The sequence below is a fragment of the Lonchura striata genome, chromosome Z (genome assembly GCF_046129695.1).
Source record: "Lonchura striata isolate bLonStr1 chromosome Z, bLonStr1.mat, whole genome shotgun sequence".
NCBI classification, from domain to species: domain Eukaryota; kingdom Metazoa; phylum Chordata; class Aves; order Passeriformes; family Estrildidae; genus Lonchura; species Lonchura striata.
The window spans coordinates 80,948,481-81,092,659 of NC_134642.1; the positions used below are offsets into that span (position 1 = coordinate 80,948,481).

At 41.2% G+C, this 144,179-nt stretch overlaps 2 protein-coding genes and 3 long non-coding RNA genes across 5 annotated transcripts; 1 reads left to right on the plus strand and 4 right to left on the minus strand.

The window, feature by feature from the left end:
• Positions 1-14,284: 14,284 nt before the first annotated feature.
• On the plus strand, positions 14,285-15,214 carry LOC144248310 (uncharacterized). Its single transcript, XR_013341690.1, has 2 exons — positions 14,285-14,420; positions 14,564-15,214. It is a non-coding gene; the product is annotated as an uncharacterized LOC144248310 (long non-coding RNA).
• Positions 15,215-25,126: 9,912 nt separating this feature from the next.
• On the minus strand, positions 25,127-25,938 carry LOC110472375 (uncharacterized). The gene is made up of 3 exons (XR_013341597.1): positions 25,923-25,938; positions 25,722-25,784; positions 25,127-25,172 (listed from the first exon to the last, which is right to left on the minus strand). It is a non-coding gene; the product is annotated as an uncharacterized LOC110472375 (long non-coding RNA).
• A 10,618-nt stretch (positions 25,939-36,556) lies between these two features.
• LOC144248177 (uncharacterized) lies at positions 36,557-38,011 on the minus strand. Its single transcript, XR_013341556.1, has 3 exons — positions 37,993-38,011; positions 37,251-37,313; positions 36,557-36,750 (listed from the first exon to the last, which is right to left on the minus strand). It is a non-coding gene; the product is annotated as an uncharacterized LOC144248177 (long non-coding RNA).
• A 556-nt stretch (positions 38,012-38,567) lies between these two features.
• Positions 38,568-79,263, minus strand: LOC116184748 (coiled-coil domain-containing protein 171-like). Its single transcript, XM_077790446.1, has 25 exons — positions 79,048-79,263; positions 77,579-77,658; positions 73,742-73,880; positions 72,339-72,513; positions 70,117-70,298; positions 67,234-67,380; positions 65,976-66,068; positions 64,532-64,653; positions 62,975-63,104; positions 60,305-60,472; positions 58,408-58,596; positions 56,056-56,557; positions 55,196-55,312; positions 54,138-54,364; positions 53,330-53,513; positions 51,900-52,096; positions 51,287-51,432; positions 49,645-49,699; positions 48,339-48,452; positions 44,413-44,545; positions 43,601-43,675; positions 42,079-42,156; positions 39,825-39,893; positions 38,960-39,022; positions 38,568-38,710 (listed from the first exon to the last, which is right to left on the minus strand). Exons 1-25 carry the CDS (start codon positions 79,261-79,263, stop codon positions 38,568-38,570), a joined length of 3,744 nt encoding a protein of 1,247 aa, XP_077646572.1.
• Positions 79,264-104,423: 25,160 nt separating this feature from the next.
• PCSK1 (proprotein convertase subtilisin/kexin type 1) lies at positions 104,424-132,407 on the minus strand. Its single transcript, XM_021534007.3, has 14 exons — positions 132,195-132,407; positions 130,642-130,746; positions 127,210-127,320; positions 124,859-125,005; positions 124,333-124,409; positions 122,628-122,716; positions 118,397-118,569; positions 116,056-116,268; positions 114,825-114,925; positions 113,637-113,870; positions 112,338-112,495; positions 110,683-110,816; positions 108,916-109,077; positions 104,424-107,374 (listed from the first exon to the last, which is right to left on the minus strand). The coding sequence occupies exons 1-14, from the start codon at positions 132,375-132,377 to the stop codon at positions 107,012-107,014; spliced, it is 2,250 nt and encodes a 749-aa protein (XP_021389682.1). The 5' UTR covers positions 132,378-132,407; the 3' UTR covers positions 104,424-107,011.
• Positions 132,408-144,179: the final 11,772 nt, after the last annotated feature.

The following is a 144,179-nucleotide window of genomic DNA, read 5'->3' on the forward strand; positions in this document are numbered from 1 at the left end:
AGGCCAAGGGCAGCCGAGGCCCGCTGGCCTGGCTCAGCATTCCCACTCTTGTGCCGCTGCCCTGCGACTCCTGGCAAAGGTCAGCAGTGTGTGCAGCACCCTGGGCACCGGGGCAGGGAGCCGGGCTGCTCGGCAGGCTGGAGCACAGGGCAGCGTCCTTCGGGCACGGCACTTGTGCCAGGGGACCCGAGGCCAGCGGGAGGCAGGGACAGCTTGTCAGCTCACGGCTGCAGGAGCCAGTGCCTCACACAGCTCTGGGAGGCAGCGCCCGCAATCCCGCAGCTCTGCACTGAGCCACAGCAAAGCTGGGAGCTGCAGAGTGCTCTGCAGAAATATTCAGGGCCGGCAGGCCAGCCTGCTTTGTGCTCCCTGGCACACAGCAAGCGCTGTGCCACGCCGCAGCTGGGAGCTGCTGGGAGAGAGGTGCTAGAGATAAACTCTTAGGTACAATTAAATGGAGACAAAGTCATTAAAGCAAAGGAGAACATTCTTCTTAGTAAGGGTTCAGCTGAGCTGGGTATACTTCCTTTTGCTCTGGTGTTCAACCCATCCCCCCACCCCCCCCCCACCTTTTCCAGCTCACAGAAACACAAAAAAAAATTAACTTGAAGAAATTCAAACCATAATTAACAAGACCTAGCACCAACAACTTTCATTCTTTTTTCTAATGACCTTTTGGCTGCAGCAAAATATTACCTCCTATCTCTCAGAGGGAATCGGGGATGAGCCTGAGCCTTGTGCTTGACTAGTGATCTGATTTGGAAGGGAGCAGAAGGGTTTCAGCAGGCAACTTGTGTTTCCTTTATTCATTTCTGAAGGAAAGACACAGTGTGGCTTCAGTCAGCAAAAGCATTTGCCAGTTGCATTGACGAAATGCTTGTGAGCAATTCCCAGGAAAGGGATGTGTCGAGGAAAAGTTTAATCCTAACAAATCCTGCGTTCCTTTAGCTGTAGCAGGCAGTGTTGAGCCCTCTATTCCCCCGTGCAGTGATTAATGCCTGCAAATGGCTCTCCCGGCCCTGCCAGTGAAGAGAGCGCTCCCCTGAGCAGGTTCTGTGCTTTGCTTTGCGGCGGCAGCTGCCGCTGGCCGGGCAGGCAAAGTCTCTCGCTGGCCGTGCCGAGGTGGCGGTGGCTGCGTGGGCCCTTCTGGCCCTGCCGCGCTCAGTTCGGGCCGTGCTGGCCTCCCCTGGCGCCGTCCCGGGGCTGCTCCCGGCACAGGCAGCGGGAGCGTTCCCGCTCCTGGCCCCGGGGCCGCTCCTGGCCTCGGCCGCAGCTGCCGGCGGCGCTGGGATGAGCCCCGGCAGCACGGCCCGGCGGCCCTGCTGGGAAAGAGCCCCGAGCCCGCCGGGAAGGGGCCCCGCTGCCCCGCAGCACCCTTCGGGGGCACACACAAAGCCGGCTTCTTTCCCTCTCTTTTTCCTCTCTTCGAAATGTTGTGCTACAGGCGGCACCAGCTTTTCTAATTGGCTTAGCAGTGCGCCTGCTCTCAGAGCCACTCAGGGATTGCTTTTGCCTGGCACAGGGAGAGCTTATGGCAGCTCCTCACAGGAGTGCCTCACTTTCCTGGCTGGCTTCTTTCCTCCTCTCCAAAAATTGACCCATGCAAAACCAACAAAACCGGCCACTGGTGCTCCTGGGGCTGGGGAACCTGGAGGCTTAGAGAAAACTTGAAAAACTTGTGTGGGGCCCTTCAAAAACCTCATGTGGCTTCATATCCAGACACACAGCTAAATCCCATATATTTCTTTTTTTTTTATCTTTTGAAAGAAAGGAAGTCCAATTGTATCAAAGAAAATTCTATAAAGCAATGAAAAGTGTTATGAACAAGTTCATTAGTTAAAGGAAGTTAAGGAATTTAAGGTTAAATGTGTTAATTAAGACTGTTATTATCTGTTAAATCCCCATTGATGTCTCCCTCATATCTCCCTTTATTGTGCCCCTTCGCTGTACCTGTCATCCATGGTGCGACCGCCGGGTATTGCCTCTGCTGCTCCCCAGAATGGTGACCAGAGTACTTCTGGGGATATGCAAATTAAGGACAGTAACCAGAAACTCGGAAAAACCCCTAAAGACAGCAAGCCAACCTAAAACCTGAACAACAAACTGACTCTGGCCATCGGGAAGGAGTCCCTCCACCTTACCAGTGCTACAAATCATCTCCAAAGCGTTGCCATAACCTAAGTAGAGCCAACCAAGAACAAAAACCCTAGTCAACGAGCCCAAAAGCGTCTTCCCAGGCACGCCCGTGAGGACGGAAGCCCCAGTTCTGCTGCACACCAAAACTGACTACCTCCTCCTCTGCATCACCAAAGGGAGCGGCGGCGGTGTGCACAACCCCTCGGGCCCTCACCCAGAGCTGGTCACTTGAATAAAGGCATTAAAAAGGAGCGGTCTCCTTGCCCGTTCTTAACAGCTGGGGGCTCGTCCGGGATAGCCACACCCGAAGAGGACACCAGGACCGGGACGGCTGCCCACTCTGGGCCTCTGGGACAGCTGGCTATCCGGACCGAGAGAGGACCAGCCTGGGCACGGTGACGACAAGGAGTGCCGGAGGGTGAGTAACCCCGGTGGCGGGCGAAGGAGGCGTGCGAGTGGTGTGTGAGTGAGACGAGGGCCGGCAGCTCGGACCCTCGAAGCGACTGGACCCTTAGTACCACCATTCCGGATTCCCGCGAGGGGCCGGCCAGGAACGGGGGGAAGTGAAAGAAGTTGGTGAGAAAGAGGTGTCTCCTGGGGATAATAAGGGCCCCCCCGCACGTGCAGGGGATAGCCAGTGTGAGTGGCACGCAGCAGGGCTAGGTCTCCCTTGATAAGACCGTTGCGGTCTGGGTAGGTTTGGGTCCTCGCTTCCCAGGGCCGGGCCAGACATGCCGTAGGTGGTGCGCTGCCACGGTCCCAGGGAGGGGACCGTAAACCCCCGGCCGAGAGCACCGGGGTGGGGAGTTGGAAGGGCAAGGCCAGGCACCACACATTCCACACACATCCCTTTCGCCTAGGTTATTCTGCTGGGGAGGGGTAGCCAAGCCAGACCGGTAGATGGCAAAGGGGTCGGGCCCCGCTTGGGTTGATCCCAGTTGTTTTTTGGGAAGGGATACCCCCCGGGTAACCCCACGCCGTCTCCTGGTCCCTTCCTACCTCCGTTCAAAAAATTTAGGAAGGAACAGTATTAGAACAGGGCGGTCTAGCCCGGGGAGCGGACTAAAGGTGTCCGGCCTGGCGGGAGGCTAGACCAGGGGAGGACCTGGTGCCCGGGGAGAGGCTTCTAATACTGTGTACCCTGGCTGGTGCCGAAAAGTGTGCTCAGGAGACTCTAGGGTAGAGGCGAGGCACGGGGGTACGGTTAGGGGTACGGTCGGGGGTCGGATCATTAGGATAGGCCCCGGTATCGGAATGTCCAGAGGGGACGCCTAGGAAGTCGATACTGAAGGTGTGAATGTGGAAGAGAGTGTGTGTGAATCCTGTCTTTTAACGTTATTCCCTGGAGCGAAAGGAAAGTGTGAAAGAGGTCTGTGAGGGATTAAGTTGCACTGAGGGGGGAAAAGGCTTACGTTGAAGTTAAATAGTTTTAGTTCAGAAAGTGTTTGGTTGGTTGTAGATTTGTGTTGCCCGTCTGTAGATTTCCATTCGGGTAGGGGCACCTTTGAGGGGATTTGAGTTGCTTATTTAAAAATGGGACAGTGTGTGAGTAAAAGAGGAAGCCCCCTGGTAGGGAAAAAGAAAATCAAAAGTATTCCCATAGAAAGTCCACTAGGACAGTTGCTAAGCGATTGGGAGTCTCAGGAAGCCACCAAATCCCTAGACCAAGTAAAAATGATTTATTTTTGCACCGAGATTTGGCCAAAGTTAAAATTACAGGGGAGGTGGCCGTGGTACAGGACTAATGACCCATGGATTTGTTCCCAACTACATCATTATTTAAAGACACAAGAGACTCCCGACATTGAGCAAATAGAATATGCTGCTTGTTGGTTGAAAGATATGAGTAAAGGGAATGTGAAGATCCATAAATTAAAAAAGAAAGAAGAGGATAAGGAGGAAAATGAGGGGGAGAAAACCACTACTAAGACCTGGGATCCCCTTGACTATTTGCCACCTCCTCCTCCTCCAATTTACCCAATCCTGAACCCCAATCCCCTACCAGCTCCTGCAGTAGTAATTCTACTACTACCTCCTCCTAACGTTTATATACAAGACCACAATCCGGCCCAGACTTCCCTGGCCCCTATCCCGACTCCTTCCTTAACATCCCTCTCTGCCCCAACTTCTTTGTCTAACAACCAATTTGGCTTCTCCCCCGAACAATCTCTCTTCACCAACCAAATCTCAGATTCCACCTACTCCTGGCTGCCAATGTTTCTCTGGGGCTGGGGCATCCAGACCCACAAGCCGCCGTCCCTACCTTCCGAGGACCGGGAAGGTGGCTAGCACAGCCCACAGGGTCAACCAAGCTGGACTGATGCCGCGGCAGACATCCCTCTTTAAACATGGCTACAGAGGGGTTTCAGAGCTGCAAGCACACAGTGCCAGCTCACATCCAGTGTTTCCTTCTCAAGGATCTCCCAGTACTTCTCCACAGGGCTGCTCTCAATCCATTCATCACCCCTGCTGTTCTGCTAAGCTCTGGAATATGCCTTTTTCCCACACTGGGAAAAAAGGTTGTAGGTCTAAGGAAAGGAGGCTGAGCCAAGTGGTGACATTGAAGCACAGGTGGGATAGACATTCCTCCTTGATGAGAGGAATGGTTTGCATGTTTGGGGTGCAAAATGTGACATTTGGGGAAGGAGAAAAGGGCACAGAAGTTCAGGCTTTCAGCAACTGAGAGGTGGCAGTATTAGAACACATAGCAGTTGGTGAAAGCTATCTCCTTCAGGTTCTTGCTGTGTGGGAAGATGCTGTGAGTTGTGGTGGCTGCACTCACCCTTTGCTGGGAGGATGATCTGTACTAGGGAGAGCAGATATCTGCCATGGTGAGCAGAACATGCTCAGAGCATTACAGTTCAGAGAATGATACTGTCCCTGAAGTGCAAAAAGCTTGAAAGAATAGAATTCTGTGCAGCACTGTTGTACAAATTTCCTCTTCTAGAACATTACCCTTTGCATAGTCTGCAGGTGAATTATCTGATTTTTATTGAATACATGGGTTTATTTCTTAAGGTTTTTGGGCAAATTCTCAAATTTATTTTTATTTGCATATTACATCCAGCATTTATACAGGTTTTTTAAATTGTTCTTTTGTAAATACATGGGGAACAAGTACCCAAATATTTTTTATTCCTTTGGGATACTGTGATTAATACTCTTAGAAAGAAAACTTGCTGAACAATTGTGATAACAGAGCGAGGGAAAATAGCATAAAGTCTTTTAGAACAGAGTGTATAATGACTGCAGAATTGAGTAATTCCTTCAAGGGCGGCTTCTTCAAGAACTGCCAAGATACTTCCTTAAATCAAGGGAAATGTGACCTGCAGCCATACAAAGTACAGCCAAAGCAAATGAAACTGTTGGGGTGTGTTTAAGTTCCCCGCATTTATGGTTGCTCCCTCTCCCCCTCTTTATGTAAAATGGTCTGACCTCCCTTCTTCTCCTCTCCCTGCCTCTGCCAATCATCCCTCTCTCCACCCAAGCTATGTGATTTTCTGCTAAGTCATCCTCCTGACCCCACCCCGGGGCTTGCCTGTCATTCTGAGGCCTCTCCTTTCCACCTAGAAGCTTCCATCCAGGGCCTCGGGTGACAGGCTGGTCTCCGGGGTTCCCTCCCTCCTCCTTCTCCCATTGGACGCTTCCCTTGTATGTCACCCCAGTTATCACTCCCAGTTGTTACCCCATTCCTTTGCTGTTGTTCCCTCCCCTTGTTACCACCCTCAGTTAAAAGGCCGTGCACACAGTGCTCGGTGCCTTTTGGGGCATATCTTCCCTCAGAGCCACAGTTGTCTGCTCAGACTTCTAATAAGCTCAGAATGTGGATACCCTCAAAATGATCACTCCTTGCTTTTGTCACTGTTGTCACGCGCCTCCTCCTGTCTGGTGGCTTCGGGCCCACAGGCCATAGTTCTTGCCCACAGTGGCATATGAACATGGCCCTTTTTGTCTGCAGTGCCAGAGGTACTGGGCTGCCAGAGACTTTGGGAAGACACTGCAACAGAAAACCCTTTGGAAAACAGGGAATTTTGCCAGTGACATCAGACTGTCATGATAACTGAGCGATGCCCATCACCCTTGCACTGCATCCTTCAGTATTTGCAGTGTGTTTTCTCCCAGTTTCTGTGAATAAGCAGCTGCAGTTGCTTTACCACTAACTTAAGCTCTTATGAGAATTACCAAGCACCATATATGTTTTTTGTACCTGAGCATGACTTGAGTTTCCCAAATCTTCTACAAAGGGGAATGGAACAAGACAGTTGCTTGAGCTAATGTTAATGAAGGATTTCACGAAAGCAGGTGAATGAGAGCATTGCATTGTAGAACTTCACATTCAAGAAAACAGAAGTGCATTTAGAATAAAACATACGAAACTAGGAAAACATCAGAACAGGATAAAAAGAAATTGCTAGACAGGAAGTGATATGGGGGGGGGGAAGCCATTTCTGATACATCTGCATGCATTTATAAGCTAAAACAGAAAAAGAAGGGCAGAGATAATGAGGAATGAAGATTTTAAAATTGTGCTCTGCAGAAGAGACACACGGACAACCACTGTAAACACAGCTGAGAGATTCAGCTTGGAGTTGTGTTAGAGTGGAATACATTCATTGGAGATCTCTTTGCACATGGATGCAAACACTGAGGAAAAAAAGAGAAAGTCATTTAATAATTTAGACTCCAGACAGCATTGTCTAGAGATCTAAACATCTATTACAGTACAAAACTAAAATATTCCCAGATGGATTGATAAGGTATGATGTGCACATTTCTGCTGTTTTCAGAGTCAATGACACTGACAATGAGTGTCTGGAAATTAGGAATGAGAAGTCAGATTTTATCTCCATTACTCTAAGAACACCTTAATAAGGCACTTTAGGAGCTGAGCACTAACATTCCCATTCTGCTCTATTTACTTTACATTTGAATACAGGCTGGTAGGAGAAGAGATCTGGCTCTAATTTCTCCCCAAGTTATCTGTTGCATTTTCAGGTTAGGAGTACATGTAAAATTCAGTTAATCACTCTCTATCCATGAATATTCCCCTACTGAACTGACGTATAGAAACAACCTTTTTATCTTTTTACCTTCCTAAGTAGTGACCTAATTAACAGGAAATTTGTGTAAATCACACAGGAAATCAACAAAAATTGCTGAAATTTACTCTCAATTTTATTATAAAGACTTCTGAGATAAGGCTTGACAGATTCACTAAACAAACTAAAACTTGAAAGAGAAACATGCATTTTAGCACTGATAAGAGAAAATAAAAATAAATCCTTTCAAAATTCCAAATAGAAGATAAGGAGAAAGTCAAGAAGCACAGGAAGAAAAAGGCCCTGTCAGATGACCTGAGGAAGGTAACTTTGTGCCCCATCACTGTTAGAGGACATTGGTGCAAACAGTTGGAGACATAAATACTGATTGATTTGGGAGCCACAAGCTTGACAGTGCAAAGGTGGTTGAATAACTTGACAGGATGGAGTTCCCTCCTGCAGGTGCCCTGTGCCTTGTCCTGCAGGGCAGGCCACTGCTGGCTGGTCAACAGGTGCCTGGATAGCGTAATTGTACTTCCACCAAAAGCCCGGAGGACTCTCAGGCTGCTGAAATCCACATGGATTATTTGAGGGCAGGTTGAAGGACAAGGGAGGCAGGAGCAGGCACAGGGAGACAACCACATGCAGGAGAAGCAGGCTATAAAAGAGTGACTAGGGAAGGAGGGCCCAGGGCATATAACTGGGGCAGGATAGCAGGGCTAGGGTACAACAGTCCACTGAGGGAAAGGTTCAGGGGAGGAGCAGGCATGGGGTGACATGAACTGGACCAATAATGGGGAAGAGAAGGAGTGGTTTGCTGAGGGAACCAATGGGAGTAACGAGAACAGGGAACTTTCTAGAACCTGGGGAGGTGACAAGCACGAACTGACAGATGATCGACATGTGCTCATCTGCATGGGGAACCAGGGAACTCTGGGGAAGTGTTCTTTTTTAAACAAATGCAATTTCCCTTGGCATCCCCAAACTGTTTTCCCCAGGGGCACCTCCCACACCCTCAGACCAACTGGGATGCCTGAAAGAAGTGAACAGCTCACCATGGCCTGGCCTGATTAGCTGCTTTTTCTTACTCATCCTCCTGGGGAGGCTCTGAGATCTTCTCTTCCCGGATGGAAGTGCAGCTGCTGCCAAGGGAAATGTCCCCATACTGACTGAGTGTTCCCTTTGCTTGCCACATGTGCCATCTGCTGTCCGTGTCCAGGAGACCTGCTCCGCATGGGAGGGAGAGACCGAGGGAGAGCCTGGGAGCTTTGGCAGCTGCAATCCCTCCTGATCTAGTTCTGTTTATGAATGTGTAGAGTTAGATTCTATTAGTTACAAGTATAGGGATATTTATATATATATACTGATATTTGTATGGGTGCCCATGTATTTATGTTGTTATATTGATGCATGTATATTGATCTGTTTACATCTCTAGTTATGTTTACATACTTGCACAGTTTTGTAGCTGTGTAGTTCTATTGCTGGAGTTGTATGGATTGTTTTATTGGTACATTGATATTTGTATGTTTATAGATATATTTCTTATGTGTGTATTATATGTGTCATATGTCATGAAATATGTAATGCGTATATTATTATGAGTATATATGTATTTACTTATTTTTATATATATGGAGTTGTATAGAAAAGCCAGGGAATCTCAGGAAACGGGAAGCTGGACAGGACAAACACAGATCTGAACCAATGTGGTTAATCAAACGTTCTCCGTTTATTCAAGATAAGATGGTAGTTTATATAAGCTTCTACAAAGTTTACACATTACAAAGGCACTCTGATTGGCAAGCTAACATTGTTTACCTTTTCCTTAAGGTGGCCTAAACGTTACACTATAAATCTATACTAATTCACACCCAGACAGCCCAGTGGTCCCCATCACACCTTAATACTATTTCTAAATGTGCCACAAACTCTTAATTTCTAATTGCGTCAGAGGCTTGAAGGTCTCACAAGGCCCAGATTGAGGCCTAGACTGGAGTAGCTCAAATCTCATAACTCATGTCCTCTTTTCTCTCAAAAATGCTGCAACACTATAGTTCTAAAATTCTTTTTATTTAGTTCTGTATTGACATTCTTTAGAGAGGGATTTTGATATTTCTGTATTTGTATATGGGCTGTACAGTTGTAGTAATACATAATAAAATGTAATTGTTAGACTTAAATTCATATTTGTGTATTGTGAGTTGTAGAAAATTAATTTCTTTAACTGAATTTGATACCCATATATATTTACATAACATTATTGTCACAATAAATTAGATTTTAATCTTAAATGGATATTTGTATGTTTCTATATTGGCAGCACAAGTGTAGCAATTTAAAATAAATTTCATTTTTAAACTTAATTTGACGATTTTGTATTTGTTTATTAGCAGTGCAAGTGTAACAATCTGCAGAAAAGTAAATGTTTCGACTGAAAGAAGTACAGATTTGTGCTACCCAAAGCCATGACCAGATACAATGCTGGATCATTTTGGCCCTGAAAATCTCCAGTCATGCCCAGCACATGCCCAACGTGCACTCAGGCTGGGCAAGGGAAGCACAGATTTGAGATGGCAGCAGAGCCACACGTTGGCTCAGAACTTGCTGGAGAGGCCTGCTGAGGAAACTCTGGGACTCCACTGCAAGTAGGAGCCACCTGGGAGGACAAATCCACCCCCATCCCAGGGGCAGCTCTCTAGGCAGCGCTCCAAGTGTCCCTCGGAAGCTCATCCCGGAGACCAGAAGCCAACAAGGATCCTGAGCCAACTCCGCTGCCTTTGGCAGCACTTTGGGAAATGAGCTGCAGCAAGGGGGAGGCAGCAGTGACTGTGACTGCTGCAGGCTGGGGATGAAGGACACAAGTGCTGAGATGCCCTAAAATCCAGAAGGAGGCTGGAAAACTGGGAAACAAGAAGTTCTCACAAGCACTAACATGATGGAAGCCCTCTGGGTGAAGTTCCCTGGAAGAACTGCCAGGGGAGCTGCTAGGATCAGCAGTAGCAGAAAGGAAAAATGTACAAACACTAGGACATGATCTATATGCCCCACAAGCAGTGGCCTCGAAAATGATCACATATATTCCTTATATGTTTTAGATATGATATGATAGGAATCAAAATATATAATATATAATACGCATGAAATTTAATGCACATGTCTTTTTGGACAATTCTATTTTTTGATGTATTTTTTGAGTATGCATGCACACCCACACATTCTCCTTGCTCTCCTCAGCATCTCAGGGCTGCTGTTTGCACAGAATTGGGATGAATTTAACGTGACAGATCCACGAGTTGGGTGTTCAGCTTGTCATAAACACTCATGTGGCAGGGCACAAAACAAAGCTCTCAAATCCATTATCACATGTATAATCGCTTCCATTATTATGCCTGCTAGGCACTGAGGAGCTCCTAAAAGCACTGAAGAGACAAAAAAGATGTGGAAAAATTTGGCATCATGCTACTGCTGGTATCCTCATGGAGAAAAATCTGCTGAGTTTTCAAGGCTGTAACTTGCCAAAAACTAGGAAAGCTGCTCATCCCCAGTAGCCCCATTGTGAATGGTTTCCTTGACTTGGCAAAATTGGGGTGTTAACAATGGACTCTGTCCTTGGTTCAAATTACCTGCAGACAAAAGCACCACCACCAGCAGAAGCCACATCAGTCAATTTTCTCAAGAAGCTGTGTTAAATTTGTGAGACAAAGGGAAAACATGTCTGACGCTGTGGATTAATGACAAGACTCTGAGCAGCAGCTCCAAAGCAAAGGGCAGCAGCTTCTCTCTGGGACACTCCTTGTGCCCCAAGGCAGCCGGGCTGCCCTGGCTGCCCAGGGCCCTGCGCTCCGCGGGCTCTGCAGAGCTGCACAGCGGGGAGGCAGCTTCGGGCACCCCAGCCCTGGGCAGGAGTGGCTTCTTGCTCTGGACAGCTCCCTGTGGGCAATGCAGGGTGCTGGCCTTCTGCTCTTGGCTCTAGCCGGGCCTTGCAGGGCTAATCCTCTTTGCTGTCTCAAATGTGCTAAGTACAGACTTGTTTGTGTCCAGCTCTGCACAGCATTGATTGCACCACAAAATACTGAAGGACTAATGTCACGGTGCCTCCTCTGGTCTGCAGCCAGCTCAGGTTTTCAGCATGGCTGACAACAGCCACTCCCTATGACCACTGCGGGAGAGGGATGTGACCGATAGGTTCCGATGCACCAGACCAGTAAAGGACCTTAGGCGACATTGACAAAGACGAGGGAGTCGTCCTTTTGGGAGTATCGCAGCTCCAAGTTTATTGGTAGTCCACGAGACCAACCTCAGCTCGAATCAGGAATGTCCCAAAAGGCAACTGAGAACAGCTTGCACAGGTATATAACAGGGGGTGGCAACCCGGGGGGAAAACAATAGTGAACCACCCGGGAGTGGTGAAGGGAATGACAACCAGGAGAGGTGTCCAATGAGGTGAGAAGAAGGGAGGGGTCCCCAGGGATCAGCCTATCACCCGAGGTATTATGGAAGGTTCTGGAAAGGAGGGAGAGGCCTCAGAGTGACAGACAAGCCCCGGGGTGGGGTCAGGGGATTGACTCAGCACAAAGTTACATAACATGGGTGGGGAAAGGGAAGACTGACCGGCAGAGGGGGAGGAGGAGGGACATACAATTTAACATAAAGAGGGGAAGAGGGAGCAACCATAACATGGGGGAACTTAAACCCCCAACAGACTAAGGCCTGAACAACAGACCCTGACTGAAGCCTCCACAGGACCTGAGCCAAAGCTGACCTCCAGATGACCTTTACAGCCAAATATTCTATGTATCTGCTCCTTAACCAAGTTTTGCTCTCCAAAGGATTGATGCATCCATTCATTAGTGAAACATGTTTTCACGTTCTGGCATTAGGAAACTGGACAAGGCCAATCTGGCCTTGGTTTCTCCTTGAGCCCTGAGCAGGCTTGGGGAGAAAACGAGGAGGAGAATGAAATCAGATGCACCCACAGCAGAAGCTCTGTCACATTGCTCATCCAGCACTACCAAAGCTGGGCTGCTCTCACAGCACAGTCAGAAACCTCGTGGCTGGCAGCGGTGGAGGCACCGTGGGATTTCCCAGTTCCCAGCCGTGGCTTTCCAGGGCTTGGCTGGGACAGCTTCCCCCAGCTGATGATTATCATGTTGCCCAGGCATTATAATCCCTTGGGATAAGCAATATCTATCCGTGGGGCAGTAGTGTGGTTTTGAGGACAATGTTGACAAAATTGCTGCCCCTTCCTGCTGCTGCTGCTGACTCCAAATCACGAGCAGTGTGCTAACTCTGCCGAAGACAGGCAGAGATGTTGAGATAAAACCAGCTAGTCTGCTGAAAAGGACGCCAAAGGAATGTTTTCCAATCCCCCTTTTCATTATTCTCCTAGACATGACAGAGCAATGTCCTTTCCCCCTGTAGGCGAAGGTGACCCAGGCGCGGGATGCAGCGTGGGGACAGAGCCCTCCGCCGCTCCCGGCGCCCTCGCCGGGGGCTTCCCCTGCCCTGCCCAGCCGTGCCGTGCCGTGCCGTGCCGTGCCGAGCCCGGCCAGCCCCGGAGCCGCCCCGCCCGCGCTGTGCCCGCGGCCCCGGCTCTGCCGCGCTCGTCCCCGCCGAGCCCGGCCCGCGCCGGGGGCCCGAGCGCAGCGCCCCCCTCAGGCCGCGCGCCGCCGGCGCAGCCGCGGCCGTTGTGGCGGCACTCGGCGATCGGTGCCATGGCGGAGCTGCCGCTGCCCGCCGGGCTCTGCCCAGCACCTTCCCCGCCGAGCTGTGGCGCCTGGCGAACAGCCCCCGCGTCCGCTCCGTGCGCGGGGACAGCCGGGCCCAGGGGCTGCTCATCGACCGCTCCCTCTTCGAGCGGGAGCTGCTCGGCCCGGGCGACGCCCAGGGGCCGGCCCCGCGCACCTTCAGAGCCACGCGGTTCCGCAGCTTCGTGCGCCAGCTCCACCGCTACGGCTTCCGCAGCGTGCCGGGCCGGGCTGGCTCAGCCGCGCCGGGCGATGCCGGGGCCCGGCTCCACTACAGCAACCCCTGCTTCCGCCGCGACCGCCCCGACCTCCTGCTCCGCATCCGGCGCCGGAGCGCGGCCACCAGGCAGCGGCCGGCGGCGGGGCGGGAGGGCCGCCGGCGCCCGCCCTGCGGCTCCCGGCAGCTCCCCGGGGCGCGGCCGCTGCCGGACGGGCAGGATGGGGGCAGTCACTTCAAGCCGCTGCCCAGGGAGCAGCCGCTGCCCGCCAAGTGGGAGGTGCTTCAGATCCTGCCCTGCGACTTGCTCGGTTTCTACGGGGAGCTACTGCTACTGCTCAGACGAGCGGGGCCCTGCAGCCGCTTCCAGGAGTTCTACAGAGAGCAGCTGCTTCCAGTCGACCTGGAGTTGCTCAGGATGCAGCCCTGCAGCTTCCAGGCTCTCCACAGGGAGCAGCAGCCCTCAGCCTCCGTCCCACAAGGTAGGAAAAGAGCTGTAGCCTTGCTTTTCCGAAAGGTCATGAAAAGTTACTAAAAGCCAGGGACCTCATTAAATTGGGAAGACTGGACAGGTCAGAACGCAAATCCAACCAATATGATTAATGCAACGTTCTCCCCTTTATTAGTGGTAAGATGGCAGTTTATATACACTTCCATATAGTTTAGTTTACAAAGGCACTCTGATTGGCATGCTAACATTGTTTACCTTTGCCTTAAGGTGGTCAGGCTTTTCACACTGCCGCGCTCCTCTAATTCATGCTCAGATAGCTCATTACTTTGTAGTTACCCTAACATAATTTCTAACTGCGCCACAACTGAATTCTCACTGCATCAAAGGCTTCGAGGCCCCATCAAGGCTGCTTATCAGGGCCTATCTGAGGGGTAGATCAGTTCTCACTCCAGACATAAATCCTGACTGAAGAATTTTTCCTCAAGGCTCTGTCATTCTTGGCCCAAAATTGTCAAGCCTATTAAGAAGGGCCACCTAGAAAGCCAAATGATTCTCTTCCTGATTTGCCTGCATATTTCCTGTGTTGTTTGATCTAAGGAAGCAACAAAGATCTGTGTACCAGAACCATTGTGGAGTGCGACCACTGTGTTTGGATTCTTGCAGCTGCCTCGGGCATTTTCAGCCAGTGTAGGTTGAGCAGCATCGATGGCTCAGCACAGAATGTACCTCGGGAAGAGCAACTGCCACCAGTGGATCTTGGCTTTGCCATAGAGCAAATGTTTCAGGAGATCAGGAGGTCCCTGTCTGAAAGGTCTCCCTCTGCCCAGGTAAACCCATTGGAGAGGAATGGAAGAGGCTCGTCTGAGAGCTTCTAACATTGTTATATGGAGGAGAGTAACTGCATCCTTGATGCGATTCCAAAAAAATACTGAATGATCATTAGTTTCCTTTTTTTCTGTTGTTCTTTCAGAGGGAAAATCAATGTTGCCCCTGAGTCTTCAGGAGGGAGGCCTGTGGACAAGGCTGCAGCATCTGTCACCGAGAGCTGCAGGAACAGTTGCTCTTGTTATGAATAAATTCAGTTTTATATTGAAAATGTTAATTAAAATGCTGTTAACTGTTCAAACCCCGTTAAAATCCCCTTTATGTGCACCCTTGTTATGTTTCCCCCTTGCCCCACTTGCCCTTCACTATGTGACCGCCGGGTTTTTACCGCCGCTGCTCCCCAAAACGGCGGCTGCGCTGTCTCTGGTAATATGCAAATCGCGAACCGAATGCAAAATCCTGAAAAGAGCCCCAAGGACAACGAGCCACGCCAAATTCGGGGCCGCAGACCGGATCGGACAATCGGCAAAAGGTCCCCAGACAGCGCCAGACCCGCAGAGTAGCCGCCAACATGCCGCCCTAACATAAACAGTGCGACTGCAGAATCAGGGCCCCAGACAACGAGCCGAAAATCGCCTTCCTGGGCACGCCCGCGAGGACGGAAGCCCCGGTTCTGCTGCCTAGCGGAGCCGATCTCCTCCTCCTCAGCGTCGCCACGTGGGAGCAGCGGCGGTGTGCGCGACCCCTCGGGCCCCCAACCCAGAGCTGGTCACTCAATAAAGGCCTTAAAAAGGAACAGGTCTCCTGGCCCTTTTATTTCACTAATCACTTACATAAAAGAAGGAGAGTTCTAGTGTTTAAGCAAATTAATATAGCATGTAAATAATATAAACTTCATTGACAAAATACAACAGGATATGATAACATTGCAAATTACTAAAAGGACATGAAAACACATAATTACACTAACAGGGCTAGAAGGGCAGTAACAGCCTTATTTTTTCAAATGCCTCAGATACCTCAAGCTGACCTGCTGCACACAGATGCAAGTTCTACTTCTGCTACAGCTCAACTCTGAACTCCCCAATCATGTCAGCTTGCAAGAACACCACTGCAAATAAGATGACATTATGAAAGCAGGCAGTGACCTTAAAGCGGCCACTAGCACTGGAGGGCAAGATAGAGCTCTAGATGGAAGACAGGGTAGTCCAACCCAGGTCAGTAGCAGGCAGGGGACTGGGCAGTGCTCCGGCATGTCCCAGGCTCAGCTGGGCCAGCCGGCAGCAGTGGGCTGGAGGCGAGCAGCAACAGTGCCAGGAACAACAGCAGACCTTTAAACTACTAGCTGGCTATACTGCTCCCAAAGCAAACACAAAACTGCACAAAAACTTGATGCTTTGCTGCTCTGAGTGACAATCTAAAATAATGTAAATAATACCCGGTGGAATGATCAAGTGATTGAAAACAAACAAAAAGAAAACTTTTGAATTAATGATAATATAATGATATAATGATAATATAATGACAATAAAGATAAGCAATAAATTAAAATAATTGAAATAAGGAAATTTGAGTAACAAATAAAACAAATAGAATTGAAATAGCAACTTAAATCTAGTTCAAATTAACTAAGAATAATTAAAAATCAGGTGATTGAAAAAGAATGAAATAATTAACAGAAACTAAATAATTGAATTAGAATAATTAAAATCACAACTATCAAATTTAAATAAAATAATTAAATGGAATTCTTTGAATTAAATAATTAAATTAGACAAATTTTGTCTAATAAAACAATTGAATAAAATGATTGATAAACTGAAAACAATTTAAATATGAAATCAAAATAAAACTATACTCTTAAAATACTAACTGATTCTAACAGAAACAACCAAATAAAACAATCTGAATAGATTACAATAAAAGATCAAACTAAATATAACTAGTAATTGGAATTAGTACAATGAACAAAAGCAATGAAATAATCTAATAAAACAAACAATCTATAGAAACAAGAAGAATAAAGAAATTACTACAACTGACCACAAGATTCTAATCATGATTATAGCAATTTGAACCTTGATTGGTCAAAAATAAGTTTCAAACCTCACAGCAATGCAGCAAGCCTGAAAAGATGCAGCAGCCACATGGTTCACATAGCAAATGATGGTCGGAAATACAACAGAGATCAGCAAAAAACTAAATTCTGATTTCCCAAAACAGGAGGAAAAGGGAAAAATCTTTAAGTTGAAAAACACCAGAAAAGAATAACTTAATCATAATTACAACAAAACAACTTAATATTTAGTCAAATTGTAACATTACACATTATTAAAAGGACATAACTTGAAAGACATCAAAAAAGGATAAACTAATTATGTTTACAACACATGTAGCACATAAAAACTTGATCTGGAATATATAAAATTGTCCTAAATGAAACTCCAGATTAAGGGTACAAAACACAGCAGGATTTGTGACTTCATCTGATTTAGAACTTGATTTGTCACGGCGCTTGTGATGTTCAGCTTCTTAAAATTCCTAAAGCAGAGTCAGGTCAGCAGACAGTGACGTGGTTTGTCCAATTTGAATATTTGTTTGAGAGGTAGGCATAATACCTTGTGTATGAATTAAATGGGATGATCTTTCTTTCTATAAAATATAACTCAACAAACAGATTATTCAAAAAATAATCAAAAGCAATAAAAAGAATTTGTAGCAAAATAAAAGGGAACCTTGCATACGGTACATTAAGGAATACGATCGGGGAATCAGACAATCACTTAATTAGTGATTGTCATGAATAATAAGGGGAATCGGTAAGGGGTGGACCAGGATTCCACCATGTTAGGGGGAAAACAAGATGACGGATCCCCAGTCCCAGGTTTTGACTCCATTTCCTCGGAAGAAGGTCCCTCCCGATCCTTCCCCCCAGAGGAGGAGCCAGAAGAAGGATGGGGGAATATCCAACCCCGCCTCCCCACAATAGGGACTAGCCTCGTGCAGGGACGGTGCAGGGCTATTGGGAGAGAAATGGGACTGGCGGGAAGCCAGGGGCGGAAAAGAAGGGTCAAGGCGGGAAATGGGTCCCGAGCGGCGTGACCTCCCTCTTGGGAGGGGGTGCCAGATACACTGCACTTGGCCTGAGCAGTGTCCAGCAGGGCACTTGGGGCGGCTCGGCCACAGCAATCCCCAAGGGAGGATAGGAAAGGGTTTTAGGAAAGTCCGAGGGGATGGGGGCATAGGGAGCTTCACAGAAGCAAAAAGGGGAAATTTATAGGAGGGGGGCCCAACGCAGCTAGATGTCGGCGCAATGCGTGGGTGTAAAGGGCCTCTTTTAACAACTCTCCCATAGTTAACGTGTCACCTTTTAGATGTTTGTCCCACTTGTGTCTTTTCTACCCCCTCCGTCCAGCCCAGAATGGGGAGGGGAGGATAGAGAAGACAACATTTTCGAGGAGAAGAAAAAACAATCCAATATGGGTCCCCACAGAAGACTGGGCAAAGAGTATCACTCAGCAAAGAGTGCTAGCCCCCCCCAGAAAAGGAAAACCCACCCGCCTGCCAGGGACATGCAGGGATACAGCCCCAGTCTGGGAGCGGGCGGGGGTTAAAACGCAAAAAGAAAAATGGCAAACCCAGCCGTCCGTCGGGGCGGTCCCTGCCCCGTCTAGCCCACCTTACCCTCTGGGCGCAGGCGGTGATGACTTGAATCTTCTCCTTGACTTGATGGAAAAGTCGCACCGAACTAGGGACGTCCCTTCATGGTTCGGCCCTTCCGGAGGCCTGGGTGTTCCTGTTAACCAAGGCTTGTCCCCGAAGCCTTGGGTTCGGCCACTGTCCGCCTCCGGTGGTCTCACTGCAGGTGCCTTGACCAAGGGATTCAAGCATGGGTCCCTGTCAAAGACAAAGTGAGGAGCATTACCTCCCTCTTGGAAAAAGAATGGAAGCCTGCCTGTTTTAGCATGTAGCCGGCAGGTCCCGATAAAGCAAAAGAAAAAGGGGAAAGCCACCTCCCTCTCGGTCGGCCTCTCTTCAGGCTCATTCCCGAGCTGCTGCCAAACTGCACTCTTTGTCCCGGGGTAGGTCTACCCGCTTAAAGCCTCTGTAGCGTGTCTGCCCCAGTGCAGAATGGCTGCTCCAGGCAGGGGTAGAGAGCACAGTGGAAAGGACAAAGGGGGTCCCGGAGCCTAAACCTCCTTTTTGCTTGGCGCTCAACTCCTCTTAGCATCCGGCAAAGCTTCCACGGCCGCAGATGTCCCTCTTCCCTCCTTCTTCTTCTGTGAGGTGGGTGTCCCCACAAATTTGCCCATTTTTTCTGCAAGATGAAGAAGGGAACCATCCTCTGCTACCATTTGTTCTATCGTGGTCAGCTCCTCTCGCCACGATACCCCAAGCATTCCTACCTAGATATAATCAGAGCTTTGCAACACCACAGCAGCCTTTTCCAACTAGATTCCCAGAGGAGCAGTTTTCTTTTCCACTGGATTGCCAGAAGAAGACCAGGCCCATCTACACCACCACTGGACCTTCAGAGGAAGACTACACCCTTTTACAGGATCACTGCTTCAACAGAACCACAGCTGTCACACCAAGACTACAGTCACCATGTAATCAGCTACCAACTCCCCGACCAACACAGTGTCAGGCCATGTTCTGACTCTGTCAGTAGATTTTTTTGTACTATTGCATTTGTATTTTAATTTTCCTAATAAAGAACTACTATTCCTATTGCCTGAGAGCCCCTTTATTTCAAAATTATACTAATTCAGAGAGAAGGAGTTTGCATTTTCCATTTCAAGAGAAGCTTCTGCCTTCCTTAGCAGACACCTGTCTTTTCAAACCACAACACAGGGCCATGACATTCCACAAGAGGAATCACTGGTGTACATTTGATGGACCTCTCTCAATCCTATTAAAGTATTGTAGTCCTGGTTTAAAATAGACAGGTATGAAACAACTTTGAGAGACAGAGACTAAAATGGCTTGTGTATTTTTTTTATTACATAAAAATTAAAGACTGCAATTAAAAAGAGTGAAATAAATAAGTGCTTTGGTATAGAAATAATTAGAAACACAGAAATTTGAAGATATGAATGCACATTTTCATAAAAATATGAAATTACAAATAAAAAAATATATACACTGAACTACAATACAAAGGTAGGTAAGATCGTACTTTATTTAGATTGTAATTTATTTAGATTTTTTTTCATTGCTGAAGTATTTTCTTTCTGAAGAGAAGCCGGTATTTTGATGAAGAAATCTGTCACATCTGGTAATTAAATTTCATTACTTTTTCTGGTGCTGAGTAAGACATCCTGGCTGGAAGTTCTGACTGAAGGCAAAGAACTGGCTCTGCGTGGTCTGAAACTGAAGGATTTGTTGACTGAAGACCCAGTACCAGCTCTATTCCCTGTCATAATGGAGGACACGTTGCTTGAAGGCACGGTAAGAGCTCTGTTTCCTCTCATACGCGAGGATGCATCCACTGATGACCCAGTATTGATTCTGGTTGGTTTCGGGTTGATGACTCTGTCCATTGATGACCCAAAACCTGTTCTGCCTGGCATCACACTGGAGGGTATGTTGGTTTCAGACACACTGTAGAATCTGCCTGGTGTCACACTGGAGGGTACATTGGTGTCGGAGGCACTGTAGGTTCTGCGTGCTTCCACAGCAGCAGGTACATTGGCTCCAGATACAGAATGGGCTCTGTGGATAGGCACTCTCCAGCGTCCTGGAATAAACAAAAGAATAAAAAACAAATCAAGAGAGATTCTATGTTTGCTGTTAAATACCTCACATACATACCAAAGGGTTGTATGTGAAGTACTTCTAAATGTTTGCTCCTTTAAGTGCTTATTTGAAACACACTCCACCTGATTATTATACATAAATCTTTAATAGACAAAGGACATTAGCACAAGTATCCTTCCCTAAGAAAAGTTGGCATAGCATTTATTTGAAGTGCTACAAGTACTTACTTACAGACATCTTTTACCTCTCATCATATTAATTCCAAAGCTGTTTTTTTTAATCAAGGAAACAAACCTATTCTGCAGTCTCCCTAACAAAAATTTTAATGCCGTTTAGTTACCCCACCCCTTTTTCTTCTGAAAAATGTCTCAAAACATTTCTGTTTGCACTAGATTTAATGATTCTGTATGTCTACAATTAAGTGTTGTTGTATTTGGCTACAGAATCTATGCAGCATGGAGATGCTGCCTAGGAACCCACATCCAAGGGACTACAATTGCTTGAAAAACAGACTTACCGTCAGCAGCAGAAATAGGAGCTGGAGGTCTACCAGCTGCTTGTGGTGAAACATAAGGCTGGAAAATATCTGTTGAGTAAAAATAGGTTTTAAAAACCAAGAAATGCATGGAATGGAAGTAGTTATAGTTGAAAGGAAAGGCTATTACAAAATGTTAATGGTTTATAACACAAAGAAAGGAAAAGTCTTTGGCTATTAAAAAGGAAGAAAGGAAGAAAGGAAGAAAGGAAGAAAGGAAGAAAGGAAGAAAGAAAGAAAGAAAGAAAGAAAGAATGCAATTAAAAGGAGTAATAAAATAAAAAATTCAAAAATCAAACACCCGCCCACCTCAACCACTCCCCAAAACCAAAAAAGTCCAAGCAACCAAGAATCCAAACCCAAACTAAAACCACAAGGACATCCAAACTCACAAGGACATTGGAACCAACAGAAAAAACATTCCAGTAATAATTGTAAACACTGTGTAAGCTTTCTCTATTCCCTTTCCCATTTTTAAAAAGTATCGCAACATTTCTGTGTGCACTGTTTTAATGCTCCATTAGGTTTTTAATTAATTGTTACTGTATTTGCCTACAGAAGCTGTGCAGCATGAAGGGAGATGCTGGCTAGGACAGTAATTGCCTAAAAAGCAGACTTACCAGCAGGAGCAGGAACAGGAGTAGCAGGTGTACGGGGCGCTCTGGGTGCAACGCTAACCCGAAAAATATCTGTTCAGAGAAAGTAAATTTACTTCAGAGGAGGTAAATTTTAAAATGTCAGGAAATGCACAGAACTGCAATGGTTATGTTTGCAAGAAAAGATGAATAAAAAAAGTTAATGCTTTATAACATAATGAAAGCAAGAAACCTTTTGGGGAAAAAGAATGAAAATAAAAAAAAATTAAAATTCAAAACTTAAACACCCATCCACTATTGCTGCTCTGCAAAACCAAAAATACTCAACTAACCAAGCAAACAAACAAAACAAAACCCCCAGAAATGGGGACTAACTGAAAAAAAACTACACTAGTAATTTTAATTCCTGTGTTAGCTTTCAGCACCACCATTCTCTTCTGATCGATGTCTCAGAAGATTTCTGTAAGCACTAGTTTTAATGCTCCAGTATATGTTGACAATTAAAGATTGCTGTATTTGCCTACAGAAGCTGTGCAGTGTGAAGGGAGATGCTGGCTGGGGACCCAAGTGACTGTAATTGTTTGAAAAGCAGACTTACCATAAGGAGCAGGAGGTGCAGCAGCTCCTTTGGGCACAAACTGAGGTCCAAAAGAGTCTGTTCAGGGAAAGTAAAGTTTATGAAAGTCAGGAAATGCAGAGAACTGAAGGGGTTATGGTTGCAAGGAAAGGCTATTTCAGAAATATTAGTGGTTTATAACAGAAAGAAAAGAAAAAAGCCTTTTGATAAAAAACGGGAGGGGAGGGGAGGGGAGGGAAGGGGAGGGGAGGGGAGAGGCACACACATCAAAATTCAACCCCCCAAAAAAATCCAACCTACCAAGCAAATTAAAACTTAGAATATCTAAGCAAGTGGGGACTCATAGAGAAAAACCATAACAGCATTCATTTCAATCCCTTTGTTTTAATCCCTGTGTTAGCTTTCACCATCCCCTTTCTCTTCTGAAAAATGGCTCAGAAGTTTTGTGTTTGCACTTGTGTTTGTGTTTGGTTGTACTGCTCCATTATGCTGACATGTAAGTATTGCTGTATTTGCCTACAGAAGGCGTGCAGCATGAAGGGAGATGCTGGCTAGGAACCCACATCCAAGTGACTGAAATTGCTTGAAAAGCAGACTTACCATCACTGGCACCAGCATGTGCAGGAGGTGTTCTGGCTAGTTGGTGTCCAATTCGACCCCAGAAAGATTCTATGTAGAGAAAGTAATTTTCAATCTAAAAAATGCTTTTGTTTTATAAATCAAGGAATTGCACAGCACTGAAATGGTGTGGTTGCAAGGAAAGGCCATTACATGTATTAGTTGATAACATAATGGAAGGAAAAAGTCTTTGGTTAAAAAAAAATAACCCAAAAAACCAAAGAAAAATAAATAAATAAATTTTAAATAGTAAAAAAACCAAAAAAACAAAACAAAACAAAACAAAACCAAAAAACATGCACCCATCCACCAGCATTAGTCTCCAAAACGAAAAGAATCCAAACAACCCAGCAACCAAACCCAAATGAAAACCAAATATGTCCAAGCAAATGGAGACCAATAGGAAAAAAACCCTATAAGCAGTAATTTTATTCCTGTGTTAGCTTTCAGCATCCTCTTTCTCTTCTGAGAAAATCTCACAACTTTGCTGTTAGCAGCAGTTTTACTGCTTCCTAGTGTTTGCAATTAAGGATTATTGTATTTGCCTACAGAAGCTGTGCAGCATGAGGGAGATGCTGCCTAGGAACCCACATCCCAATTGCTTGACAAGCAGACTTACCATCACGAGCATGAGCAGGTGCAGGAGGTGCACGAGCTGCTTGGGATGAAACAGGAAGCCAGAAGGAGTCTGTTCAGTGAAAGTAAAATCACTTCAGAGGAGGTAAATTTTAAAAAGCAAGGAAATGCACAGAACTGGAAGGGTTATGTTTGCAAGAAATGGCTAATTCAAAATGTTAGCAGTAGTGTTATTGCTCCATTATGTTTACAATGAAGTAAAGTATTGTTATATTGTCTGCAGAAACCGTGCAGCATGAAGGGAGAGGCTGGCTCTGAATGCACATCCAATACTGTGGACAATAATTGCTTGACAAGGAGACTTACCATCAGGACCAGGAGTACGAGGTGTACTGGGACCTTGGGGTATGAAGAGAAGCCGAAATGATTCTGTTTAGAGAAAGTAAATTTACTTCAGAGAAGGTGAATTTTAAAAATAAGGAAATTCATGGAACTGAAATAGTTGTTGGCATGGAAAAGCTATTACAATAATTTATCACAGAAGGAAACTAAAAGACTTTAGTAAAAAAAAAAAAATAGCTAGAGAAAATAATTTAGAAAAAGAAAAAGTCAAAACCAATTATCCAGCAGAAACACTCTCTAAAACCAAAAAACAAACCAACTTACCAACCAAATCCAAACAGAAAACAAATTTTTTCCAAGTAGATGGGAACACAAAGAAAAAATTACTGTAGTAATTTTAATCCCTGTGTTATCATTCGCCATCCCCTTTCTCTCCTTTCAAAAAATCTCATAACATATCTGTTAGCATTAATTTTATTGCTACAGTATGTTTAAAAACAAATATTGTATTTGCCTACAGAAGCTGTGCAACTTGAAGTAATATGCTGCCTAGGCACCCACATCATCAAAGACACTATGATATCTTGAAAAGCAGACTTACCATCAGGAGCAGGAATAGGAGCAGAAGGTGCACTGTCTGCTTGGGATGAAATGAGAGGCTGAAAAATATCTGTTCAGAGGAGGTAAATTTTAAAACCAAGCAAATAACTGAAATGCTTATGCTTGAAAAGGAAGTCTATTACAAAATGTTAATGGTTTATAACAGAAAGAAAGGAAAAATAATTTGTTTATTAAAAAAAAGTATTTAGAAGAAGTAATAACAGAAAAAAAAAAAAAAAAAAATAAAACACCCATGCACCTCAACCACTCCCCAAAACCAAAAGAGTCCAAGCAACCAAGAATCCAAACCCAAACTAAAACCAAAACAAACCCACAAGGGTGTGGGAAACAACAGAAAAAAATATTCCAATAATAATTTTAATTCCTGAGTTAGCTTCCACCATTCCCTTTCTCTTCTTTAAAAAATGTCACAACACAAAGGCACAGAACAGAAAGGGTTATGGTTGCAAGAAATTGCTATTTCAAAATGGTAGCAGTAGTTCTATTGCTCTACTGTGTTTACAATTAAGTATTGCTGTATTTCTCTGCAGAAGATGTGCAACATGATGGGAAATGCTGCTGTGAATCCACATCCAAATGACAATAATTACTTGACAAGCAGATTTACCATCAGGAGCAGGAGTACAAGGTATAGCAGATTCTTGGGGTTCAGTGTGACGCTGAAATGAGTCTGTTCAGAGAAAGTAAACTTACTTCAAAGAACTTAAATTTTAAAAACCAAGGAAATGCAGGGAACTGAAATGCTTGTGGTTGGAAGGAAAGGCTATGTAGTTTCCAGACACAAATAGATTCCCCTCTCAGGAAGCATACACACCGGAGAACACGTCGCTCCCAGACACAGTATGGGTTCTCTGGAGTTTCACAGTGGAGGGCACATCACTGCCAGACACAGTAGAGGTCCTGAAGGGGGTCCCACTGGAAGGTACATCACTTCCAGATGAAGTATAGGTCCTGTAGGGTGTCACACTAGAGGGTATGTCACTGCCAGACACAGTATATGTTGTCTGGGGTGTCACTCTGGAGGCTGTGTCAGTTCCAGACACTGTAGAGGTTCTGTAGGGTGTCACACTGGAGCTTGTGTTGGTTCTAGAATCAATGTAGGTTCTGTGTTCTGGCTCTCCCCAGCTTGCTGCAATAAGCAAACGAATAAAAAACTAATCAAGAGAGAGTCTACACTTGCTGTTACATACCTCCCACAAGCCTATGTATGTGTACTCGTAACAACTGTTTGCTCCTTGTTTAAATTGCTTATGTGAAACACACTGAACGTAATTATTGTATGTTAATCTGTCATAGACAAAGGACATGAGCCCAAGCATAGTGCCCTTGGAAATCTCGGAATAACACTTTATTTGAAGTGCTACAAGAATGTACTCCTTTACTTAGAGACATATTTTACTGCTAGTTCTGATAATTCCATAGCTGTGTTTATTTAATCTAGGAGGCAAACTTTTTCTAGATTCTCCTTGACAACAACTTTAATCCTGTTAATACAATATCCTGTTTTCCTCCCCAAAAACGGACTCAGTACATTTCTGTTAATAGTAGATGCAATGCTTCACAAAAAATTACAAGAGAGCATTGTGGTATTTGCCTACAGAATCTGTGCAGCATGAAGGGAGGTGCTGGCCCCAGACCCACATCCAAGTGAGTGCAATAGCTTCAAAAGCAGACTCACCAACAGGAGCAGGACCACGAGGTGTACTGGTTCCTTGAGGAACAAAGGGAAGCCGAAAGGATTCTGTTCAGAGAAAGCAAATTTGCTTCAGAGATGGCAAATTTTAAAAAGGAAGGAAAGGCAGGGAAAAGAAAAGGTTATGATAGGAAGGAAAGGCTATATTAGTCTCAGAAAAAGCATAGGTTCTGTAGGGAGACGCACCGGAGGATACGTCACTTGCAGACAAAGTGTGGGTTCTGTAGGGTGTCACACTGGAGGGTACATCACTGCCAGACACAGGATAGGTTCTGTACGGTGATACACTGGAGGGTACATCACTTTCAGACACAGTATAGGTTCTGTACGGTGATACACTGGAGGGTACATCACTTTCAGACACAGTGTAGGTCCTGAAGGGCTTCACACTGGAGGGCACATCACTGCCAGACACAGTATAGGTCCTGAAGGGTGTCACACTGGAAGGCACATCACTTTCAGACACAGTATAGGTTTTGTAGGGTGACACACTGGAGGGTATGTCACTGCCGGACACAGTATAGGTTCTCTGGGGTGTCACACTGGAGGTTGTGCCAGTTCCAGACACAGTATATGTTCTGTAGGGTGTCACACTGGATCTGGTGTCAGTTCCAGACACAGTAGAGGTTCTGTAGGGTGTCACAGTGGGGCTTGTGTTGGTTCTAGAATCAATGTAGGTTCTGTGTCCCGGCTCTCCCCAGCTTGCTGCAATATGCAAAAGAATAAAAAACTAATCAAGAGGGAATCTACACTTGCTGTTACAGACCTCCCACAAGCCTATGTATGTGTACTTGTAACAAGTTTTTGGTCCCTTTTTTTGATTGCTTGTGTGAAACACCCTGCAAGTGATTATTGTATATTAATCTTTCATAGACATAGGACATGAGCAGAAGCATAGTGCCCTCTGAAGTCTTGGAATAACACTTTATTCGAAGTGCTACAAGTATGTACTTCTTTACTTAGAGACATATTTTACCGCTAATTCTGATAATTCCATAGCTGTGTTTATTTAATCTAGTAGGCAAACTTTTTCTAGATTCTCCTTGACAACAACTTTAATGCTGTTAATACAATATCTAATTTTCCACCCCAAAAACGGACTCGGTACATTTTGTTAATAGTAGATGCAATGCTTCACAATCATTACAAGAGAGCATTGTGGTATTTGCCTACAGAATCTGTGCAGCATGAAGGGAGGTGCTGGCTCTGGACCCACATCCAAGTGAGTGCAATAGCTTCAAAAGCAGACTCACCAACAGGAGCAGGACCACGAGGTGTACTGGTTCCTTGAGGAACAAAGGGAAGCCAAAAGGATCCTGTTCAGAGAAAGCAAATTTGCTTCAGAGACAGTAATTTTAAAAAGGAAGGAAAGGCATGGAAAATAAAAGATTATGATAGGAAGGAAAGGCTATATTAGTCCCAGAGACAGTATAGGTTCTGTAGGGAGACGTACCGGAGGATACGTCACTTGCAGACACAGTGTGGGTTCTGTAGGGTGACACACTGGAGGGTACATCACTTTCAGACATAGTATAGGTCCTGAATGGTGTCACACTGGAGGGTACATCACTTTCAGACACAGTATAGGTTTTGTAGGGTGTCACATTGGAGGGTACATCATTGCCAGACACAGTATAGGTCCTGTAGAGCTTCATACTGGAGGGTACATCACTTTCAGACAGAGTATAGGTCCTGAAGGGTGACACACTTGAGGGTACATCACTGTCAGACACAGTGTAGGTCCTGAAGGGTGTCACACTGGAGGGTACATCACTTTCAGACACAGTATAGGTCCTGAAGGGTGTCACACTGGAGGGTACATCATTGCCAGACACAGTATAGGTCCTGTAGGGCTTCATACTGGAGGGTACATCACTTTCAGACAGAGTATAGGTCCTGAAGGGTGACACACTGGAGGGTACATCACTGTCAGACACAGTGTAGGTCCTGAAGGGTGACACACTGGAAGGCACATCACTTTCAGACACAGTATAGGTCATGAAGGGTGACACACTGGAGGGTACATCACTTTCAGACACAGTATAAGTTTTGTAGGGTGTCACAATGGAGGGTACATCACTGCCAGACACAATATAGGTCCTGAAGGGTTTCATACTGGAGGGTACATCACTTTCAGACACAGTATAGGTCCTGAAGGGTGTCACACTGGAAGGCACATCACTGCCAGATACAGTATAGGTCCTGAAGGGTGTCACACTGGAAGGCACATCACTTTCAGACACAGTATAGGTCATGAAGGGTGACACACTGGAGGGTACATCACTGCCAGACACAGTATAGGTTCTCTGGGGTGTCACACTGGAGGTTGTGCCAGTTCCAGACATAGTATAGGTTCTGTATGGTGTCACACTGGATGTTGTGCCAGTTCCAGACATAGTATAGGTTCTGTAGGGTGACACACTCAACGTTGTGTCAGTTCCAGACACAGCAGAGGTTCCGTAGGGTGTCACACTGGAGGTTGTGCCAGTTCCAGACACAGTATATGTTCTGTATGGTGTCACACTGGATCTGGTGTCAGTTTCAGACACAGTAGAGGTTCTGTAGGGTGTCACACTGGAGCTTGTGTTGGTTCTAGAATCAATGTAGGTTCTGTGTCCCGGCTCTCCCCAGCTTGCTGCAATAAGCAAAAGAAAAATAAACAAATCAAGAGGGAATCTACACTTGCTTTTAAATACCTCCCACAAGCCTATGTATGTGTACTCGTAACAACTGTTTCCTCGTTGCTTTAATTGCTTATGTGAAACACACTGCACATAATTATTGTACATTAATCTGTAACAAAGGACTTGGGCCCAAGCATAGTACACACGGAAATCTCGGAATAATACTTTATTTGAAGTGCTGCAGATATTTGCTTATTTAATTAGAGACATATTTTACTGTGAAATATATAAATCCATGGCTGTGTTTACTTAATCTAGGAGGCAAACTTTTTCTAGATTCTCCTTGACAACAACTTTAATGCTGTAAATACAATATCCTGTTTTCCTCCCGAGAAACGGACTCAGTACATTTCTGTTAATAGTACATGCAATGCTTCACAATCATTACAAGAGAGCATTGTGGTATTTGCCTACAGAATCTGTGCAGCATGAAGGGAGGTTCTGGCTCTGGACCCACATCCAAGTGAGTGCAATAGCTTCAAAAGCAGACTCACCAACAGGAGCAGGACCACGAGGTGTACTGGTTCCTTGAGGTACAAATGGATGCCGAAAGGATTCTGTTCAGAGAAAGCAAATTTGCTTCAGAGATGGCAAATTTTAAAAAGGAAGGAAAGGCAGGGAAAAGAAAAGGTTATGATAGAAAGGCTATATTAGTCCCAGAGACAGTTTAGGTTCTATAGAGTGACGCACCGGAGGATACGTCGCTTGCAGACACAATTTGAGTTCTGTAGGGTGTCACACTGGAGGGTACATCACTGCCAGACACAGTATAGGTTCTGTACGGTGACACACTGGAGGGTACATCACTGCCAGACACAGTATAGGTTCTGTACGGTGATACATTGGAGGGTACATCACTTTCAGATACAGTATAGGTCCTGTGGGGTGACACACTGGAGGGTACGTCACTTTCAGACACAGTATAGGTCCTGAAGGGTGTCACATGGGAAGGCACATCACTGCCAGACACAGTATAGGTCCTGAAGGGTGACACACTGGAGGGTATGTCACTGCCAGACACAGTGTAGGTTCTCTGGGGTGTCACACTGGAGGTTGTGCCAGTTCCAGACACAGTATATGTTCTGTAGGGTGTCACACTGGAGCTGGTATCACATCCAGACACAGTAGAGGTTCTGTAGGGTTTCACACTGGAGCTTGTGTTGGTTCTAGAATCAATGTAGGTTCTGTGTTCTGGCTCTCCCCAGCTTGCTGCAATAAACAATAGAATAAAAAACTAATCAAGAGGAAATCTACACTTGCTGTTACAGACCTCCCACAAGCCTATGTATGTGTACACATAACAAGTGTTTACTCCTTCCTTTAACTGCTTGTGTGAAACACACTGCACGTAATTATTGTACATTAATCTGTAACAAACGACCTGAGCCCAAGCATAGTGCCCTCAGAAATCTTGGAATAGCACTTTATTTGAAGTGCTACAAGTATGTACTTCTTTACTTAGAGACATATTTTACTGCTAATTCTGATAATTCCATAGCTGTGTTTAATTAATATAAGAGGCAAACTTTTTCTAGATTTGCCTTGACAACAATGTTAATCCTGTTAATACAATATCTTGTATTCCTCCCCAGAAACGGACTCAGTAAATTTCTGTTAATAGTAGATGCAATGCTTCACAAAATATTACAAGAGAGCATTGTTGTATTTGCCTACAGAATCTGTGCAGCATGAAGGGAGGTGCTGGCCCCAGACCCACATCCAAGTGAGTGCAATAGCTTCAAAAGCAGACTCACCAACAGGAGCAGGACCACGAGGTGTACTGGTTCCTTGAGGAACAAAGGGAAGCCAAAAGGATTCTGTTCAGAGAAAGCAAATTTGCTTCAGAGATGGCAAATTTTAAAAAGCATAGAAAAGCAGGGAAAAGAAAAGGTTATGATAGAAAGGCTATATCAGTCCCAGAGATAGTATAGGTTCTGTAGGGAGACGCACCGGAGGATACGTCGCTTGCAGACACAGTGTGGGTTCTGTAGGGTGACACACTGGAGGGCACATCACTGCCAGACACAGTATAGGTTTTGTAGGGTGTCACAGCGGAGGGTACATCATTGCCAGATACAGTATAGGTCCTGTAGGGTTTCATACTGGAGGGTACATCACTTTCAGACACAGTGTGGGTTCTGTAGGGTGACACACTGGAGGGTACATCACTTTCAGACACAGTATAGGTCCTGAAGAGTGTCACACTGGAGGGCACATCACTTTCAGACATAGTATAGGTCCTGAAGGGTGTCACATTAGAGGGCACATCACTTTCAGACACAGTATAGGTCCTGAAGGGTGTCACACTGGAAGGTACATCACTGCCAGACACAGTATCGGTCATGAATGGTGACACACTGGAGGGTACATCACTTTCAGACACAATATAGGTTCTCTGCGGTGTCACAATGGAGGTTGTTCCAGTTCCAGACATAGTATAGGTTCTGTAGGGTGACACACTCAACGTTGTGTCAGTTCCAGATACAGCAGCGGTTCCGTAGGGTGTCACTCTGGAGGCTGTGTCAGTTCCAGACACAGTAGAAGTTCTGTATGGTGTCACACTGGAGCTGCTGTCAGTTCCAGACACAGTAGACGTTCTGTAGGGTGTCACACTGGAGCTTGTGTTGGTTCTAGAATCAATGTAGGTTCTGTGTCCTGGCTTTCCCCAGCTTGCTGTAATAAGCAAAAGAATAAAAAACTAATCAAGAGAGAATCTACACTTGCTGTTACATACCTCCCACAAGCCTATGTATTTGTCCTCACAACAACTGTTTCCTCGTTGCTTTAATTGCTTGTGTGAAACACACTGCACGTAATTATTGTATGTTAATCTGTCATAGAGAAAGGACTTGAGCCCAAGCATAGTGCCCTTGGAAATCTCGGACTAACACTTTATTTGAAGTGCTGCATATATTTACTTCTTTACTTAGAGACATATTTTACTGCTAATTCTGATAATTCCATAGCTGTGTTTATTTAATCTAGGAGGCAAACTTTTTCTAGATTCTCCTTAACAACAGCAATAATCCTGGTGTTATTTACAATATCCCTTTCTCCTCGAAAAAGTGTCTCATAACATTTCTGTTAATACTAGATGCAATGCTCCATTATTACTACAAGAGAGTCTTGTTTTTGCCTACAGAATCTGTGCAGCATGAAGGGAGGTGCTGGCTCTGGACCCACATCCAAGTGAGTGCAATAGCTTCAAAAGCAGACTCACCAACAGGAGCAGGACCACGAGGTGTACTGGTTCCTTGAGGAACAAAGGGAAGCCGAAAGGATCCTGTTCAGAGAAAGCAAATTTGCTTCAGAGGCGGTAATTTTAAAAAGGAAGGAAAGGCAGGGAAAAGAAAAGGTTATGATAGGAAGGAAAGGCTATATTATTCCCAGAGACAGCATAGGTTCTGTAGGGAGACGTACCGGAGGATACGTCACTTGCAGACAAAGTGTGGGTTCTGTAGAGTGACACACTGGAGGGTACATCACTTTCAGACACAGTATAGGTTCTGTACGGTGATACACTGGAGGGTACATCACTTTCAGACACAGTATAGGTTCTGTACGGTGATACACTGGAGGGTACATCACTTTCAGACACAGTATAGGTTCTGTACGGTGATACACTGGAGGGTACATCACCTTCAGTCACAGTATAGGTCCTGAAGGGTTTCATACTGGAGGGTACATCACTTTCATACACAGTATAGGTTCCGTAGGGTGACACACTGGAGGGCACATCACTGCCAGACACAGTATAGGTCCTGAAGGGTGTCACACTGGAGGGCACATCAGTGTCAGACACAGTATAGGTTGTGAAGGGTGTCACACAGGAGGGCACATCACTTTCAGACACAGTATAGGTCCTGAAGGGTGTCACACTGGAGGGTACATCACTGCCAGACACAGTATAGGTCCTGTGGGGTGACACACTGGAGGGTACGTCACTTTCAGACACAGTATAGGTCCTGAAGGGTTTCATACTGGAGGGTACATCACTTTCATACACAGTATAGGTTCCGTAGGGTGACACACTGGAGGGCACATCACTGCCAGACACAGTATAGGTCCTGAAGGGTGACACACTGGAGGGTACATCACTGCCGGACACAGTATAGGTTCTCTGGGGTGTCACACTGGAGGTTGTGCCAGTTCCAGACACAGTATATGTTCTGTAGGGTGTCACACTGGATCTGGTGTCAGTTCCAGACACAGTAGAGGTTCTGTAGGGCATCACACTGGAGCTTGTGTTGGTTCTAGAATCAATGTAGGTTCTGTGTCCCGGCTCTCCCCAGCTTGCTTCAGTATGCAAAAGAATAAAAAACTAATCAAGAGGGAATCTACACTTGCTGTTACAGACCTCCCACAAGCCTATGTATGTGTACGTGTAACAAGTGTTTGGTTCCTTTTTTGATTGCTTGTGTGAAACACCCTGCAAGTGATTATTGTATATTAATCTTTCATAAACAAAGGACATGAACAGAAGTATAGTGCCCTTGGAAATCTCGGAATAATACTTTATTTGAAGTGCTGCATATATTTACTTTTTTACTTAGAGACATATTTTACCGCTAATTCTGATAATTCCATAGCTGTGTTTATTTAATCTAGTAGGCAAACTTTTTCTAGATTTTCCTTGACTACAACTTTAATCCTCCTGTTACTTTCAATATCCTGTTTTCCTCCCTAAAAACTGTCTCATAACATTTCTGTTAATACTAGATGCAATGCTCCATTATCACTACAAGAGAGCATTGTGGTATTTGCCTACAGAATCTGTGCAGCATGAAGGGAGGTGCTGGCTCTGGACCCACATCCAAGTGAGTGCAATAGCTTCAAAAGCAGACTCACCAACAGGAGCAGGACCACGAGGTGTACTGGTTCCTTGAGGAACAAAGGGAAGCCGAAAGGATCCTGTTCAGAGAAAGCAAATTTGCTTCAGGGCTGGCAAATTTTAAAAAGCACAGAAATGTAGGTAACGGAAAGGGTTATGATAGGAAGGAAAGGCTATATTAGTCCCAGAGACAGCATAGGTTCTGTAGGGAGACGCACCGGAGGATACGTCACTTGCAGACACAGTGTGGGTTCTGTAGGGTGACACCCTGGAGGGTACATCACTGCCAGACACAGGATAGGTTCTGTAAGGTGATACACTGGAGGGTACATCACTGCCAGACACAGGATAGGTTCTCTGGGGTGACACCCCGGAGATTGTGTCGATTCCAGACATAGTAGAGGCCTTGTAGGGTGCCACACTGGAGGTTGTGTCAGTTCTGGAATCAAGGTAGGTTCTATGTCTTGGCTCTCCCCAGCTTGCTGGAAGAAGCAAAAGAATAAAAAACAAATCAAGAGAAAATGTACATTTGCTGTTACATACCTCTCACAATGTTATATTTTTGTAATAGTAAGAATTGTTTGGTCCTTGTGTTAACTGCTTACTTGAAATACACGGCAGCTGAATATTATATATTTCTCTTTAATGGACACAGGACATTTGCACAAGTATAGTGCTCTTGGAATTGTAGGAATTTCATTTTATTTGAAGTTTTACATATCCTTACATACATATTTGATACCTCATGATTTTAATTTTTTTTAATAAAGGAAACAAAGTTCTTCTACAGCCTCTCTTACAAACATTTTAATCCCTGTGTCAGTTACATCACCCCTTTCTCTTCTGAAAAATGTCTCAGAACATTTCTCTTAATATTAGATGAATTGCTTCCTTATCATTATAATAAAGTGTTGTATTTGTCTACAGAATCTGTGCAACATGAAGGGAGATGCTCTCTGGGAACCCCCATGCAAGTGACTCTAACTACTTCATAAGCAGATTTACCTTCAGGACCAGGACTACGTTGTGTACTCGTTCCTTGTTGTACAAAGAGTATCTGGAAGGATTCTTTTGACAGAAAGTAAATTTATGTCAGAAAAGATGAATTTGAAAAACCAAGGTAATTCACAGAACAGAAATATATATGGTTGCAAAGATGTGCAATTATAAATACACTAATGGTTTAAAAGAAAAAGAAAGTAAAAAAGCCTTTGGTTAGAGTAAGATACAAAAAGAAAAATAGTTATAATTTTAGTTTAAAAACCCCAGAATAGAAAAAACTGAGCCACCCATAACTCCTTCCCAAAACCAACCATAAGTGAACTAACCAAGCAACCCAAGCCAAACTAAAATGAAATGTATATAAGCAAATAGGGACAAATAGAAAAAAAATTACAGAAGTAATTTTAATCCCTCTGTTGGCTTTCACCATCGCTTTGTCTTCTGAACAAAGTCTCAGAACTTTTCTTTCAGCACTAATTTTATTGCTCCATTATATTTACTCTTAACTATTTGTTATATTTGCCTAGAGAAGCTTTGCAAGACTAACAGAGATGCTGGATAAGAACTCCCACCCAAGCGACTACAATTACTTGAAAAGCAGAGTTACCATCAGGAGCTGGACTACGAGGTGTATGAGGTCCTTGGAGTATAAGGGGAAGCTGAAAAGATTCTGTTCAGAGAAAGTAAATTTACTTCAGAGAATGTAAATTTTTAAAAGCAAGGAAATACAAGCAACTGAAATGGTTATGGTTACAGTTTCAAGGAAAGGCATTTACAAAAAATGTTAATTATATATTACAGAAAGAACATAAATGCCTTTAGTAGGAAAAAGAAAAGGAAAAAAAAAGAGTAAAAGAAATAATTAAAGTAAAAATTCAAAAATCAAACACTATACCACCACCCACCATTCCCCAAAACCAAGAAATCCAACTAACCAATCAACCGAAACCAAATTGAAACAAAAAAATTTTCAAACAAATAGAGACCAATGGAAAAAAATAATCAAAGTAATACTTTTAATTTCTGTATTAGCTTTCACCATCCCCCGTCTCTTCTGAAAAAAATATCAAAACATTTATGTTTGAACTAGTTTTTTTGCTCCATTACATTTAAAATCAAGTATTGTTGTATTTGCCTGCAGAAGCTGTTCAGCATGGAGGAAGATGCTGCTTAGGAACCCACATCCTAGAGACTGATTTATTGAAAAGCAGACTTACCATCAGAAGCAGGAGTAGGAGCAGGGGGTGCACTGGCTGCTTGGGGTGAAACATGAGGCTGCAAAATAGCTGTTCAGAGAAGGTAAATTTTAAAAACCAAGAAATGCACAGAATAGAAATGGTTATGATTGAAAAGGAAGTCTATTAGAAAAATATTAATGTCTTATAACAGAAAGAAAGGATAAACCCTTTGGTTCCTAAAAAAAAGTCAATTAAAAGAAGTACTAAAAGAAAAAAAATCAAACACCCACTCACTCACCACCATCACTCTGGAAAACCAAAAAATAATCCGACCAACCAAGCAGCTAAACACAGACTAATATCAACAATATCTAAGCAAATTAGGGACTCATTATATTAAAAAATCCTCCAGAAGTAATTTTAATCTCTGTGTTAGCTTCCACCATCCTCTTTCTCTTCTGTTTGCATTAATTTTGTTGTGCCATTATGTTTACAATGAAGTATTGTTATATTTGTCTGCAGAAGCTGTGCAGCATGAAGGCAGATGCTGACTAGGAACCCACATCCAAGTGTCTGCAATTGCTTGAAAAACAAACTTACCAAGAGGGGCAGGAGCAAGAGTAGGTGCAGCAGGTCTACCAGCTGCTTGTGGTGAAACATAAGGCTGAAAAATATCTGTTGAGTAAAAGTAAGATTTAAAAACCAAGGAAAGCACAGATTGGAAATGGTTATGGTTGAATGGAAAGGCTGTTACAAAATGTTAATGGTTTATAACAGAAAGAAAGGAAAAACATGAAGGTAGGGCAGGCAGGCAGAAAGGAGGGAAGCAGGCAGGGAGGGAGGGAGGGAGGGAGGGAGGGAGAAAGGAAGGAATTAAAAGAAGATAGAAAAGAAAAAAAAAGCATAACCAAATGCCCAACCACCCTCCTCAACCACTCCTGAAAACCAATAAAGTACTAGCAACCAAGAATCCAAACCCAAACTAAAACCAAAATAAGCCACAAGGTAATAGGGACCAATAGAAAAAACATTCTAGTAATAATTTAAATCCCTGTTTTATTGCTAAAAAAATAATATTAGCTTTCACCCTCCCCTTTCTCTCCTTTAAAGAGTATCACAACATTTCTGTGTACACTATTTTAATGCTCCATTAAGTTTTTAATTAATTGTTACTGTATTTGCCTACAGAAGCTGTGCAGCATGAAGGGAGATGCTGGCTAGGACAGTAATTGCCTAAAAGTCAGACTTACCAGCAGGAGCAGGAACAGGAGTAGCAGGTGTACGGGGCGCTCTGGGTGCAACACTAACCCGAAAAATATCTGTTCAGAGAAAGTAAATTTATTTCAGAGGAGGTAAATTTTAAAAATCAAGAAAATGTTTATGCTTGCAAGAAAAGATGAATAAAAAATATTAATCGTATGTAACATAATGAAAGGAAGAAGTATTTGACCCAAAAAAAGGGAAAATAAGAAAAAAAATTAAAATCTAAAAGCAAAAAACCACCCACTACTTCTACTCCACAAAACTAAAAAATTCTAACCAACCAACCAAGAAAAAAAAACAAAACCAAAAATCACCAAGCAAATGGAAAACAATAGAAAAAAACACACAGTAGTAATTTTAATCCCTGTGTTAGCTTTCAGCACCACCATTCTCTTCTGATAGATGTCTCAGAAGATTTCTGTAAGCACTAGTTTTAATGCTCCAGTATATGTTGACAATTAAAGATTGCTGTATTTGCCTACAGAAGCTGTGCAGTGTGAAGGGAGATGCTGGCTGGGGACCCAAGTGACTGTAATTGTTTGAAAAGCAGATTTACCATGAGGAGCAGGAGCAGGAGGTGCAGCAGCTCCTTTGGGCACAAATTGAGGTCCAAAAGAGTCTGTTCAGGGAAAGTAAATTTACTTTAGAGGATTTACTTTTTCAAAAGAAAAAATGAAAAAAGCTAGGAAATGCAGAGAACTGAAGGGGTTATGGTTGCAAGGAAAGACTATTTCAGAAATATTAGTGGTTTATAACAGAAAGAAAGGAAAAAGCCAACTGGAAAAAAAACTGATGGAAAGGAAAGGAAGAAAGGGAACGGAAGGCAGGGAGGTAGGAAGGAAAGGGAGGGAAGGGAGGGAAGGGAGGAGGGGAGGAAGGCAGGAAGGAAGGAAATAAAAAATGGCAGTAAAAAATTATCAAAAACAAAACACACACACACACCCAACACACCCCAAAATGAAAAAAAAAAAAAAAAAATCCAACCTACCAAGCATCCAAAGCCAAATTAAAACGTAGAATATCTAAGCAAGTGGGGACTAATAGAAAAAAACCATAACAGCATTCATTTCAATCCCTTTGTTTTAATCCCTGTGTTAGCTTTCACCATCCCCTTTCTCTTCTGAAAAATGGCTCAGAAGTTTTGTGTTTGCACTTGTGTTTGTGTTTGGTTGTACTGCTCCATTATGCTGACATGTAAGTATTGCTGCATTTGCCTACAGAAGGCGTGCAGCATGAAGGGAGATGCTGGCTAGGAACCCACATCCAAGTGACTGAAATTGCTTGAAAAGCAGACTTACCATCACTGGCACCAGCATGTGCAGGAGGTGTTCTGGCTAGTTGGTGTCCAATTCGACCCCAGAAAGATTCTATGTAGAGAAAGTAATTTTCAATCTAAAAAATGCTTTTGTTTTATAAATCAAGGAATTGCACAGCACTGAAATGGTGTGGTTGCAAGGAAAGGCCATTACATGTATTGGTTGATAACATAACTATCATAACGGAAGGAAAAAGTCTTTGGTTAAAAAAAAAATAACCCAAAAAACCAAAGAAAAATAAATAAATACATTTTAAATAGTTAAAAAAAAAACAACAAAAACAAACAAAAAAAAACCAAACCAAAAAACATGCACCCACCCACCACCATTAGTCTCCAAAACGAAAAGAATCCAAACAACCCAGCAACCAAACCCAAATGAAAACCAAATATGTCCAAGCAAATGGAGACCAATAGGAAAAAACCCTATAAGCAGTAATTTTATTCCTGTGTTAGCTTTCAGCATCCTCTTTCTCTTCTGAGAAAATCTCACAACTTTGCTGTTAGCAGCAGTTTTACTGCTTCCTAGTGTTTGCAATTAAGGATCATTGTATTTGCCTACAGAAGCTGTGCAGCATGAGGGAGATGCTGCCTAGGAACCCACATCCCAATTGCTTGACAAGCAGACTTACCATCACGAGCATGAGCAGGTGCAGGAGGTGCACGAGCTGCTTGGGATGAAACAGGAAGCCAGAAGGAGTCTGTTCAGTGAAAGTAAAATCACTTCAGAGGAGGTAAATTTTAAAAAGCAAGGAAATGCACAGAACTGGAAGGGTTATGTTTGCAAGAAATGGCTAATTCAAAATGTTAGCAGTAGTGTTATTGCTCCATTATGTTTACAATGAAGTATTGTTATATTGTCTGCAGAAACCGTGCAGCATGAAGGGAGAGGCTGGCTCTGAATGCACATCCAATACTGTGGACAATAATTGCTTGACAAGGAGACTTACCATCAGGACCAGGAGTACGAGGTGTAGCAACTTCTTGGTGTTCAATGCGACGTTGAAAGGAATCTGTTCAGAGAAAGTACATTTAGTTCAGTGTCTTAGGGTATCACGTAAGATGTAACCCAGACGTATGCATTCTATTGCCATCTACAACAGCTGCTGAGCTGTTAAGAGAAATGGGGCAGTATTTTTTATCCTTTCCATGACTCATTCCTGACAACTCCCTCCAGGTGCCTGTGTCTGCCAATGGGCCATCAAGGCCTCACTGCATCACCCGTAAAATTCCATCATCCCATTGTGAGATGCTCTGCCCAATGGGGAGAGCCAAGCATTCCTACCTGGATATAATCTGAGAACTGGAACACCAGAACAACCTTACCAACTGGATTTCCAGAGGACAAGAGCTGCATAACCACCTCTGGATCTTCAGAGGAAGATCAGACCCTTCTACAGGATCACTGCTTTAGCAGAACCACATCTATCACTTCAGCAGGACTGCAGCCACCATTTTATCAGACTGCTACCACCACCGTGACTAACAGGGTGTCAGGTTGTATCCTGACTCTTTAGGCCAGTGTTTTCTGCCTTTATTTTAATTGTCCTATTAAATACTAGTTCTGACTTGGAATCTCACACTTGTTAGTTTTCAAACTAGGACACAGTACAAGGTACTGGCTGATTTGGGTTCAAAGTGATGCCAAAAAGATTCTGATCAGTGATTCAGAGGAAGTAATTTTAAAAAAAATGGAATGCAAAGAAATGCATTAAGTATTGTTGTATTTGCCTACAGAAGCTGTGCAGCATAAAGGGACATGCTGGCTCTGAACCCACGTCCAACTGTCTGCAGTTGCTTGAAATGCAGACTTACCATCAGCAGGAAAAGGAGGAGCAGTGGGTCTACCTGCTGCTCGGAGTGAAAAAAGAGGCTGAAAAGTACCTGTTCACAGAAAGTAAATTTACGTCAAAGAAGGTAAATTTTTTAAAAAAAAGGAAATGCAAAGAACTGAAATGGTTATGGTTGAAAGGAAAAACCTTTAAAAACAGTTAATGGTTTATAACATAATGAAAGGAAGAAGTGTTCAGTTAAGAAATATAAATAGAAAGAAAAAATAAAAGAAAAAAATTTAAAACCAGAAACCCACCCACCCTCACCACTCCCCAGAACCAAAAAATTAAACCAACCAAGCAACCAAACCTAAAATAAAATCAAATAAAATAAAAAATATCCAAGCAAATAGGGACCAATAGAAAATAAAAACATTGCAGTACTCACCATCCCCTTTCTCTTCTGAAAAAAGTATCACAATATTTCTGTTTGCACTAGTTTATTTGCTCCATTATGTTTAAAATCAAGTATTGTATTTGCCTACAGAATCTGTGCAGCATGGAGGGAGATGCTGCCTAGGAACCCCCATCCAAGAGACTATAATTGCTTGAAAAATAGACTTACCATCAGGAGCAGGAGCTGGAGCTGGAGCTGGAGCAGGAGTTGGAGCTGGAGCTGGAGCTGGAGCTGGAGCTGGAGCAGGAGCAGGAGGAGGTGCAGGTGCAGGTGCAGGTGCAGGTGCAGAAGGAGCAATAGGTCTACCAGCTGCTTGGGGTGAAACATGAGGCTGAAAAATAGCTGTTGAGTAAAAGTAAGATTTAAAAACCAAGGAAATGCACAGATTGGAAATGGTTATGGTTGAAAGAAAAGGCTGTCACAAAATGTTAATGGTTTATGGTGGAAATAAAGGAAAAACACTTTTATTATTAAAAAAAAAAAAAAAATAAGGAAAACAATGAAAAGATGTAATAAAAGGAAAAAAATCTAAAAGTAAACACCCATATACTCACCTCAACCACTCCCCAAAACCAAAAACCTACAAGCAACCAAGCATCCAAAACAAGCAACCAAACTAAAAAAAAAAAAAAAAAAAAAAAACAAAAACAAACCACCACAAGGAAATAGGGGACAATAGAAAAAACCATTCCAAAAATAATTTAAACCCCTGTCTTAGCTTTCATCATCCCCTTTCTCTCCTTTAAAAATAATCACAACATTTCTGTTTGCACTATTTTAATGCTCCATTATGTTTTCAATTAATTGTTGCTGTATTTGCCTTTGTATTTGCACCTACACAGGGTGCTTTGGGTGCAACGCTAACCCAAAAAATATATGTTCAGAGATAGTAAATTTACTTCAGAGGAGGTAAATTTTTAAAAAGCGAGGAAATGCACAAAACTGACATGGTTATATTTACAAGAAAATATGATTAAAAAACATTAATGCTTTATAACACAATAAAAGGAAGAAGCCTTTGGAAGAAAAGAAAAAGGTAGACAATAAGAAAAAATAATTTAAAAAGTCAAAAAACAAAAACCCACTCACCCATCCACTACTGCTACTCCACAAAACCAAAAAAAATCCAACCAATCAAAGCAAAATTCAAAAATACACATGCAAATGTGGGCCAATAAAAAAACCCCACAATATTCACAGAATTCACAGAATTCATAGAATGACTGGGTTGGAAACAATCTTAAAGATCATCAAGTCCAACCCATGCCTTAACACCTCAACTAAAACATAGCACTGCGTGCCACATCCAGTCTTCTTTCAAACACATCCAGGAATGGTGACTTCATCACCTCCCTGGGCAGGCCATTACAGAACTTTATCACCCTTTCTATAAAAATCTTCTTCCTTATATCCAACCCATATTTCCCTTGGTGCAGCTTGAGACTGTGTCCTCTGTTTCTGTCAGTTCTGCCTGGAGAAAGAGACCAACCCTCACGTGACTATGACCACCTCTCAGGGAGTTGTAGAGAGTGATAAAGTCACCTCTGAGTCTCCTTTTCTCCAGGCTAAACACCCCCAGCTTCCTCAGTCATTCCTCACAGGACTTGTGTTCCCAGCCCCTCACCAGCCTTGCTGCCCTCCTCTGGATGCACTCAAGCATCTCAATGTCCTTCCCAAACTGAGGGCCCAGAACTGGACACAACACTCAAGGTGCAGCCTCACCATTGCTGAGTACAGGGCACACTGCTGGCTTATGCTCCCAGCACCCCCAGGTCGTTTTCCACCTGAGCCCTGTCCAGTTACACTGTCCCCAGCCTATAACATTGAAAAGCAGACTTACCATCTGGAGCAGGAACAGGAGCAGGAGCAGGTGGTGTATCACCAGTTTTGGGTTCAAAGTGAACTTGCAAAGGTTCTGCTTGGAGAAAGTAAATTTTAAAAGCAAGTAAATGCAGAGTACTGGAATGGTTATCATTGCAAGGAAAGGGTATTACAAAATGTTAATGGTTTCTAATAGAAAGAATGGAAAAAGCCTTTGTTAAAAAAAAGAAGAGGAAAGAGAAGGAAGAGAAAGAAGAGAAGGGGAGGGAGGGAGGGAGGGAGGGAGGGAGGGAGGGAGGGAGGGAGGGAGGGAGGGAGGGAGGGAGGGAGGGAGGGAGGGAGGGAGGGAGGGAGGGAGACAAAAACAGGAATACCAAAAAAAAAAACCCCAAAACCACCCACCCACCCCACAGCAAACACTCTTCATAACCAAAAAATCCAACTCACCAAGCAACCAAAACCAAAGGAAAATTAAAAAACCTAAGCAAAGGGGCTCCAATAGAAAAAAAAAATACTGTAGTAATTTTGATCCCTCTGCTATCATCCACCTTTCTCTTCTGAAAAGTTACAGAATGTTTCTGTTAACACTACTTTTATTGCTCAATTATGTTTACACTTAAAATTATTGTATTTGCCTACAGAAGCAGTGCAGCATGAAGGGAGATGCTAGCAAGAACCCCACATCCAAGTGACAATAATTGCTTGAAAAGGAGACTTACCATCAGGAGCAGGAGCAGCAGGAGCAGCAGGAGCAGCAGGAGGAGGAGGAGGAGGAGGAGGAGGAGGAGGAGGACGTGGCAATCCAGTTGTTTCGGGTTGAAATTGAACTTCTGTTTGGAGGAAGTAAATTTTAAAAAGCAAGGAAATGCACAGAACTGAAGGGGTTATGGTTGCAAAGAAAGGCCATTACAGAGATGTTCATAGTTTCTAAGAGTAAGAAAGGAAAACAGAATTCAGTAAAAAAACGGAAAGGTAAGGCAGAGGAAGGAGGGAAGGGAAGGGAAGGGAAGGGAAGGGAAGGGAAGGGAAGGGAAGGGAAGGGAAGGGAAGGGAAGGGAAGGGAAGGGAAGGGAAGGGAAGGGAAGGGAAGGGAAGGGAAGGGAAGGGAAGGGAAGGGAAGGGAAGGGAAGGGAAGGGAAGGGAAGGGAAGGGAAGGGAAGGGAAGGGAAGGGAAGGGAAGGGAAGGGAAAACAATAATAACAAAAATCAAAAACTGTAAATGAAAATACCGACCCAACCACCACAACTACTACCCAATAACAAAAGATTCAACAAACAAAACCCAAACTAAAACCTAAGCAAATCAGGAACAATAGAGGAAAAAAAAAAAAAAGTTAATTTTAATCCCGGTTTTATCTTTCACCATCCCCTTTCTCTTTTGAAAAGTCACAGATCATTTCTGTTAGCACTACTTTTATTGCTCCAATATGTGTAAAATCAAGTAATGTTGTATTTACCTATGGAAGCTGAGCAGCATGAAAGGAGATGCTCTCTGGAAAATTACATCTAAGAAACTATAATTTCTTGAAAAGCAGACTTACCATCAGGAGCAGAAGGAGCAGCACCAGCAGGAGGGGAACCAGCTGCTTCGGGGGAAAAGTGAACTTGCAAGGATTCTGTTCAAAGAAAGTAAATGTTAAAAAGCAAGGAAATGGGCAGAACCGAAGGGGTTTAGGCTACAGAGACAGGCTATTACAGAAAAGTTAATGATTTATAACAGAAAGAAAGGAAAATGCTTTGGTTAAAAAAACCCAAAATATATAAAAATAAAGAAAGAGAATGAAAGAGAAAGAAAGAGAAAGAAAGAGAAGGAAAGAGAAGGAAAGAGAAGGAAAAAGAAAAAAGAGAAGGAAAGAGGTAGGGAGGAGATAGGGAAGGAGGGAAGGGAGGGAAGGGAGGGAAGGGAGGGAAGGAAGGGAGGAAGGGAAGAAGGGAGGAAGGGAGGAAGGGAGGAAATATGAAAATAATCTCCAAACTAACACCCACCCACCCACCACTCCCCAAAACAAAACAAAAAACAAAAAAACAAAAAAAAAAAAAAAAAAAAAAGAAAAAAAAATCCAACCAATCAAGCAACAAATCTGAACTAAAACCAAAAAACTCAGAATCAAACATCGACCAGTAGGAAGAAAACTTACAGTAGTAATTTCAATCCCTGTATTAGGTTTCACCATCCCCTTTCTCTTTTGAAAAATGTCTCAGAACATTTCTCTTTGCACTAATTTTATTGCTCTCCATTATCATTACAATCAAGTATTGCTGTGTTTGCCTACTGAAGCTGTGCAGCATGAAGGGAGATGCTGTCTGGGAACCCACATCCAAGTGACTGAAATTGCTTGAAAAGCAGACTTACCATCAGCAGCAGGAGTAAGAGGCTCAGCAATTAAGGGTTCAAAGTGAATCTGTGAAGATTCTCTTCCTGATGTTAATGCTTTAACTTTGGAAGCTGCCAATGAGTAGAGATCCATAAAATGTCTAAGCACGTGCTTTAAATAAAAGTAGAAGGAATCATTAGTGCCAGGCAAGCTACACTTAAATGCCAAATAGCACACTTCCAAATTTTTTACAGAAGACAGAACATTTCTTTTTAGCAAAGAGATCAAATACAGATTGTAAGCATAATGTCAGTGCCAGGACATAAACATCAAAAAACATTTAACGCTGGATTTTGTATTTTTTCTAAAATATTGAATATTGATATCATTGAGGAGTAGGGAATGAGTCCACACCCTAGTTAGAAGATGCTTTGATGAGACGTTTTCAAGTATTCAGTACAGCACTGATCTCTTGATACAATTTTTTCATTTTATTTCAGGTTCAATTTCTGTTCACAAAAAATTACCACACAGTTTCAGGCTAATGTTCACACTTCCAAGATGAGTCAATTTATTAATCCTTCCACTCCACAGGAAAAAAAAAAAAAAAAGAAAGAAAGAAAAAAAAGGTAGTAACAAAAGATACATCACAAACCTACAGAACTCTGCAAACAATTATCTGATTGCACTATAATTGGAAAAATGTAACTATTTCCATGTGTGCAGTGGAAGAATGTCCCAATTTCGTCATATTGTTTGGATTGATGATAAAATTAGCAGAACAAGAGAGCACAGCTGATTTGGCAGTACTGGTAACTTTATATGTATCTCAAGTTGTCTCAACTAATTGTTGAAATTATTGATCTTCTTTACAATGGTTAATCACATTTTATTTGTGATAATTTTCCTCTTCAGACAGTATGACACTGGTCTTTTGAATGTAAACTTGTGATACAGACAAAAATCAGCTTACTACCACAAACTGATTTACAATGATTGTCCTGGGTTGTAAGATAAGCTTGTATTCTATTTGCCATCTGTTGAAGGCAAACCGGTTGGACAGGTTTTTGTTATCTCTCTCAGAGACAATGGTTTGCCCCGTAGAGGCAATGGTTTGTTTATACACTATTGACTGACTCACTGCCAGGCTGGTAAATGTAACATCATCCTATTGTGAGGGGTCCCACCCAGAGGGGGAAGCCAAGCACTCTATTATGGTTTAAAGGGGTAGCTTTTGGGGAGAGAGGCAGCTGGCTCTCTCTCTTCGCGGGATTTCCAGGGAAGCAGCTCTCTTCGGCGGCACTCGCAGCGAAGCAGCCGGAGCGCAGTGAGGCGACGGCAGCGGAGCTCAGAGGCAACCCCGGCGCAGAGGAAGACCGGCCCCCACTGCCACCAGATCTTCAGAGGAAAACTATACCCTTCTAAAGATCACCACTTCAGCTGCAACTCATCAACCATTGCAAGGGGATCAATTGTCCCAGCAGAACTGCTACGGGCACCCCGACTCCTCAGGTTCTGGACTTTCTCACTGGTTTTGTTTGTACTGATTGCATTTGCCTTTTTAAATTGTTGTCTAGTTTTCTCCTAGTAAAGAATTGTTACTCCCATTCCCACATCTTTGCCTGAGAGCCTTTTAATTTAAAGATCCTGGTAATTCAGAGGGAGGGGGGTTTGCCGTTCTCCATTGCACAGGAGGCTTTGCCCTCTTCCACAGACTCCTGTCTTGTCGAACCAAGACAATGATGTTTGTAGTTTTTTCTTTCCTTGATTTCTCATTGCTGATTTTCAGAATAGTTGTTGACACTGCTAAATTCAGTCAGATTATTTCATTATGGTTTCTAGGAACCAGCAGTGCCAAACTAACCCATATCACATCTTTTGTCATCAGAAAGAATCTACAAAATGTCTTGGTGCTGTGGTTCTAGTTCTGAAAGAGGATTCTTGCAGATTATAAGGCCTTTAATTGAATTCTGCTCACCACAGACTAACTAAGGCAATTCTAGAGGATGTGCCTGCAAACAACTCCACTGCTTTTAATGACAAGTGCTCCTAAAGTGATTCCTAACTCCTTACCTTACTCAAGATTGCAGGATTGCCCTTCATACAGTTTGGCATAAAGTAAAACTAAAATCCATTAGGTGACCTCTGTCTATAAAAGGCAAATTTCATAATAAAACCTCAATAATGAGCTTGGAAAGGAATCAAACAGTAACTAGAGATGAGGGCAGAAGAGAGAGAGAGGGAAAAGGGGGAAAGAGAGATGGGGAAGGGGAGAAAGAGGAAAAGGGATGGAGAAAACAAAGTTCACAGTGACACAGACTGTGAGCCATTGGTGCTGTTTGTGTATGTCCTGAGTTACCAAGTGCACCTGAGGCTGCCAAGTGAACAAGAACTTCACCAGTCTGCCCCAGCAGCAAACTCCCCAGCACGTATTCTACTTTGTTAGTTATACCACAAGCACTTTGTGCAAATATGAAAGGCAACCTTTTGTATTTCTGATTCTCTTCTGGAGAGAAAGAGGGAACAGGCTGCAGATCCTTCTGCAATCATTGTGAGGTCAAAAAGAATGGGAGTTGGGATGGGATAAAAAGAAAAAAGAAGCAGCATCCACTACCAAATTAGAAAAGCAGGATTTAAAACCTGATGATTGTCACAATGCCTCCTGTGAAAAGATGCCACACATGGAACCTTTTGTGCAGCTCTAAAATGGATCACTGTACTGGGAAAACATTTGTAATTCTACCCTTTGATGGAAAAGTTCATCTGTGCTAATTAAGCTTCATGGGAATCTCAAAGTATTGCATATTCCGTATTTCCATCTTTTAGTGCAGAAACACGATAATACATACATAATTTATATCGTTATCAGGCATGTATGCATGCAAGAGAGCAACAGTGAGAATTTTTCAGCTTAGAATCTGCCTTTCTTGAATGTTTGATTTTGTGACCCTGATCCTGCAATTTTATACTACATTAGAACAGAAAATCTAGAACAAATTGTAAGGCATTACTGCAGAAACTTACACACTGTATGAAATACTTATTTTGTCTAAGATTCTTGCAATTTACTTGATTACCTGCTCTTCAGACAGAGAAGTACAATGAAAGAAATATGTACTCACTGCCTTTTGTTCTTTCATTGGGAAAAAAAATCTGTCTTGGCACTAATATATTCTGCACAGCTATAAAGACTAATGGATAGTTTCTGCAGAAGACATCAAACTTAAAAACAATGAGGAGGCATTGCACTGAATCTATGTTTAGAGCTGAAAATATGGCACATTTTCTGTTAATTTATCTTTTTTCCTACTTACTGTTTTGTCCTAACAAAATCAGTATTTATATATAATATGAATAATATTTATAATTAATTAATATAATAAATATAATAATTATATTTATATAGAAGCTACATGAGCAAAATAGCTTCTATATTAAACATTCTAAATATCAGTTTCTTTTAAATGAGGAATGCTCAAAACCCCATAATTGATTCTAGATATGTGAGTTGAAAAAATCTGATACTGACCAAAAATGAGTATGAAAATCTTGTATTTTTTATTTGGTTGGTTTTGGTTTTTTGTGGGAACCTTACTTGGTTTTAGTTTTGTTTGTATTTTTGGTTTGTTTTTTTTTTTTTAATTAGTCTTGTGTATATTAATGGGAAAAAAGAGAGGGAGATAGAGGGATATTAATTTTCAGGTACATATACTTCTGTCCATGTTTGTATTCCCATCAGTTATTTAGCACTGTAACTGCAAGATTAAAAGTTACCATCATTGCTGAAATACCATGTGCAAGAGTATACATGGAAATTGTCTTTCTGCTGTTGACTGTAATTGTTTTGAAGCTTTTTGCTCTCCACATGCTCAGAGAAGTCTATCTGCCTGTTGTGTCTCAGATGCCAAAAATGAAAGAAAATTAAAACACAAAAAATGAAACAGGATTAGTTTTAGACTCTAACCTGGAATGACAAAGCCTCTGGCTTGCCCCTCACTGCTTCCTCTGAAAGGGTCTCCAGCTGCAGGCTGGGGAGCGGCGTGGCTGCTGCAGCTCCTGCCACGGCCTCCTCTTTGGCCTAAAGGGAAAAACCCAGCATCAGTGGTAATTCTCCTTCATACACACCAGCTGGGATGAACTGGGTCCCCTTGAGCCCCTTGAGTAGACTTGCATTGATCACTGAACCTAACATCCATGAATAAAGTACAACTGATTGAATTTTCATTGCAAATAAATCTCTAACTCACAGTGCTGGGAGAGAATGCTACCAAGAAAATAAAAAAAGCACCTTGCCCTGGTCAGAAAAGAGAAAGTCCAAGGACATGGCACATATGTATTACTGTAAAAACACGGCAGTTGCTGCATGACATTCACTTCCAAAGTTTGAAAGAAGCCAGTATGAAGATGGTGGTGGCACAAAGGAAATTTTCTATCAGCACGGTTTGCTATAGGTGAAACACGCAGTTTAGGTTCTGTCATTTTCTATGAACATTAAAGGAAAGAGACTTGAAAAAGATATCTGAAAATATAATTAACAACAGTTTTGGTGAATGCAGAAACTAAAATAAAGAATCCCATGTTGCTAGGAATTAAAGATGTAGTAAGGGAAATCAACACTCCAAGGTAATGAAAACACTTCTTTAGCTCTATGCTGCTCTTGATTAAAAACAGTTATGAAACCATCTGCCATTAGAGCTAAAGTTGAAAATAGTCCTTTCTCCTAAATAATTAATATGTACATCTTTATTGGACCTTCAAATAATCCTATACCAAGGCACAATTGTATAAGTCAGAAGGAAAACCTGAGATTACTATTAAGTTTAAAATATGATTTTAAAAAATACCACATTAGTTTCTGTCCAAAGGTTATGATTTCCTGCCTTTTCCTATTTATGATGTTTCATAGGTTAAAGGAGCAGACACAAAGCCAAATATGGCCACCAAGTACGTGACCTCTCATTATTCAGTAGAGGATTAACCATAAAATTTGTGTGTTCCATTAGTCTTCACTTGTCAACCAGAAATAATGCTCAGTGAGGGGAGGAAAGTGAATTTTGGCATAACTTATACATTTAGAACAAGTTGCGTGTGTACTAAAAACTTGCCTTTTCTTTCACTGTGGTTTATTAAGATGGAAGAAGTTGAGCAGGGAAACTTCAACAGTAAGGAAGTTGCTTTACATTAACTTCTCTCTTCCCCTGATAAGAAGCAGTTCTAAGGCTTTGGCATGTTTGGAAACACAAATCAGAGGCAACACTTCCAATTCTTACCTCATTCAGGGCGTCTTCCACAGCTTTCATATGGTTGATGAGCAACTCTTTGTCTCTATTATAAAAGAAAAAAAAACAAACCAAAACAAAATAATGGAGTAACTTTATGGAACTGAAGCTCTACCAATGTAGAAATTAATCTTCTGCTACTTTATGGATGTCATGTCTTGTAAAATAATTGTTGATTATTATAACAGTTATAAACTGTTTGGATTTTCTCTCTTTTTCATATCTCCAATGCAAACCCTAAAAATACTTAATGTGCCACTATTTGGTGCATTTCCATATGAAAGCTGCTTCTGTTGAGGATAAGCAATTCAAGTAGATGTAATTATAGGTCTATTAATGAACAAGTATCATGGCTTAGATATAGAGGTCATAAAAAGTCTCTAGCAGGGTGGTATTATATTCTTGTATTGGAAAACACAGACAGATTCTGTTTATTTCATCTGCTTTGTTTATATGTTCCAAAAGGAGAAAAAACCCCTATTTGTTGTGAAGAGTTGCTATAATAATGAAGGGAAGGGTAGCTTTCTTGGTTGACATTCAGCTGCTCTATACAGGGAAACAATTCCAGTTTTAAAGTCACTTCACATTAAAATAACCTTTACTGGATATATGTATGGCCATAAGGAATGCTCTTTACTGAAATGCCCAAAATAGATTGGGGCAGGATGAAAACAGAAAGCTTTCTAGAACAAATCCTTCTGCAAGTGACACCTGCTTTGATCAAATCCTACCATCATTTGGTATGATCTGATAATTTTAATTAGCTTGTTAAACATTTCATTGAGGACTATGCAAATTGCATTATTTCTCTGGTGCATAAAACCCTTAAAGCTTCTCAGATGTTGCTCTTCAGGGGTTGAATGATCCCAGGTATGATGAGAAATTTTAATTAACTAAATTTTTTTAGATCCTAGCCATGGAACAACAATATTCATAATACATATTTCATGCTATGATAAGTATTAGAAAACAAAATCTGCAAAGATTTAATTTTTCACATGGTGTAAAAATAGCTTAGCAATAACCTCCTTTGAGTCAAGGGGGCTCCTTTTCACTTTTCAAGACCAGTGCCTGAGCCTTTCCTTTTACTCTAGGTCATCATGTAGTGGTGTGGGGATTAGGGCTAAATCCAAAACTCCCTGAAATCAGCAGGAATATCTATCTTGTACCACAGGAAAGGCTAGGTCCAAAATGGGTTTCAGTACCCTTGGTGGCAAAGATCTGTCCCCTATCTGATGCTTCTGTATTTACTATAAAGAAATTGTATCTGTCTACAAAAAGATGGTGTGGGAACACGGTGAACAAACAATCTTTTCTTAAGTAAACAAAACTTTAAGGATCTGCCAAAGACATGTTGTCAGAGCAGTAAGAAAGCACAGGTATTTTGTTTGCTAGTTATTTCAGCACCCAGAATTTGGTGCACTATTATGGGATAACTGCATAAAATGTATGACCTAGTATTTTGAACTAACATTTTTGTTTTTAGAAGACTATCCCTGAATTTAAAAATAAAAGAGGGATATGTACTTTTCTCTTCTAACCTTACACTGTACAGGGCTAAAACCCTGCCCTGGAAGTAGGAATTTAAATTTTTATTCACTTTAAGTGACATCCCCCAGGCCCCAGTGCTCACTTTACTCCCAGTTTGAGGGCAGGTTCCGCCTCCTCAAGAGTCTCCTGAAGCTGCTGCTGGTCCTGCTCCGTGTCTTCCAGGAGTCTTTTCTGGTGATACAGAACCTGGTCTCTGCTCCTCAGCTGCTCCGTTGCATTAGGGAGGTTCTGCCAGCAGACAGAGAGCAGAGTTACTCTTTAGCCCAAATAAACTTCACTTTATGCCACTGCCTACTGACCAACATGGAAGACAAATTGATTGTGAAGTAGATTTGGACCACTGCATACTAAGGTTTTATGAATTACCTATAAAAAGCATTACTGATTCAGAAACCCCTAGTTTTTAGTATATTTGCTATGTATAAATGTGTTTTAGAAAACAAAATTATTGTAGGCAAAAAACCCAACACAAACACCCACTGAAGACTTTTTCTCTAATTGTTAAAAATAAAACATAGATAGCTTAAAAAAAAAAAAAAGGAGTCTTTGAAGTGTTTTCTCAGTAGCCTAAAATTCCATCAGACTGAGTAGTGTGTGTGTATTTACTCATTACTTTATTTTCACAAGGACTGTACTATTTGGCTTATTTAACAAAAGGTAAAATTCTATTGACTGTTCCAGAAGAATAGGCTTACCAGCAGAGATACATCAGCGACTTGGCTTCTATCTGGGCTGGCAAATGAGTGCAATTCCAGTCTATTACTCAGCTCCTGAAGCCGTCGCTGGTGTTCTTGTAAAAGCGATCTTGCCTGCTGCTCACGCTGCAAAGCATAATCTAACTCCTCATGTATATTGTCTTGGTTGAATTTCTGGAAAGAAAAACAAGTTGTGCCTGATTCTGTAACTATATTCAGTGGTTTCCCTACCACTGAGTAAGTTCCACTTGCAAACATACAAAATTTTAAAACAAATGCATGCTTAGGATTAGTATTGAGGGTTTTTTAACATGAAGACAGATCACAGAACAGTAAGATGGAAGACCAGTTAATTACTGTCTTTTTAATAAAGAACATTCATGTAAAGTCTTGGCATTCATTGTTCTATTCAAATTAGGACCCTAGGATGCAAAACCTCAATATTTAGAAGCAAAAATATGCAGATCAATGATCAAAATTTTAGTGGATAGCTTATTAATCATTGTAAACACTTTTGTGGATTGTTCTTCTCCAAAAACTGTTCCAGAAAGAAGAAATAATTCTTCAAGGAAAATCATTATCTGTATTTCAACTACAATCTAAAATGTGATAGTAAAATGTGATAAAATTTTCATCTAATTGTCCCAAAGCACTAAGGGAATAAAACCTGTTGAGAACAGAACTGAAGATGATTAGATATTTTTGAGTAAAAAAAAAAATCCATTTTATTAGATAGGAACAGGAAGGACAATGAGTGAGACATCATCTAGCAGATATTATCTGCTTGGAACTGTTTGGATTGGGACACATTGCCAGCTTCTACCAACTAGGCTTCAGGTTAGGGAACCCACAATGTTTCAGTAAGTTAATCAGCAACAGTAAAAGACTCAGGAGAATTTTGTTCATTTGTGTTACCGAGAACATAGGAAAAGGCTTTCCCCCCCACCCCCCCAATAAAGTTACTTCTTCAGGGAAACAGACCTACTAAAATTTGTATTGTACTTATTATAACATTCATCAACATCCATACAGAGTTTAAACTGCTATATTTATATTTCATGAACTTCTCATTAACATTCTTATTGAATACCCTCATTCCAGCTGACTTTACTCTGTTGAAGTGAAATCTTCTTTTAGGATACATAAACCATCACAACATTTCCAACAAATGGGAGAACCTGGACTGATGAACACCAAACCGCAATTTATATAGGATACCTCCTTCTACAAATCAAAAGGAAACTCCAGTGGAAAAGGGGTCTTTCTAAATACATCTGTCTTCTAGTTTAGTGATATTTACAAGGCAAGGTTTCTGCAAAAGTCTGTTGAAAGTAAATCAATTTTATGCTTGTTTTCCAAAAGGACACAAATCAAAAATGTGTAGAAAGGAGAATCTCTTTGAAGCAAGAGAGCCTCCAAATCAAATGCACTTACATGCTGAAGTTCATTTAATTGCTCCTGCAGACTGTGGGCCTTTTCAGCATCTTTTTGCATCTCACTGAGAGCCCATCTGCATTCTGCAAGCTGCAGGTGCAGTGAGCGGGACTCTACTTCTGCTGCATGAAGCCTTCGTGAAAATTCAAATATTTCTTGCTGCAAGATTGCTATGTTTCTCTGTCAGCAAACAAAAAAAGTTGATGGGCTATAAAATCTGCTATGTCAGCAATAAATCATATTTAAGACCCAAGAAAATGAAGACAAAACTATCATTTTTTTTCCTCCACCTCTAAAAGACATACACAAGGGCAAAAGTATGAACCTGTCACCTACCAACCCTACCAAAGGCTACTGCAAATTCTGTTTACATAGAAGTACTATTTTCACCTAAAGTCTCCAATAAAAGATTATTGGAGAAAGAATTTATCCTTTCATTTTGGTTAAAGGGAAGAAGGCTATCTTTACTGAAAGAAAGGATGGTAAACACGAGAAAGTAGAAAATCATAATAAAAAGCATCCTTAACATTTACATCAAGCGAGAAGCAAATTTGCTCTTATAAGCTAATGCAGATCTGATAGACCTTGAAAAAAAAATCTTTTATTTGGATACACTAAACCTCCTCCAAAAATTCTCTGTCAATAAAAGAGAAGACCTATTCACACCCTAATGTGTGACAAATCAACTTCTGAGTGTCCATATAGTGGTACTTCATTGTCATGGACTAAATGGTGCTATCAAGGGAGCTTCACTGCTGCTGTAAACCTTCTGTTTCCATGAAAGAGAACTGTAAATCTGCTTACTGTGCTGGGCAGTCTGTCATACAATCCAGCTTCCAGGGCCTGGGCGTTTACTCTGTGGAGCCCACGAGCCAGCCTCTGTATCAGGGAGTCCCTCTCCAGGTAAGCTCTGCACCCACAAGGTTTCCCCTGAACTGTCTCCATCAGTATGCTCAGGCTGTCCATCAGTTTTGCAAAGCAGTTCCTGGCTGCACTGATGAGTGAGTGTCCAGAAAGCCAGGAGTGCACATCTTTGAGAAACAGCAACAAAAAGAAAACATCAAACAGGTTATTACTTCCCATTTCTTGTAATATCATGTACTTTTTCATTTATACAGGATGGAACCTGTAAATATTCTGAAAAACAGAATACTAAATCTGAAACACTGTTCAAACTTTGCTTTTTAAGGATATTAATTCAATTTATTGAAAACAACATGATCAAAGAAAAAAGTGCCTGAAACTGCATCTAAGCACATTTGATGCAATGACAACTTTTATACCAATTTAGTATTTAGCCTTCTGGAAAATGCATCACTTTGTCTTTCTCCTGCTAGTTCCCTTTATTCACATAATCATCCCTCTTCTAATAGCCTTTTTTTCTGTGACAAAATTGTCGGGATTCTGAAACTAGAGATTAATAAAGAACCAGGGATGGCAGCAATGCAGATGAATCAAGGAAGCCTGTATCAGTTCTCACTGTAAATAAACTCTAGAAACACTCTCCAGCCTTCTGCTTCCATGGCTATAAAATATATATAAAATATCCTATCAGCTGTTAAAGAAAATGAATCTGTTCCAATAGTACAGAGATGTGATGATTCAGAGATTGTAGAAGACGGTTATTATTTTACCCTGCAATAAAATTACTCCTTCAGGGAAACAGCCCCACTAAAATTTGCATTGACTAGCTCAGGATATAACCTCTCGTCAAAGGTGTCTATCATAATATTCAGAAATATCTCTTCAGAGCTATGACGCAGAATAGTTTAGATAAAATCATAAAAATAGAAATTATATGACCACCCTTACTTACTTATTTTTAATATATTTCTGCTACAACAATACAGTGTTAAAATTACCTTGTGTGCTCAGAACATCCTCCAGTTCAGAGATGGAGCTGATTATTACAGTATAGAGGTTAGAGCTAGTTAACCAGTCAAGTGCTTCAATGCAGTCAACTCCTTCCTCTTCAAAACCTGGGAAACAGAATTGCAGCTAGCAGGATAAGTGAATCACTAAGATATGGCACACTCAAGCTCTTTGAGAAATTAACCAAAAATAAGCATATAAACAACAAATTAGTCAAGACAATTTAGACCACTTTAAGCATGCTTCCAGAATTACTAAAAAAAAAAGTAGATTAATCTTCTAATTTGCAAAACATTTTTGATACCGTTTGTCCTTGCAGAGGGACGTATAAACTGATCTGGCAACAGAAAGAGGCAAGTAGACATAGTCTCTAAAGAAAAATTCAAAATCCTATGCTAATATTTTACCTGAATCAGAAAGCCATTTTTGTGGGTTTTATTAGGAAATAAATATTAAAAATTATTTTAAAAAGAAAAGGAAATACCTTTTCTAAAAAAAAAAAAAAAAAAGAAAAGGTGATGGTTAATAATTTAGGAACACTGCAAGATATTTACCACAGAAAAGATACTGTAGCACCTAGTTCTGAAATTCATAACACAAATATGAAAAATATCAGATAGCGTTAAATTCATGTGCATAATTGCAATTTTACCTGCAATGCTTAACATAAAACTAGGCATTTCCTCTTAGAGTGAAATACATTTGTCAAGCAACATAAGAAACATAAATCCATAAATAATATTTGTCCAAATGTCATTAAATATGTCTTTATGCCCCAACAATAATAATAATAATCTTGCTCTTTGTTATTCCTCAACCATATAATTTGTCATAAGCACATTTCACTTACGTGACATATGCCTGCCTCTGGATTCTCCCACACAAACTTGAATTCCAGTGCATCCTCTGGAGCCATCTGTCCAGACAAAAAAGGTGCAAGAATATTGGGCCAGAGCCCTCAGCCTGTTAGCAGCCAGAACTGCAATCACGGCTCTTCGGAAGATGTAAACCAGGTTCTTGGCTCTTCTCTGCCCCAGCCTGCCTTCGACTTGGCTGTTTCCCACATTAGTAGGGAGAGCATAAAGGAGGCTGATGATCTTCTGGTTCAATAATCTGTGGTGCTTCACCTGCTCCTGGAGAATGTCTCTTTGGCAAGACACAGCACCCAGTCTGCTGTAGAGAGGACACAGGGCCCCTGACAGCAGTGCACAGGCTGCCAGCAGGGATGAGCGTGCCTTGTAAGCATTTGATAATGTGTTTGTCATGGAATAGTTTTCGTGGGCCAGTTTCTCACGGATTTGTTCAAGACCATACAGTTTTTGCCTGTTTTTCTGCACTGTTTCTTCACATTCCTGTGACAGAAACAAACCAAAAAATAAAAGGAAGAAATATTAACTAGATTGTTTTTACCTAGATGAGAGCAAGAAGAAAATTCTTCATTTTGCCACTCAAATGATGCATTACAGGAGTCAAATATTCTTAGTAATGATGGTGATGAAAGTGTCTCCTTCTAGTAAACTATTACAGAATCAGATATATGAAACCAAAACAATGATAGGAGGGAAATTTACAGGATCATCAACTGCAAATTGGACTCCTGATTTCTAACAACAATCCACCAATACAGTGACAGCTCACAGAAGGTCCAACACCGCTTGTCTGCCCACAATACAGTTTTATGAGTTGACTTAACAATAGTAGTAACAACCTCCAATTTCAGGGAGAGCACTGCTCTACCAAGCAGAAAGCCAGCATAAGTGAGAGAAAAAAGGTAAGGAAGGCTGGAACATGAAGCTAGACAGATTAAATTTTTCAGCATGCAAAGACTTCCAGTCCTGAAATCTGCATCAACTACAACATTATTCTGTGAAGTAAGTTGCAGCAACTCACAAATAACAAGGGACATCTATTTCCTTTATTCACAATGCTTCTAATTGAAACAGGTGTGAAGAAATGTGATGGTAAAGACAGGAAATTGTGGTTGTGGAATAACAGGTAACATTTTGGATTGCAAATAACTCATCTAACAAGCAGTGGCAGTTTCACACTTTAAAACCACTTCTCACTGTAGTATCATGTTCTGGTTTAGGGCAAATTCGGGAGAAAACCTCTGGAAGGAGCTCCAGAAAGAAAACCCCCATGGCCCCTTGCCCCAACCTGGTTCGGGAAGAATTTCCTCAAAGAGAAGTGGGAAAAAAACCTGTTTATTTAACAAACAAGACACTCCCCAGCACAAAAAAGAAAAAAAATTATTAACAACACCAGATGACAAAAACTCTTTCACCACTCTGAAGAGATGACAAATCCAGAAAGTGTCTTCTGGGCGTGGTCGCCCAGTTCTCCGTCTCCGACACTGGGGATGGCTGCTGCAGATCACCAAATGCAGGCTCCTGGGGTTTCTCAGTGTTTCCCAGGTCCCAGTCCGGAGCAGGTTGGAGTGATATTCAGGAGAGGGAAAGAAAACAGTCCAGGGAAAAAAAAATTGGACTGCTTAGCTAAACTAACTAATAAGCAAAAGCAAAGGCAAAAGCAAAAGCAGGAGCAAGAGCAAGCAAGCAAAGCCTCTCCTAGACAGCAGACCATGGGGAGAGGTGAGCCAGCTGATAACAAGACAAAAGAAACCTTCGCTTTCAGACTCAGTTCTGAAAGCACAGAACATAATATCAAGCATAAACAGAACACACAACTGGGGATACAAGCATCATAACATCACCCTAGGACATATCAATAAAGCAGAGTCACTTAACACTGTTGAAATCTACCACTCTTCTTAGGGTCAGTACATATGTAATTAAATTTATCCACAGGTAACCACATTATTATTACTCCACACCATCTCTGCAAATGATGATGCTGAAAAAGTAGCTGCTGCCCTCAGTAATTCTTGAAAAAAGGAAATCCGATCTTACAGCTTTAGCATTCTCAGAAAAAAAATACTACCCACTGTAGATGAAATCAGGCTTCTCAGCTGAAGCTGTGAACCAAATTCTCTTCAACAAATGCTTCAATAAAGTAATTTATTTCTTATTTTAAGTGGTGTTAATATTATTACAGTGATGAGTTGATTTGTTGTTTGGGTTTTTTTTTAATTTAAAAATATACTAATATTCCCAAATGACCTTAAATTGCTAAGGGCCTTAAACTCCTGAAAGAATCCATTAAATGTTACAATACAAAAAATTAGAAGTTCCCAGCACCATACCTGTGCTCTTGCATGAATCTCTGCAAGGATATTTGAGTAATGCTGTTCAAGATATTGTTTTTCTTTTTGCCAGCAATGTTCCTGTGCTTTTAACTGTTCAGACATTTTCTCAAAAGCATCCTCCTGCTTCTGCTGAAGGTCATTCACAGTGTCTGTCTTGTGCTTGCAAATATATTCTAACTGAGATATCTGTGTGACAAGCATTTAAGAAGAAATTATTTTTTTCCTTTTCACTTTGAGTCAAGCACAGACTATTTCAGCATAAAATCTAAACTGTAATTTCTTCAGAATTTTCATTAAAACTAAGTAAAACTCTTTCATAGCAGATTAATTACTTGGTTCTCAAAACAAAACTGAAATATATTTTGAAACAAAGTATTTTATTTGGTTTTGGTTCTGCCATCCTTTTACCACCTTGCAGATACTTGTCACCTTCTTTGTAGGAAATCTGAACCAGACACTTCAAACATTTTTTAAACAATTGTATTAAATTTTAGTATATTAGTAAATTAGTAATCCAAGCATATAGAAATTTAGAAATTTGTGATGATTGCAAACAAAAATTAAAAAACAACATTTATTTTTTTGTTTTGTTTGGGGGTTTTTGGGGGGCTTTATTTTGTTGGGGTTTTTGGTTTTGTTTGGTTAGGGGTTTTTTTGTTGTTTTTTTGGCAGTTTTTTTGGGTTGTTTTTTTTTGTTGAAAAGCCAAGACATTCCAGATTATTATTAGTTTTTAAACAATTTCAGGGAAAACATAGAGAATATTTTCCTTACAAGTAGTTCATAAGTTTATGATGTGTTTTCAACAAGCATGAAGGGATTCACTCTTGTGGTTTAACACTGTACCTCCCATGCAAATTAAATGGAGGAATGAACCAAGCTAACAATGATCTCCAAATGCACACACCTGCACTTTGTAACTAGAAAATATCAGCAAGACAACACTGAACTGTAGGGAAAAAAGTTTTGGACAACACAGTCTAAAATCCCAGAAAAGCTGCTAAGAACCTGAGAAGAGCCCTAGAGACCTCACAACCAGTCTCAGTAACAAGGCTTAATTTAAAATCAAACACAATAAGACACAAGCCCCACAAACACTGCCAACAATTTCCATCTCCTTCCCTTTTAATCTTTCCTTCTCCCTTTCCTCTTCTACTTAAAAAGATAAATAAACCAGAAAACAAAGTGAAATCCTGAAGAGTGGCTTAGCCACTCTTACCTTAATCTCTGGAACCAGCTGACCTATTTAAAAAGTTTTTTGTTTTTTTTTCCCTAAAAAACAAAGTTTGCTGGAAGAAAGGCCAGGTAAGCTCACTTGCATTAATATCACTTAGAAAAGTACAGCTCCTCCTTCACACAAATACTGATAAATGTTTTATAACAGGTATTTCTATTGTGTTTCTGAATAAAAATGCCATAATCCAAAAACTACAATTAAACAAAAACCCCACACTGGCATTCTTTCAAATAGTACATCTGCATCATAAACACATAATTTAAAGATGATATTCCTGGAGAGAGTGTATTTTGCTTATGGATTGTGATAAAATAAAGACTTGCTTTATGACTGTAAATTACTACATTCTGTGAATTTCTTCATCAGTAAGATGAATTTATTATCTTTTAATTAGGTCCCTGTGGCTAGTATCAGATAGTCCTTTCAGAGTGTCCTGTACAGAAGGTGGAGCTGAGAGACTTGATGCACACTCCGGTCACATCTAAATGCTCACAGCAGCAGCCGCAAACTGAGCAGTGCACCAGCCATAATTAAAGGTGTTCATTTGTTAATGTCCAAATCCTCTTGGGGGGATGACTATCACTCCTTTTTAACGAGACTGCAGCGTGCACAAATGTCACGGAGCTCAGCAGAGGCAGCTGATGCCTGGGGACACTCACCCTCTCCTTAGCCTTGTGGAAGTTCAGGATCAGGGCTTCAACATTCTCACACAAGAGTGCACAAAGCTCTGTCCACGGTAACTCTTCCAGCGGGGTGTCTGAATGTTTGGCAAGCACATGGGCGTTTGCCATGCTCTGGTATAAGTTCAGGAGAACGGACATCTCCCTCTGGAACACAAAGAAAAATTAATTGCTGTAGCTGGGCACTGTTAAAATCAAAAGAGAGGCATCATATGTGCAGTAGCAGTGCTGAATGCAGCTGAAAACAAGATCTCAAAGTTCATTCTGACAGCTTTACAAAATTCCTCAGTTCATTTCTAATACTTGCAGCCATAATAGTGCATAATCTTACAGCAGAATAAGAAAACAGATTTCACAAAATCTATCTAATTATACACTGTATGTCTATAAAGTATTTGAATAAATCCCAGTTCTGTGGGGGCCACAACCGTGACCTGGCACAGATAAAAATTTCCATGCTCTTAGTGGATGCAATTCAATCTCCCATGTTAATACTTTGAGGTGCATTCAAACTGTGCCCCCACACAACTGCACAGCACACGGAAAACAGTCCAGTTGGCCTGGCAGCACAACACACTCTAAATTAGTTTAAAATTTGTTTTGCATGGATTATATATGATTAAATAGCTGGCCAAAATAGGCCTACAACTCCATCAGTCAAACTCCACAAGCCATGCCTCATTTCTTTACAGTGATTTTAATCAGTGGTATAATAAATTGATTCAGATTATAAACAAATTCCAGTAAAAACAGCATGCAGTAGAAATTCAATTCTTCATACTTTTAGTACATTCATGTGGTTTGAAACTTTGATTAAGATAATAGAAAGCTGTTTCTCAAATGCCATGAGGACAAAGTATGTAAACTGCTGTATCAGTACAGTCAGAGATCAAGATAAGATTCTCAGACTAGAGTGGAAAGAACATATTCAGGGAGCACAAAAGTGGTGTAAAATATGAGAAACTACTGTACAGTTCAGGAAAGCAGGAAGGGAAAATGAAGGGAAGAGAACACACTGACATTTTCACATAATTTTGACATGGGTATAGCGAAGACCAACAGCAATATATTAAATGTTATCCATACTTAGTTGCTGCTACAGTCTTCCACTTTTTCATTTTGGGAAGCAAAATCAAAGCTGTCTCAATGGAGTAAACAGGATCACATACAGGCACTCCTGCTTCCCAAACAAATACAAATATCTTTGGGAAAAATACAAAGCCAACCAAGGCAATAAATATTTAACCTCATAAGGGAACCACTAATACAACTCTTCAAAAATGAGTATTTCTAGCATGCTCAGGACAGTCCTGTGATTTGAAATATTTTGAATAAAACAATTAAAACAACCAGCTCTGTGAATATGACAGTGAGACAATCTTGTTTTTTTAACCTTTCAGTAATATAACATTAATTTTGAGCACGCCATTAAACACTGTTTCCATTACCAGAAATCTTGATCATGAATGAAATCTTGTACTGAATTTTTCTCATATATAACATATATTTTACTAAGGAATACAGATAAAAAGGGAAACTCTTAGCACAGCAACATCTAGCAAGCACTTAAGGCTTCTAGTAGAACATTTTCAGCTTGTAATTGTGTTTCATAGTTATAAATAGCAATCATTAGTGCCTGTAGTTAGGCCAGACAGTTGCTTTTCTTTCTATGTATTCCTTTTGTGCCTGATGAAATTATTTTTTCAGGCTAACTAGGCCAGCAAATATCTTTTAATACATTAATATTTGCATGGAAGAAGCTGTTCTTCCAGAGAGGAAGGAAAAAGAATGTTCTGACTTTATTTTTCTTCAGTTTATGAATTACACTAAAACAAAGTGCAGAATAACTCCACCAACTGAACAAAAGACACCCACAAATCTGAAGACTCTCTTATGCAGGTCTCTGCTCCAACAGGTACCTTCCATGCTCAGAGGTCTGAGAGAGAAAGAGGAAAAGTTTCCAAACCACCACCACCAAAATTAATATTGCTAAGAGTAGAAACAGAGCAAATGTTACCACACAATGAGAGATTTTATAGACATGCTAAGAACTTTCCTTCGTCCCGGCTGCTATGTGAGAAGATGTCACAATTGTTATTCAAGACAGTAGAAAGGCCCAAAGTGGTCATATAAGAGGAGAAAGTTTTCAGAAAATAATCCAGTGAAATACATCCAATGTGCCAAATCCACAGCAAAACAAGCAAAAAACAAAACAACAAAAAATCCCCTCTGCTTTTCCACCTGAAAGTTTGAAACTATTTTCAATAATTTTTTACAGTCTGAGAGTATATGAAATAGAAATAAACATTTCTACAATGGTAGCTAATAAAACTTGACAAAAAAGTTGGGTAGAAAGACAGAATATTTTTCAGATGAAATCATAATCCATATCTACAAATGCCTTCTTAATTAGGAATGCCAGTACATCCTATCCAGACTTTAAAAATTAGCTTCTCCAAGGCACTGGTTACATTTGTCAATGTATTAAATTCTTAAAAAGGTAGCATAATAACAAACAGGGTAAGAAAATGGCAGCGTTCTTCCACAGTTCAGCACAGCAAATGCAGCAGATCCTCAGCACAGTAAATATTTTGACAGTATGTTTAAAAAAACCTAAACAATATGTGCCAAAGGTTTTTTTTTCCTTACTATTGAGCCTTCCTCCACGGTGAAGCTCTCTATAGTATCCACAAATGTCCTAGAGGATTCTTCAGCTTTCTTCCTTGCCTCTGCCTCATCTCTCCATTGCACATTTAAGGATGAACGTTGTCCTCGTAAACTGGAAAGTTTCCATAATAAGATACTTTAACCAAAATTGCTTTTGTCAAATACAATGTATTCTTTTAAAGGATAATCAATGGATATGGCAGATACCACGTTATCACATCACATGACTTCTGAAGCTGCTTGCCTTTCTTAATTGAAGAAATTCATATTCCTTCTAAGAAAGACTTGTCAAGTGGTTATGTTTTCAGTTACCAAGCCTTGTATCATGCAATTCAATAGATTAATATTTGGATATGGCCTCGAAATTACATATAATAAACAGAAGTCTTTATATTTTAACTAACACAACAGCTCTCATGGTCTCTCTCTCAGAGAGACCATGTCACATCTTGCATCATCAACCCTGATTTCACGTACAGTTCTCACTCCTAAGGTTTCCACATGCCTGGCTCTACTCTGGCATGACTTTTAAAGCAGACTACCCAGAATTTTAACCTGCTCTTGTACTGTGTCAGTCAGGAAAACAAGAGCCTGGCATGACTAAACAGGCAGCTGATGAGGAAACTACAAGGCCAAACAACAGCACAAAGGTGACAGAATCAGAGACAGGAATCCAAGGAAGAATTTAAAAAGATTGTCTGAGTACTTAGGCATGGTGTCAGGAAAGCCAAACGCTTGCTTAAAATTTATGTTTGCAAAGGCTCAAGTTTTAAATATATTACTAAAAAATATTCCATAACCATGAATCTTGAATTAGCTGCCCAGGAAACTTGCTTTTTTTTTTTGTAGGAAAACCAGTTTCTTTAATTCTCCACCACTCGTTGTGTAAGTCAACACAAACACCTGTGTATACAGACCCCTATAGTTCTAGGCTGACAGAGGGGTCACCCAAGCTCTGTTACCACAGACACAGCAGACTGTGCTGGGCAGGAAACATCCCAAGAGATTTCCTCTGCTGTCACACATTTCAGTATTTTTTAACCGTTTAAAGCTTTCTACAGCCATTCAAAAGTTGAAAACAAAGATTATCCACTATAAATGATACACAACTTCTTGACAGGAGTCTTGGAGATTCAACTGAGTCACTAAAGTGGAAAATAATGTCTTCATAATAAGAATATATCTAGAATGTAGATAGAATGTAGATAGAAAAGCCATCTTTTCTAGACCTGCTGGCTATGTTTTCCTACACTAACCCCAACCACCACTGGAGGCTGGACCCTACCATAACTACTATTTTCAAAATTTCTAGGTAGGCAAATAGTCTGTAACAGGTCAGTTATTATCTGTACCCATTTACTATACCTTTGGTTATTGACATGGGCCTGTTATTAATGGACTGACAGGTTCTGAACCTTTCGTTTGGTTTGGCACATTGTACTAGATTTTCTGCTGACTGAAAATTGCAGGGAATGTAAACTACGAGTTGTACTCAAGCTGTCTGTTGCCATTTTGCAATGGCTTTAAAAGGAAACTTACACTTTTTTTCCTCTCTCATGTGCATTTTCTGACTCTCTGAAATCTTTCCTTGCTACCCCTGAAAAACCTTCTCTCCCGAGGCGCTCTTCATTCAAAGCATCTTCAAGTTCTTGAATTCTCAACTACCGAGTGATAAGAAAGCAGTTAAAAGAAGTTAGAAAATACTACCATGGTCTTTAGTGCTGTTCACTGTTCTGTTCTGCTTTTTACAGGTGAATATCTTCTATTAATTCTATATGGAATTAGAAAGCATTGAATATATGTAAAAATGTATTAATACATAGATTTCAAAACAGAGAGAAATAGATATGCTGACCAAAAGCACATTTTGTTGTCCATTCAGGGAGTTTGGATTTTGCTGTTTTCAATTTTTTGCATTACAGAAGTTTTCAAGGGGAATTCTACTTTTTTTAGTAGACTTGTGAAAGGATGGGCTTAACAGTAAAAGCTACACTTGCACTCAGAACTAAGCTCATGTGGAGCTTGTACATGTACATAAACAAGAAGAAAACCTTATCAGTTCTTCACCTATAAAAGTTAAATTTCTAACTTCAAGGAATGTTGCCCTTATAGTTCCTTTGTATGTTGTAAAAGTAGAGAAGAAACCAAGAAAACTGAATCATCACTACTTAGTTAATCATCATGTCAGAAAGCTAAGTGCCTGTACTTAGAAAAGGTCAAAAGAAAATAACTGACTGAAGAAGTGGCAATGCTTGTTTGTATTCCTCAAAAAACAAGAAAAAAAAGATTATATTCCCTTTTGTTTTCTCATTTAGTTTTTCAAAAGTCGAGTATGAAGGCTTTGTTAGTCAGTATGAGATCACTCAGCAATCATCTTACAGGTTTTTCACACTTGTTTTTTAAAATAAATCCTAATTGCTTTAATGGATCAAACCCTGTGTAATACAGTGTAGTAACACAAGAATTTAATATTCAGGTATACATATTACATTTTTTTCATGTATTCAAACTTCTCTGGTAACTGCAGATATAATAGCTTTGAAGCTGAAATGTACCCTGAATAATTATATTTGGAACTGCAGTCTCAGGATGCATTAATATCTCACAGCTAGAGAAGCTGGATATATGCACTCTGTCCCCAAAATTATCTAACTGCCCATTCCAAAGATATAGGACAGGATATTTGAATAGTTTAACTACTGTGAAACATTTCCTTTCCCCTCACTGCTTCAATACTACTTTGAATTCTCAAATATAAGAATGGGACATTTTATTTTAATATTTATTCTATTAACTTGATAGTCCCCTGAAAAAAGGAGATATTTTTCTATTACCTTTTACAGTTTTGACACTCATTGCAAAAAATCTATTCAGTGTTTTTACTGGAGCAAGGAAGTCTTAGTATTTTTGGAAGATTGTAAGTTTACAAGTTCATCTTCTGTTTTACTGTAAACTTTTACCAAATATTTAATTAAAAGCTTACCTGCATGGTTTCTATAGTGTATTTACATTCTATATGTGCTAGTCTTGCTGCTGACGTGTTTTCCTCCAGTTCCTTTATTTTCAGTGTAGCTGCCTAAAAGGACATTTTGAAAATATTTAAGTCCAGAAAGATGATAACATCATGCAAAGACAACTTTATTTGTTCAGTTTATTAGGTCTCCATAAACCAACCTGTGGTATCTGAACTACTTGCACTTTGGAACTGTGAAAACTCATCTCAATAAATAAATAAAAAAAACCAATTACATATCCAGAATATTAAAATAAAAATTTTGCTTTATTAAAGAAATTGATGTAGGATTATGTTCTTGCTGCATTTTTCATAATCACAGAATACCTATCTATAAAGGCCTGTATACCTATAAAGGCCTGCACATGGAATTTTAATGTAAAAAATGCTTTTAGCAAAAGCAGTATCTACAGAGTTGCTATAACAGAAATTCACATGCAATTTTAACTACACTGTTTTCTATCAAAAAAAATCTTTTCACTTAAGACTCATGACTTATTTGAGAGGAACAGTACACTCCAAAATGACTCCTACCTTCAAGAGATACAATAAAGATCAAAAAAACCACATTAATATTAAAAGTCATTTAAGATACCTAACGATACATAGATATAAATGAAGTCACTGATTTTGGACAGGTAAAGCAAAATAGCAAGTATGTGAGACTGAATCTGACTTTAAGCACTTCAGTTAGGGAAACATTTGCTAGAAAATAAATAAATAAATTTTAATACAAGCTGTTGGCACTAAATTTAAACTCTGTAGAATCTCACACATTCACAAAAGGAAATAACAGAGAAACAGAGATCTGTGGAAGGCCTGTTAAAGAGAAAGTCACAGCGCAGAGCATACCAAACCTACTCCACAACACCATCAGCCAAAAGGCTTAAGCTTTTTCCCCTCCCAAAAGATTTAACTCTTAACAATCTTAAATTAAAAAAAAAAAAAATATCACAAATCCTGCACAAATAGTTCCTCTATACTTCCATATTTTTAAGAGCACTTTCCCAGGGACATAGAGCTCTTCCCATCTGCTGTTCAGAGTCTCAGGTCAGGCTCGCAGCATTCACCTGTGAATGCGCCTTTCCTGCCAAACTGATGCTCCACATTTTGTTAATCAAACACAAGGCACACAGAGACTAACTCAGAGGTTCCACCCCTCAAAAATGAAACTGCTTAGTTGTGCCAGTGCTTGCTGAGGCTCCCAGCAGCAAGCAGAAAGATTTACCTCCAGATCTTTGATGAGCGTCTCCTGCCGTTTATCCTTGTAATACAGGTGGTCAGCCTGGAGCCTCAGCATCTTGCTGCAGCCATGGTGCTCAACCTCCATATCCTTAAACTTCTTGAGCATGCTTTGCAGGGCAGCATTAGTTTTCTAAAGATACATAGGTAAATTAATAAAGAAATACATCAAGATGTACTTTTACTAAGATAAAGCATTGCAGTAGAGAGTTCAACAGAGGAGTGGATACCGCATCAGAAGATGCTAGAACTTTAAAATCTAAGATGCCAGCACATGTCAACAGAAGTGTTTACCCAACAGCAGACATGCTTTTAATTCAACACCAAGAAAACTCTATTGGCCCAAAAATCACTGTGAACATGACCTTCTGTGGTAACACTAAAATCAGATCTCCACAGGAAATCTTTCTCAAAAAGAGTAAAGCAATTCCAATCTCTTCTGTCTCTCAACTCAGTGGCAATGATAGAAAAAGGGTTCATTTGGTTACATGGCACATGGGGACAAAAGTTCATTTTTGTTCTGATATTAATTTCTAAAATTTCAAATCAGATGTTTTCAGAAACAGTAACTCCTACAGACTAAATAATTTTAATTTCTGCTATTTTGAAAAGGATTTTCTTCTTTCTAGAAACTGAATTACTTTAAAAACTTATGAAATATGAAGTCCTCAGTAGAATAAAAGAAGCTGATCCCCACATCAATTTCTGCATACACAAATTGAACTAAACTACAGGTTGGAAGAATTATTGACATCAGTGGACTCTGTGGGTCTGCGAAATAAGTTCTATGAAATCCCCATAGTCCATATGAATTTGGACTAAATCTAAGCTAATCATCTAGCTTTTCATGTCCAGCAAGACAGGTTTCGTCCCTTCAAAATGCAAAATAAATAAATAAGTAAATAAATAAACAAAAATTAACAATTTGTATGGAACTATACCTGGAAAGACATAGATATATTTATTTCTTCAAGTTTATCTTCCAGATATTAACAAAAGTGAACTGGGAAATGTGAAATAATTAACAGATAGTTTGTTGTAAAATACTACAAAAGTTTTTAAACTTTTTATACTGGAAATATAATTAACATTTGCAAACTAAAATTGTCATGACTATATCAAGCTCATTGAAAAAGTCAGCATGAGCTGCAGGATTTCAGAGCTTTGTAGAATTTCAAACCTTGTTGGAGGCTGTATGACTGTTTAACATTATCCCCATACCACCTGCAAATATTTGCTCATGGAAAATATGTCTGGTTGTTTTGGTTTTGTTTTGTTTGGTTGTTTTTTTTTTTTTTAACCGTGTGTAAACGACGCGATCTCCCAAGTATTCTGAGGAAAAAAACGTGAAGAGATACGGTCTCCTGTCTAACCACGAGGTGATGCTATTGCCCTTCCTAGCGAGCCCCAACTCCTCCTATCCCGGGCCAGGATGCGCACAACAAGCTCATCATGAAACTGTCACAGAGCAGAGAGTGACCTTTCCTACGTGTCCCAGAAACACATTTCAGTACTCTGTGACTCCACTCCCATCCTACCTCATCATTTTTACAGCCAAGTTCAGAATTACAGTTTGTGAAGTGCAGTTTTTCCAGACAGGATTTGCCTACATACTCAGAATCCCACTTCTCTGCACGAATTAAGACCACAATTAAATCTCCTTAGCTTTCATTTCATAGCTCAGAATAATTAAAGGAGATTTCAACCAAGTCTCTAAATACACAACACAAAAGACTGCAGTGCATTCGAAGTCATAATTTATAAACCCACATATTTCTGATGTTTATCTGACAAGTTTAAATGAATTAAGCTTTCAATGCAGTCATGTCCAGCTGTAAGATTTTTTTATTTCCCAGAATTTTATGACTATACATAACATAACTGTAGGGTGATGGGCAGAGGAACAGCTACAAAAGCAAAAGGAAAAATTAGAACATTTTTACTGCTGAAGGCAGGTTATAGGTTTGGCACCTATTAGTGAATCACATTTTCCTTTTGGAGAGTTTTGAAAGTTCAGAAAGACTTCTGAGTTCAGAGATGTCAAGATTCTGAAAGTCTACAGCTCACACTGACCTGTTTAATGAGCTAGATGTATTCATGGCGATCTTAGTCTACTCAATTACATTTCCTACCATTTTGTAGCTTTACTGCATCTACCAAGAAAGCCCCTTCCTCCACAACCACTGGCAGAGAAGACTGCCAGGGAGCTGACAGAGAACACAATGCCCTGAGCATACACTGCTCCTTTTGTCCTTTTTGAGGACAAACATCACTTGGCAGAGCATAGCATACTTTTTCAACATTCATCTTTTGCTGCAGCATTAAACTCTCTGAAAGAATCTTCTACAAAACACTGTACACAACAAAAGGCAATACCCTTCCAGAGCCTCCTCAAACCAACTCAGCCACCTACTGTTAGCCAGAACTCAGAGCTTGCCCTGCTGCACCTGGCAACTCAAAAAAGAAAACTTCATCTAAAAGTCGGCTTCTTCACAGCCTGTACCCTGCCCTGCCTTTATAGTAATCAGCTTTGAATAAAAACTTACTTGTGTTTCTGCTTGTTTTGAGAAGGATCTTATGTCCTGTCCACAAGCTCCTCTGTTTTTCCCTACCACTGTGTACTGATAACTTGGGTTAGGTGCTTACCATGACAAACAGCCACAACATGTTCCATCAAAGCCCCAAACCAGTGTTGCACACTAAGTGTAATTTCATAAGGCTGTAACCTTCAGAACTAGTCTGCAGTATTCAGCTATTTGGGGAATTTTTTTCCTCTTAAACCAGAAAAACTCCAACCCACCACGCACTTTGCACCAAAAAACTTTCAGCCAGCATATCATGGAACTTTCCATCTATAAATATATCACACCTGAGAAGCCTTTTCTGTTTCAGTTCTTTCTTTGAAAAGGAATTCCAGTTCAGCAAGGTGTGCTCTGTGGATGTTATCCCTCTCCACTGCCAATCTTTGTTGCTCCTCTTCCCACTGCCTCTGAGCACTTTCAACCATTTTCTCAGCCTCTGCTTTCTGTTGGTATTCACCATCGAGTACAGCTGTTTACAAAAAAAAAAAAAAAAAAAAAAAAAAAAAAAAAAAAAAAGAGAGAAAAAGAAAAATAGCACTGCAAATAAGCATGTTCAGAAAGAAAAAGGTAATGAACCTAAGTCTGTGTACTGTGATATCCTGTGACACGCTGGATTATTAACAAACACATTTTGTGTTCTTGTAGTGTCTTTTCACACAAGGACATGGAAATGCTTTGGAGATTTCTACAAATTAAGGAAAGGAATAAAAATTGGAAAGGAATAAAAATTCAACTCTTTCAAGTGAGGCTCTATAAGCATGAGGAACTTAATTACATTTTTCTGCAAAACTTGGCTAGCTTATTTCCAAATATCTACGTGAAACTTTAGTCTGTACCAAATAATTTCAAGCTCAGTTTAAGTAATGGTAAAGACAGATGGCTGCCGCATGAAAAAGACTCTAGGAAAACCTAAGGCAGGTAGAGCTAATGAGCAAAGGCTTGGCTTTTCTGGGGAAATTTACTGCTGCTCAAGAGATTTAAATTTTCAGCCCAGCAACTGCCCCAAGACAGGAAAATACTGGATCTACTTATCTGTGAAAGCTTCAATGCCAAGGAAAAGTTCTTTTCCTAAAAGCAGTTTTACTAGGAACTTTGCTTCATTTCACAACCTCAGTCAAAATATTTTGTATTAGCTTTTGAAGTTACTGAGTACAACTACCTACACTGGCATTTACGTGATCGCCATTTTCTAATAGATTTTTACTTCAAATTCATCCCATTCTTCTGAAATTTCTGCCTAGCTGGAGAAGGGTGAAACAACCAGAAGAGACATGGTGAGAAATCACAATGAAGGGGAACACCTGTCAGATGTCAGGAAGTCAAGTCTCAAGAACAGCAGAAAAACAGTTTGGAGAAAATACTAAAGACAGGACACAAGTGAGGTGCTCTGTCCAAGAATTTAAGTTGAGATTGTATGAAAAACATCACATGAAGTGAGCAAGGCTCCAAGAAATCAGGAAGAAGAAGCAGTAAGTTAAAAACTGAAAAAGAAATGAGACTATTTGGCTTCTTTGACATTTGTCACAATAAAAACAAAACCAGAGAAAAAACCCCAACAAAGAACAAAACAAAACAAAAAACTCCAACCAAATAAAAAAAGTTTGAGAATTTTAAACCAATCAAGATTTTTGTAATTTGTGTGTTCTCCAAATGAATGAAAGTGCAGATTTCTTATTATCTTTTAAAAATCTGGCAGTATAAGTGTACTATCAAGTTTCAGGGTCTCCTTCCATCCTGCCAAAGTTACAAACTCCAGGAGTGCTCCAGTCTTTTTAGTGAACACCAAAGGTTCACAAATACATCTCCTATACTAAATTTAAAGAGTATTATACTTAGCTAACAAAAAAATGCATCTCCCCAGCTTTTAAGTGTGAAAAATATCTCTCTGTTTGAGAAGGATTAAGAAAATTTGAGTTTCTGAATGCGAAACTGATAGGGAAAAAAATATGTAGGTAAAACCCCTCCTTTGCACATACTACTGTCATAACACACATTACTTGTATAAAAACAAAACCAAAGATGACATGAAGAGGCCAGATATGAGCAATGAAAAGCTAGAAATACCTGAAAAGGTGAAAGAAAAAAGCAGCACAATGAGACCTCCTGGGGGGGAAGGAAAAATTTTTTGAAAGAGTGTAAACAAATAAACAGGATTAGATTTTTTTTTCCCTGAAATGTAGAAGGAAGAACTGCTGGCATAGTGATAAGCAGGAAGCGGAGAGGGACACCTTAATTACAATTCTGTACACACTGAGGGAAGGAATAACAGAAGGTAAGGAGCAAGAGAAAAAAAAGGGATTGCAAGATTTAGCAGGTTATATTTAATTCATATGAGACAGCAAGGTCTTTGTAAACTCTTATGAGCTTACAGAAGCCAATGAGTAAGACATGGGAAAATAAGAGATTTTCAAAAAAGGCTGTAACCGTAAAACCTTATGCAATCTCTGCTTGTTTTTATGACTTGAGACTGATGTAGCCTCTGGTCTATGATTTTTTTTTTTTAAATTACCTTGAAGTTCCAAAACTGTGCTTTTTGCATCCCACAGCTTGTTCTCTGCAGAAGACATCTGCATATGAGCCTGTTTTTTAGCAAATGACATTTCACTCTCCAGACGTTGATGAAGAACTTCTCCTCTCTCAAGTTCCAACTTTAATTTCATTATTTCTTTTTCACAGTGAGACATCTAGAAAATAAATATTTCAGAAATTGCCTTCACACCTGCCATCTTATTCCATCTGAATTTGAAATGCAATCTTGAAACATTTTAGATACTTTTTTTTAACGCAAACTGATCCTGTTTCTAGATCACTTTCATGTACCTTAAACATACCTCCCTGTTTTTCCAAACATACTCTGCCTTAAGCAAGTAAAAACTCTAATTATATTCCACAGGCAATTTTCTGGTAACTGCATTTCAGTACTAGAAAAGCAGCTGTGTTGGGATACTAGATTATCAGACACCCAGTAACTCACTGTAAACACAAACTCCAATGATGTTCAGCAGTCATAATAGCAGTTAATAGCAGAATACTATTAAACACTACAAAGATAATGAAGAAAAGGCTTCAAAAAGGGCTCCTATCTGGTGTAAGAAAGACAGTCTAGTCACTGCTGCCAAAAACTGGACCCAGGAAACCACGTTCAAGCCATTTGAATGCAAGAAGCTGGAAAATAAAACAGGCACTTCTTCAAACATCTACAAAGCAGCAGCATGCTTATTAAGAGGAGGTCCATTCATGGGAAAAAACTGAACCCCATTACAAAGGTAATGATGCTCTTGTGGCAAACTATTACCTAAATGAAGTAGCAGTGAAAAAATACTTCATTAAAATTTTCTTTAGTTTGAATTTTATTACTGCTCTAAGTAACAATTCTGCTCTTAGGAGTTTGTTAGGGGCAGCTGGTGTGGGTGTTCATTCATCTGTTTTCTACTAAATACAACCAATAAACCAAGTTTGTTGTTCCCTATCCTTTTACTAAGAGATTCCTGCTTCTTACACAGTGCTTTCCTCTTGTCGTGCTCCTAGTGCTCCATCAGTGGTGGGGTTATTCTGTAAAATGGATCCATGGAATTACTGGGATTAAAGCACCGAACAAAACACGTCTTACATTGAGAATTCCAAAACTGGGGGTGCAAAATATTCTTCTGCATGACTTTGCTGTTGTGTAGTGCTCAAGTTTCTCACACACACCTTCAACTATTAGCAATGACACTAAAAGAGGTATCAGTTCCTGTGGACAGGCATGAGGTGTCTGTACAGTGCTACTTTGCTATTTTCCAGCTACTGAATATGATTTTGAGACACCTGATGAGAGGATTATTTCAAGGAAACAAATCGCATTTAAGAAAACAAATTAAATATATTGTTACATTTATTCCAAGGGTAAAATAAAGCAGACAAAGTCCTTACTTCTTTATTGTGTTGACTGTGTAATTCCAAATTTCTTTTCTCCAGCCTATGGAGTTTTCTTCTCAGATCTTCAACAGTGTCCATTTCTATTTGATTTCTATCCTCAGGCAACTGGAACTCCTCTGTATCATTATCTGAGCTGAAAAATGTGTTTTGAAAAAATATGAGCATTCCTTTGAAGCTGCAATACTGATTTACTTCAATTACCCATTCATGGGTCCAGAGTTTTAGACCTTCACATATGTAAAATTATTTTGTGCAGTTTTCACTTTACTATTGCTCTTTGAAGAAAGGACTATATAGAATTGCTTATTGTGCAAGATATGAGAGATGTGGCAGCAGGACCTTAAAAGAGAGATTCACTTTGAATTAACAAAGTTGATTTAAGAATAACACATTCATTATTATTTTTCAGTATCTTTGTTTCTGATAATGGACTTCCATAATTTTTGATAATTAACTTCCAGGAGGCTTAAAAACATAATGCCAATTATGCAAGTTAAAATAACTGGCAAGCTTTTTGTCTCCACAATAAGATTCTTTTTTTAACATTAGTTACTGCCTCAAAACCATCTCTGTCATGAAACAAATGCAGAGATGTGGGAAGAAAAACCTCTCTTTTACACACTTTGTCTTCAGAGATGCATACATCCAAACCACAGACATACAACTGATCATTGAAGGTTTAGTCCTACAAATTACCCTGTTTTATCAGAATTTCCACTACTATTACAGTTAAATCAAAATCTACTTGGAAATTAGCAGAATCAGCCCTCAAGCACCACAAAAAATAACATGAGTCAAAACCACATTTGTATATATAAAGTGAAAAATTTATACAAAGAATATATAAATTTATATATATACACTTACACATAGATTATGTATATACATATGACTAGGTATATTTTTAAAAGTATTTATTAACCAATTAAGTAATTTTAAGTGAAATTATTATAACTTCAAACTGGAAAACTTTTAATTTATTTCAGTTCTTGAAAATCAGTGTTCACATTATTTGATATGTTCGTTTTTACATTATTTTAAGTATGTAAGACAGCAATAATTATTTTTTCTAGACAAAAGTGCAAGAGTTTATGGGAAATAAATGTGAAATACACTGATAAAAGAAACATGATTAAATTAAGCACTAAACTGGTATCCTATAACACAGAAATAGAAATACTAAAATGCTATACCTTTGTCTACATTAAGTATTTTTTACAAAAATAACACTGTACTGGCATTTAATTAATAGCTCTTTCTAATTAAAAAGTGACTACTTTACCCCTAGATTTGTGTCTAGGCACAATTAACACTTTTCATTACCAAAAATCTACCTGATGACATATGTTTTCTCACTTTTTTTTTTTTTTTGACTGGCCAGAGACACAAATGCCATCAACAAGGGGATTGGTAACTTAGATTAAATCTTGTCTTTGAAGACTACTATTAAAGAATGAAGTTTCAGTTTTTAAGCTGCAGACCATAAATATTTTATAATTGAATAAATACTAAGTGTACTCCCATTTAAAAAGAAGACAGACTTCAGCTGTCAGATCAGAACAGCTATATGTGATCAGAAATTGTTCCACAAGGTGTCGTGTTCTTAACATAGTTTATGTATTTAATCAGTGTAGGAGATAACAATCACTGAAACCTGCATGTGCTGCAAGAAAACCACAAGCTCATTATTGGTTTTCAGTACTTACTACCAGAGCCATACTCAGAGCAAGCAACATGACTCAAAGAGCAAGAGATCAGCAACAATTAAAATCACTTTTTTAAATGCAACACAGCTACTGCAATAAGAAGATTTGGAAATAAGTAGAATCTGAACAGCCAGAGCTTCTGTAAGCTGAATAAAATATTGTTTGTGAACATTGTATAATAGCTTTGAGTGGCCCTTTTTTCTCCCTTCCTGGGGAAAACACAGAAGAAATAAAGGCAGGTAATTTTATTCGGAGATGATGAATGAAGCATCAATGTCAGCTGAAAATAGATAAAAGCCAGGCAGCACCAAGGGGGAAAAATGAAACCCAAACTGAAAACTGGGGAAGACTTGGTCCAAGAAACAAGGGTTATGGAAAGAGACCATTTATTTGCTCTGTAGGCAGCAGGGAAGTCATTTGACTTCTTTAAACTTGGTGAGATTAAATATTATTTTCCTGGAAACCACACAGAATGAAAGCAAGAGAATAGCCACTTTTTGTAAAAACCTTTTTAAGGCTTTAATTAAATTACATTGACTTTTATGGCAGTCAGAATTAAAGAAATCTGTTTCTTTCAGCTCTCCTATGAAATATCCACCACCAAAAAATCATAATGGAAAGACACATTAAAACTTACGCAGAGGAGAAACTATGTAATTAATTATTCTGCTTAACTGAATCTGGGGGGGGGAGAATAAAAAAAACCAAAACTGTACCATGCACAAATTATGACACAACAAGCATTAGCAAATTAAGGATGCTATGGAAATGAAAATGTGCATTAGAGCATTAAAACAGAGAACATAATACTAAGTACTGGCAAAAAAAAAGCATTAGACACCTTTTGAAATAGCTTATGCACAGCTTCTGGAGTCACAATGCAATTGATGGAAACTTAAAAATATATATCAAAAAACCTTATTTTTTTTTCTTAGTATAGAACTAAAAAAAACAAAACCAACAAAACCAAGCAAATTAATTAAAAAACCCCCGGCCAACCAGTGCCATAACTGTTGAACTATTACTTATGTTACCCACTTCATTTTGGTTGTCTACTTATGTATTTTCAAATAATATAGAAACTAGCCTGAAGAATTTTTGTTTCTGTGATACTTCCTTTAATTGTCACAGCGTGACAGCAAATGCAGGACTTTATGAAAGCTTCCTACTACCACTTGTAGGAGATTTTTCCTTCCATCATAATATAACAGCTAGAAGTGCTACAACCATAAAGCTCTCAGAAGATTCAGTCAAAGACAAAACCACACGAAGTCCCTAGAAGGTTTCAAAGTATGCACAATTGGCAATCTAATAAAAAATTCAGGGAATGTTTTCTACATGCATTTTCATATATTAGTAGTTCATCAACCCTTGGTTTTGAGCTAAAATATGTTTTTTACCAACTACAGCTTTTAATAAGACATCATTTTTATTAAGACACCATTTTTAGCAGGACCTTAAGAATCTTCAATAAAGCATATGAGCAGGTGAAATAGCTCTTGAGCTCTACATTGCAAGAAGGTACTTTGTAGCTCAAACCCTAAACTCTCAGTGTTCACAAGTTTGTTGGTTACAGTCAGCACTGACCATTGCAGAAAAGCAGCTTTTCACTAGCTTCAATTACACAGCTGACAAAAAATGCAGAGTAATTTTGCAATTGAGAGAAATGTTCTTTCACTTACTACCTAGCAGTGTAGGTAATTTTGCTAAACTTCTGCAGCTGAGGGAGCAGACTGCAGTCTGATTTCTGACCAAAGTCTGCATGTGTGGAATTTTGCTGTTCCCATGTAACTGGCAGTTTTGTACAGACTAAAGAGAGACAAATAGTTTGTGCCAAAGATCAAACACTTATCAAGTTATAAAACACAGGTAATGGTAAGACTGGCAGCCAACCTCTACCACCTCAATTAATATGCAAAATTCTCCTGTGCCTCCTGGGCAGTGTTCCTGCATGCTGGCAGAAACTGTCTCTACTTCCTGATGACTCTATGACAGCTTGCATCTCTCCCACCATATCTGGTTCTTCCTCAGCCCTAATTGCACCATTTCAGGCTACTAGAAAATAAATGAGTCACAAAAGCAGGAATTAAACTGCTACACTTAAAAATCCAGAACTGGACCTCACCGATTAGCTTTCCTGGAAGTGATGTTGTCTGAAGGTTGTGAACTCATGGTGTCCAAATTGCAGATTTTTATGTCTATAAACTGTGGAGAATTAAGAACATAGTTAGCCATACATCGTTGTACTCAATGAGTTTCAAAGATTAGCCTTTTCTATATCATAAAACCATTCAAGGCCACTAGCAGAGACATGCTTTACTTTGTTTGTCAACCTACTAAAATACTGGGTTTTTTAACCACTCATGCTACCATGTCACATGAACAATTACCACAACTGTAATCTGACATCGGCTTCAGAAAATAGAGTTGTACTGCTAGTCCGCTAAGCCTGAATATTGTAGAGAAATAAATAAATAAATAAATAGCAGAATATCCACTGTCAGTTTTCAGAACACCCATAAAAATTGTTACATTTGCATAGATTGAGCTACAGTCTACTAAGCAGATTACAAACTTTGCTTCTCTTCAAAACAATTCTACACAATTCTAAGGGAAATAAACAAAGGTACTATGATTTTTGAAGTAGATCAAAAATCCAAGGTTGACTGCCTATTAGAACACTTGCTATGTTAAAGGCTTGTAAGTCTTTCACAAATTGCACAGAATTTTTGCATTAAGATGTAGCCCTGAGAACTAAGAAATTCGTTTTTCATAACATCATTCTTTTTATTATTGCAACTTACACCAAAATCTCATAATGCTAAAAAAAATCTGTAGTTTCATAACACTTATCAAGAGTTAAGATCAAAACAATCAAAAAATAAATCAATCAAACACAATCAAAACATAAAAATATTTTCTGTCACATCCACATCATTCTGAAGTTTTAAAACTTCTTTAAATTACTCTGAAGTTGCATAGAGGAAAAGAAAAAAAATTAATTCTGAAGAGTGTCACCTGGGAATGCTAAGGCTTTTGAATATGCACTATTCCTCTGTTAAAATACCTATCAATAGCTTACTAGCACACAAAAGGATAAATTAAAAAGCATGCAATTTCACTTAAGGGAGCAAAAAATTCCAGTGCCGCAGAGCAGCTTGTGGAAGCTCTATAAGTAAACAAAACAGCAGAGGAAGCTTTTGCTTGGGAAATTATGTTTGATGTGCCATTAAAAGCTTGTGTCAGTTTCTTCTTGCAAACTTCCGAATACATGCCGAACACTTCAGAACAGGCCACTGATTTAGATATGAGGAAGAAATTCTCCACAGTGAGGGTGGTGAGACCCTGGCACAGGGTGCCCAGAGAAGCTGTGGCTGCCCCGTCCCTGGGAGTGTCCAAGATCAGGCTGGACAGGGCTTGGAGCAGCAACCTGGGACAGTGGAAGGTGTCCCCGCCCATGGCAGGGGGTGGAACAAGATGACATTTGAAGGTGATAGAGACCGCTTAAGAATAAATCTAACCGTGATCTTAAGGGGCACTAACTTAAAACAGGCAAAGCCCGGAGCGAGTAACAAATCCTCAGTGGAAACTCACCGGGAAGTGTGCAGCGGATTTCTGGAGCTGTCCCGACGATGCTCGTCCTCCAGCATGACGAGGTGGCACCGCCGCAGGAGCTGCAGCGCTGGGAGCGGCCGGGAGCCCAGCCGGGAATTCCGCGGCTGCCAGGGATGCGCGCGGTGATGTCACAGCTCCCGAACCGAGCGCGGCGCTCCGCCGGGGCTCCGCCGCTCTCTCCGGCTTCCGAGACATCTCGACAGGCTCAAGGGCTCCCGACGGCAAAATACAACTGCAGGAAATTAAAGACCGACTGACAGCAGAGCCAGGCTGAGACGCGCGTGTCCTCAGGGCAGCGCCCAGGCTGCGGAGAGGAACAAACAGCCAGAAAGTTTTGAATGTCTGTGGACAGAATTCAAAGCATCTCTGGACCAGAGCAGCGCATCTCCCTCTATGAGGAGTTAGGGCTAGGTAAAGGTGCTTGTGAAACCTCTCAAGCCTAGAGATTTCGAGCCCCAGGTGCGAGCGTGTATGTCAAACAGCAGCTGTTCCCACCTGCAGTACCCTGGGAAAGCTCTCTCCTTCTCCAATCACTGCTGTACTTTCTGTGGCTCCATTTTTAAAGTTCCTGTTAAATTCTCTCTCTGCACACTTAGTGTGCAGATGATTTAACTCTTTGCTGGCACCAGCCACGGTATCCTGAGCTTCTTTCAGGTTTTGTCTTACAGCACACATCCATCAGGATACCTGGGATATATCATTCAAGACTGAAGGTTTTAATTGCAAGAGATAAGAACTCCACAATATTCCACACTCTCTGGGAAAAGTCTCAAAACTTAATTTCTCCTTTGTGACCTGATCTCTGTAAATGGCTTTCAGCTGTGGTTTTGTTAATTCTGTGTCATGTAGTTATTCTAAATATATTGAGCCAAATAAAATAAGGGGGGGATGGAGGGTATGCTGTGTGTTGCTTCATTTCTTCACTATTATTTCCAAGAGAATTTAGTACACAAAGTTGTGATTATAAAGCAAATAAAACAGAGAGTAAGACAACAACCTAACTCCATGGACAAATCAGGGTCACAGAAAAATGAGGTTTAAATTTGGATACGTGAAATAAAGATTGAGTTATAAAATGCAGACTTTATCACAGTTGTCTGCTCTTTCCTTTTGTGAAGAGAAGTTGTCAGGTCCAGTCCATGGCCATGCTCTCTGAGTCTTCTTTCAGAGTTTCATGTAAGACTTAGCTTTTAAATCCTTCACTGGAGTGCAATTCTAGTTTTTATGTTTTACTCCTGTAGCTGTTGCTCCTGTTCATTCCGAAGTGATCATGCCTGATGCTTCCAAAGTAATGCATTGTTTGTTTCTCCTACACTCAAACCTCTCACAGTGTGATGAATTTTTGCTGATGCATGTTTAATTGCTCTTGTGGGCTCTGGGCTTTCTCAGCTTCTTTTTTTCTATGATTTCTTACTGAAATTCCATTTGAATTCTGCAAGTTGTCGGTGCAGTATCTGGTATTCCATCTGTGCTGCATGAAGCCTTCCTGTAAATTCAAAGACTGCCTTCTGCAAGGATGCTTTGTTTTTCATACTGGACAGTCTGTCACACAGTCCTCCAGAAGAGGACTCTTTCTCCAGATCAGCAGTGCACTTGCTGTGGCCTAGTGGAACTGTCTCCATTATTACATTCAGCTTGTCCATAATTCTGAGGAGTTTCTGGCTGCACCTGTTTTTAAATGTCCACAAAGCCCTGACATTGGTTAGTTAACAACATTCTGCTGTTCGGTCATGGAACTGATTATTGCGGCATGGAAATTAACTAGGAAACCAACTGAGTGCTTCAAAGCTGTCAGTTTCTTCCTTTTCACAAACCGGCCAATTATGCCTGTATTAGGATTCTCCTACACACACTCGAAATCCAGTTCCTCCTTTTAAGCCCTTTTGTCAAGGTGAAAAGGGGACAAGGAGACTGGGCTGAAGCTTTAAGCCCTTTAGCCACCAGAACTGCAATCACAACTCCTCAGAACACACACACCAGGCCTTTGGTTCATCTTTTCCTCAGCCTTGCTTCATCTGGATTGTTTTCTTCAGCAGCAGGGAGAGCATTAATTAGGCTCCTGATTTTCTGTTCCAATAATTTGTGGATGTTGACCTGGTCCTGGACAGAGTCTCTTTGGGAAGACATAAGCACACAGCTGGCCATAGAGCGGACATAGCCCTACCACCCTCCTTTTTGCCGGCTCATATTTGTTGCATTTTCTAAATCCATTTTTAATTTGCCTGTTAATGTCCGTGAGATTGCCCCAAGTTCACAAGTAAGGAGAATTAGAAGCTTATGGAAGTTTTCTATACATGGAGAAAAATAAAAAATGCCACCATTAAGCAAAGGTACAAATAAGGAAAAGTAAGATAAAGAGCAACCGCATAGCCACTGTTGCATACAAAATATATGATATTTTGTTTCCACAGCAAGACCCAGCTACTGAGGATTTGGAAGTCAGCAGATCTGTTTGTGGCAGCTCACCATGACTCTGGAGCCCAGCAATCACATGCCTTGACTATCATGGATATCCTTCAGAAAGAAAACTTGTCAGAAAAAATAATTTTCTTCCAGAGGTCACTCTGAATTCTGCAGGAATAATGATAGTTTGTTTTGTTCTGAGCCAGTTAGCTGGTGGGAAGAGAAGTCCTCATGAAAGCGTGGTAGTTATAAATTGGACAAATTAGGACTTATTCTAGGAAGCTGAGTTTGAAATATTCAGCAGTTTACTCTCCATTCATCAGCTCCTGAGGCATGGGCACTGCGAAATGAGAGACAGGAGGAGAATTGGGACAGAGAGGTTGGAGATTTCAGGGTTGTTCAACCAAGCAGAAAATGCTAGAGAGGTTTTAGCCTTAAATCCTGCTGCTGAGAGCGATTAATAACCCTGTTATTCTCTGTTGCTCTGGGGGATGAAACCTCTGTTGCAGCCAAGGATTTTAGAGATGTTTAGCCCTGACTTCAATTTTCCTGGTGCATGTGGGGAAAGGAGATGTTTTCCTTGCTAAAAACCATGCCCTGCATGCTGTCAGAGGTGCTAGTATGAGAAAAGATGCCCATGGGTGTGATCTCATCAGCCAGATTTTCAGCTGCAAAAAAGCAGCTTAAACATCACTGACCACTGCTGAAATTCAAGATGCAGTTTTCCTAAAGTGTAGGTAAATGGTATAAATTTTTTATTAGAAAATAATTAATCTCTCTCTGACTTGGAACATCTATTTGCTGTTGGATAAAAGCATAGCTCTAAAGATCAGGAGTGTTTCTAATACAGGACCTTCTGCTTTCTTGCCTTCCTTGTCAAGGGTCCCACACAGCTGATTTTATTTTGGTTTTAACCAGATGCTCATCCCTTTCCTTAGTTTTGTAGTTATGCTCTGAGCATCTCTGGGGAATAAGAGGCTCCACTTTGTTCCCCAAAATGTTCCACCTGGTCCTGCACAGCTACAGGTGAGCCTGCTTTGGGGTGATGCCTGAACTCCTCCCTCCAAGACCATCCAGGTCCATCAGGAGCTTGGTGCACCAAAAGCTAGTCTCCAGCAGTGCCTGAATTAGGTCCCTGAGGACCAGCTCTACTGATTGCAAAGGGCTGGGATGAGGGGCCCCAAGGCCACCCACAGGGCCTGGGGCCACTGGAGAATCCCTCTGAGTAAATCTGCTTGGGACTGCCAGGACTGAGCCTTGCAGGCAGCACAGAGACTGAGAGCACCTGGAGTACAGCCCAGGAAAACTCTGCAACTGCAATCTTCCTCTGCACTAAGGACAACTTCTGCCTCTCCTCAGCCGCCAGCGGCCTGACATCAGCACTGCCGCCCTCTACACAAGCAGAAAAATAGCGGAAAACTTTCCTGAACAAACAACCCCTTCCTTGCAAAGGTGGGCAAGATGCTTCTGGTGACTCATTTGGTCTCCAGGCCTCTGAATATGCTGGGACTGTGGAGCTGCCTGTGCCACGGCTGCAGGAAGGACACTGACCTCCTGCCACAAGTACAGGAGCGGCCGAATGGCAGAATTACCCCAACTTCTTTGGCAAACTCCTGGAAACTCTGGGCCATGGCTCTGCCTGGCTCAATCCCGTTCACTGTCATTACTGACCTCCTGAGCCCACCAACAATCCCTGCCTCCCACAGCTTTCAGCAGGAAAATAGAGTGAAGCTGGCCTGATGTTCTCTGTTCACTGCTGGGCTCCACTCTCTGGTCACACTCGTGGGTTGAGTCCGCACCCAGCAGGGCCCGTGGTGGACAAGAGAGCAAACCAGAAAAGTCAGAGATGCAGATGGGAAAGAAAAACCTCAAGCTGACATTTGAAATAAGCACTCATTCAATAAGAAAATGGATTACACACCCACCGCTCCACCTTTCTGCAGGAGGGAAGAAGGGAAATGCAGAGAGCGGGGGGGCATTGTGCACACCCAGCTCATCGCCAGGCTCGGAGCTCCACCTCGTGGGTGCTGGCCACCACCAGCGGCCACTGGCCAAGGGGCCACCAAACCTACCTCTTGGGGACCTGGAGCTCAGCAAGGCTCTCAGACGCGCTTTCTGATGGCCTCTTGCTTATTACTTTTTTACTGACACCCACCTTGCATTTCTCAGCACTGGATCTCTCTTACTGTCCACGTTGGAGTCACTGAGGGACAAAGCTGCACGTCTGGCAGGGCTGTCTGTGAGTTCCTTCTGCTCTGCCATGGCTCAGGGCTGCTTTGTCTCAGCACAGTAGTGAATGGGAAGACATTTGTCATCTTTGAGCTGAGATGTTGCCCTGATCCTTCCAGAAACACAGCCCCTCAAGACGTGGGCCTGGCACACTGCTGGTCAAGGCACAGGTGAGTGCAGGGAGCCAGGCCAGGGCTTCAAGAGCCATGCAAGATGAGAAAAGAAGCAGCCTGCAGGCTCAGCTGTTAATTAAGACTATCTTGGTAAAGGTCCAGCTGGCTGCTTCTTTAGGGATAGGTTGGCAGCCAGACACATCTCTGTGGCATGGTAAAATGAGAGCTCTGCATTTGGGGAATATGTGAGATTTGATTTGTGAACTTTTCTCCCTCATCTTCTCCAAAGGCCCTTGTACCCAGGGTAGTGTTGCCAGATGCAGACAGCTGAATCTTTCCTAGGTGATTGCCATTAACTTCTGATTTAATTAGAAAAGTTTAGCTTCTGCACATTTATTGGTGCTGTAGAGAGATGGCTTTTTAATTTTTTAAAAATGCTTTTTTCTTCTGTAAATAGTTTAGCATGGATCTGTTTAAATGACTCTTAAAGAACTACAGCTATTTTATCTTGGCTGTGCTTTAAGAATAAATACTCACTGTCCAGAGTGACAGTGTCCAGAGGATTAAATTACACATTTTGTTTTCCAGGGTGGGGCTTCTTTACTTTGTCCATAATGCCCCCAAGTCAGCTCACCACTACTCTCATGTTACTGTCTTGAATATCAACTCAGCTTTTTACATCTCTTTTCATTGAGAGGTTTCCTCTACAAGAAATGTGCATTGAGCAGTCCATGATACAATGTGTTTCTCGAGGAGCTTTCCACTGACCTCTGCCCTGGTGCACACGCCTGATAGAGGCTCCATCGCAGTCTCTCATGGCTTTGTCCTGGCTCCCTCTGAAGCAAAGGCTGTAGCTGATGTGCTACAACACCATGACATTTAGGGTGGACTATTTCACAGCTGACATATGGACAGTGCACATCTTTGGAAGGTCTGAGTCAGCAGACCCGGTGCCTCTGGAAGGATGAGGGCAACATCTCAGCTCAAAGATGACAAATGTCTTCCCATTCACTACTGTGCTGAGACAAAGCACCCTGAGCCATGGCAGAGCAGAAGGAACTCACAGACAGCCCTGCCAGACGTGCAGCTTTGTCCCTCAGTGACTCCAACGTGGACAGTAAGAGAGATCCAGTGCTGAGAAATGCAAGGTGGGTGTCAGTAAAAAAGTAATAAGCAAGAGGCCATCAGAAAGCGCGTCTGAGAGCCTTGCTGAGCTCCAGGTCCCCAAGAGGTAGGTTTGGTGGCCCCTTGGCCAGTGGCCGCTGGTGGTGGCCAGCACCCACGAGGTGGAGCTCCGAGCCTGGCGATGAGCTGGGTGTGCACAATGCCCCCCCCCCGCTCTCTGCATTTCCCTTCTTCCCTCCTGCAGAAAGGTGGAGCGGTGGGTGTGTAATCCATTTTCTTATTGAATGAGTGCTTATTTCAAATGTCAGCTTGAGGTTTTTCTTTCCCATCTGCATCTCTGACTTTTCTGGTTTGCTCTCTTGTCCACCACGGGCCCTGCTGGGTGCGGACTCAACCCACGAGTGTGACCAGAGAGTGGAGCCCAGCAGTGAACAGAGAACATCAGGACAGCTTCACTCTATTTTCCTGCTGAAAGCTGTGGGAGGCAGGGATTGTTGGTGGGCTCAGGAGGTCAGTAATGACAGTGAACGGGATTGAGCCAGGCAGAGCCATGGCCCAGAGTTTCCAGGAGTTTGCCAAAGAAGTTGGGGTAATTCTGCCATTCGGCCGCTCCTGTACTTGTGGCAGGAGGTCAGTGTCCTTCCTGCAGCCTGTGGCACAGGCAGCTCCACAGTCCCAGCATATTCAGAGGCCTGGAGACCAAATGAGTCACCAGAAGCATCTTGCCCACCTTTGCAAGGAAGGGGTTGTTTGTTCAGGAAAGTTTTCCGCTATTTTTCTGCTTGTGTAGAGGGCGGCAGTGCTGATGTCAGGCCGCTGGCGGCTGAGGAGAGGCAGAAGTTGTCCTTAGTGCAGAGGAAGATTGCAGTTGCAGAGTTTCCCTGGGCTGTACTCCAGGTGCTCTCAGTCTCTGTGCTGCCTGCAAAGCTCAGTCCTGGCAGTCCCAAGCAGATTTACTCAGAGGGATTCTCCGGTGGCCCCAGGCCCTCTGGGTGGGCTTTGGGCCCCTCATCCCAGCCCTTTGGAATCCGTTTGGAGAGGTGATTTGCCTCTGGCCAGCACACTGAACCCTGGGCCCTGCTGGGTTTGGGATCAGAAGGCATCAGCTCCAGCCATCTCTACCATAAATGTCAACATTTTAGTAGCATTTGCCCACTGTCGCTGATTTCACATTCCCTAATGATGAGGAAGATTCTTATCTGTTTTGTTCTCGTTTGAGTGATACATAGCGAGTACTTGTCCTCAAAGAAAGCTAAAATTAGGGGGAAGTAAAATGCATGTCAATAAAAATGCAACATTGTCTGGGATCACAAGGCCTGTACTCCGGACTACAAGTATTTTTTCCATTCAGTACCTGCCTTTCACCTTTTGACAGGTGGCCAGATGGCTGGGTCACCTTTCCTGGAGGAATTTAAAAACTGTGGAAACATGATGATCAGGGACATAGTTTAGTGGTGGGCTTGGCAGTGCTGGTTTAACAGCTTGAGCTGAGGATCTTAGGGGGCTTTTCCAACCTCAGTGATCCATAAGGCTGTGATTATACATTGCCCAATAAAACATGGAATTATATCCTTTTTACCATTAAATGGAGGGAGTTCCACTTAGGAATGGGCAAGCAGAGGCCAAAGAAATATGTTTTCAGCTGGAGGGAGACTTGTTTGCCATAGAGAAACATGAAAGGGTGAAATAAGTCATGTCATTGACAAACCTAGGGAAGTCAAGGAGAACACTTCATGCAGCTAATGATGAGGTGGCAGTCATCCCTATTTCAAGGTTGTGCTTTAATTAGAAATGAAACTTATGGCCTAGACCAGCTAAATAAAAAGGTGCAGTGCTTTTCCTGCAAGAGAGCAGTGACTTCCAAAGGTCCCAAGGCAATACGAAAATTACAAAACAGCTTTTCAGCTCTTCACAGTAATGTTGTTTTTTTTCCTCCATTTAACTGATGGCAAAATCAAGACTCCTCTTTTAACTTGTATACTGCAATTGCTGCATGAATAGATAAGATGATTTGGTAAGTAGAAAGAGCAAGAGGTTTTCATGTTAATAATACATTATTATTGACAATTTGAAGATTTTATCAAGTAATGTAATCAACCTTTACTTGCTTGATAAATTCATAGCCCAGAGTGTTCATTTTATCAAAATTACCTTCACAGTTAAGGGTGTAATTTTCTGCTGGTAAAATGAAGGATGTTCTTAGTAATTCATAATTGTCCAATTATTTGGTATAATTTTTTTATGTTTTAACATGTTCCATGAGTTTTAAGGCAGCTTGAGCGCATGGCCTGCCAGCATGTTGAATACAAAGTCACCTGTCAGTGTTTTTGTTATACACAATCTTCTTGCTAACTAGGAAATTAAGACCTGAGGGTGTTTTTTATTGCTGACTGTGAAAAACACATCACATTTTCTCACACCAGAACACAAAACAAACATTACCCAATTCCCCTTCCACTTCAAAAACAATGTTACTTATTACTGCCTACCAGGGGACAAAATGATGCCCAGTTAAAAAAGTTCTTTGTCACTCAGTGGGGACAGCTGTCACCAAAAATATGATGATTCTGGGTGCAGTGTTACATCTGGTACCACCGATGCACTTCATGCATGTCTATCCGGAAATAAAGACTCTCCTGATAAAAATTGCAACTGCTGGGAGGGCTGGTGCTTCCCAAGGGCAGGAGGAAGAATTTGCTGAAAGCATGGGCACTCCCATCAGATGAGCTGCTGGCAAATTCAGCAGCAGCAGGATGAGAAAAGGACTGGCTTGCAACAGCCAGCTGCAATGCACAAGGCGACAAGTAACACCAGCAGCACCAGGAAAACCTTCAACCAAACCTGAGGTGTGACCTGCAAAGAGGAAACCTTTTTAAATTTACCTCTATTTACCAGCTTCGTATGCTTAGCAGCCACTTTCCAGCCTGTCTTTCTCCATTTCCACCCAGCTTTTCTTACATTGTTGCCTAAAACAGCAAGGAACATATCTAAGTGTTTGCAGATGAACAAGATGAAAACCAAACAGCTGTCCGAATATTACTCCTGTAGTAGGTTATGCTAAAGAATATAATTGAAAACTGATACTTGTAGCAGATGAACTTTGTCACTTTGAAAACACTGAGTCTTAGCAGAGAAGTGAAACACAGATTACACACAGCATTTTGTACCACCAGGAATTCAGAAGGCCAAAACCCCCTGAGCAGTGAGCAACAAATTTTGCCTGGCAGTATTGCTGTTGTTTTTATTCTGAAAGAATCCAAGCCAAAGAAAGCACTAGAGGGCACAGTTGCAAGAGATCAAAACCAACCAGATTTGGACTGCAGTGAAACAGTTGACATGCTGACAAAATTCCTCTCTGATAAATTAATGTAAATGAGGCTTGGAAGGAACATTCTCATTTCCAAGTTGGCTGAAGGAGCAGAACAAAATTATAGGTGACCATATAGCAAACTGGGGAGTGTTTGTATAATAGAATGGCACAAGGATAGTTGTCAGGAGTTGCTCTATTTAAAACTCTCATCAATCATTCAGAAGAAGAAACAAGCAAAGAGTAATGAGATTTGATACTTGGGAGGATTAGTTAGAAGTTGTGAGAGCTGCAAATTAATGCAAAGCAACAGACACCAGAATCACAGGCACAGAAAAGCAAAAGGCACAAAGCACATGGGTGGAATCAAAATTTAATAAAGAGAAACCTGGGGGAATTGCAGGCAGAGTAAACATCAATCCAGCAAGAGGAAAGCTAGGAAAGGATAACATGGGAAGTTATCTCAGCAGGAGAGCTGGCAAGTTATCACAGGCCAGGCTGTGCTGTGAAGATGCTTCAGTGACGTCTGCATCACCCAGCAAGGAGCACCAACACTTCTGGATCCTGGCACCATACTAGGAATTAACTGTGCTCAGTTGCCCTGCTCTGCACATCCCTGCTGCAGCTGGAATCCAGATGAGAGTAGTGAGAAAGGAGCTGGGTAGCTCACTCTCCAAGAAAAGCCTGGAAGTGCTGCAGCTTCACTGCAGTAGAAAAGATTGGGAAAGGCACAGCTTTGAGAAAATGGTGGGGAAGCGTAACCATTCACCAACACAGGAAGGAGGCATAAGAAAGCAAAAAGCAGCTGAGAACCTTAGAACCACAACTTTGTTGGCTGAGCAAGGAAGATGGGACTCTTTCCAAAGTATTTGGCCATAGTGTACATGGAAATTCCAACATTTCAGAATATAAGAGCATTCTGGGCAAATTGTATTGACAGAGAAAATCTATGAAATCCCCTCAGTGGAGGGACCTGTCTGTTCAAAACTGCAGGCTGTTGTTGCAGAGGAGCAGCAAAGGCAGTTAGGATTATTCTATGTCTGGGCAGCAGTGGGATGTGGGTTTCTCTGCCTGTCCCGAGCAGAAAGCAGACTTATGTCAAGGAAGCAGCAGAGCAGCATCCTTGAAAGACCTCTGGAAGCTGGCAGCTTCCAGCTTGCAGCCTTTCTGTTAAGAGCAGGAGAAAGCAAGTCATTCACAGAATCCCAGGATGGGTCAGGTTGGAAGGGACCACAGTGATCTCCATCTCCCGGCTCCAGCAGGATCATCCCAGAGCACGTGGCACAGGGTTGTGTCCAGGCTCTGGAGTATCTCCAGTGAGAGAAACTCCACAGTCCCTCTGGGCAGTCTGCTCAGGGCTCGGTCACTGCACAGAGAAGAAATTCTGCCTCAGGTCCAGGTGGAGCTTCCTGGGCTCAGCCCCTGCCCGTTGCTCTGCTGCCATTGCTGGGTCCTGCAGCCAGGGACACCCAGGGCTGACGGCCCCTCTCAGCTGGGGCTCCTCTCCAGGCTGAACATCCCCAGCTTCCCCAGCCTTTCCTGGTGAGGGAGATGCTCCAGGCCCTTCGTCACCTCCACAGCCTTTGCTGGCTCTGCTCCAGGAGCTCGGTGTCCCTCCTGCCCTGAGGAGCCCAGAGCTGGGCACAGCACTCCAGAGGTGCCTCCCAGGGCTGGGCAGAGGGGCAGGATCCCTCCCTGCAGTGTCCTTCCAAGTGCGCTCCAGGATCCCAGGACACTCTGCTGGTCAGGAAGCTCTTTGTCCTCCAGGACCTCCAGGTCCTTCTCTGCAGAGCTGTTTGCCAGATCACCCTGGCCTGTGCTGGTGCTTGGGGTTATTCCTGCCCAGGTGCCTTTCCTTTCCTGTATTTCCTTTGTTGAATTTTGGCATGTTCCTGACATCCTTGGCTAGTTTTAATTCCAGATGGGCCTTGGCTTTCCTTGTCTCATTTCTACTTTGATAATCTCTGTGTTCATTCCAAGTGGCCTGACCCTGCTTCCATCTCCTGTATATTTCCTGCTTTCTATTGCATAATGACAGGAGTTCCTTGTTCATCCATGCAGGTCTCTTGCACCCTTTTCACTCTTCTTCTTGCTTCATTCTGCTTCAGCTCTGGTCTGCTCAGTGCAGGCACTGTTACACAAAACCTGTCTGCCAGCTGTCTCCTGCAGCCAGCTTCATCTTGTTCCAGGAGTGTTTATCGGGATAAAGCCAAAATTTTGTCTAACAGAGGAAATCAATGCTGGGAATTCATGTATTACTCTAAGCCAAAAAAATCATAAATAACATTTTAATCTGGTTGAGGGACTTCTGGGCAACCCTATTTGTCAGCAGCACTACTGAGGATATGCCAAGCATTACCCCAGATCAGAAGGTTTTTGAACAGCAGTCACACAATGGCACAATAAGCTATTAAACATCATATGTATAGGGAGATGACTCAGCCTTCCTCTCTTCAGGGCAAACAAAAGCAGATCCTGCCCCACCTGTGTTGTTTTTCTGGTTAGCTAAAATGTTAGTGCTTATCCAACAAGAGGATTTTTTCCAATATATTAATGACAAAAGCCATTGTAGAAATAACATTGCCCCATTCCAGAATGAGGATGGTCACCTCATAAACAGGAACACAGACAAGGCAGAGGTGCTTAACACATTCTTTACTTCTGTCTTCAATATGGATGATGGACCATGGGAGTCTCAGTGTCCTGAGTTGGAAGACCACAGCTGCAGGAACAATTAACTCCTAGCTGACCTTTATGTGGGATCTGCTGCTCCAACAGGATCCCTACAGGTCTGTGGAACCTGATGAGATTTGTCTGAGAATTTTCAGCTGCTGATGTCATCCCAAAGCCTCCCTCAATGATTTTTGAGTAGTCAGGAGCTGGAGAGGTCCTAGCTGGCTGGAAGAGGGTGGACATTGTCCTGGTTTTCAAGGAGGGCAAGAAGGAAAACCCCAGAAACAACAGGCCTGTCAGTCTCATTTCACTGACTGATAAATTCATGAAGAAGATTATTTTGGGTGGTATTGAAAATCACCTGAAGGACAATGCCAGCATAGCGTTATCATGAGAAAGTTCTGCTTGCCAGACCTGATTTCCTTTTACAACAAGATATCCCCCCTTGTGGATCAAGGGAAACCAGCTAATATAATATTTTAGGATTTCAGCAAAGCTTTCCTTACTGTCTTTCCCAGGATCCTTCTGGACAAAACGTTCATCCCAGAGCTAAACACATCATGTGATGAGTGAGCAGCTGCCTTCTGGCTTGGGAGGAAAGAGTTATAGAGAATCAAGTAACATCAGAGGGGTGACCTGTCATTAGAAGGGTTTTGCAGGACTACATGTGAGAGCAGGTTCTCTTCAATATCTTCACAAATGACTTGAATGCAGGCCTGGAAGGAACACTATGTCTGACAACAGGATTAAGCTGGGAGGAGCTGCTGACTGCCTCAGAAGAAGAGGAGCCCTGCAGAGGCCACCTTGAGAAATTAAAAGGCTGAACAATCACCACGCTGTGTGAAGTTCTACAAGGGAAGGTGCTGGATTCTGCCCAGAGATAGTCCTGGACATCCTGTTTGATGGCCAGCTGGACACGAGCCAGCAGTGCCCCGGAGCCAGGAGGGACATCCCTGTCCTGGGGGCTCCGGCCCAGCATGGCCGGCCGGGCCAGGGAGGGATTGTCCTGCTCTGCCCTGGGTCGGGGGGCTCAGCTGGAATATTGTGTGCAGCTCTGGGCAGGGCAATGTAAAAATGCCATTGAGCCGTCAGGGACCAAAGGATGCCATGAGGATGATGAAGAGCCTGAAGGTGAAGCCCTAGGAGGAGCTTCTAAGGACATTGGTCTGTTCAGCTGGAGGAGACTGAGGGGAGATCTCATTAGGGCTCCAACATCCTTACAAGGGGCAGATACCAATCTGCTCACTCTCTGACACCATTGACAGGACTCCTGGAAATGGCCTGAAGTTGAGCTGGGGGAGTTTGAGGTTGGATATCGGGAAAGGTTTTCCCCCAGGGGGTGGTTGGGCCCTGGAACAAGCACCCCAGGATAGTGGTCATGGCACCAAGACTGAGAGTTCAGGAAGCATTTGGACATGGCTCTCAGGAACATGGTGTGACTCTTGAGATGTCCTTCATGGGACTAGGGCTTGGACTCAATGATCCTGATAGGCCCCTTCCAATGCAGCATAATTCTATAATTCTATGGTCTTTCTCCTGGCCACCTGTGGTCTGGAAAAAGTCAAAAACCATGACAAATGCTGGAACAGGAGGGCTCTGCCACTCTGGTCTCCATTTGCTGTCTACAAAGAAGTGTGAAGCATTGTCACCAAAGGAAAATTAATGCTACTCAAGAGAGCAGTTAGTGATGCTTACCTTTGTCTATTTTCCTCTGATTTATGTAGAGATATATCAATGCTTGATTGTGTATATTATTGGTAATTCTAGAGGACAATGACCACTACCTTCAAGCTGGGTAGTTCTGTTTCAAATCCAACAGCTTTGCTGTTTTACAGCTTTCTGTTCCTGAGGATATTTTTTTTCAGGTTAGCTACTGTCTGGAGTCTGCTTTGGAACCTACAGGAGAACCATCATATGCCCACATGTTATGGGATCTGCAAATCTTGCAAACAATGTGTAGATCCAAGTGATGGCAGTAAGAATTAAAAGTATGAGATACTGTTTTGTCATTAATTTCACTCCACCAAAAATGCCCTTCACAGCGGGTGAACGCTAAGAGGGTTGAGGGCAACCTCTATGAAGCAAAATACTTGTTGTTTTTAAGTGATTAAATTCCAGAAGGCTGTTCATCTTTTTCATAATTTGGTTATTACTGAGGGACAGCATTGTGCTGATGAAAACCAAGTGACTGAGTTGAAGAGCTCCTCTTGTGACTCAGGAAAGGAGGAGTTGATGGGGCACAGTGATCTAGGCATCAGGTGCAATGCTATGTGCAATGCAGTAAATAAAATATCTTTCTCTTCCACTCTTCCTCCCACACACAGGGAAACTAATTGTATGACTCCACATACTGCAGATGCAAACACATAATATTTGGAAGCTGAGCCTTGACTTTGAACTATCAGAACATTCAACTTAGTTCAGTGCATAATCACAGTTGGAAATCTATGCATTGATATTTTGTTCCAGGGAGGTGCAATATTGGCTGAGTTTTGAAATATATCTGAAGGGGTTTAGCGTCTCAGATGCCACTGAAAGACAAGGAAAGTTGGGCCCCTGTTCCCTCTGCTTCCTTTAAAATTTTCTGTAAAGACAGACTCTTCCATCAGCAAGAATGGTGTATGGAGGTCATGCTTCTGATAGGTGTCTGTAGTGTTTTTGAACAGTGCAACAAGCTGAGCTGAGGAAATTGCCATTAGCTTTTCTGAGAAAGATAAACTCTCATAATCTCTAAAGGTAAGTACATGTTGATGACTGCTCCCAAAAATGGATAATGGCTTAGGCTCTCAGCTCGTATAAAATTACAGGGGTGAATTCAAAGAGCCAAGCTCATTAACACAAACTGCAGAGCAGATGAACCTTGAATAGCTGGAAATGCTGGGCTTTGGATTTTATAATTAGACTTCTGATAGGAAAGAGAGACATGAGAGATCAAGAAAGCAATTAATTCTGTCACAAAATAAACCATATCTGACTCATCAGCATGAGCAGCAGAAAGATCTCTAAAATGTGTCCTTTGAAGCCAGGGTACTATAACAGAGCTGTTTGAATGAAGAGAATGGAAAAGCACAAAATGCACAAAATATGCTCCTTCTTGCCTGGCTCTGTTTCCAAACTGCCATCTCTTTCTTTTCAACTGCTGTGGGATAACACCCAAGTCAAATAATTGTAATCTGTTTTCCTTTCTCAAGTATGTGAGTGCATTCAGAGTAAGCATTGCAGAATTATGAAGAGAGCCTGACAGAGGAATGGTTGAACGACAAGGGACATGATACTGTAAAGTTAATCCAAATAGGGAGGGCTACGTGACTGCTGCAAAGTTCGCATGGCCCTGAAGAATAGATGATGTGCAGAAAGCAGGATATTGAAATTGCTTAGTATGTAGAAGTAGATAGAGAAGAACAAAGGGGGTACTAAGCTGTTCTAACTGCAAAACCAGCCGGACAGGCATGTATCGATCATAACGATACTTTTAAGATAATAGTACAAGTCACATAGCAACCAATCATGAGCTTGGCTTTTGCAATATGTATGAGCTAATTAACGAACATATATAAACTATGTAATCTGTTACAATAAACTGAGACTTGATGATCATGATATCATGAGTCTTGTCTCCCGCGGCATTTTCCTCTAACAACTGGCGCCCGAACAGGGACCTGATCCGAGCCTAAGGCGAGAGGGGTGCTGCGTTGGAGTGTGGGTCCTGCAGCTGGAAGGACGGCGAAAATAAAGAGAAGAGGCGAAACGCTCTTCTCCGCGCCCTGAGTGACCGTAGAAGCGAGCTCAGCCGATACGTGCTGCCGAAGCCTGAAGGAGCCAGCAACGGTACCGACGTAATCATGGAAGGGCAAGCAGCATATGATTTATTTAGTGCTTCTCTTAGAAAAAGGCAGATTAGGGGGATTGACTTAGATAAGGATCTCCCTTCGCTATTGCATCATGCTGAGTCTTACGGCTTTTTCTTTAACCCCCATAGTGTTCATGAACTTTCAGAATGGAGAAGATATAGGGATAAGTTGTGGGAATTAGTGTTAGATGAGGATAAACCGGGCAAGAAAATGAGTAAACTTTGGAGAGTGGTTGATAACGAATTGTTAATGTGTCAGGCAGAAAAGAGGGCGGTGGAAGTGATACGGACAGCTCTGGAGAAAAATAAGGAATGTAAACCCTCGCTTCTCTCCAGTGAGCCAAACCCTCCGGTTCTCACAAATTTTCCCATTCCCATCTCTGCTTCTGAAATGCCTGTACCTCCCATAGACACTAGTAGCATTGAGGTGCTGGAAATTGAGATCCAAATTGCTTTATGGCAACGGGACTGGGATCCCAAATTCACTTTGTGTGAACGGGGATCAGGTAGAACGGAGCGGGCGCGGAGCCAGACAGAGCGGGGCCGGCCAGCACCGAGCCGGAGGCGAGCCCGGGGCGGAGCGGACATCAGCCGAGAAACGGAAGGCTCCTTGCTGCCGAGCAGCAGCGCAAGGGGGCAGAGGGGCGTTCCTGGGGCTCAGCCGCGCTGGAGCCGGAGCAGGCGGGGCGCGGCCGTGGCGGGGGTGTCTCTTCTCCCATCCACAAGGTGACACAACAAGGACGGGAGCGAGGCGGCGCCGCCCCTCATCTCCCCGCAGCGCCCAGCAATGGCGGCGGAGATGGCGGCACAGTCTTGGTTGCCATGGCAGCGACAACGCCGAGAGCAGCAGCGCCACCGGTGGCGGGATCGCAACACTACAGCAAAAATTTCAACAGCATCTTCCCAATTTCTTACAAGAGTCAGAGACGTAATGAAAAAGTACAGCAGGACCGAGTGTTTTCCAAGATAACAAGAAGGATGAACATTATGTGAATCAATATTATTTCAAATATGATATAGATAAAAATCACTGTATAAAGATAGAAATGTTAGTAATGATTTAATTACCAAAAATGTCTCTGCAAACAAAGAGTTGAGAAAATGTCACCTGATGGAATTTTAGTATTGAGTTTGTAATCTCTGTCTTTGGGTTTTTATAGATAATAATATAAGTAATAGTGATTTTTAAGTTTTATAGATAATACGATAAATAGTGATTGTTAAGTTTTTGTAAGTAATGATAAGTAGTGATTGTTACTAATGTTATATGAGTGCTTTAAAAGGATTTGCTTGAACTATTTTAAACATTTCTTATTAATAAGTTAATCATAAAATGTGAGTTGTCTGATTTTTGTGATAAGAATTATTATTAAGGTATTAAGGTATTAAGGTGTTGTTATAGTATTTACAGTCAGTTTTCATATGTTTTATTGTCTCTTTAGGTAATTGATTACAAAATGTTTTTTCAGGATCCTGTGTTTTTGATTTTTTAACTACTCATGTGTTTTCTTTATCCAATCTTTTATGCAGCTGCAATTCATCTTCCTTTAAAAATTCATTATCCAAATTTTAGTTCAAGATTTCAGACTTCAAATTTTCAGATTTCTGAAGAAAGAGTTTGTTATATTTAGAGAATTTTTGTCTTGAAAGAGATTTTAAACAGGTTCAATTATTTAATAGTTTGATAAATTTTTAATAATAAGGTTTTTTACTTATAACTGTTATTTCTAAGACTTTTGTTTTATAATGTGTTAAAACATATCCTCCAATTAGAGTTTGAGCTGTCACCCAGCATGAAAAGAAAACGGGGGAGACAGTGGTGCTAGAATGGATCTCACCCCCATTACAGCAAAAAAGAACAGTAACCTCCAAGGTCGACAGCCTGGCAACACTTATCAAGAAGGGACGTACTCGTATTTTAGAGATAAGTGGTTCAGAACCAGTAAAAATCAATATACCCATGGAAAAACCCACTTTGGACTGGTACCTTCTAAACTCTGCACCCCTTGCCGAAGCATTGCTCTCATCTGCAGCTACTGTTAGTACAGGACCCCTTACACCCAAACAATTATAATGGGTAGGAAAATGGACATGGATACAGAAACCCCTCAGAAAGGAGAAGCCTATCTCAAATGCCATTACAGCTTTCACAGACGCAGGCCGCAAATCACGCAGAGCGGCTGTGGTCTGGAAGACAGAACAACAATGGCATTACCAGATACTGGAAGCAACATTTCAGGACAACTTACAGACATTGGAGTTAAGGGCAGTTATTTGGGCAGTGTCTCACTTGTTGGGGCCGCTGAACGTTGTTTCTGACTCACTCTATGTCGTAGGAGTGGCATCAAGGATTGAAGATGCCGCCATTAAGGAGGTCCAAAATCAGCGTCTTTACGAGCTCTTTCTTCAATTAAAGCGCGCCTTAAGGAACAGAAGGGAGGCATATTCTATCATACATGTCCGCAGCCACAAATGGAATGAAGGACTGGGAGCAGGCAATGCCAGAGCCGACAAATTAGTGTCAGTGTCAATTGCTCATCATGTAGTACTTCCACGGCAAACAATGGCCCGAGAGAACCATGCTATCTTTCATCAGAATGCCAAAGGCCTATCACAGGAGTTCCGTATTCCACTACAAGAAGCTAGAGCTATTGTTAAGGCTTGCCCCATATGTAGCCATCACAACAGAGGAGTGGGCCTGGGAATAGGAGTAAATCCGCGAGGCCTGCAAGCTAATGAACTTTGGCAGATGGATGTCACCCATGTACCTAGTTTTGGTCGTTTGAAGTACGTCCATGTGACTATTGATACTTACAGCCATTATATATGGGCTACTGCTCAGACAGGAGAACGGGCCCTTCATGTGGAGCGACATCTCAGCAGCTGTATCGCAGTCATGGGAGTGCCTCAGAAGATCAAGACTGATAATGGCCCTGCTTATTGCAGTAAACGTGTTGCCCGCTTTATGCAAACATGGAACATCACACACGTTACAGGGATTGCAAACTCCCCTACTGGACAGGCAATAGCAGAGAGAGCCAATGGAACTCTTAAACAATATCTGGAAAAATACATTGATACAGTCAGCGTGCAGGATAGGTTATTGAAATGCCTGTTTGTGCTTAATCACTTATGTATTTTTGGAGATGGGGGGTTACCCGCAGCAATTACTCACTTTGCCTCTAAAGCCCCTACCCCTCCGCAAATGGTAGTCAGGTATAGAGATCCAAAAACAGGGATTTGGCAAGGTCCAGCCAAAGTATTATACTGGGGCAGGGGCTATCTCTGTGTTTCTACACCAACAGGTACTGTGTGGGTCCCAGCTAAGTGGGTGCGGCCCACCAATGACCAGCCCGGAGCAGAGAAGGAGGCAGCGCCTACAGAGGACGATCTCCAGGATCCTGTATGAATTAGAAGAAGAGTTTCAGATTAAATTCCTGTTTGACTCGGAGAGAGAAGTTGAAGACTGCCTCTTGCCTCAGTTAGCTAGAGACTTTGACCGCTGTTGTCCGCTTGCTTGCTTGACTTGCAATAGTTATGACCACCAATCTTGGGTAAAAATATATTGTGGAGGGTGCTCTCATCGTTGGTGGATTCATCAGCACCACCTTACCTCTGCATTCTGGTGTCTTACCTGTCAGCGCCAGTGGAGCTTTGACTCACCACAGCGCGCTTTAACACGATTAACAGGTCAGCCTATCAGGGAGAGCCTGAGATTAATAGAAAATAGAGAAGACCTGGAATTAAGAAGGCTAGCTTGGAGGGTACAGCACTTAGTAGAGAAAATTCTAGGTGTTAAAAGGACAGGGATTATAGATTCCTGTTGTCAGAATGGTATTGGCATCCCCATTCAGTGGCAAGTTGACCCAGACGAATGGGACACGCAGTGTAGGAGGTTTCGTCATCGCAGCCGTGCTGCTAAGTGTGCAGGCATACGTCCCACCTCAACCTAAAACAAATGTATGGGTCACAATGGCAAATCTAACAGGGCAAGAGTCCATCTGTCTTGCTTTATCTTCCCCAGGCAATCCGTTCTCCACCTGCCTAGTCGGTCTACCATTGGATACATGGCCATGTCCTACACGTGTTCCAACTTGCGATAATTTAAATTTGAATACTACTGTAGATAATTGGGACAGGTGGGTGCCCTACTTACCGATCGCCCCGGCAGAACCCCAGGAGCTAGAGCTACTGGGGGCAGTTGGCATGGATTGCTGTTTGTACTTTAACTGGACAAGCAAGCAACAGGGAATCAATGAGTCTGCAATTGTCGTTAATTCCACTTTGCCAATTTACAGAAACAGTAGTATCTGGTGTCAGTACACGGCCAAAAAGGTTTCAAAGTCAACAAATAATCCGCTTTCTTTGCCCCAAGGAATATTCTTTATTTGTGGTGACAGAGCTTGGGCTGGCATACCTTCCAGAATAAAGGGAGGCCCTTGTTCGTTAGGAAGATTGTCATTGCTGACACCCAACACATCAATGATATTAGACATGGCTCGGCGTTATCATGGCAGCAGATTGCGACGCAGTGTACATAACTTTGCCAGTAACTGTCAAGATAATGTTAGATTTTGGTCCCCTGAGGCGATTATTGCTGCCTCTTTCCTAGCGCCTGGTGTTGCCTCAGCAGGAACATTAGCTCAACTCAACATGCTGGGGTGCTGGCTAGCTAAACAGACAAATGCTACATCAAAAGCCTTAAGTGACATGCTTTTGGATGTAGACTCAGTAAGACATGCCACACTGCAGAATAGGGCGGCTATAGATTTCCTATTGCTAGCCCAAGGTCATGGTTGTGAGGAATTTGAAGGAATGTGCTGTATGAACTTATCTGACCACTCTACATCCATCCATAAGCAAATACGAAAATTGACCGAGCTAACTCAACAGTTGAAGGTGGAGGACGGATTGGGCTTGGAAGGCTGGCTGAAAGGATTGGGGATTGGACCATGGTTGAGGGACATCATCAAATATGGCATAATAGTTCTAAGCATAATTGTGATACTTTTGCTTGTCTTGCCCTGTGTGTTTACTTGCTTGCAAGGCTTGATACAGCAGCTTTTGCAGAAAATGTTGAATGCACACCTTCTTGTCCAAAAGGAAAACGGGGGAGATGAAGAGAGCCTGACAGAGGAATGGTTGAACGACAAGGGACATGATACTGTAAAGTTAATCCAAATAGGGAGGGCTACGTGACTGCTGCAAAGTTCGCATGGCCCTGAAGAATAGATGATGTGCAGAAAGCAGGATATTGAAATTGCTTAGTATGTAGAAGTAGATAGAGAAGAACAAAGGGGGTACTAAGCTGTTCTAACTGCAAAACCAGCCGGACAGGCATGTATCGATCATAACGATACTTTTAAGATAATAGTACAAGTCACATAGCAACCAATCATGAGCTTGGCTTTTGCAATATGTATGAGCTAATTAACGAACATATATAAACTATGTAATCTGTTACAATAAACTGAGACTTGATGATCATGATATCATGAGTCTTGTCTCCCGCGGCATTTTCCTCTAACAGAATTACTCAATACCAAGAAATCTATCTTCTGACTGTTCTTCAATCTCGATTCATCTGTACAGCCCCATAATATGAAAAAAAAATTGTTATAATACACTACACATTATAAATGCAGAGCATTCCCTGAGCTCCCAAAGAAGAGTAAGGTCACACAGATGTGAAATCCCTGAACATCTGACATGTTTCTTAAGGACATTAAGTTGTCCTGTGTGGAAGTAAGATCTCCAAATGTATTATGCTTGTCAGGGGATCTGCAAGTGTTGTTTCCCTAGTAAAGAAGGTTTTGCACGCATTTCCGAGAGGGAAGGTGATTCACCATGCCAGGTTGAAACCCAGTACACTGCAATGTAAGCAGCTCATGAGACTTGGTGGCACAGTGTGTGGAAATCCAGGCATGACTCACGCACTCAATATAGGTTTGCAAGGAGGTATTTGCAGTAATTGAGCAGAACTTTAGCATCATATCCTCCCTGTTCCGTGCAGAAGTACCATACAAGAATAATCCTTTCTGATTCAGCCAAGTGTTCAGGGAGGTGCTTGATCCCACACACGCACTTAAACAGGACAGGAGACTGGTTTAAGCAAGTAAATAAGATTAAGTATAGGCCTAATGGTTTTGCATCACACGCAGCCTGTGCTTTAACGACTTGCTGAAACGAAGAATGCCTTTTGTTTTCTGTATTGATTTTTCTCAAGCCTCTGGGGTTGAGGAAAGAGAAGAATCCAATTGCAGAGGCAATCTTGGACAGCAATGGGAGATCCTTGCAAATTTTCTGTAGCCATCACTGGACTGGATTGCTCCATTGTCTGAACACACACAAGAGATTCAGCCCAGCTTTACAAAAGGTGGACTCAGCGTGGCTCAGCACCATCCTGGGAGTGAGAAGGGAGAAGGGATGAAGGCAACATTAACACTGCCTGACTGTAGACACAAAAATTCAGTGCCTGAATGAAGAGGGTGATTCACAATTGCTGTATACATCTGGAGACAGATAGTCTCCTCCATAGTGTGATTCAGAATGACCTCTGGAAGCTATAGATGCTCTAGAGGAGGCTATGTCTATTAATTTTAAAGTAAATACAAATAAATATTCAAGGTATTATGAATATTTCTTCCTGAAAAGCTCCAAATTCGATGCTCAAAGTTTTGAAAGAATTTTGATGGCAATGTTTTTTGCTAGAGACTGAAAATCCAATGTTTGCAGAGCCCAATAAACACTTGTTGGTTGTGTTACAAAGCCAGCAATGTTTAACTGTCTAAACTGTTCAAAGCCCACTCAAAGTAATGGCTATATTTTACATTATAAGAGTAGAGTAATTTTTCTGTTAGATCAATTGCAAAAATACACAATTCTTTGGGAAATTCTTTACCCTCAATTGCTAAAGGGACAACCAAACAAACAAATCTCCCTTCCTCTTCTGTCCCACTCCAAAACAACTATTAATACTACGGTGGAAAGCCCAAGCTGCAATTTATCTTTAAACTCTATTTTACCAAATTAGTGCTGCATCTTCTTCCTTCTTGCTGTTCCTGCTAAGAATTGCTACATTGCATCATCAAAGAAACTTTACATGGAGTTGTACATGGAGTTGTTACATGTGCACATGTGTGTATTTTTCTACATAAAAGTGTAAAAAATGAACTGGATTCAGATAGCTTGATGCCTGAAAGTCATGAATGAAGTGGTGTTTTTAATAACTACTGGTATTTTCAGAAAACTTTCATTCAAGGATGGTGTACCTCTCTATAGTGAGGTAATAGAAATACAGTGTAAAAGAGGAGAAGCTCATAGCTGAGAGTTCTTTTGAAATCCTCAGGTTTTTAATATGTCACTCATGAACAGTGAATGAGGATAGAAGTAGCTGAGCTCCCTGATCAACTGTGGACCTGAACTTCGTCCTGACATCCCAGATGTTTGTGGTGCTCTGCACCCCACCAATGTTATTCTGAAGAGGGTTATTAATTCTCTGGGTCTAATGGGGCTGGTATTTGGCTCTCCTCTTAGTCCAGCCTTTAAGGATCTGTTTCACATGAGCCCTTCGTGCAGCAGCACACACAGAGCTGCATGCCCCTTGTCCTAAGTGCACTTCCTTATCAGAATATATGGCACTGCATTATGCTGCATGTTTATGGTTTGAAACACTGGCTGATAATGTGGCCATAGTCAAACAAAATGCTGTATGCAACAGCAACCAATTCATTTGTTTTAGGGGAAGACTATGACAGCAGAAAGAAAGCTATATATGCTTAGCTACCTTTGATTGGAAGCAAATAGCTGAAATTATATAAACATTAAGATACATTTTCCTGATAACCACCCACTTTCATATATTATCTATTTATTTTTTTTCTGGTATCTTAGTAGGGTCTTCAAATGTAAGATGTTTGTTAGGGGATCTGCAAGTGTTGTTTCCTTAATAAAGAAGGCTTATTAGTGACTTGAAAAATATTAGTTTTTTTTTCCAGTAGGCATTTAGTGCATTGCTGGAAACAAAATTTCTCATTCTTTCTGGTTACATTATTCTCACAAATAGCAGTAGGAGAAGTGATATTTTTAATGGCTACTTGTGTAATTAAATAGAAGAATGTTCACAGAAATTAGCTTTATTAGTGCCTAGAGTGGTTGGAGTTTGAACCTTTTCAGTCTGCAGTTAGAAATATTAGATAACCAACTGATTCTGAGCAAAATACACATTTCTAGAGTTTTCCTTTCCCAAAATGCTGCTGTGAATAAAATGCTGCTGTGAATGGAATGGCTCCTCAGAGCTTTGAAAATGGACTTCCTGAAAGGAAATATTTGATCAAACAGAAAGAGTTTAGTCTATGCAGGCACTGTGTCATGTATAATAACTCCTTATTTTTCTCCCTGTAATTTTTCTTCTATAATTCTTTTCAGAACTGTATTAACTCAGATGCCAACTTTTCTTGGATTTGTAATATTTGGAAAACTGCAGTGGCAGAGGCTGGCTTAACGTTGCAGAAGGAGACTCTCAGGGACAGTGCAGTCCCTCCTGTTGCTGTGATGCACAAAGAGTTAATTGTGACTGTCACCTCCACAGTGTGATCTACACACCAAAAAAAAGCAACAAACAGGTGTTTCTCCTTCCCATGAACGTGCTCTTTTAACTAACAGACCATGTCCTCATTTAATCCACGACACTAAGATAATGCAATAAGAAATACTAGAGCTAGCATTTTATATGTAAGACCCCCTTTTCTCTCTTAAATTGGCCTTCTGTTTACTGAAAATGCTTTTTTTTTTTTTTTTCAGAGTGAAGAGGAGAGGGAGAGGCAAGAAAGAGGACACTTCATTTGAAAACTCAACAAATTTAGAGTTACAAGATGTAACTTATCAGAAACTCTGGAAAACTCAAAGCTGGTGAATGTAAAAGTTCAAATGCAGCATTTCAAAACCCAACTTGAGAGAAAAAATGCTGTTTAGTGTGGAGGCTAGGTAGTTTGCTGTAATTTAGGCTTAGATTTCTCTGTTTTCTTCAGAAATCCATTTTCTGTGTACATTTAACGTAAGTATTTCTTATAAAGGAATGTATCCATTGAAAACACATTAAGAGTGTTTTATTTATCCTTAGGGCATTTGACAAAGCAGATTTTGTCATTGAGATCTAGTTGGTTACACTATGTTCACTGTACAAGGGCTTAAGGGCTTGTTTCTCTGCTGTCTTGAAATGTGAGTAGTGGTGGAGGGAACAACAATTATTTCAACTGTTTTCATGCAAGGAAGTGAAGACCCATGTGTTTACCTTGATCCCCTGACTCTTTTTGCTTCATTACTTCATTTTAGTGCCTCTGACACACACATCTGTGTACTAAATAGGCAGAATTCTTTTAACTGTCTGAATAACAGACAGTGCTGCTGTCAGTGATGTCCACAGCAAACCCTACTTGGCTGCTGTTGTGAGAAGGAAACAAGTGAGTATTACTGCTGAAGAGATCCCTTGAAAGCCCTCATTTTCAATATATTCCACATTTCTTTCCACCCAATCCTGATTATTTCCCCAAGCCATTATTTTTCATTCTAAACTCAATTTCCCTTTTCCTTTTAACTCAAGAACTTGACTTTATCTTACTGTTTTCTTTACAAATGTTAAGACCACACACTGAGCTCTGCTAACACACTGTATTATGCTACTAGTAGACAAATTTTAACATCACATCACATACATGTTGCAGTTGCTGTTGTAACATGCCTTTTAAAAAATACGTTTATTGGATGAAATTGTCTCTTTCTCAAGAAAAAGTCTGGTTCTTCAATATAATTTATTATGCCTTTTAAAATTCTGTCTGTTCAATAAAATCTTTGCTATATTATAAATACCTGTAACGAAAATATAATTTGAAATTCTGAGAGAAAACTTTTTTTTTACTTTTACATTTTTCACAAAACCCACACAGGCACCAAGGAAAGACTAACAATAAAAATAGTTTACTCCTGTACAAGCTGATCTGGGTTGGAAACATTCAAAAGAGAGATTTTAAACTTGTCATCTGTTGAAACTTTGGCTACAGCATAGGAACTGATCTTAAACAAAGGAGGGTCTTTTGATTCCCACCCTTTTAACCTGAACATTTCTTTCAAGGCCTGATGGAGTGTTGTTAGTACTTTTCTCACTGTAATATACCTGAATGAGGACTGGTTAAATTTGTTGTTATCTGAGGGAACCAGCCTCTAAGCTTCATTACACAGGACTAAAAGTGGCTCTTACCTTGCCACATTCTATTCTGAAATTTAAACATTAGTGAAAATAAGTGCTCTCATTCTGTAATAGCAGCAATTAGAAATTTTCATGGTTTGCTTGTTCATTAGTTATGCATTGTCAGAAAGCTGTTACGTAGAAAGGACAGCAAAGGGAAAGCTTTCTGATCTGGACCACTTGCAGGATTTTTTTTTTTTAATGACTTCTCTTCCTAAGCAATTTTCTTAGTGGAGAGGGGACGAGTCAGTACAAGTGGCATTCAACAGCAGAGATATTATCCTTCAACTGCTGACTAGAAGAATATTAAAGAAACCTTAAAACTGGCAAAAAGGCAGGCTAAACTGAAGAAAGGCATGAAGCCATCACAAAGAATGTTTTTTTAAATCTTATGTTTGGTAAGAAAAATTTTAAGATTGTCTTTAGAGAAGTCCTTTTTTCCACAGAAGACTTATTTAGTTACAATTAGTAGGTTTACCTTTAAATTACAGGATTTAGTGTGAAGTTTGAAAAACTTTTGTTTGAACTGATGGATTATGAGCAAAATGTAAAATTCCTGTCTTAGAGACACTTGCATAATTTTAAAGAATAGACAGTGAAAAATAATCTAATCAAATATTTCTAGAGAGTCTGCAAAACACATTTCAATAGTAGTCAAGAGGAAGAAAAGTAAAAAGCGTCAGGTTTTTGGGTTTTCTTTATCACTTCAATAATTATCCCCTGGGAATCTTCATTTCCTTGTTCTAGATCCCCTAGCTTTTCTGATCATCCAACATGTTGTTTTGGTTTTTTTTTTTTCAATAATTAGAAGCAAAATAATATATAATTTTGACTCTCATTAAAGAGGTATGTGTGGAAAACTACTTATGTTAGGGGCCTACTCACCCTAGTTGCTTTCTGACAGCCACCTCTGCCTCAACCTCTTCTTCCCACTCCACATTCCATGCTCACCCTTCTCAGGGTATTTTTTTCATTTTTTTAGTCTTAGATAATTTTGCCTTTTCTTCCTAGATATTTTAGGAATTTTACAGTCTTTGGGTGGACTTTTCTGCAACAGCTAGCCTTTCTGTTCCACTTGGCCTGGCTACTTGCAGATGTAGGCATCTCAAAAGGCAGCTTTGTACTACTTTGGAGACCTAACTGAGGCTCTACAGGTAGGAGGTTGGAGCCCAAAGCTCACATAATTGACACAAATAGATCAATACTCCATCAGGTGATTCATAACTGGTGAAAAGAATGACAAGTGCTCTGAAGTGAGACTGTCCTCATTAAACATATATGGCCTAGAAAGACCAGGCTCATAATTCAGGCACTTCACTTGGGAAAGTTCCAGGTCTGCTGGAGAAAATGCCATCCCATGGTCTGGGATGTCTCAGTGGGGGCTCTTTTGTGTTTATGTCTGTAGTCTAAATTGTGAATAACTTCATCAGTGTTCACTGATGCCCCAGTCCAACCCCAGCCTCCCAGGAGAACAGAAGGGCAAGGGAGCATTGTTTGGAGAAGGAACAAAACACCTATGACGGAAGCAGTACTGGATGCAAATACTAAATCAGAATAAATGACAAATATAACAAAGACTGCAATATTCATGACAAATCCATGGATGAGAATATATCCCCATAGCTTTGGCAGTTTGGTTCAAAACTGCTTGGTAATTCAGGTTTTGAATCCTACTGCATGCTTAAGTGAAAAGGGTGGAAAAATAAGTAATGCAAAAATTGTTTAAAATAGAGTATAAGGGTTTTTTCAGGGGAATACTATTGCATTTCATGCCTGAGGGGGCAAATCTACTCTGGAGAAAGGTTTTGAAAAAAGATAATACTAAAAAGTGTAATTTTCCTGTCTTATCCCCTCACACCCGTTTTTTCCCTTCCTTGATATTTGTATTAAATATGAAGCAATCAAAGCAGCAATCACACAACTAGAGCATACATAGACTTTGGAAAAAAAACTACAGGTGGGGAGAACAAATATTTCCAACTCAGTGCCATACCCTACAGTTAATTTCCTTCATTTATGATATCAACCAATGCTTGCAGCAGTCTATCATCTCTATGCTTGTAAGGTTTGGCATTGTAAAAAAGATCAACGTAGTCACTGTACAGACTTTCTTCTGAGCCTCTTAACTGGGAGGGCTTGTTCAATTTTTTGAGGGCTTGATAGAAGTGTTCATAGGGAATGTTTAACTTCTCACTTGTGGTCTTCTTTGGTGGTTGCTTTGGATCCATCTGTCTGCTAAAAGCACTTTGCAGTAAATGCAGCATGGCTTCTGATGGGATTTTATCTTCTGCTTTGTCACTGCTGCTGCTGGTGTCTTGTGTGGCCTTGGGTTTTTCACTTAGGCTCTCCAGGGTGGTATGGTCCTAGAATACAGATTAGCATGAAAAAAGGTCAGGTGTCAATGAAAGACTGACTGGATTAAGGCTTGCTCTGGTCAGTTATCTCCATCTATGTGTGGGAAAATGTCATTTTTTCATTCAGGAGCCTGTTGGGCATCTAGAAAACAAGCAGAGTATTATCAACCAAATCAAACTTTCGAAAGGACTGCACTGTATAAATATCAAATCCTCCCACAATATAGGCAGTTATAAATTCAGATTCGACATTGGCAGGAGACAACACATCATTTTATACCAGTATTTGTCCCAGTCTTAAGAGATATTTATGGTTGTGCCACAGGACATAGCACTCTAAACGAGGGAAACATGTATGCAATGGTGATGGCAGCTCTGATTGTGCCTTGTACTCTTAGGAAAAGGATGGAACCAGTGTTTCCATGAAACCTTCTCTGTAGGTGATCTCACCTGAGAAAAAGACAGTGAAGTATGGGTAATGGGTGGTCATAACACATACCTAGGAGACCTTGGAAGACTAATCCAAAGTATAAGTTCACAGACCAGTTAGTGAGAGGCGTGATCTTATTTCAATACTAGTATATGGCTGCAGAGCTCCCTCGTTCAACCTAGAACTGTATTTATAACTGAACAGTCATTTTATCTTCATGTGGTTTTTTACCATGTCCACCCATTTTCTCCTTCAGCACCTGCTGAATCCACTTTTACTTTCTTCCAGTTTGTTTTCTTGGCTGTGGCTGCCAGACCTGGCAACATGTATGGAATGGATTTAGAGACCATTATCACACCCACCTTTCATAACCTGTGTGAGGAAGGTTAAACTATCTGTGCTTTATGGATGTCCTAATTACTTAATGGGGAGACAATTTGATGTGATAGGATTATTTTCTGATGCTGTTGACGTAATCAAGCACTATGAAAATGTGCATTACTACCATCCTGTGCATCCTGAAACCCAGGGTCACCCTGCCTTGTATTTTTAGAGCACTGTTATTTGTAGGGTAAAACAGGGGTGCTAAAGGATATGGCAACAACAAATCCACTGAGCCAAACCTCTTGAATCAGTGAATCCCTGACTTTTGTCAAGCCCTTTGGTCCGGAAATTCCTTGCAAATTCACTGGAAACACTCCAGCAGGCTAAGTTCCTTTAGAATGTGACACTCATTCTTGGTAGAATTACATGAATTTAGTGTGTCTGTCAGAGGTGTCTTCCTCCCTCCTTCCACCACTCAACTGCATTAGCCACAGAGTTCTTTGCTTTAGGAGCAATTTCCTGTTGTCATCCTAAACCCCTTTATATTTTGCAATTTGAAATAGAAACTAATAAAAATATCAGTTGTTGACATGGGTAAAAATTACAATATACACTCAAAAACAATCAGGAGTTAGATGAAATTAATGCAAAAGAAATATGTGTCTTCTTACTAGGCCAGAAAAAATAACCAACCAAAAAACAAGCAAACAAACAAACAAACAAAAAACAAAAAACAAACAAAAAAAAACACCACAAACTGAAAAACATGTAAGGAATAAATGTAATATAACTTTACCTCTACAAGATCAGTCATCTTCTCCACTCCTCTTCTGTCATTCTGCACAGCATTGTAGGATGTATACACACGTGGCTGCTTCATGTGTTCAGGCTGAGTAGCAGTGCCATGCAAAATCAATTTCCAGTTTACAATCCTCCCCTCATTTTGTATTCGTCTGGACTGAAAAACAAGCGTGGCATCAGAAAAGGCTCTCAGGACATAAAAGAGCAAAAGAGACACTTGAATGCAAAGTACACAGGAGAGACCAAAGCAGATTATCAGGCTTTCAATACCTACCTAGAGAGTATGATTCATAAGCACAAAACCTCCAGATGTAGTACAGACAGAGTATATTAGAATGTGGGATTTAATACAATAGCTTAACCACTCAAAATATTCACATTGTGATGTAAAATAATTATTAATTCATCATGTAAGCATCAGTGGAATTTTGTCATAACACAGAATGATAGAAGCTACTGAAGTAATATTTTGTATTTTTAAAACTTGCTCACTAGGCCATTTCTTGATAATTTCCTTATAAAAGTTACCATTGGAAATGATAATGTGAAATACTATTCTTTGTCATTTATCTATTGTAAAACAGCAATCTGAAATACAGTGTGTGGAAGAAAGCAGCAAATGTTTATTTATAAATTTTGGTGGCAGTACAAATAGAAGTAGTGTGGAAGTAGAAAGTGGAAGAGACAATACAGAGAACACAAAACCCTACAAGGTGAGGAAAGAGTGTATTATACAAGGAGGACAAAAATCTTGCGTTATTGTAAATTTCAGGAAATTCTCACTTGAAATGAGAACTAATTTGCAAACAAAATCCTCTTAACTTTGTTTCATAAAAATACTTTCAAAGAGCAGGATATCTGTAACCATGGGGCTATCTATAAGCCTTCAGAATTAACACTACATTGCCGATAGTAATATTTGCTCCTGGTGCCTTGTCCATCTGCTCAGCTCTTTGCAATACCCTCCTGTTTACAATTGAGGCCAATAGGGGCTGAAGGCTCAGTGTCTAACAGGAAGCTTTCAGTTTTTGGCAAGATCTGACCCCTAAGGACAAGCTTATTAACAGACAACTTCAATGAGATGAATGAGCTTGATCACTCTCTCTTTGAAAGGAATTATTTTTCAGTTGCCTATCAAGCAGCTTAATTCTGGTGTCTTGCTCTTGTAATCTGTATCCGCAGGTGGCTTTAGTAAAGTGATTTATTTTTTATCTGTAGGCTACTTAGCTTTAATCCTTAAATGTTGCTCAGCACTATATACTCTCAACAAGAAATTAGAGAAATGTGTACATCAGAATAGGTTGCTGAGATCCCCCAAAAAATCATTAATTCAAAAGGTTCTCAGTTAATGAACACTGCACATAGACCAAAAGAAGACTAGATCCATGCTGAGTTCTTTTCTGCAAAAAAGAATTTCTAGTTAACCATATGTTAATTTGGTTTCATATTTCAATCCAAGAATCACAGAAAATTGTATCAAGTGATAATTTTGGTGACATGTGTCTGAAAAACACAGGCCTGAAATTTTTTTGACAGATACATGACAGTGAAATGAGAATGATGATTTGCATGTAGGTAAAGAACACAAAAATCTGACCCTTCCTTTTTTCTTTAATCCTTAACACATCTGGATATCTTAAATAACTCCTAATTTAGCTTGCTTAATGAGCAGGCTCATTACTCAATGTGCTTTGTAGTGATGAGTGATCATTTAATCTGTGTTAGCTCCCAAACACAGCTAGTTAGCATATGGCATACTCACCATATCAGTAATTCTTAAAATCCAGGTGCCTTCTGGATTTTCCCCCCATGTGTGGACAGACATGAAGTCCCAGTTCTTGAAGCCATTGGGAGATTTGTCTCTCTCTCTCTCAGCCAGTAAGACAGTGCTGGTTCCTGTGTGGGTTCAAGATCAACATTGATTGTCCATGCACTGCCTCTTCCTACTTTTCATGTTTGTCAGCTTGCACACTGCCTAGAGCAGAGGTGGCCTGGAAAATAAACTGTTCAGCAGTGCCTCCTTTAGCAGTGGTTCCTGTAATTATTTTTACAGCAGTGCTTAGGAGTGCACAAGCTGTCAGGTCACACCAAGAAGGTACATCTTGTTCAGTGCTCTATCTCTGGCATGAAAAGGTAGTGAATGCACGTAAAAAAAGCATAAGGAGAAGATGTCAGGCACAACCAGTCTTTCCCACCTATGAGCTGTTCAAGAAACTTCTGAAATGGAGGTTTTGAAGGTAAAACTCATGCAGTATTATGAAACCACAAGTTTATTATTTCATCACTAGTTTGGGGTTTTTTTTGGTGAGTGGATATATATTGTCACAGCCTGGTCCTCCAACAGGGTGAAAAAAAATGCATTTGCATTGTTATTATTACAAAAATGCTGCAGCTCACAAAGAATTTCTGCAGCAAAAGAGGTTCTGCTGCACAGGAGGAAATTTGTTTGGCGTGTTTATGTATAAGGAAAAAAGCAAGGGAGCAATATTTATATAATAAAGAGCAGCGAAGCCCCAAGGAGCCTTGTCACTATTTATAAATATATTTAAAGGTAACACCATAAATATAGAAAAGGAATGACATACATTTCCTACTAATGCTTTGCAGGAAAGTAGAAAAGCAGCAAGAAACAATGGAAAAACAATTTAACCATGAAAACAAAATGCTAATGCAGTGGAGGCAGCAGTACTTGATGATTGCTACCTAGAAACAGAAGAAATTAGATCAGCTTGATATATAAATTCGTATGTGAAAGCTTGTCTTTTTTTTTTTCCTTTTAATGTCAGTTGATCTAACAGACTTTACTCTTAGTTGTTCATAATATTTTTAATCTTTTTTGTTTGGTTGGTTTTTTGTTTGGGGTTTTTTGTTTGTTTGTTTTTGTTTTTGTTTTGTTTTGGTTGGTTGGGCTTTTTTTTTGTGTTGTTTCAAGACATTGCCAAGACAGCTTGCCATATTCTAGCTCATTTAATACAGTTGTACTAAGGTACCTAACAGAAACATTTTGGTTTTTTTTTAAATATACCAATGGGGAGATGCATGAAATGAAACCTGAGGAATCAGATATCCTCAGTTTTTCCATTAGTCTGCTAAATTACAGGAAGTCTGATAAGAATTATTGATCTATAATCCATTGTCTATCAGGAGCCCTGAGGTTTCATAGGTCCACTTGCCTCTGTGAAAATATTCTGTGCCTTCATTTTCTGAAGTATGATTTTCAAATCTCCTTCCACAAAAAGAACCCAGAACAGGTGAAGGTTGAAGAGGGGTCTCTATAGCTCCTGGATGCTTCATCCTCACTGGACTTGTCCAATGATATATTTAGCTCTCTTTAACCACTGAAAACCACATTTATTTTCATGAAGTAAATGTTACACACTACAGCAAACAAACAAAATGTGTGTTTGCCTCCTGTACCTGATGGAGAAACCAGAGTGACATGGAGATCACCTCTACGGGAATACTCAATCGTTGCCTCAAGCTGCACGTGCTCCAGAGATGCAATGGAGTTCTCTTGACCCTTGCAGGCTTTTGTGGGAATTTCAATAATGACTTCTTCATTTGCTCTTAATAATCTGTCAAAATTGAAGTAGTTCTTTGATTACCCACAGGAACTCTTGATTCTGGGTCGTGAATGACACATTTAACAGCCATTTCAGAATGATGAGAAAGGAAGACTCAATACCAGCTCAACAAAAAAAGGTAATGTCTGCTGTTCATGATCTGCACAGAGAGAGATTCTGCATAGCATTCTCTGCACAGTTCCCTTTACTTCCAAATAGAATGGGTATCTAAAGCTCCACACAAATAATTCTAAGCTCAGTATCATGGGATCTTTGTTTTCATAATGCAACATACAGGACTACAATAAAAATACATAAAGAGCAAGTGTGGCATACATCAGTAGTGGGTCAACATTCTGTGAAATAGACAGAGTCCATAAAAACAATTTGATAGTAAAATAGCATAAATAATAATATTACCAAGCAGTGACTCTCTGAAACATTGCAACAGATATCTGTACAGACCTTTGTTGCATTCACATGGTATCATTTCAGCCTTTGCAATAGATATTTTTTTCTGGATAAAAATATGTATGTGAACATGTAGAGATAAAAAGCATCTAGATATCCTTATTGATTAATCGGCTCAGTGACTAATGATAATGAATCTGTCTGTTCAGACTCAGTGTGCTGTTGGCACGTGGCTGATAAGATTTTCCAGTGAACCTTTGAGACAGTTTTGTTTCATAAGAAAATATTACAGACATTACTAAAGCTCAATACATCACCCTGGTTTCAACATATACAAGCCTGTCACAGGAGAAGAATTTCTAAGACCCGTTACAGACACTTTTATTTTTTAAAAATCTTTGTGAGACCTCAGTATCTTTTAGTCTATCTTCTGATGGTTGTCTAAAAATTCACATCCTTCTTGACTGGCCTCAGCCTCACAGTATCATTCTTTATGCACAAGCAGATATAATAATCTTAGTCTTTGTTAAGGCTTCATGCAAGTGATTTCCAACAGTCTTTCACTAAAAAAACAAACCAAGAAGCAATGCTGCTTGGCTGCCTGTGAGGAATACATTCTGGCAAATCTAAATGAATGAAAAGAAGTCACTTATTCTCATTCAGAGCAATCTGTGAAGAATATGATCCTTCAGGCTTTATTACAATAGGCACTAACTTAGTAACTGGTAATGCAAATCCTTACCTGGGTTCAAAGTTCTTGTCTTTGACAATACACTCTCTCTTTTCTGGTACACTTTTCCATCTCTTGGGATCAGCTAAATCCACCAAGGCATTGGCATTGAGTAGTCCAAACCCAAATCTGCTGTTGACCATCAGGCCTGCTCCATTTTTTTTCCATCCTGGATTTCCAGCCAGTGGATCATATTCTGAGGTCCACACTACCAAGTGCTGCATATCCCTCCATGTTAGATCCGGGCTGTTTGGAAAATGTTCCTGATTAGTTTTTTCAGCGCTATCTATCATTTTTCTATCAATTACTAGACTGAAACAGAACGTGCTTTGAATGCATATGGCATCTCACTGTTTTATAACACAGAGCATGTTGCACTTATCCTCACAATGCTTCTCTGGGCAGACAAGATTTCTGTGTCCATGAAGAAAAGGTGTCTAGCAAGAGTAGAGTCCAATACTCCAAAAAAATTCAGGCATTTAAATATAGCAATATTAGAGTTTCCCACACAGATTTTTGGATCTGGACTTTGAAAACGGCCTATTTGATTTTATCTGTGACTCACTCTGCCCTTTAAAATATCTACTTTTTAATTTATAGTATGTAATATAGGCTCATGTCACCAAAGGGGTGTGAAGTAGAAAATTTAGCTGAATCTACACCATACCAGCATTAAACCTATTCACTACTGCCTAAAGTGCTTTCTCTGAAAAAAGTCAATGTCCTGTCCTTTCTTAGCTTCCCCAAAGCCTAAAATCTGACTACCTGCCCTACAGGATCCAAACCTGGCTGCTCCCTGCCTGCTCTGACAGACAAGCTTGGGCACCTTCTCTTTTATACCTTATCACTGGCAGAAATTCTTCTGTAAATTGGCTGAGGCTTAGTTTAAACTCCTGGAGCCTATTGTCTCGAAATCACATTTTCCTGAATCCAGGTTCACCCTCACTTTTAAGTGCATCTGACCAGAAATCAGTAGATGCTGTTGCCAATGCACAAAATACTCTTCAGTCATCATGATTTATTCACATGGGTTCTGCTTTTCTGGGAAGGTGTTGGGGCAAGTAGCTGCTTATTTTTTTAGTCATCAGCCTGTGTAAGTCTGACTGACAAAAGTGGAGCTGCACTATGGGTTAGAGCCTCTTCAAACAGTGGGGTGGTTGAGAGAAAGAAGTTTCAAAGGTCATGGTGGTGACATCTTACTTTGCTTCCAGCGCCAGAGCAAAAATTCCTGCTGCCAGAGGTGCGGATGCAGAGGTCCCTGTGTGAGTTTCTGTGCATTCATTGTGAAGATCAACACTTGTCTGACAGTAAAAAAAAAAAAAAAAAAAAAAGAGAAAAAGAAAAAAAAAAAAAAAAAAAAAAGGCATACACAGTTGTAAATATTGTTATGTCCACACTCACAAATGTCACAAATGTAACTATGTGTCCCTTACTTGGTGCGTATTAATACACTCATCACCAGCAGAAGAAATGATGAGTGTTTAAATCTCTCTCAATCCACTCCTTTTGCTTCAACTATAATTTTAGTATCAAAACGTTTTTTTGTTGGAACAAAATACTCCCACTCTGAATATCTTATTTTAGTCTAAAGGTTTCACAATAAGTGTTTCAGGCTTATTGGTGATTCATGAAAACAGATCATTGTGTTGGGCCTAGAACATTCAAAATTACTGCTTACTAGGAAATTACTCATAGGATTAGCATTGGTGTTCTGCTCCCTCTTCAGCAGAAGAACTATAATTTGCAATGAATAAACACCAAACTCATCAGCTCATTTATCTAAATCTTTACTATAAAGAGAAGCCACATAGTAAGGACTGATCTCCAAGCTAACTTGGAATGACGCTGTTTTAATCCCCATCAATATAGTAAAATTACCAGGGTTGGACAGAAATTACAAGTATTTCAACATTATTGTGCCACAGCAATATTCTTCAGCACAATTAAGGTGGGCACACAGACTGGTATGCCTGCTTGCCAAGTTTAGAAGGTTTAGAGGCACTGTTGTTGCTGTCTCTTGTCTTAAAAAATGTAATGACACGGTGTAACAGTGCCCTGACATCACAGGTTTTCTTTTTATTCTGAATTTCTCTTCATTTGCCCTTTGTGAAGAATAGTGGCATATCAAACCATGCAGAGACCACTTTCATACACAAACTGCTCACAAACCACAGACAAATTCAGCATGTTGATTTAACTGCATCGACAAAATGATTTTGTTTAACCATTGCTTTAGGGTAGAAAAATAGAGGATCAAAATCAAAAGTGATTTGTAATCACTTTTTGGATTCCAAATCCCTTAAATTTTCCAGAGAAAAGCACTAAGCACATAACAAAAAGGCACTCAAAGCCAAGCATTTAACAGGTTTTGTTTATTATTTGCATAGATCATACCTTTGTATTAGTTCTGAAACTGGTAAAAGCAACTTACAATTCTTTGGTCAGTATAATCCCCGCTGCTGTAAGCTGTGGCCAGAGTTGAAGAGCACTTCTCTGCATACCAGGGAGAAAGCCCTTGCTGAGATGCACTGCTAATGGAGATGGTGTAGATGCTATCAGTGTAACCATCACAGTCACAGTTGTCACCCTGGCGACCTCCATTCCCTGAAGCCCATACGAAAATGGAGCCTTTCCCATTTCGACCCTAGGGATAAAAAATTTAAAAAAAAAAAAAATTAAAAAAAAGGATACTTATCAGAAAGATTTCAAATTTCACAATATATCCTTAACAGCTTCTTTCCCTAAAAGGCCTAATATAGTAAACATGGAAGAGAAGCAATTTCCATAAGCACTGAAGAAGACAGAGACAGAATAAACCAGCTGTTTGCAACATCCCACTGCTCACCCTATAGCACAACTCTTAATCTCGCTTACTTGGTTCAGTTGCCTGATACAACAGCTTTCCTCAGATTTTCAAGTTAAAAACAGAGTCTGTGTTCAATGAGTAAATTTTTCCACATGCTGCTCTTTGAGCCTTACCATTTCTAAAAAAAAAATGCCTTAAAACAAATTGGCAAGCCTATTAGGGGTTATTTAATTTTCCTTTCCTGTACTCACAGAAGTATGGGTTAGGAGTATAAGTGATAGACACACTGAAAATCCTCCCTTCACTCACAGATATGGGGATCAGCATCACCAGCCTCCAGGCATAACACATGACAACTATCATGGAGGAAACATGCATCACTATGCAGTCTTGAGCTCTACTTGCTCTTCAGAGGAAAAATATATATTACATGTGACAAACAGAATTTCATGTGTTGTTCATTATTACTATATGCACATTTAATAATCCACAGCAGCTGGAATACATTTTTTTTTTTTTCATTCCACTCAGGTTAGATTTGAAGTTATTTATGCAAATTATATTTGCAGCACTTAAAACATAAAAAACAAAGAGAAATAAGATGTACTCTGTGATACAAGTTTTAAATTCAGAAAGACAAGCCACATCCACTACAGAAAATGATATAGTATCTGTGAGAACAAAGTATCTTTGAGACTGCATTTCTGCAGCCCAGAAGAGCACTGGTGTATCCCAGCACCTGCTCTGATTTCACTTAGAGTGATGGTAACACTTCCTTGGTTCTTCAGGTTAAGCCTGTGCTCAGGTGCTTCACCAGGGCAGCAGTGAAGGATCCAAGGATTAGAGCCATTGTCAATCCCAGCACTGGCTGACTTTGAGCAGAATGGAAACCAGACAGACCTTTGCAAAAGGAATCTTTGAATCCTGAGAGACAAATGGGTAAATTTGTTCCCCATTAGAAAGAAAACAAGCTGGGGGAAAAGGATACATTCGCCACCAAAGAACCTGCTTTTTCAGAGTAAAACCAATTAATATTTGTTGCCTAATTTTCACCTTTAATTCCTCCTCTGCCCTTGCTACCTACCTATGGGTATATAACCTGTTACAAGCTCTCTCATTTGTCTCAATCATTCTCTCAGAGTATCTTTGTCAGCTGTCAGCATTTAAATTATTCTGTCCTTTTTTCCCTCTGCCTACTGATGTTAATTGCCCTTTATCCAATATTTTATGTTTGCTTGTCCTTCAAGCTATTTCTCTATTCTCCCCTCTATGATTGTGTTCCTCTCTTTATTAGTACCTGTCCATCTTTAGATATCTTTTCACCTCACTGGCAAGAGCTAGAATAGTTTACTAATAAATTCACGGCAGGTCTCAGTTTGCACCCTATTTATCACCCAACAGATCCAAAAAGTCTGACATGAAAAAAAGAAACTCATAAAATATTTCTCCCAGTACTCCTCATCATGCATTGGAACTATTTTCATTTTAATTGGATCATGACATGCACCAATTTATAAATTAATGCAATTAGTACAATACAAGCTCATCCACAGGGTGCTAAAATGCATCACTATTTCACGTAGCAAAATATTCATGAAGCAGGAATTTTGTATTAAATTTTATGGGCTTTCAGTACAAAAATCAAATTACTGTTCAGTGTAAAACAAGCAGCAGAGAAGGGTGGGTGTAGGGTGAGATGAAGGCAGCAAAATTAAGGACATAAAAAAAAGCTTATCCATGGATATTAGCAACTAAAACCTAGTTTAGAAAGCCTAATGTTGTTTTCTCAAAAGTCCTTTCTGGCTGGAAATTTCTCTTATCTGTACTATTAAAATACATTGTGTCCATTCAAATATATTTGAGCAAAGACAGCACAAACCATTTTAATTTCTTTTCTGGTATCAACCATTTTAAAACTCTCTTCTCTGCCAAATTTTTTGCTTTATTTTTCCCTGAAGTATAGTACCTGGTTTATCCCATACTCGAAAGCCTTCTGTGCCAGTCTCCCGGGTCCCTCCACAGTTTTACCATCGTCATTGGGGCCCCAGCTTGCACTGTAAATATCCACATGTTCTGGATTGAAACCGATGGAACTGGCCTCAATAGCATCAGTGACTATTCCATCCAGCATTCGTATACCTTCAAAGGAAAAAAAAAAAAGAAGTTGGATTTACTTTCTGTTCCCTCCTCCTTGTCTTAGTTAACTGGGTTTAATGTTTCCAGTAAAATTAAGCCATAAGTACTGCAACCACAGCCGACTGCTGTTCATGTAAAAAGTATTGAGGACAGCTCCTGTCAGTGTAAAACAGTACAGTTAGACTTTATTTGCAAAGCTCAGTGTTTCTCTACAAAAAAAAAAAAAAAAAAAACAAAAAAACAACCCCAAAAAACTCTTAAAATCTTCTTAGCCTCCTATTTACTTTTTTCTCTCCTTCTACAGAGACCAAAGAAGATGTCTTGCTTACTGTTCCTGTTTCTTTCCTATTACATGCTCTTTCTTCCTCCTTCTTCTCTCTTAAATCTGCAACAAAGACTTCTCCAACTGCTAAAATGCCACTGAAATTAAATAGGTTTTACCAATATTACTTTTATCTGTAAGAGTTCTAAGAGTTTTAGTTCAAAGATGTAGTTCAGAATGTTCTGACCAAAGCACTTATCCCTAACAGCCATTAAAGGTTTTGCTGTCTCTGTGACATTGCAATTTCACCAGCTCTTCAATCTCTACGATAGAAAAATATCTCACTGTTTTTCTACTGCCTCATTTTTTTTCTGCTGTGAGCAATCCAGAGATATCTAGTCATTAACAATTTATTAGGAGCTGCATGATATAATCTCCTTCAGAGCAAGCCTGAATGCAGTGGTACTTAAAATTCAGGTGCAGGCAGTTGTTCATCTGCACTGGATCCTTTGCTGTGCAAAGCCACATCTCTACAGTGGGGCTGCTACCACTGTCCAGTGCTGGAAGACAGCAAAAAAAGCAGAAATCTGGCAAAATGCCCACTGTGGCATTGCTCTTACAGCAAAAGCAGCAATGTTAGAGTCACCTCAGTCAGGATTCAGCCTGTGTTTACAAGCAATAAAAATGTCTGGGTTCCCTTGGATTTGGCAGGTTAGTACTACAGCAGCTGCACCATTGCTGGCAGTTGGTGAATTATGACTACTCATTTTCTAGTATTTTCCACAAAACAGGGGATTTTGCCAAAGCACAGCAGGCAAAATGTAGTCATTCTATCAAAAAAAGAAAAAAACATACCCAACAACAAAAAAAACCTTCAACCTCACCCTTGCAGCTCTGTGTCTTGTTCTTTTTTTTTATGCTATCAAGCAGGGAAAAAAAGACTGCAAGCATAATTCCTTTCCTGAATGGCTGACCTCTTAATACTCCTAATACCTCCGAGATAAAGATGAGCTTTATTATTTCATATTCATTAGTGCTAAAATCAGACAAAGGAGTTAATCCGCTCTGCCACAGCTGCTCCACTATCACTCACAAAGCTGGGAAAAGAACCAAGGTATATCCTGTGCCTCAGGTACTAAAAACACCACTTACCCAGGATTGTCTTAAACTGAGAATGGTTTGATTACTCTTTTTTTCTGTTTGCTTAGAATTTCCAGATTCTCTCATGCTAGCAAAGACCTGCCTGTGTGAAAGTGACTGCAAGCCCCAGGTGAGAGCTTGCAACACATAATAAGATAGTAGGAAGGTGAGGAGTAATACTTCCCACAGAAAAAGACAAAGACAAGTCTGCAGATAAATAATGTAGTAAGGGGAAAACAAAACAAGACAAAAACAAACAAAAAACAAACAAAAAGCCCCAAGAACAATGACTCCACATTGAAGAAAACAGCTCAAGGTAAAAATCACTGCCTTGCATTCCTGATCATCAGAAATCCTGATAGCTCAAGTCATCTCAGGGATTTGATGACTGCAGTGATATTTCTGTAAACAGATTCCAATTATGTCCTCTTTCATAAACTCTTTTCTATTCTTGCTCCCATCATCAGTCCCACAAAATCAAAAGCAGGCAAAGCCCAAGGTAATTTCAGACACACATCTGCCTGGCAGAAGGGATATTTTTAGCAACACGAACTCTCAGCCAGTCCTTTGTAAAATGGAGCTTCTTAATAATTTAATTTCCATGGCAGCACCATGGAATTATCATAACACAGCGGTATGGTGAGGTATGCACGAAAATACACATACATTGATTCATACCAGAGGTGATCAATACATATTTCTCAGCACTACAAAGGCCAAGAGCTGAATGTTAAAGGTGTCACTTTGAAAACTGGCATTAAGAGTATTTTTCCTTCACACAGAGCACAGGGAAGCCAATGGTATTCACAGCCACAAAGCACTGGAGAGAGAGGCTGGTCAATGTTGCATAATAGGGCCAGGCATTGATGTGAATGGAGAGAACATTCAGGACTGTGAAACTCAATACTTTCACAGAAAACAAACAAGAAAAAAAATCAACAGAATGTTTTGTTTCACCCCTCAAGGCAAAGTTAAACCAACCTGTGTTTGGAAAACAAGGTATTCCACATTGCCAGGGCTTCTTTTCCCTGAAGCAGATATTGCTGACTATCAAGAGAGAAGGCACTGGCTGTGGGCCACTGGATTTGTCCAATATGGCAACTGCTACAAGTAAATAGCCACTTAAGGAAGTCATCATGAACTAATGTTGAGTAGTAATGTTGAGTAGAAGTGTGCAATATGTCATTTCATGGATTAAAAAAAAAAAAAAAAAAAGAGAAAAGCAGCCTCTGAAGAAATGAATCTTCTAGAGCTTGGATCATCAAACAAGCTTCCAGTGTTTATCCATTCCAAATTGATCTGAATATTTTGAAGACTTCTCTTATCTTCCACTGCTCTTTGAATTTATTTTTCTTACCCCCCTGTCTGGGTGTTAATCAGTCTGATCACATCTAACAACTTACAATCTCTTTCAGCTTTTCCATTCTTCCTCCTCCCCACCCAAGTGCATGCTGCTTGCTGGGTAATATGGATTGCTGGACTGCTTTTCCTGCTGTAATTTCCCTTTTCTAGATAAATCATCCTGTGCAGATCTGTAGTTTGCATTTGCAAATGAGCACAGATCATATACAAATAGCTGTGGAGGAACATCCTCTGTAGATGCAAGAGCCTTAAAATATGGGCACAGTGGGAGTTCAGACATCTTTGCAGCTTCATCCATTTGCTTTCCTTTGAAAATCTGACGTCTTCATATTATGAGTGAGATATTTTATTTAAACAGATCATGACAGCATAATGCATTATGGCAATGGGAAACTGCAAAGCTGACATCCATGACAGCTCAGTGGAGTAACTGGGAGCTGACAAAACACCATGCTGAAATGGTGGGAACAACAGTTATGGGTGTCAATTGCCACTCCTGTAGTTTAAAATGAAAAAGAGGGTAAACTGGAAAAAGAAGGACTGCGAAAATAACCTCCTTTGAGCTAAAAAACAACTTGCAAATGATATTTGCATCATTATTATTTCATAAACATCTAACAGATTGAGTCACTGATTAAAAACCAAAATATTGATGGGCAAGAAAGACTTCACTTGTTTTTAAATTTAACTTGTGGTGACAGTAGGGAAGCAAGGTGTTGAAACAAAAAGGACAGCAATTTGCAAGACTTGACTGACATGACCTTTTGAATGTGATTGTGTAAATGGAAACAATATGCTGCAAATATTGATGGGTATAATTTTGTGTACTTCTACTTTCACTCTACTCAATCTCTCTCCTTCCCTGTATAAATAATAATAATTAGTTCTTCATTCCTTAAGATATACTGTCTTAACTCTAGGTAAGTTATAAGTTGTTGCTATCATTGTTGTTGTTAATATTATTAATTGTTCTTAATATTCTTAACATTATGATTACTACTTTTTTATTATTATTGTTACCATCATCATCCTCACATATATTATTGCTGTTTTTGTTAGGTATTCTACCTATCTATCTATTCATAACCAAATTCCAGGCTTCCATAAAGAAATCCTGTCATGTACAGGTGTCCCCCCGCCGTGTTGCCAGACAGGACTTTGAAGCTTATAATACTGCAAGATAAATGTTTTCTGAGAATGACCAATCATTCATATTTCAGATTAATGGTATCTGGCAACACTCAGCATCTGTCTTGTTTCCATTCATATTAGACATCTAATTATTTTGCTTCCTTACCTCCAACCCTGGAGTTGTAGGCTACCCCAACTCCGCATTTTCTGTTGTTGGCTTGCATGGCAATTTCTCCTGCACACCGTGTCCCATGCCTGAATTGATACAGCAAGAATAAAGAACACATCATAACAACATTGTTGTATTGTACAGAAAGACTCGTCAAGGACCTTGATTTGTTCAAATTCTTCCTTTCAATTAATGTAATGCAGTTATTGAAGAGCTTTTGAATTGTATCTACATGATACAAAAAATACTTACTTTTCCTAAGCTTCATTAAATGTAATTTTACCTACTTAATGCTCAAAGAAATATTTTCATGGGATGATAAATGCTTTCTTTAATCTCACTGCAGGTATCAATATTTTCGTAGAGTGAAATAATGGCATAAAATTATGGGGCTAAGAAGCTGTCTTCAAACAGAAACATGATACAAATATTTTTTTAATCACATGTTTAGATACATATTTTCTAAATGACTGCATTTATTTATGATTTCAGAAAGTGAGCCTTTAAAGTATCCCCATTGCTATTTTTTCTTGTAACAAATTAGTTTCTATGCAATTCATTTTTTTCCCCCATGGCTGATTCTAATTCCTCAATAGAGAATGCCTTCCTATAAGTCTCAAGGTAAGAGCATTGTATTATTTAATGCTACAGATTATTATTCAATGACATGCCTCAATGCTTCTGAGCTGAATTCTATTTACTTATTAATAAAGATTAGAGACAATACATGTAGATTTAAGAGATAATGACATCATAACAAAAGGATAATGGCTTATTTCTCTAAAATAACACTGTAACAAAGTAGAAATGCCATTTTTCAAATGTTTTATTCATGGATATATTATTGTCAGACTGATCTTTCTTTTTTTTTCGCTCATACAATGATTTGTGTTGTTAATGCTACTGTATGGTCTGATAGAAAACAGGGAACTAATGCATCCATTTCTTGCTATCTGTACTGAGTAGTGGCATTCAAATTTTTTAAAGAAATTGACTATTTTGTGTACCAGTTTCTAGAGAGATCCCTCCTGTTATTCTTTCTTACAGACAAAATCCATAACTGGATTATGATGGATGTGCCCAGGTCTGACAGACCCATCAAGAGACTTTTTTTTTTAATTGCCAGTGCAAAGCAGAGAATCAAAGTTAAAATACACTTTGGGATGTATCATTCCAGAAACAGAGACACAAGAATAGATTATTCCCTTCACCTTGCAGAAACACCTCAGCACCTTACATGTGACATGAAGAAATTCAGGACATCATAGGGAGATTACAATTATGAAGTTCTTCATCTGGGAATTTTATCCTCATGTTTATATCAATGTTATGGGAGAATGCTCCTGCTAACTGGAACACAAAAGGTTCTTTCTGAACATCCAGTAGTGATTCTTTACATTGAGGGCAACCAAGCACTGCCACAGGTTGCCCAGGGAGGTTGTGGCCTCTCCCTCCTTGGAAATGGTCAAAAGCCATCCTGATCATCCTGGGCAGCAGGCTCTGGAGCTCCCTGCTTGAGCAGATGACCTTCAGAAGTCCCTTTCAAGCTGTACAATTCTCAGTGATTCTGTTACACAAATTCTTCCTCTTGAAAAATATTGCCACAGGACACCTACACAGAAATTTCTCCACTTGTACCTCCTAACACACAAAATAACACTGTGATGTTTTGCTCTCTTAAGACAGCTGTGAAGCTACTCACTTGTTTTCATTTGTTGGGTCATATCTAGGAAAGGGATCATGATCATTGTCATTGAAATCATAACTTGCCTTTGGGTCCTACATGCAAAAAAAGAGAAGCAGAATTAATTCAGATACTAGAAAAGGCATTTCTAAATTGCTAAGAAAATAGGTTCTAGAATCTGTATTTATTTACTTGATGTGCCTCATACTGGCAGCAATCAAGATGGTAGAATTTGATGGCTATTAACCATTCCATAACTTTTTCATGGAGCTTTAATAATTTAGCATTAAACCACTACATGCAAATGTATCTGGGAACTGGAGGAAAAACAAAACAACAAAATATCCACCCCACTATCATTGCTAAGTGACATTCAGCTTCCTGTGACAGAGACCAGGTTCAAAATCATGCCTAAGGCAAGTATTTCAGTCTTTGTACTGCAGGAGCTGACTTACAGAACAAACAATGAGCTGGGGAGGAGTGTCTGTTTATCAAGTTTACGAGGAGTTCATCTATTCCATAGCATTCTGATGCTCAAACTTACATAGTTAGCATAGATGTCAGTGTGATTCCACTCCAATCCATCATCTAGGACTGTGATGACAACTCCCTTGCCTGTGAATCCTTTCTGCCACACAGGAATAACATGGAGATCCAGTTTGGGCAGGGATGGAGTAATTCTTGTATCTTGCTGTGGGACAGAAGGAATTCAAATATATCAACATTTTATACAGGTCCAAAGTCATATTCTAAAGATGCTGTAAACAGTTTCAGCCAGAACTTGTGTATTTTGCTCAAATTTTGCAAATACAAAACAAAAATTAATTTCATCAGGCACTTGTAGGAGTGAAAGATTTACCCCACTGCGTGAATATCCCTGAAGACCACTCCTAAACAAAAAACATCTTGTATTTTTGGTAAGTAGGCAGCAGAAACAGAAAGAAGCAGTGGAGATGCACCCATGGACCTTGGAACACTGGGTTAATAATCAGACCTGCTAATGTTTGTTCTTTCCATTTGATGAGGAGCCAAGACAGTGCCTGCACTGCAGTGAGCTGGATTTCCTCCAAGTGTATTTTCTCCTTGGACATTAAAGTTAGCCAGAGCAAAATAATTAATGGGTAAAACAATTAAGGTAGTAGTTTGGTTGGGAAAAACTGGGTTGAATCACAATTTTCTCTTTACTACCCTCATTGCTGTTCCTGTGGTAAATCAGCTGGAAGTATGAATCATGAATAGCCTTCTCTTCTGCACCATATTTTTGAAGACTATCTCCTAAATGGATCATTTTCCCCCTCTAATGCTAGAGGAGCAGTACATACATCAAATTTAGAAAACATGCTTACAGGCCCCATAAAAGCAGAGATGTAAAAAGAAGCACTCTAATTCTGTTTCTCTGTTCACAGTTATGTTAGCTGATGGCATGTTTTCTGTATGTCTTTGTTTCCAAAGAAATACTGCATAAAATACAAGGTTTAGGAAAATAAATTTGTTTTGTGGGTGAAATTTCTTTCATTTTCTGCTATCTGTACCTGACTGCTTCCATTCAGGAAATTATTTGAGAATTCAAGCTTTGTTCTCTTGAATCCATCAAATAATATTTTTCCTGGTGATGTGTGAAGGTACACAGGATAGAGCTAAAACTGTTGCCATCAAATAATAAAAATAAGGTAATAGTCAGTTATTCACTACAAGGCAAGAAACCTTGGTATTTTGGAAGAAAATGTCTAACACTTTCATGCATTTTATCAGAAAAATTCAATGTTCATTGTGAGCAAGGCTAAGCAGCATGTTTTTATTTTTCATATGCAAAAACTAGAGGGAAAAATAGTGAAAACCGTAAACAGGTGGGAAAAGGAACTAAATCTCCTGGAGAGCAGAACATTGGCAGGTTTTTTTCCCCTGACTGCTGTTATGAATCATGTGTGTGTTTGTGTATTTGTCTAATATAGACATCTTGGAAATGTCCTGCTTTTTTGGATAAGGGCAAGGAAGCAAACATTCTGGATCAAAGAAAAGCTGAATTCTTACAGATAACAAATTTTTTCTGTTCAAAAGAAGTCTGCAGGAATTTTCATGGAAATATTTTATGCTATGGGGTTTATAGTTATCTTCCCTAGCTCAAATGAAGGAAAGCAGCCTACAGTTTGGTATGATTTCTCTAAGATGAAGTGAGGAAAAGTATTTGTGCTTGACCTTTCTTTCTGATTTGTTATACCCACATTTAAGCCCATCCCTGTTCTGAGTGAAAGCAATGAATCCCAGACTGAAGGTACAACTAGAATGTACAATGGAAACACAGGCTTTTGGAAAAAACATGTAAAACCTAAGTGATCAACTGTATTTCTCAATTGACACACGCAGACAGAAACTATGGAGCTCAGGAAATTTTTTCCCTGACATTTTGAGCATGTAAGCAAGCTTTAGAGACCCTCTAATATATAAATCCTAGTCTGTGTGGCTGAAAGTGCTTGTTGCATGCATACAGATGCTTTTGTTTTCATCTGGTGTATGAATTCTGCACTACCAATTTTAATAAAGAAATAGATGGCCAGCTTCAGATACAGTAATGGACTTCTTACACAGAAAACCACAAATATTTTAAAATTATCATTAAAGTGGTTTTCAACAGTTAACAATTTGTGATATCATCCCCCTCCCCCATACTAAATAGCAGCTAAATTGACATCTAGACTCTCTGTAGAAGTGATATTCCACAGAAGAGAAAAGATGGCCTGAAAATGTTAGGCACAAGGATCACTCATTTTTACAGCATATGCTAACAAAAAGGACTCTTCATTTATTCCCTTTCATGCAATCACTCTGATACTGGTAAAATAGTGCAGCTGGTGGCACAACCATCTTCTCCAGTTCCACAGGGCAACAAATTCTTACCAGATACCACTGCTGATTCCACATAGGGTCGTTGAAAAAGCTTTCTGCTGAGTCTCTCACAGCAGCACGCTTAGTTCGCTTTTTTTCATACTGCTGCTCTGCCCACGACACCTATAATTATTTGTAAAAATATGATAAGTGAACCTCTTTAATTTGGGACTTTCTCAACCTGGAGTATAAGGGCTTTCATCACACAGAGAGGTTTTGGTGCCTAAAGCAAAATCAGCAACATTCAGTACAGAGGAGAGGATTATTTAAACTGTAGTACAGTTAGATTTAGGAAAAAGAACTTGGTGAAATCACAATACTGTAGAATCAATTCACAGAAAATCGTTAAGTACAAGTTAACAAGGAACACCTGTGAATGATAAGAGGCAGGTTTTTACACCAAAAAGACCCATGTAGTATGGCTAGAAGGTCATCTAAGCAGTGGTTCTTACTGAAACAAGGAAAATCACGGCCTGTTTCTTTCTTCTATTTATCTTTTATTCACTCTCAATTGAGAGTGAAAAGGAAAGAAGAAAGATTATCTCTGGCTTTAGTCTAGCAATTATAATGATGCTGTTACTCACAGACCAGCTGGACTTCCAACTTCCTTGCTAGTGGTGTTTTGAAGAGTGGTCAATTAGCCAGCTACAAATATTAGACTAACTTCATCACTGGCATAATTCCACTTAAGGCAACTGAAAGGCAAAATCCTTCAGTATGCTTTGATAAAGCATCAAATGAGTTGCACAGTCTTTGTGCACAGACACAGCAGTCTCTAAGGCACTAGGCTGTATTTTAAATGTGTACGGCCCTTGAATGCATTACTGAACCCAGTTCAGATGAAATCCTGATGATGATGCCTCTCTCTGTGCTGTGTGCTCTTTTTGGAAATAAAACATTATTTTTGGAATAAAGCATTATTAGTTGTTCCTTGTATGGTCACTCTGATGCAGACATGGCTGGTCCTTTTCATCTCAAATTTGAAGCAGGTAAAGCATACTCAGGTTCAGTAAGATTGTCAAATTCCTGTGACAAGCCTTACATGGAGCGTGCCTTGGATCTAATCTTTTATTTTCAAGCTCTGAATAGATTCTGTTCCTTTTATCTGCTGTGATTGAGCAGCTTTATGATCCTGACATCTATCACCATATATGAGATAATAATGACTCAGAAGTTATGATTAAAAAGTATTATTTGATTAAAATGCAATTTCCTAATGAAAGCCTAATGAAAATTCACTACAAGAACATAAATCCTTTAAAATGGTATCTGCATTGGACATGTTTATGATTCTCTTGCTATATATTTAGTCCTAAACCCCCTACAAACCTTGGTCATAGAAGATGACTATACCCATACAAGCTTAGGTATTTTAAACTGCTCTATTGATATCTCAGGCCATACATACTTGTGCACACGTTGGAGCAATTACCTCTATCTCTCTTCCCTGCCCACAGCAAAGCTTGACCTCTTCACCACCCAACAGCAATTAGCAGTTGACAACTTCCATGCTTGTTATTTCTTTTCACGGTGAGCAAGTGCACTGAAGGGAAATGAGCTGAAACTCCCAAGCCCATATGTCAGGCAAACAAGGAAAATGTTTGTCACTCAGCAGCTGGGTGAGGTTCCAGCCATCCATCTCCAGCAAAATCTGAAGGCCCCATGCCAAATCTCCAATCACTGATACATAAAGCAGCAAAAAATTTCTCAATTCAAATCTACTTGAAAGAAAGCAGACTTAGAAACTAGTATAAATACTAGAAGTTAGGTAACCAGATAATGACATCCCTTCAATGTATTCACAGCCTTTATCTGTTTTACAACAAATACTATAGGAAGCAAATAAATATTCAGATTAGAGCCAAGTTTTACCACAACTTTCACACTTAACATACCGTAAAATTCATGAAGGCGTTATACAAACAAAAATAGGATTCCCTTTTCTCTCCCTTTTTAAAGGTTGAATCTAAATCTTTTTAAGTAGGCTGCTGCTGAGCAAGAGCAGCTCTTCAGAGCAAAGGTCCCTGTGTAACTACACAGTTACATGATTGGTTTGTGTTTATACACTTACATAATGCATAATTACATCTCATTCGCAGAATTAATTTGCATACTGGATGGTAAATAAAATGAAAATTGGAGTAAATTTAGCAAATCACCTGCAGCATTTTGAATCTAAATGTCTGGTAGCAATATAATACAATCACTCTGTTTGGATACAATTTTAGAATGTGATGCATTGAACACTCATTCTTCCCTGTGTAACAGATTCATTTGATGCAGCAAAAGAGAGAGACTGCACCCAAAATTCTGATCCTGAACATTGTACTACCATAACATGGGACATATGGTCATAGTTGCAGGCATAAATTGGAACTAGTTTAGAGTGAATCTGCAGGTTTGAGCATCCCCAGGTTAGGATTATTTCAATTTTAACTGTTGAACCAGTTCCCGTTTGCAAGAGATGAAACTGTACCGTTTTGAAAAAAAACAGGCAAAGCAAACACCCTGTCTTGCCACACAGAATATTTCCTCCTAGTTGACATTTGCATCTAAAACCTCCAGGTAGAAGATTACTCATTCTGAAGTGATTTGTCCTTATATGATAATTTGCTTGTTTTGACAACTAGGTTACTTCATGGTTTGGACAGCTCATATTGTCACAATGATTGTTGCAACAATGCTGATCTTAAAATCAAATGTTGTTGTGACATTTCCCAGAAAATAGTTTGTAAGAGAGGCTGACAGATTTCTGGTCTGCTCTTTAAATTTGTCATGCACCTCAGTTTTTCATTATGGTTACAAACAGAAATGCTTCTCTCTGAAATAAAGCCAGAAAAATGGGGGGTCTGCTTCACCAGTGGGTTGTACCTTAGACCCCTCTCCAGTTTGCCTGTTCTCTGATTGCAGTGGCATATTATTGTAACAAAAGACTACAAGTCTGGAATGTGTGATGGATCCTTTGAGAAGGGATTTTGGCTTGTTGTGGAAGCCAATCCAGCAGAACATCAGCCCTTTATCTCTGCTTCTTTTTTTTTTTTTTTAAATTTAATATTCAGTGACTTTAAATCAAACCTAATTCACATGGTAATTGCACAGACGTGGCCTAATTAAACTTAGTGCATCTATGGATTTTTACTTTGAATCCAGCCCCTTGGTTCCCCGTTCACATTTTCTTCAGTGGCACATCAACATCTTAAATTCTGGTGCTGCACATCTTAAATCTCAATTTGAAAAGCTCTTGTAAAATATGTGGTAAGGGAGGGTCAGACTCTGCCTGTGAATGACAGAATAGTTAAGTATTATTCAGCACGAGTATGGATGGCTGAATATATTAGACTTGCAAAATGAGGAAGGCCTGCCTGTGACCTCTTTATGAAGCTAGTGGTAAAGAGACAGAATAAAAAAAAGATTAAAAAAAAAAAGAATAAATTTAACACTTACCCTCTCATCATCAGATAGTCTCTTAGTGATATGAATAGCACTTCTTCGGGACCGTCTTGGGTGACTCTTATGTCTGAATAAGTAGTGGTTTTTCAGTGATCCAATCTGTAAGACACAGGCATGCTTTAATTATCAGGAAGTATTTCCCCACTGTGAGCAAATAGCAACAACCAAACTCTGAAAGAATTCACGCTGCCTTAAAGACAAAAGAGCAAGAAACTAGCCTGTAGATCTTTTAATCCAAATAAGGAAGCATTCTTTCAGTAACAAGTGCTTCTCTCAGCCTGTGTGCTGCTAGAAGAAGCTGGGGGAGTAATTTCATTTGGGCTACACGAGTGCAGTCACTACTACTACAGGACTCAAGTTACACAGCGCCTGTACTAGTGACCACTACACTCATGGACACACCTTGGCAAGGCCACATTTCAGTGGGCAGGTCGCACACCAGTTTTATCTGCTTTTTCTGGGTTTCAGGTGGACAGGTGTGAAAATCTTTTTGCATGACTTCAGACACCTCACTGCAGGGCTGGGTTGTACAGGCACCCACTGTAGCAGCATTTTCACTTGCTCAGTAACCAGCCAGCCGCCAGTCAGTGCACCCCACTGACTTTGAACACCCCACTTCCCTAAGGACCGGCTCTTTGACAGCTGCGGGGGCAAATGTACCGGCTATAAGGGCAGGAGGACCAAACCCACGGAGGTGGGGTCACACCTACGGGTTTGGGAGCGCGTTGAACACAGCCGTGCCCTAAAGCAGGGCTGGGCAGGCGGCCAGAGGGGGCTGACCCTGGACATCCCCAGTCAGAGAGGGGAGATCGCATGGAGAGGGGCTGATCGCGACCCCGACCACGGGGCCGGGCCGGGGGCAGCAGGGTCCCAGCGCTGGGGGACGCCGTGCCCGGCACAGGACCCTCACCGGGACGTGAGACGAGGCTGCTCCCTCACGGCACTTACTCATCCCTGACAACGCTGACGTCACGGCATCCCAAAAAAGCGCCCAAGGGATGGCTGGAGAGAAGCCCCGCGATGGAAATGGAGCCGGCGGGGCGGAGGCGGCGCGGGGTCGCAGCCGACACCCCCCACACCCTCCTCCTCCTCCTGCCCGGACTGCCGGGGGAGCGCCGGGCGCCCTGCCCGGTCCCCTGTGGCACCGCGGGGTGCCCGGCCGGACTCTGTCCGTTCTCCTCAGGGAGAGCCAGCCGCCCTGCCTGGACCCCTCCAGTCCGACCCTGCCCAGTCCCGCCAAGGAGAACGGGAGCGCCCTGCCCGCTCCCCTCAAGGAAAGCCGGAGGTCCCCTCCCGGTCCCCCGAGGAGGAGCCGAGTCGCCCTGCCCCGTCCGCTCCGAGAGAGTTGTCCCTGGCCGGGCGCCAGGGGAGCACCCGGACCCGGGGAGGCTGCGGTGGGGGACCGGGAGCTCTAAACTCCCCGGAGCCCCGCGGGCGGCAGGCGGGCACAAGTTTGAGGGAGAGGGGAAGGAAGGAAGGAGCCTCGCGGGATGGGAGAGGAGCCCCGTCGCGGAGCATCCTGCGGGATGTCCCCTGCCCGGCCGTACCTGCCCCACCAGGTCGTAGTCCAGCTCGTCCGCGATAGCTCTGGCAGCGTCGGGGCCGGCCGGGATCTCCGCTGCCCACTCGTTGAGGAAGAGCCGCCCGGCGCTGCCTCCTCGGGGCAGGGACCAGGCTGCCAGGAGCACGGCCAGGGCCGCGCACGGGCCGGCCCAGCGCCGCCCGGCCATGGCCGCGGGACGCGGGAGGGATGCGGGAGGGATGCGGGCGGGATGCGGGCGGGATGCGGGCGGGATGCGGGCGGGATGCGGCGCCGCGTTGCTACGCGATAGCGCGGAGCGGAGCCCTGCCTGCTTCCCTGCCTGCCGGCGCGGCTGCCCGAGGCTCACAGACCCTCCGGAGCCGGAATGGAAATGAGTGTTTACACGTCAAAACGACGACAGCCATCCTGACGTCAAGTGTACCTGGCCCCCGAGCCGGGGGGGTGATTCCCGGGGGGGCGCGGAGGCGAGCGGGATGGAGGCGGGGGCGAAGCCCGGGGGACGGGGACGGGGGATGGCGGGGGTGGCAGCGGCTCTGCGCGACGGGGGATGCGGGGTCTGGCCCCCGAGGGTCGAGTCGGGGCTGGTGCGCGATCTTTTCCATTATTGTAGGTGATCGGTGAGACTGAGCCCGAGCCGAGGTGAGGCAGGAGCGCGGACCCCGCCCGCCCCTCGCACCCATCCCGTCGCGGGTGGGTTTTCTGCCCCCAGCCCGCGTCAGCTCTTGCCTCGCTGCGAGGGCACAGCGAGGTGAATTTAGCATTTTTTGTTCAACTGGGCTTCTAACGCACCGGGCAGCACAGCACGATTACCGTGCATTGTCCCCCGACACCTCTGACACACCACAGACATGCGGCATGAATGGGCACCCTGCCCACCCTGGTGATGGTGGGCAAATATGCTTATCCTCAAATACAGCTATTAATTTTGTACAATTTCTCGTTTAAAAATAATTTCAATTTTTATTCTTTTAATCGCATCCAGTGGTGTGCACATTGTGTTTTTTCAGCAACTACTTCAATTTGTTAAACATTTATTTATACATTTTTATTTTGCATCTGCATTTCCCCAGCTCCTTCAGTTTTATTTAATATTCCCTCTACCTTTTAATTGTCTTTTCACGTGTTAGAAAATGCTTCTAAAACTTTCCTGATGCTTTCTAAATACCCCTTGCCTTGGAAACGGAACCTTTTAGCATCTTCACTTTATGGTACACTGTATTTAATTTCTTGAGTCTTCCAACTTTTTAACTGTAAATTTTAGCAAGCTGGTTTTATATCTGTGCTTCAATACCATGCTTCCTTCCATTTACTATGGAGTGACACGTATGCCTGCCTTGCTCTTCACTAGCTTCTACAATGGGAAAATAACCAAAACATAAATACAAAACAATCAGGAGAGGAAAATATTTTAAAAGATCAGTGTTTCAGTGTCTGACATCTCATTCTCAGACATCCCCGTGAGAGTGGATATGGTTCTGGGCATCTCCATGAACCCACAGGGGTCAGGGGACTGTAATCACTGCCACTGCTCTGCGAGCCATAAGAGTAGGAGCCTCAAATAACAGGAATATGAATGGATCCATTAGAGGGAGAAAGGGTGAGTGTGTAGTAAGTATACTAGAACTGCCAATATCAATAAATATTGATATAGAACACTGAAAAAATGGCACTGAAACACCATCCTGTTGTTCACCCATGTTTGCTTTCTGCAACATGGTGTAACAACAGGTCAAGGTTTACCAAAGCCAAGGCAGCAATGAGGGCATGTGGTCATTTTAATTTATTTTATTCTCTGCATGGTTTTCTCAGTGCTCACTGCCAAAAATGTCTTTTCTTCTCTTTCCTGGACAGATGCCTTAAAGTTCCCTCGGTTCCATTTTTAGAATTGTTTCTGAGGCTTTATTTAAATGTGGCCACCTCACCAAGCAATTTCTGATTCCATGTGGGTTTTTCCTGTATGAGTGCTACCAACAGTGTTCTACTCAAAACACAAAGTGCTTTTTTACCTCTCATTTCTCATCACTGAGACTGCAAGCTGGAATGCATTTTGTGTTAAGGAAATCTGCAGAAATATTGTTTCAATACAGAAATGGAATCAGAGTTGTATGTATGTATAATGACAATTTATATCCTCAAGTCTTTAAGTAGTGTCAGAACATCTACATCCACAGGAGGGTTTTGAAAGCCTAGGCACTCTTTAGTAAATGATAAATTCATTCACACGTGTTTGTTTTTAAAGAAATCCTTCAATGGATGGTGATGGGCTGAGTATAGAGTTCTGAATTGTGCTGGAGAGTGAGTCTATGCTACATGGACTTGCTTATGTCATCCATTCAGGAAAGATGCTGTCCAATGTACTTCATTCCCATCTAATAATAGCACAACAAATAGGAACAGCTTGCTCAGCAGCATCAGGTGGAGTCAAAGATAATTGTTTTATGCTTCATAAACAATTTAGGCTTGTTGTTTATCAGTGAAATATTTATTTAATCCCTACTGCACCCAGTGGTACTCTACCCGAGTGTAAGATGAGAAAAAAGCCTGGTTATGAAAATATTATTTCTTCTTTATAACTTCAGTTTAACATGGAATTCAAGGTAGACCTGCTTCCAGGGGATCCACATCTCAATAAGGACCTTGTGAGGAGGTTTTTTCCAGTGGGAATTGTTATATTCCCCAGGCAGAAATATACCCTTGTAGATCTAGTGCAAAATATTCCTTTTCACATAGGTAAGCTATCTACCAATACAGTGTGTAAAACTGAGGATGAAATCCTAAATTACAAGGGCCAGGATTTTATCTTAGTGGGTTTTTCTCCCTTACTGTCAAAAGGCATGCAAATATTTGAGGTTGTAGCTGTGTTTTTGTGCCCACATTTCTGATCCTTCAAAGACTTGTCCATGAAAAAGAAAGGGAGACAGGCTGGTTTTGAAAAGCCAGGTACTTTCATCCAACCCCCTATTTCCTCGCTTGTTAGTAGACATAACTTATTCAAACCTAGCAATCCTTATTCCAAGTTCAAGTCTATAATCTCGAGCCCAGCTCTGTGCTGGCTGCCATGGCATCTCTCCATCATCTGTTCCTGGTGTGGCCATCACTCTCTGCAGCTGGTACCCTGTGGCTTCACCACATCCCTTCAGTCAGAACCATGCAGTGGGGAAATCTGGAGGGGTTCAGGAGCTTCAGCACCTCTGAATAGTGGCCAGAGCTCTGTGGAATTTATCTGTTAGAGGGTGGGAAGCACAGGCATGAGACTCTGACAGCTGTGAATTGAGAAAGCTGCCGCAGAAATGAAAGCTCCCCAGGAAGGGATAAAGTGAGAGAAATGCATTTCTTCTTCTTTGTGCACCTAATAGAAGAGGAGCAACTGCCTTCTTGCTGAGGCAATTAAGGAAAGACCAGAGATAAACAGGAGCAGGACATAAAGAAAACCAAAGGCAGGTAAACATACCATGTTTATCTGCAGAAAATTGAAAAGAGTTCAGGAGGATGCCACTGTTTTATCACCTTGTTTTGTTGCAAGTGTATTTTGAATGAGGAAAGGTATTATGTAATGACATTTTCTTTTATATCAGTGACAATGTAAAAGCCAGATAGAAGATTAATCTCTGATGTCATATCTTGATCAACCCATTTGATTTTTTTTTAAGATCAAGCCAAGCACATTTTGTCTACCCACAGAGCTTGCTTTCAATATGTGAGCTGAATTTAAGTTAAAATACTGGTAGTTCTTGATGGGTAAACAATAAACCTTCTCTGTGAGAAACCATAAGAGGTGTGTTTAGGGAGCAGGAGGAACAAATCCTGAACATGTCACTGATTCCTTGCACACACTGCTGGGTAGACAAAGACCTGGTCTTGACTCTAGGAATCTTCCACCACCCCAGACAACTGAAGCAAAGACTTATCCTGTCCACTGCAAGCCTTGCTGGGCAGGAAGAGTGATGCAGAGACAGATTCATGTGCTGGGGGGAACAAATCACAGGGACCAGCACTCACCCCAGTCCGAGACTAAATATTTTGGCTTCTGGGTATCACCAGCCTTCACCTCTTAAGGGTGACCCTCCAGCTGTTCAGCCTCCTCTCTTTTGTTTCTCCAGCAAGTGCATTCACCCAGGAGAGCAAAATCTTGTAGAAAACCTGTTATATAAAGGGACCATTGACATTTCTGCCTGTGCTTCATTCCAAAATCTTCCTGGTTTTCACACTGCAAGGCCAGTGGGTCTTACACAGCTGCTGGGAGATAAATTAGCCTTTCAACACAAAACTTCAGGCTGTAAGGTGTAAAACCAACCAGGAGCTGATTTCTATTTGGAGGGTCCAATCTGAGGATGTTAACACCACTCAAATAGGAATTTGTGCTATATGTAGCTTTTATTTGCAAAGTCAGAGCACCACGTTTTAAAACAAGAGTAGCTGAAAATGCAGTTTGGTGCCTGAAGTGCTTGTGGCGGCTGCTGCAGTTTAATTAGTTAAATACCAAAAAGGGCTGTGCTGCTTGTATTTAATTTGGCTGTGGACTGAAGAACACTCTCGAAACCCACTCTTTTACAGTAACACTATTTCTTTTTCTGCAGGAGCCAGCATTACAAAGCAGTTGGAGGACGGCATAAAAGAGGCCATATGTGCAGGCAATCACAGAGGATAAGGGGGAACACCTGTTTTTCCATCAATTACAGCCCGGGAGCTCGCGGGGCATATTTATTCTGGGGGCATTACATTTGCTTGGGTAATAGCGCATGACACATTTCCAGTTTTACAGCAGACAAGCCCTGAGAAGGAGCTAATCACGTCTGTACAAATGAAACACAAACATGCCCTCCCGGCCATACACGGAGTTAAACAGGGGCCCTAATGACACCAGGAGCCACCCAGGGCCAGCAAGAGCGGCTGGGGAACAACCACAGGTTTGTGGCCACCTGGATGGCTCTGTTTGCCCTCTGGCTGAAGCCAAGCCAAGCAAAAAACCCTGGGAAAACTCATAGGTGGGACTGTAGGGAAGGTGGATGCCCACAGGGAAATGGTAAAAATCTCTCTACTTGGTAAGGACAAAGTCCAACTCAAATATTTTACTGATGGTGATAGAAAGAAATATTATTGGCGTTTATATTTTGGGTTTATTTTTTTTGTAATCCTGATAGAAGAAGTGAACGAAGAAAGGAAATATTTTAAAGAAACATTTTATCACCTGTATCTGCAAATCTGACATTATAAATTTCTTCATACTTGTGTTACACTTTTAATAATATTTATTTTATGGTAATGATTTTATTGTCCTCACTTGCAAGCTCTTCAGTAAATCCTTATAGAAGGATGAATAAATTTATAAAGCTGTTGTTGATTTATTTTAATAACAGCATAATTAATATTTCGCCTTGTTGAAAACATTTCTGAGAATTCAAAATTACTGTTTTAGTTACATGTTTATTTTAAAGGGGTTGGTTTTGTATGAGTATTTTTAGAAGACTAAGTACATTGATTAATTATTTTAAATGGCTCTTATGCTGTGTTCTTCCTCCTCATGTTCCATTTCAAGTAGGATGAAACAGAAAAGACCGGAAAGAACAAAGAGCATGAATACATGAGAGAAGAGAAAAAACACATGGAAAAACAGATTAAACCCCATTCAGATCTGTATAAAAAAAGTACATTTAAAAATGTGTCATCCCTTTCTCTTTTTTGTTTTTTTTAAGCAATGAGGGGATAAAAAAATACAATAAATTATGATTTTAGGTTAAAATTTCAGGAAAGCTTTCTTCTTGAGGAAAGGGTAGTCTCACTGCAGAAAACTGGGAGAAACTAAATTGCCAGTGCTTATTACCAAAGCCAATACTGAATCTATAATGTACACAGATAAGAGAAAAGAATCACAGAACAGGATGACCAATGTTGAAAAGACCCTTAAGTCCAGCCCAGCACTGCCAAGCCCACCACTCAGCTACGTCCCTAAACTTGCTTAAAATCAGTCTCATCTCTTCATAGAGCATAAAATTCCTCTCCCCATAATTTCACTGCTTAAAGGCTTGTATAATGCCAATGTGGAATGAGTCTAACCATCCTGATACTGAAAATAAAACATCCCCATGTTGGTTTGGCCAATACAGCATCAGGCTGAAGATAATCCTGGCCTGTGCCTGGGTATTGCTGCTCCCTGGGGCAGTATCTCAAATGTCTGTGCTACACAGCCTGCCCTGCTGGGTGACACTTGGCCACACATCATGCTTTTGGGTGCTTTTTTATACTTTTGGTGGTTTCCAAGTGCTGCCTGCTTACCTTTATCTAATAACTCAAGTGCTGTTGTAGTGCCAAACTACAACAGCACTTGAGTGTTATTTTATTCAAATTATTACAATTTAGCTTCAAAGGAGCAAGAGTTTGGGCTACTGAGTACCAGTGACAGTTGGAAAAGATCTTTTTAAATATCCTTTGAGTTCAGGTTCAGCTGTGACAAAGGAATGGTATTTCAAAGTAAATCACTCAGCCCTGTCCAAAGCTGATAAACACAAAAAAACAGCCCTTCTGTTTTTATGCCATGTCTGTGGTTGGAAGCATTTTTTACCAATGCTGTAGCAGCTAAAGCAAACACAATTTTTTAAGGGTAGGGTATGCATTTTAGAAAATGCTTCAAGGATGCAGCAGCAGAGGTTTTCCACAGCGCATGGTCTTGCACTCCTCCATCTAGCTCTGTCCCATAGAAGCTCCATCCAGGACCTCCAGGTTCCCTGGGTCTCCACTGTCTCCTCATCAGAGAATTTTCCTGAACCCAGAAAGGAATGCCAAGTATTTTCCTCTTATATCATGTACACACTCATCCCGTTAAAGATGCCTGGATCTTGCTGTTCTGAGCCCTGCATCTGTTATACTGCTGAATTATTTCCCATGGGGATTTCCTGGAGGAGTTTTCAAAAATCCTCTGCACCACAGGAAATATAAGCCCAAAATCACAAAAAATCCCGTGGTGTCACCCTAAATAAAAAGTGTATTAAGTGCTAATGGTACAAAGTTATTAAATGCCTTCATATTTGTGGTGGGATGACCAGGTCTGCCTGCCAGGCCTCCACCCTGCTGCTCTCTCCCTAATCCCAAAGGGTGGTGGGAAAGAAAAAAGCAACAGCAGCAGCTCATGGGTTGAGATGAGGACAGGGAGATCACTATTTGCTAATTACTGTCGCAGGCTAAACAGATACGACTTGGGAGAAATTAATTTCATTTAACTAATTCAATTTAATTGACAATAATTTATTACTGCTTGAAAATAAGGGTAGAATGGTGAGAAGCAAAGATAAGAAGGCAAACCTCTTCTTCCCACTTCATGGGCTGAAATACATGATACTGTGATTAAGTGTCCTGTGTCACAGCAAATGGAGCTGCCCTGGCCCTGCTGATCTCAGGGAGATTTCTAAAATTAAGAGGTCTTCTGAGAAGCCTCCTCACCACTCTGTTGGGACTTGGCTGTGTCTTTCCCAGCACCCAGTGCCATTAGATGGGCATGGTTGAGGCAGAGACCCACACCATCAACAAGTACAAAAGAAAGGACCCCTTCTGAGCAGTTGTCTTTCCCTGTAATTTTTGCTTGTGGCCTTTCAGTGTAGAGGTGGCTTCACCATCTCACTTTTTTGTGTTCTCCTGGGCAGTAGGAAGAACAGGAGGATGGCATCTGGATCTGCTTTTTCCCTCCAGTTAGGAATAGGAAGGACGTGGTCAGAGTTTTAAGATAAAGACAAGCAATTGGGAGGGTTAGTGAACCAAACTTGGACTGGAAACACCCAGAAGAGTGGAATAATTGTGGGGAATAGTTTACTGTTGTAATGTTGTGAGGGTCCAATCACTGGAGCTTTATTGTGTTTGTAAATTGGCCACTTTTGTTGGTGTTGTGACGGCATAAGTTTGGTTTTGGTGTAAGGAATATTTTGGTGTGGGCAGAGGTGCCTGTGCAGGGGTTCATTCTCAGCCAGGAGCTGTGGGTCATGGAGAGGACCCACACTGGCATGGGCTTGTCTGAGGGCCTGCAGCCCAGGGAAAGGGCTGTGCTGGGGCGGGAAGGAAGCGTGAGGAGAAAAGAGTGTCAGAGGGAATGCTTTGAGCTGATGACAGTCCCCTTTCCTCACTGCCTCCCATTGCTTGAGTGGGAGGAGTTAGAGTCAGAAATTGAGAGCTGAAGGGCTGAAGGGGAAGGCTTTTTTAGGTTGCATCTGGCTGGGATGGAGGTCACTTTCCTCACAGCAGCCTCTGTGATGCATTGCTGTGAGCGGTGGTGCTCACCCCACGCTGAGGTTTCCTCTCTCTTTCCTCCACCCTGTCCCAAAGCAAGCAGTCTGGGAGTGGGATGGAAGTTAGGGGGGGACATGGAGATATTCAAGCCGACCTTGGAGCTGTCCCATGCCATATGATGTCAGGCTCAGCAAAAAACTCAAGGAAGGGAGGAGGAAGATGGGATGTTAGTGATTATGGCATTTGTCTTTGCAAGGCTCTGCTTCTCAGGAAGCAGCTGGACATCTGCCTGACAGTGGGATGTACTGAATGAATCCTTTATTTTGCTTTGCTTACATGGGCAGCTTTTGTGCTGCTTAATAAACTCCATTATCTCAACCCATGACTCTCTTTGCCTCCCTTTGAATTTTTTCCTCCCCATCCCCTGGCACAAGGTAATGAGTGAAAGGCTGGGTGGGGTCAGCCCACTACAGTGTGTCATCAACATCTATAAATTATCACAAAGGTAAAGTGCCTGTTGAGAGATAGGATTTATAACATTTGCAATGAAAGGCAGGGGAGCCAAGAAGAGACACAAGTCTCTTTCTCTACCTGTACTGTCTCAGCACCCTGTGCTGCCACATGAAAGGGCTGAAATCCCCCAAAAGCAAAGCAGAGCCAGGAGATCAAGAAGCAGTGAAGAGTGCTGGTGGGGTACAAAAGGAGGTGCTGCATGCATAAAAAGGCAAGAAAACTACCCCTAGACACACGTATTGGCATTTCTGAGTTTACTGTGTAACCTGAACCCATCTCTTTGGGTTTGGCTTTTTTTTTAATATTACATTCCACACAATGTCTGCCAGTTATCTGAAGAAATATTTCCTTTGTCATCTACAGAAATAGCAGCTTCACGTGACAATGGATGTTTTAATCTCACCCTGTATTTAAGGAAAGCTGCAAAAGAAGAAGAAGAGTGTATGTCAAAGACAAATCACCTTTCTTATGCCAAACAATCACAGAAATTTATTCCTCCTGCATAGAAAAGACATGTTGGGATTTCCCTGCAGCCACTGTTAACTCCAGGGAAGAGTAGTCTGCCATCTTTTCCTCTAGGAAAAGACAATTCAGGCACAGCACAGAGCCACAGGACTGGGGAGGACCTTGCAGGACAAACAAAGCCGACCATGTAAGCAAAGAAAATTTGGCTCCCAACAAGCTAAAATTAATTCCAGTGACAGCTGAAAACATTAAGCATCTTCCAAGACGATGGTGTCTCGCCACAGGCAAAAATGTCCTTTCTGGGGAATACAGTCACTCGAGTATCATCAGAAAAAAGATGTAAAAGGTTAGTGAAATCAAATCACATGCATTTAAACTTCACAAAAATGTTTCAGTAGTCCTGCAAAAGCTACCAGATTGGGTGCAGAACAAAAGGTATCCTACTGTAATATTGCTGGAGACCTGAATGGAAGGACATAAATAGAAATACTTGGGGTTTCTTGGAATTTTACAGAACGTTTAACAAATCCTTTTCTCTCTGAAATGAGGTATTATGGACAGCCTGTTTTATCTAAGCTACTTTCCATCAACCATTTTCTTTGTCTTCAGTTGCCCCTGATACATTTGAACAGATATCACATAAAGATGTATTTAAGCACATTAAAATCAAAGCCTTTGTTTAGGTGCAAGAAAGCACTCCAGTTAGTTCCCCACAGACCAGCTACTTCAGGTTTGTGTTTTATTGCTCAAATCTACCAAGGTGAAACAGTTCCATCTAAGATTAATACCAGCAATATTTCCAGAAAAGGTTATCCTGAATCATATTGTTGGATGTTTTTGTGTTTTATATAACCCACATGAGATCCTGTTGCTAAGCAGAAAGCAAAATCAATATAGAAGGCAAGCCATACCAGCTCCTCTTCGAATTGCTGTAGACATTTCACATTCTTGCAATTGCTTCTCTTTTAATGGTTTTTTCCCATAAAAATCTGGATTGACTTTGTGACTAGTATTTTATAGTTCACCATATCCTAGAATATATCACATAAAACATTGTGCTATTTGGCTTAAATGTACCACTTTGATGAAGCTGCTAAGACAGCCATCATTATTAAATGACCTTCTCTAACTAAGGAGTGAAATGGGATAAATTTTAATTAGAGACTACTTCAGCTACTCTTCCAATATCTGTATGTGTCTTTCTCCTCCAGCGAAATCATAGCAACTTTTGCTGAAAATATATATTGCAAAAAAATTCCTTATTTTCAATCACAAGAACCACTTAAAAGTTTCTTCTCCACATCAAGTAAATAAAAAGTTTATTTTTCTAACAGGATACAATCACTGAACAATCAGCCTCCTGTGTCATAACTGCCAGAAAAGGTCATGCAGGTGAGTGGAACTCTTCCTTTTAACTCATCCTTTCTCCTTCTCATGAGTCTGGCAGAAGTGTCCTGTTCAGGCCAGCACATCTGATGTATGTTATAGTCCCAGTAATTTTCCCATGTTTCCTTTACAGTCATAGAATCATTTGGATTGGAAAACCCTCTAAGATCATCAGGTTCAACCTCAACCCAGCACTGCAAAACCCACCACAGAACCATTTCCCTTAGTTCCACATCTACATGTCTTTTAAATCCTCCCAGGAATGGTGACCCCATCACTGCCCTGGGAAACCTGTTCCAACACTTGACAACCCCTTTTGTGCCAAAGAAATTTCTCCCAGTTCCAAATTAAACCCTCTCTAGCACAATCTGAGGCCACTTCCTTTTTTCCTATTGCTTCCTAATATTTATTCTCCATGGTGTCTGGACTAAGATTAATGTCCACTCTATAGGATTGGCTTTTGATATGACAGTATTGCTGGTTGTGAAACTCACCTTGTCTATGTGTTCAGTACTTCAATCACCTTCATACTTCAGCACAGCCCACTCCAGGGTCCAGTATGGGCAACAGCATGACCAGAATAGTCAGTGACACCCCAACACCTGGACTGGTGCCTGAGTGGCCACAGCTCCCATCCACAACATGGAGGAGACTGGACAGAGAAATGTTGCTGACTGCCTGGAGCATGTGTCCAGACTCTGAGCTACAAGAACACTCATGCTATCACACTGCACATGCACTTCAATGTGGTGTGAAGCTCTGGACAAACCCAATCAAACAGCCTCAGTTCACCCTCTCCCTTCAGACAGTAGGATTGACAACCATGCTGCTAAATCTCTTTTCTGTTGCAAAAACCAGCTGGTTTGTTTCTTTAAGCTGGAAATTCCTCTCAGCACTTCTGGAAAAAAAAGAATCCAAACCCAACAACCAAACCAAAAATATTCCATCCTGAATACCCAGAACAGAAATAAATGTCTCGTGACTGAGCAGATATAGCACAGCTTTTGCTAGATTAAAAGGATGATTAATTCATACACTTTATACTTATAAGTTATTTTGAAAAGAGTGTGAGCAATATATGCCTGGAAATTCCCAATTAGATTCAAGAGCATGTTGGAGTGAGCAAGCCCACGCCCACAGGAGCAGATGTTTGTTTGCACTGTCAGAGTGTCATGCACCTACACAACTGATTTCAGAGATGAGAGGGGTGGTTAAATGGCTCTGCAGTATTCAAAGTGACCGTGGCATTCATTTGAACATTGCACTTCTCAGAATAAACAGTTCTTGAAGAAAATTTCAGAACAAAATGCCAATGAGAGAGAGAGAGAGAGAGAGAGAGAGAGAGAGAGAGAGTATTTTTCTCGGAGCTAAAAAAAAATAAGGTAATGAGGGAGTGTAGGGGAAAATGGAGGAA

Bases quoted from the DNA above. Each gene is read 5' to 3' on its own strand.
- LOC116184748 (XM_077790446.1), bottom strand. From the start codon at position 79,263: ATGTCTCGGAAGCCGGAGAGAGCGGCGGAGCCCCGGCGGAGCGCCGCG. The intron at 49,700-51,286 runs GTGAGCACTGGG...CTTTTATAATAG, and splicing joins GCCCTCAAACTGGGAGTAAA to AGACAAAGAGTTGCTCATCA. The intron at 39,023-39,824 runs GTAAGTCTGCAT...TTCTCTGAACAG, and splicing joins TCCTCCTTTTCCTGCTGATG to ATTCCTTTCAACGTCGCATT.
- PCSK1 (XM_021534007.3), bottom strand. From the start codon at position 132,377: ATGGCCGGGCGGCGCTGGGCCGGCCCGTGCGCGGCCCTGGCCGTGCTC. The intron at 124,410-124,858 runs GTAAGTTTGAGC...TTTTGCATGTAG, and splicing joins CTGACATCTATGCTAACTAT to GACCCAAAGGCAAGTTATGA. The intron at 114,926-116,055 runs GTAAGTTGCTTT...TTTTACTGTCAG, and splicing joins ATTATACTGACCAAAGAATT to ACAAGTGTTGATCTTCACAA.